The sequence below is a fragment of the Ruditapes philippinarum genome, unplaced genomic scaffold (genome assembly GCF_026571515.1).
Source record: "Ruditapes philippinarum isolate M1 unplaced genomic scaffold, ASM2657151v2 ctg917_1_1_1_1, whole genome shotgun sequence".
Classification (NCBI taxonomy): Eukaryota; Metazoa; Mollusca; class Bivalvia; order Venerida; family Veneridae; genus Ruditapes; species Ruditapes philippinarum.
The window spans coordinates 155605-297576 of NW_026853925.1; the positions used below are offsets into that span (position 1 = coordinate 155605).

The window sequence follows — 141972 nt, forward strand, 5'->3', positions numbered from 1 at the left end:
TTGAGAATTTATAATATCATCATATTTAATAGGCCTGTTTGATAAAAACAATAATACACTAGTGTAATAACTACATGTATCAGCAAATGAGCTACTGACCACTTACAAAGTTGTCAAAATGTTTCTTCTGTTACTAAGATGTATTTCAAAACATTTTGAAGTCTTATTAATGACCATGTATGGGAAATGACCATGATCGGTCAGATACTTCTCTATATAATTAACCCAGTTAGTTCGGTCATTGAGGATTTGTGTGAAGGTTGACCAACTGTTTGGGTCGATAGGTCAGGTTTATTATTACAGCACACAAGTTCAAATATTTTACAATGCAAACATACGGCTTTATTCAGAAGGGAATTTTGTCCTCTGAAATGAGATTAATATTGCATTGCCCTGCATTGAACTTTAAAATGTCTACTATTGGTTTAACAGATTTAGTGATAAGTACAAATGTACATTCTTATGTTCTTTGTTTGTTGAATGAATTTAGATATAAAAATATGGCCTGAACAGACTTAAGAAAATAATAAAACCTGGTATTTCCTCAGGGTGTTATCTGTCATAGATCATTAATTTTAATCCCCCCCCCCCCCCCCCCCCCCCCCCAAAAAAAAAAATTAATGGTATAGATAAAACATCGGCTGAGTTATGTTAAAAATAGGACAACTTAATTATGGATATAGATCACAAAATGTTTTTACATTCAGTTTATATATTCACAAGGTTATACCTAATTTGCATATATTAGTATGGTCATAGGTAACATGACATGTATAGTATATAGTTCAAGGTTATTGTTTATAGTTCAATGTAATATTGATAAAAAAAACAACACACACACAAAAAAAAACAACAAAAAGCAAACTGTCCACAATTTCCTTATTGTTTAAAAAGTAATCAACCACTTTTGTCATCTTATCACATTGCCTTCAAGTTTCAGTACATTTCTCTTTGGTAATTTACAAAGTATCTCAAAATAACAAATGTTTGGGTGAACTTTAAGCATTTATTTTAATATTAAATCTCTTAAGATTGCCACATGAGCTTTACATTGTTAATTTGACCCAACATATTCAAAAAAAAAAATTATATGTTACAAAGTCTTTATACACTTTGACAAAAAAATTTAAGCTACTTTTTTTTTATCATTTAACAAATGTTTGCAATTAACTGACATTTATTTACATAATCGTAACATTAAAATGAATTCCAGAAAGCTAAGTTGACAAACATGTTTACTCATGTATATATTGAGGGTTGATTGCAAAAATGTTGCGAGTCCTTTATTTCACATAAGTTACTGTAGTTTTGCTGTCAACCCTCGATATATTGACCTGCTCTACTGGCTCATTTTTCATTTACTTACATACACAAAGAGAACAGCTGTTGTGTATTTAAATGCCTGTATTCATCTTATATCAGAATATTTAGATCATTTGTTTACATGTGGAATCTCTTTATGTGATAATATGTAACATATATATTTATATATATAATTATATAACAGTATTTGATCATATCTGATATGATCGTATCTTTTTATATTTTAATTCTTGCTGAAAACAGAAAAATAGCCTATGTCATTACCATAGAGCCAAGCCAGTCTGTATATATATTTGCTAGTGTCAGGGCAGTCTACACATATGCGCTAGTTAGGTCAGACTACACATATGTGCTAGAGCCTGGCTAGGCCAGCCTACACATGTATGCTTGTGTCAGGCCAGTCTGTTCATATTTGCTAATGTCATGTTAGTGTACACATATGTGTTAGAGTTTGACTTTTTTCAAGTTTTCACTGTTAAACTTTTGCAGCAGCTTTTTGTTTTTTGCTCTCTAAGTTTTAAGACGAAATATTTTTGATACATGTATTTCACACTACTTTTTAAAAATAATCTCACAAAGGCATAAGAGAGATAACTGTGAAAATATTGCTTTTTTTTGTCTTACTATTCTACATGTACATACATATTGATTGAATGTAATTCTGAATACAATGAAAATGTTATGCTGTAATAACACGTAATTCGGGAATACAAAACAGAAATAATAAATTTGTTGGGGGAAAAATATTAATTAGATCAAAGATTTTATTTGATTATGTATATTATTAGGCAGAACTTTAAAAAAAAAAAAAGGGTTTTAGTAAGTAGCGCTAGCATTGTTTATTTCTTTCCACAGTGGATCTATTTTACACTATCATATTGAGTACCCTAGCTTACATAGAATCTTATTAATATGTTTATATACCGGTGAATTGTTATTTTTGAGTTTTTGTTATAGTGTTTGATCGTAGGTTTTCTAGATATCAACGATGATTATTTATCTATGCCACTAGTATATAGTGCCTAGCCAACCTGCTTGATCAGATCCCTATACTGATGAAAGCTCATTGTTTGTTATTTTGGTATTAATATCATGAAATCCTGTTAAGTGTTAATGGACTGTTGGAAATTTGATGATATTGACAAAAGCCTCTTTGGCAGAATAGATTCTTCAGTCTTACACTCCATAATGACCCGTAGGTCTGGGACTGTCCCGGAAATCAGGTGACTGTCATGGAGTGTCCCGGATATGATTTCTTAAGTTCACAGATTACTGTATTATAATTGTAAATGAGTCTCACATAATCATATTATTGTTTTGTACAAATGTATATACTGTTCTGTTTGTTTCTATTTGCATTGATATTGAATAAAATAAAATAAAAGAAAAACATGTATGTTTTGTTATGATATAATCATATTATTTTTATTTATTTTAGTAAAAAAAAAAAATATATTGTTTACATTCTGTTACATTGTTTTAAGGTTGATTACTATTAACAGGGGTTATCTATTGCCAAGTAGTTAAAGTCATTCACTTCAAACCACCCCGTTACTGCTGTGTGTTAATGTGAGGTATGGCAACTGAGGGAACGTCTTCTTCCAGAAAAGCCGTAATGTCACCATTTGACAGTTACAGAGTTTGTGTGAGAAAAACTAATAGAAAAGAAATAGACTGCAACTCAAAAATCATGCTGTTTATTATAAAAAGAACACATAATAGACTAATAGTGCACACTAGCAACCGGAGAACTGAAATAACACCCAAACCAACATTGTAGTGTGATTTTCACTGCTATACACTTATTCTGACAGCTGTAAGGGGAAAGAACTAGAACATTACAGTTTCTTAAGTCTATGTAGATTATTGGCCCCTGGGTAATATATTAATGCTAAAGATTATGATGTTTATTTCTGGGATGATTGATCGAAATAACACCATGTGACATCACATAAAAGTTAATGTGAGGTGTAATAAAAAAGGATGCACTCAAACTTCAATTGCCCTTGGATGAACTACTGAACCAGTGTACTTAAAGTTGCAAAGTCGGTAAGTGTGACACATGCATGAGACTATAAAATACATTTACTTTAATTTACAGTTCGCCAAAGTTTGTCTGCCTGAATGAATTCGCTCTATTAAAATTGTTTAAATTTTGCCGAAATATTTACCAAACAGTGCTTTAACTTAACTGTATGTATTAAATACATAATGAACTTGATTTGAACGGGCGGGGCTTACTGTATGTTGGTTATAGGTTATATTTCAGAGACAGAGTTTTAAGAAACTAATCTTTGCTTCACTTCTTTTGCTCGAAAATTTAAATTTCTTAAAACTCTGTATAAAACCTATAACCTATACTTAAAACTACCTCATGACAACAGTCTAGAGTTTTAATTACTTCTCCCATAAATTCATCATTAAATTTTTGCTTTTGTAAAACAAAAGTAAACTTGGTATAACTAGTGAACTTAAAGCAGCACACCTTCAGATTCATGCTAATTATTTTCACAAAAAATTTAAAATGAATTTTAAGGTAAAATATTGTAAAGTGAAGATAATAATTTACACATTAAATGTAAACAGTGAGCACTTAAAATCCACTTTAATTACCAAAAAGAGGTCAAAATATGCAAAAATACCCCTTACTCAGCATTCACAAGTAACAGTAAAAATATAATGAAAAAACATAACCCAACATGTAAATTATAACTTGAATCTTGAATCTTTTCAGTTTTCTTAAAACCTTGGTACATTACTGAAGATAGATTATCTTGAAATATTTTTGCTCATCTGGAGGCATGCCACTTTAATATATCTTGCACGGTTGTATACAGTCATGACTTTGGTATTCTGAGAGCATGACTTCAAGTCATGCTCAACTCACATGAAGTGTGTTATCTATTTAAAGGCACGTTATGCCTCAACAAAGTCCTTAAGAAAGGGAAAACATATAAATTTATGACTTTTAAATTATGGTTAAAAAGCATGTTAAATGCTTCTTGCCTGAACAAAGTAGTGTTAATTGTGAAATAAATTGTCATAAAGGTAGCAAAATCTAAAGAAAGTAGTACTAATAGTATTTTGTCTTCCATAGAAAATACTTAATCACTATTTAGTATTATTGTGCTATTATTGCTATAAAGCAAAAGAACAAAAAAATGGTTCTGATTATTTGTCAACATTTAGTCACTTTTTGTACCCTATAAAGGAACATCAAAAATTTAAAGCATTTGAGAAATAAAAATAAAAGTGTTTCTGATGCATACAGTAATGGGCCTTTATTCAATTTCTCCAAATATGGTATAATTCAAATTAGCTGTATAATTATCACATTTTGCTGTCTAGACATTGAGCACTGTCATTTTCTGCATGAGGTAGTTTCCTCACCTGACACTGTACTTTAAATATTACAGAAATAATATAGCTTTGTGATTAATCTGGCATGTTTAGAAACAACATGAGCAGTCAGGAGCAAGTTATTTGAAGTCAATTGCAGCCATTTTATAATGCATGCCAGGTGGTACTCACAAATGAAATCCTGTGTTAGAATGCGTGCAGCATTTTAAAATTATGTAAGTTAATAAATATTATATAAGGCCTGGTTATTAGCTCGACTTCTTTTTTTTTGAAAAAAAAAGTAGAGGTATTGTTATAGTCGGGACGGCGTTGCCGTTGCCGTCCGAAAACTTGTACCTGGATCATAACTTTTTTATTTCTTGATGTATTGTCTTCATACTTGGCCACAACAACCCTTGGGACAAGACCTTTCACTAGACCACACTAACCTTGACCTTCATCCATAAATGACCTTGACCTTCAAGGTTAAAAGTCCAATTTTTGCTTGTTCATGCTGTTATTGGCTGTAACTTGGTTATTTTTGAATGGATTGTCTTCAAACTTATACATAATAATCTTCAAGGATATCCCTTAAAAATAACCCGCCAGACCTTGACCTTCACTCATAAATGACCTTGACTTTGAAGGTCAAATTATTGAAATTTTCATTTTTTTGGCTATTATTGGCTGTAACTTTTATTTTTGAATGGATTGTCTTCAAACTTGAACATAATAATCTTCAAAGATAACTGTTAAAAATATACCGAAAGACCTTGACCGTCACTCATTAATGACATTGTCTTTGAAGGTCAAATTATTGAAATTTTCATTGTTTTGGCGGTAACTGACTGTAACTTTGCTATTATTGAAGGGATCAACTTCATATTATAACAGAACATTCTTAAGGACCAGACCTTGTTGTTTATCAAACCCAAATTTGCTTGGGCTCTTTAATGACCTTGACCTTGAAGGTTAAATTACTGAATTTTCTCAGATTTGTGCATTAAATGACCATAATTATATATTTATTGGTGTGTGTGTGTGTATATATATATATTTACAACAACAACAACAAGAATTGCGTAATGTTTCTATTTATAGAATTGCGTCATTGTTTCTATTTATAGAAATTGTTTCAATTTATAGAAATTGCGTCATTGTTTCTATTTATAGAAATTGTGTCATTGTTTCTATTTTTAGAAATTGCGTCATTGTTTCTATTTATAGAAATTGTGTCATTGTTTCTATTTTTAGAAATTGCGTCATTGTTTCTATTTATAGAAATTGCGTCATTGTTTCTATTTTTAGAAATTGCGTCATTGTTGCTATTTTTAGAAATTGCGTCATTGTTTCTATTTGTAGAAATTGCGTCAGTGTTGCTATTTATAGAAATTGCGTCATTGTTGCTATTTGTAGAAATTGCGTCATTGTTTCTATTTTTAGAAATTGCCTCATTTTTGCCATTTTTAGAAATTACGTCATTGTTTCTATTTTTAGAAATTGCGTCAATGTTTCTATTTTTAGAAATTGCATCATGTTGCTATTTTTAGAAATTGCGTAATGCTGCTATTTTTAGAAATTGCGTAATGTTTCTATTCATATATATATACAAAATATATAAACAAAACTAATGTGACAAGACAGACCAACTAAATTTATAAAAAGGAAACGTTAAGATATGTTCAAACCTTTCTATGTTTGCGTTTAGAAAAAGTAAAAAGTCGAGCGTTGCCCCCGCCCGGCGGTGGCTCTTGTTTTTATTAAAACATAGCACTATCAAGATTTCACAATTTTTAGTATGCACTTTGTGACTCAATACACAATAATAATGTTTTTAGTATGCACAGTACATGTAGATATGCTAAATACATGTAAATATGCACAATACATGATTATAGATATACACAATACAACATGTAAATATGCACAATACAACATGTAAATATGCACAATACATGTAGATATGCACAATGCATGTAAATATGCACAATTCATATAGATATGCACAATATGTGTAAATATGCACAATACATGTTAATATGCACAATACATGCACATAATGTACAATAATACATGTTAATATGCACAAAAATACATGTAATTTTTCACAATTCATGTAAATATGCACAATACATGTAGATATGTACAATACATGTAAATATGCACAATAATCCATATAAATTATGCACAATATTCATGTTAATATGCTTAATTCATGTAAATATGCACAATAATATAGGTAAATTATATGCACAATATATGTAGATATGAGTCAATTATAGGAAATCATTTGTATTATGAATCATGCAGTCCTCCCAGATGTAAAATAATCTTAAAATATTTTAACATGATGATGATGCCCGAGGAAACTTGGGGGGGCTTAGTATTATTCAAATCATGCAGATACACATTTCACAACTTCTGTATTTGGTTTTTGTGTTGGATTAAATTGTTTTTAACTACATGTACATTAATATAAAAAAGAAATCGATCAGCAGATGTTTTATTAGCCTAATTAATTCAGTGTGAATTATGGTTTTGCCCATTTTACAGATTTTTTCAATACTGTCAAACCGTTACATTATGACATCAGCCATACAAAATTATCTTGATTTCTCTAAATTGACAAGTCTCATAAGTTTGACTAATGTTTTATTACATCTACGGGATATTGAGGGAAAAAAGGATGTGTTCCTATTTAAAAGAACTAGATTGGCTTATTTAGAAATCAAAATAGCATTCAATTCTAAATATAAAAGTATAATTTGAATTTTTCTCTCATTTAGCTGTATTTAGTGGTATTCAACCTTATCTCTGTATATAGGACATATTGCCATTGAGAAAATAGCCTTGCACAGAAATTTTCTTTAGTTAAAAGGAATATTATTGTATAATTACTTCGTGAAGAAATTTTTAAATGGATAAGTAGTATGATATTTGGAATTAGTTCATCGTGATGCCAAGATTTTTAACTATTAAGCCAGTGCTTTCTGATAATTAGGTCATGTATTCACTCAAGTAAATGTGATTGTTTGTCGTGTAAGAAACGTATATCAGCACCGGTAAGATTTTCAGGGAAAGGACAAGATTTTTTTAAAAAAGAAATTCAATGTTCTGCTGATGGCAATTTGATGCCATCAAAGACTGATTTCACGGATCTGAAATTGCAGATGATTAACTACCAACATGACTTCTGTTTCAAGTGGTAATTTTAGCTAATAGCCCTTTAAACAGTGTTTAAAAGGAATCCGGGTCAGCTTGGCCCTAAAATATACTCGGCCCCCGAGTCAGCTCGGCCCTATACCAACTCGGCACGGGTCAACTCGGCCCCCACTTTTCAATTATTAATATTTAGGTTTGTGTTATCACTATTTATTGTAATTATTTATAAATATAATACACGGATTGACAGTAACAATTTTTTTTTATGATAATTTTAATTTTAAGTTTTTGACAATTACAAACAAATAAAATGAAATTGGTAAAACGCCCATTCTCAATAAAATAAAGCATTTGAGGTTGAAAAATATTGAAAATTTGATGTTGTCATTGTGTCATTTTTTATCGCTGAAGTAAAAGTTTAGGGTATTTTGCAAGTTTGCCAGAAATATTTTGAACAAGAAACTATGATATAACAGGATGGCATTATTTCGGTAATGACACTGTATTTCTTCGGTAACGTAGATTTCAGATCTAATAATGTAACATATTGGCTGCATATTAATAACAAATGTCTGTAAAATATATCAAAATCTGTAAATTCTCTTTCTAGAGGGCCTTTCTAACCCAGAAAAATTCAAGGAAGTTGGGTACCTTGCTAATTTTCAGTCAATTTCTTCAAAGTGAAATATTCGTAGAAAGCAAAAAATAGTCAATTTTGGAAATGATTATTTTATGTCTTCGTTCAAAGGACATATATCATAAATAATATATGAGAGGTCGAATGCATACACAAATGTTGTATTAGCAATTTTTTTTCAAAACATTCAACTTTCCACTTTCTTAATATTTGGAAAATTTATTGCTAAGCAGTTCTGTATTTATCCCCATATAGGATGTCACGTATGTTTCATTTTATTCAAATGCAAGTAAAAGGATGAGAAAACAATTTTATTTTTTGTAAAATAATTTATATTTATGGATATTATTTTAACATTATTATATATAGAATGAAATACGGCCAGTAAGCTCTTTGCAGAAACGAATTAGTTGTTGCTGAGAACATCAATATCTTGTAATATATTTTTAACATTTCTGCTGGTACATCAACATATTATAAAAAATATCTTTCCTTTGTAAAAACAATTTTGTATCTTCTTTCATCTAATACAAGGTAACCGTTACTAACAGGCATGTTAATCCCAACTTTATCTTTAATTTTAAAAAAAAATGTTGAATTGTAAGTTGGAGTAACGTATGTTTCACACTCGCTTATTTATGAACTTTATCACGGAATTCAAACTTACATGTAAAATCGACTTTTTTTATTTAGGAATCAAATGTACATCATTCTATTTCATAAAAATGCGAGTTTATGTTTTTATATATGCATGTGTAAACAATATAAAGTCTGTTTGATAAAAGTAACGTTTGTTTCACTGTGGTTACTTAAACAAGTTAAAACTCGACCAAAGTTAACAAAATTTACTTACTAACGTCAAATAGAAGTATTATGTTGCTGATATACGTGCTTTCTGACTTCAATTTCCCTTTTGATAAACTTACTTTAAAAAGTTGATAACGTATGTTTCTGTAACGTATGTTTCATTTTTACATTGAAAGTGGGTTAAAAAATGACACAAAACCGTTTAACCCGCCATAATTTGTGGTTAATATATCAGAGTTACACACATGTTAATTTTCTTTCTTGTTTGGATTCTTCTTTGAATGGATTGGCTCTTAAATAATGGTAACGTATGTTTCTTTTTAAAATGCTGTTGAAAAAAAATGAATAAAAAATGAAAATTTCCGAAAATATAATGATATTTGAGAGGCTGCAAGCTTATTTTTACTTATAATTATATATATGCCGTATTATTAAGCATGCATCGATTCAATTATGTAATTTCGGTTTCACTTCTTATTGTTTTAGGTTTGTCACTATTTATTTATATGCATTTGGCGACATTTGATCATCCATTATATCAATGAGATTTTAACAGTAAAATATAATTTTTACCAATAATCAAAGTTCATATACACACAGCAATGACTAATTGCACATGTTTCGTTTATTCTGGAACTTATTTTTCTGAAACACAATTTCAAAGTTGAAAATTCTAGGTGGCGACAGTAACGTATGTTACATTTTAGGGCATTAATGGTACTTGTAAAAGAAAAATAACAGATAGAAATGTAAAACTGAGAGTCCCTATTAGACAAAGTGGCAGCCACCTTTCTAACGACATTTTGACCTCAAGAAAAACCTTCGTATAAGAGCTACCCAGTGGAACATCAAATGCTGTGTTTTATTGAGAATGAGCGAAAAGACGTTAAAGGACTCCTATTGTCACGGGCTTTTATTATCAATCAATGTGTATATTAAGGAAACCGATTAATTAGGTGATAATTATGATTGATTCATTCATTCAAATTTGATTAGTGGCCACCTGCAATTAATTAGACGCTTATGATATTAAGTGAACACGTTTTTGTTTCATTTTTTTTTTAATATTACTTTACAAACAAAATGCTTCTAAGGAAACACATTTTTATTAGATCTATATTAATCTTATCGAATATTCAAGACAAATAAATAACATTTTCTAAATAATTACTTTATTTCGACAGAATTACAATGTATAATTATATAATAATAAGATAATGAAAATTATTTTTTTTATTATATTTCATTTACCTTAACAACATGCAAAGCAAAGTTAATACGTTATATATATTTTTGTAAAGTGGGCCGAGTTGACCTGTGCCGAGTTGACCCGTGCCGAGTTGGTATAGGGCCGAGTTGACTCTTTTCCGTTTAAAAGTCCCTCAATTTTTTTTAAATCTATGATGACTGCTTCTCATATTTTTAAGTTTTATAACATTGTAAGTTGGCACAGTTATTTATGATATATTTTGTACTAACTTACCCAGGTCAAGTAGCGATCAAATTTGTCTTGAAATTGAAATACATATTTTGCATCTGCCACAGTGAAAAAAATGCAGGCTGACATTATAAATAGTCAGTTGCTTCGTGATATTTTTTCTCACAGTTCATAGGTCCAGCCGACTGGGACTCTGAATATCATCATCACCAGGTTCTGCTGCTGGCTTGGCTATCTAGTTGCATTACACATTTTCTCTGTGAATATTGAGTCTGCAAAATTAGCAGTTGTCCTATTGCCTGAGACAACCATTTTTTGGCCCTGACAACTAATTTTTAAAAGTTTACTTGCCCGATGGACAAGTAAAAATTTGCAAAAAGTATTCATCAAAATGTCAATGAATAGTGATAAAATGCAAGATATCAAATACAATTATCGTAGTTTGCTTACATTTATTACTGAAAATAAGTTTGCAGATTTGATCAATAATTGCTTGGAGATGCTCTGCTGAAAATATTGGGACAACCAGTTTTTACTTCGGACAAACAGATTTTCTTGAATTGGTTGCCCGAATCATTGGAATGACAACAATTTTTAAACCCTAATTTCACAGACTGCCGCTCTATATTGAACTTTGTACCAAAATTTCTTAAATTTAAAATGACTCAGAGCTTTAGTCAATACAGTCACAGTCTCTTTTGTGCAAATTTCTCGGGACAAGAAAATTGTGCAGTCTGACCAGGACTGAAACCCAGGACCTTCTGAAAACCATTCTGCTACGAGGGAGTAGACCTATCTACAAAGCTATTTGGCTACTGACACATATTACATCTTCTGTATTTCAGATGTGTTTGAAGCAGTGACTAGTCAATTATTTGTGGAACTAAGACAAGTTTACAAGGATACTGGAAAAGGTTAGAGTTTACCTGAAGTAAAACAAATTGTAGTTATTTTAACATAATTATAATGCTTAGCCCTTAAACTATTGGAACCAAAAGTAACTGGCAGTTTCAATGATTATAGAGCCAGGCCAGCCTGTATATTCATGCAGTCATACTGTCAGTAGCTCTTTTTTTTTTAATTTGATATATATTTAAATCCCATGAACTTTCAATGGACTGTTCTCAAGCAAATCCATTACACAAATTCAGCAAGATACATGCACCAGTTTTAAAATATGAGAAGATAATCGAGATATTAAAGAATATTATTGAAATGTTATCAAATTCAATTAGCTTATAAGGAAAATTAGGAAAATGTTATATAAAACCTCATTCTAAGTCAAGTTTTTCATGCAAATAAAAAATTTACCATATCAGAGAATTACTTTTTACAATTTTCTGGAAAATTAGCAAAAAATGCTACTTTCTATGTGACAGTGTCTGGTAATAAGATTATGCTTGCATTGGTTGGTGTGATGAAAGAAACACACAATTAACCTCTTACCAACTAGATACATGTGTTAGCTATGGAAAATGGCATGCATGTAGTTGGTAAACGATTTTTAAGCTTTTGATATATAGAACTGTTCACTTGCTATAATGTACTGTTCTTAAATTTTTATGATAATTTTCTTTCATTTTCAGTTACAGATGAAATTTTGTCAGCGTAAGTTTGATTAAATCTATTCAGGAAGTGTTCCTTATGGTCAAATTAGTTCAAGATAAAGTTGGTACAGAAATGCAGCTTGAACTGCCTCATTAGCATAATTAGAATAAATATGTGTCCTAACTTAAATTACTCTTAGAATTTTAGTATTTTCTACAGTTTCCATTAAGTGACATACGAGTACATTTTATAATTATAACCTCAGGGAGACAAATATTTTGGTTGTTGAATAGTGGTGTTGCTCAACAGGGGTAAAAATAGTTGAAATATTTACTCTGAGAAGAAATAATATTGCTGTTGTGAAGAAGGAGAGCCACTATAGAGGCTATACTGTATACTCTATTTGAAAATAGATTTTGTCCCCTAAATGATCTCATGAACTTGCATAATGTTGCTACTATTGTTTTAATTTAATTTGTTTGGTTGGGTTTTACATAGCACCAACACAATATAGGTCATATGGCAAGTTTTCAGCTTTACTGGTGAAGGAAAAACTCTGTAGCATTATTTCAGCCACAAATGGGCACCATAGTACAAGTTGGTTTGAACCAAAAAACAAAAAGACATTATATGATATAATAGAAAATATTTCAGGTTGAGTAATGTATATCAAGCTCCGTTATTGCCGGCATTAGATCTGGTTGACAGTAGAAGTGTTTCTCGACTTGTTTGTCCTGCAGGTAGACAGTTGTATCAGGTAATTCATAATGGCTGTATTTAATACTGTTACCATAGTAACTTAATCAGTCTTATTTACATAAGGATATATACATCATAGCTGTATGCTATGTCCATGTTTTGATACAACATATGCCTCCTATTACAAATCAGATAACCATGTGTTTTGATGTTCTTTCTATATAAGTGAACTCTAGCATCTGTAACAACCAAGTTGGGCCTCCAGTATGAAATGAGGTCAGCCTTTACATCTATGCAATATGATCACATTCTATACTACAAATATTAGCAGCAGTTACAGCACATAAATATTGTAAGTTTGTAACCCCTTAAAATTACAATGGATACTATTAGTTCGATATTCAGAGCAAGTCATAATTATCCTTTATACAAATTTTCTTTAAAGTTTTGACAAAATACAATGCACATAGTTACAGGCTACCTGTTTTAGCCAGATACCTTAGAGTGCTAAACAAGCTTCATTATTGGCGAGGGATCATCACTCGTCCGACTATTTAACCTTTTGGGATGCGCTGGCTCCAAAATCATGTAATGATCCCCACTCATCAGTTGATTCAGCTCTTACTTTTGCTGATGTACAGACTAAGTTGATACTGCCCAGTCAGGAGCCACCTAGCTCCTCCTTTGAGTCTTCCTCCACTAAATTCAACATGAGGTGACTGCTGCCTTCATGTGTTCACTCTGAATTGCTCCTATAATTCCTATTGTTCTCCTAAGAGATTTTGTGACAAATCCCCTGCAGCCCACCTTGATGGGACACCCTCAAGTCTACATATAAATTGTTATACGCAAGAGGCTGGTACATGTACTTTAGAAGCAGTCGTAAAGAATAAAATGTGGTTGAGGTTGTTTGTTCCATTTATTTTCATATACCTTGTGTACTTATAGTGTTAAAACTGACATGAAATATTCTAATATTATGTGTAAGCAGGTTCTTTTTATTTGTTTCTAATATTTAATTTTGGCAATGAGTTTAGCCTTATGTAACCAGTTATTTATTTGTAGTATTACATGCACATGTATATAATTATATTTATGTATATTTTTAGGTGATTGGAAGTTCAGGTACACCATATACATGTTTCAAGGGAAATCACTACTGTTCTTGTCCTGCATATAGATTCTCTGTTTTGAATAAAGAGGAACTATCTATGGTAAGTATCTGTATAATATTAGGTACATCTTACATGTATATATTTAATATTTATAGCAACTCTTGTTGTATTGTTAATCAAGTTGAGTTTTGACAGTTGTGCACTTAACTCGAGCCTGTAATGTACTGGTAGTAAAACATCACTAATTTGAGGTAACCACAAGTGAAGTTAAAAAGTTAAATTTGTAGAAAGAATCATGAACTTTTCTTATTGTCATAAATGTTTATGATGCACATCTAATAAGATTTGATACAAGTCATCTAATTATATTAATATAATATTTTCAGTGTAAGCACGTACTTGCAGTGAAGCTGTCAGATGCTATGGAGGTAACTAAGAAACTTGAAGTGACAGATAAAGAATTGACTGACTTGTTGATCAACTTGGAATGAAAAACTGGACTAAAGCAGATATTCAGGATTTTTAAGAGGAGGTTGAATGCTGCTTAATTTTTATCGTTATAATTTAAGAGTATTTGATATGGAAGGAGTTTATAAACTGAACTGATCACTTTTACAAAAACTGTGAGTTCAGTCACAGGTTTATAATATGATTATGATAAAGAGTAAAAACATACAACATGATTTGAATAAACTTTCATAAAATCTGCAGGGGAGTTAACCTTCAGTATGTTTGGTTTGAAACATCTAAATTGAGCTATTGATGATGAGGGGCAATATTATTAGGTAACAGATTTCTAAGGGGGGGAATAAACTTGTTGTCTTGTAAGTAATTGATTTGCACTGTAGAGCACAGTAATTCTAACCGAACTAAAATTGAATAAGATGCTAAATGTAAAGAAATTTTAATTACATAACATTTTATTTCAAATGTATTACAATATGAACTATTCCTGTAATATAATGTAGTAATGACAGGCCTGTCCAACAGATAGGCCAATCAAGTGCATTGTTACACAGGCCTGTCCAAACAGAAAGGCCAATCAAGTGCTTTGTTACACCATATATGCACAGCATAAATAGGAATTCTTACACCTACCTTGTATGAAGTCAGATATATGCATTTCACACCTTTTAAGATAAATGCACTTTCAGTATTTGCACCATGTGATGTTCCAGTAGAAATCATATTGGATCCAATCTTATATCAATTTAGCCTTGTTTTCATTTCCAGAGTACGAAAATCAATATAAAATCTATATCGCACCCCATCTAGTCTCTTTTTCTTTCTTTTTAAGAGTCAAAAATCCATGTCTAATCATCTTTGTAATTGAAGTACCGGTAATAAAGTTCTGATGTCAAGAAATGGTGGTGTGAAATAAAGAGGTCATTTAACATTGTGGAGAACAATACTGATCCTATTGGACTTGTACACAGCTGCAATAACCATATCAGACTTGGCTAGCAGCTCGTTCCAATATAGTATTAACAGCTGTTTACACATCCAATAGTTCAGTATTGTACTCAACAATGTATAATAACCTCATGATATATCAATAAATCAAATGGTGCCAGGAATATTACTTCTATACTCGATGTAGTTCACTTAGCACATTATAAGTATTTAATCTGTCGAAGAATATAACTGAAATACATTGTATTGTTAAACTGGCTTGGAACGTAATAATAAAACAGGCAGATTACTTCTTTTTTTTATTAAAAGACATCATTTGGCTTGTGTATATAATTAAATTTTATACATTTAATTATATTACATTTAATTAATAATATCCATCAATATCATTCTTAAATTAAGATCCAGGTACAGGCTACTGATATTAACAATGAATAGAAATTGTGAAATAAAAAAATGGAAAAAAAAAATAATATTGTTAAGGTATCTCAATGAAGTATTAAGCTTCCCACCGTTACATTTTATTATTATTGTTTCATTTTGTTTGTATATGAAATATTTGTTATTTTGTCATATGAATTGAATAAAGCTGCTTTATTTCCAAATGTATTTCTTAATATAACAACCTGATTTTTAGTAATTAATTATGCCCCACTTAAATGAAGTGTGGGTATATTGCTAGCATTTGTCCCTCTGTTGGTCGGTCTGTCTATTGGTCCGTAGACCAAATGGTTTCCAATCAATAACTAAAGAAGGCTTATGGTTTTTGGGTCAGAAGTCAAGGTCACATTGACCTTGTAGGTAAAAACGGATTCCGATCAATAACTTGACAACCATTGGACTGCTGGCTCTCAAACTTCGTAGGTGCTTTAGTCTAGGCAAGGAGATGACCCCTATTGATTTTGGGGTCAAATGTCAAGGTTATATTGACCTTGTAGGTGAAAACGGTTTGCCAATCAATAACTTGACAACCCATGGGCCCTTGGCCGTCAAACGACATATGTACATTGGTCTTGACCAGTACATTAACCCAATTCATGACCCCTATTGAATTTAGGGTCAGGGGGTCAAAGGTTAAGATCACATTGATCTTGTATGTCAAAACAGTTTCCTATCAATAACTGGACAAGCAATGGGCACTTGACCTTTAAACTTCACAAATGCATTGCTTTTGGTCAGAAGATTATCTTAATGGATTTTTTGGGTCAAGGGGTAAAAGGTCAAGATGACAAGATCTTCTAGGCTTAAACGGTTTCTGATCAATGTTTCAACAACTCGTTTTTTTTTACTTAACTAAAAGTGCTTTTGGTATACACATTTCAAGGTCTATAAATGTTATATAAAAATTGGCTTTCATTAAGGAGGCCTACATGATTCATAAAATTTATGCATATATTATTAGGTAAGATTTGTGATAAATTTGTCATAAAATTGCTGCACACAACCTTTTTGGTCACAATGGCCTAGTGACTAGTCATGACTAGTAGATAAACCCTATTTATTTTTTGGTCACTAGGTCAACAGTCTGTCCCAATAACCTGGCCACATGACTAATTGGCTGCCAATAGGGGGCATACATGTTTTACAAACATACCTTGTTCATTTATATCCGGTAACTACAATGTATATAGATGGCTATAGTAACTCTGTTTACAGAGATAGTTTTTTGCTGATAAATCTTAATCATGCATTTCAGCATAAAGATTTGTTGATAAGTGTTTAGGGTGGTTTAATTACTTAATTGGATTCATGGAAGGACAACTTGCCTACAATTCCTTTTAAAAAAAAAGCTGAATAAAACGCAAGTCAGTTTTGACCAAGTTTTAGAAAAAAGATGTTTTGCGACTTTTCCAGACTTCTTAAAATAAACAATATTGGAATAGAAAAACACCTTACTTTATAAAGCTCATTCAAAACAGAAGTCAGTTGTGGATTCAATTAAGGATTACAGTACAGTTCTTGTGTGTTAAAGTGAACAAGCAAATTCCTTGAATTTATATCCCCCCACCGAGTACTGGTTATTACTAACACAACAACTGAAGACATAAGGCTTTATTTATATATATTTATCATGGCGTAAACAGTAATATTCTTTGTACATGATAAATATTCAGGGCAATAACAGAGCTGTAATGTAATGAAGGGTCTGGTCTGAACAAGGCAACAAATTGTGCACATCTCTTCTTGGTATTAATGATTCCTATAAAGTTTAATTGAATCCAGCCAGTAGTTGCAGAGAAGTAGTGTGGAAACAATTATTGCTCTATATGCATACTGCTTTACTATTCAAGGGCCATAATTCTGAGTTAAAGTGTCTGACAGGAACAAGGCGATGATATGGGCATCTCCTGTTGGTATTGAAGGTTCCCATAAAGTTTCGTTTGAACTCCAGCCAGTTGTTGCAGAGAAGAAGCGCGGAAAAGATTATTGCTCTATATGCATACTGCATAATTAAACAAGGCCCATAACTCTGAGATAAAGGGTCTGATCGGAACCAATTTACCATATGGGCATCTCCTCTTGATATTGATGATTCCCATCAAGTTTTGTAGAATTCCAGCCAGTAGTTGCAGAGAACTAGGGCGGAAACCAAATTCGGATGGACAGATAGACAGAAAGACTGACGGACAATGCCAAAACAATATCCCCCACCTGATTCCATCGGCGGGGGATAATAAAGGCCTATAACTATGCTGCCTGCAGTTTACAAACTTTTTGTTTGATTTTTAAGAGTATAAAAGAAATATATCTTTTGAGCAAATGTCACATGCACAAAATCTTTGCTAAACAAAAATTTTCAATTTTATAAAAATGTTTCATTTTATATAGCTATATACCACTTATAACACTGAATGTGTAATTATGTCTGGCTGGATCATTTCAAGTCTGTATTTCTTTCTCGAGTTTGTTTTAGTGGTTACCGATGAAGGTAATGTTTGATGTATTACCAAGGTGAGTTATTTTTGGCTCAACAAATACAGATGAAGTCTGAAGAATTTAGATGCCATTAGATGCCTTAATGTAAGGGCCAAATACAAAATTAACATGTTCCAGTATATAAAATGTTTCCAGACCTTGTCAAACCAATGATACTTTGGTCTACTGCCCTCAAATTGCAGTGGGATGGTTGGCCATGATCTGTATATATAACAACTATTGATTTTGAGGTCAAAGGTCACCTTGACCACAATAAGCTTGGTTGGTTACAACACTTGTGAAGAGTTGTGATGCAAATTTTACAAAAAATGATTGCCCTGCCTTGTATTGCTTTCTCTCAAATAGAGTGTTTAAAAATAACGAATAGTTTTTATATGTTAACATATCCAACTATTTTTTTTATTCCATGGGAATTTAAACATTTTTGTTTTGTTTTTAGCTAGAGTGACTTAAAATGTGGCCATTTCAATTATTTCCAGTAAATGTTGATAAAAGACTATGTCAAGGTGCGTCAGATCAAAAGCTGGTAATTGTCAACCTATTATATCATTTGATTAATGTAGGGTTTTATATTTTTAGTGCTGGTGCACAAAGTTTATTTTATTTTTGAAACTTGTAAAAGTACCTTTTTAAGGGTGATTTAGACCAAGTTTGGTAAACCATAATGGTTCATGAGCAGAGGATGTTTAAATCTAGCTTTGGTGACCATAAATGGGGCCAACTGATATTACAAATTGTTAAAGTTGCAGAAAAGTGTGACAGTTATAATTAATAAACACCAAACAAAGTATAGCTGAGAAAAAGGAGCAGATCTTTATTTGTAACTTTTGAGTACATAATAGATCACCCTGAACTTTAAACAAGAGCTGTCTAAGGAGCAGCACGCTCTACTTTTCTCAGTTCTTGATAGTATGATAAAAGCGGAGTAGAAAAGGGGGCATAATTATGATATGTTAAGCAGAATTTTTGCCTCGATTTACAACTAGTATTTCATGGTTTTTAGAAATTATGAAAATTTTTAGAGTTAACAAGTATTCCACGTTTAAATTGAAAATATCTTTGATAGTCTGAGAAATTATCCATAACAAAAAGGTAAATCGGGGCAAAAAAAATGAGGTCAAACAGGGGCATAACTTTGCGGAATATATATAAGGATAATTTGCCATTTTGATATAACATCACATGATGATAGTGAACAAGTAAACCAAGTTTAAATAAATAGCTTTAGAAGTTTCTAAGAAAATTGACCTTTACCTTCATCTATAAAGGTCAGTGATAACCTTTATCTAATAAAGGTCCGTGACCTTAACCTCCTGACCCCAAATCGGTGACAGGTAGAACTGAGATGTACTCCACATACGAAGTTTCAACGTTATGGCTTTATTATTGAAGTTAATGGCCATTAATAAAATCTTAACCAAAAAGATTTACCAATGCCAACAAGTGGGTCATGACAATACCACCAAAAGTGGAGCTAATAAAAACAGAGCTCACCCTGAACCTTCAGCTCTAGTGAGATATACAAAGAAAAACAAAACTCATCTCAATGAAAAAATGCTTTCATTTATTCATAAATTATTTTTATAATTACACATACAGCTACTCTGTTTCATTAAAAAATATCTAACTTAAAAAATAAATGATATAATTTCATTTTAAAATTTTTAAAACAATACAGTCAACTTTCAAACACTACTAAAATTGATGACATGTTTTAAAAGAATGTGAGCAATAAACTTAAATCTACTTAAAAACATAAAAATGACAATTTTATCCTCTTTAAAAAAATTGATGCACTAAGAAACATTGTTTTAAGTATCACATATTAATAAATAAATACTCAAAAGTTTTTTATAAAGTAAATGCCCATGAAGAATATAAATGGATTATTCGTATTAGAGTCTCATAATAAACAATCTCATATGGAGAAGTTTGTTACAGTTTGCTTATATAAAAATACCCCTTTAGTTTCTATTTTCAACTGTATGTTAACAATGGGAAAATTTCAATACTAAAAAGAAATTAAACGAGTTACACGCTAATTTAAGTACATTAAAAAGAAATCGGGACTTGGTGTGATTTCTGTATCATACTTATTGTGTTTCTGCTTTCACAACTATCTTATATCAATAAATGGAAAAAATGTTCATGTCATTAAACTGACGAAGCCTAATAGAGCGAAACATGTTTTGATAAATTGTGTTGGTTTTTGTAAGTTATTTATTTATGACTATAAAACAAACAATTCTGACACCATACATTGCAATGTAACTTTTATACACTTATTTGTTGTCAATGAACCTTTTTTTATTTCAAGGAAAGCTTTAAGTTGTTTCATTAAACATGCAGCACAGCAAATATTTCCCCAAGAACATTTATCAACACCTAAAGCACATTTTTGTTGGGTGGTGATTTTGTAGACACAGTCATACACATGAAACTAAAAACAATCTTACAAACATTGGATAACACCAATGTATCCCTGAGATCTTTATTGTTTTCATTCTCACTCTGCTCTTACATATAACATGCATACACTCTACCTGTAACATGCCACAACTGACTTGTTACATGTAACACCTTATGTGTAACATGCCACATCCTGCCTGTTACATGTAACATACTATGTGTAACATGCCACCCGTCTGTTACATGTAACATCCTATGTGTAACACGCCACATCCTGTCTGTTACATGTAACATCCTATGTGTAACATGCTACACCCTGTCTGTTACATGTAACATCCAACATGTAACACCTTATAGATAACATGCCACAGTTCGAATCAAACATCTTTCATACATAGAAGTTTTACACACCAAATCATTCCATTTTAATATCTCTGTTACAAAATAATGTGAAAAGGTGTTCTTTTTATACAAAAATACCAAAAGCTTTTCCTGTCACCCTATTTTAAAGATTGTCCTATTAATTATACAGAGAAAATTTGAAGCTTGTCTTATCATTAATACAGAAACACACACAATATCTTTTTAATTGAATGATGTTATGATGTAACAACAGAAGACTTTTGCTTAAAAAAGCGTTGCATCTTTACACTACACAACCTAATATTTCATTTAAAACACATTTACTTTTAACAGATTTTTATGACCACATTGTGCTTTTTCACAGTAGATTTTTATACAATTTAAATATACAATACTGCAGTAACAATGCAAGACTGAATTCTGAAAAAGTCTTACACATTATTGCTATATAACGGTAATATCAATAAAGGGGCATAATATCATAATGCCCCCAAGTAAATTTAATGTAATGGTGGGATATTCAATGTTTGTCACACAAAAATTATAAACACACACACACACACACATGCACATATGTCATATATAAATTCATACATGAAAGGAACACTATTGAGGTCTAAATGCATAAAAACATGAAATTTGAAATTCTTACATAGATGAACTGTTACGCTTTAAAAAGAAAAGAAAATGCAAAAGATATTAAGTGTAATTGAATGAAAAAAAGTATGTGATTTGATTTAAAAGCAGTACAACATTTCATTTTCCAGTCATTGTATGCAAGGAGTAAGCAAATAATCTGAAAATTTGCTCACTAGTTAATGGTCCAAACATACATCAAATGGTACATAAATCTTGATAAAATGTTTCTAGTCTTTTCTCATGTAAAAAAAGAAAAAAAAGAAGAAAAGTTATTCTCATGTAAAAAAGAGAGAAAAAAGGCAACAATCTCAATGGAGTCCCTTTAACAATATCACCAATCCCTGACCACACAAACATGACATTAACTGCATTCACACAACAGGATACACTCGGAGCATGATTCAGGTTCAGTGAGGAAGGTGACAGCATCAATTAAGACTACACTTTCATTCTTTCACTGTCATCTGTATGATTAAGCGCGGGTAGAAAAATCATACCTTTAAAATACATGTATAGCTCCTGTCCTTAATGTTGACATCTTTCTTTATACATTGTGTACAGCAGTTAAATACTCCATTCTTCACCTTAGTGCAGTAACAGGTTAACTCCTTCTAAATTTAACAGGAGTTAACCAGTTATTGCACTAAGGTGACGATTTGTACAATTATTCTGCATTCAAATATTCATGCAGTTTTCTAACCATGCAAAGTTTAAATTTTAAACAACTGGTTCAATATGAACATATCTATACTTTTTTTAAGTTTCCACCCCTATCCCCTTGTAAGTAGTCTTGGCAATGGATCTTTTCAATCTTTAATCATATAAATTATGAAAATTTTAGAGATGTAAATTTGTTCACATTTGACAGGTACTCTATCTATTCTATACCCAATGAATGACCTCTGCATCAGAGCAGAGCGTCTTATATACAGTTGAATTATTTACAGAAACTATAAATAAGCGTAACAATAAAAAAACAAACAAAAACATTCAACAATTAACAAATAAAAGTTGAAACAGCAGTATAATTTGCAGGAGAAATTGCTTTTTTTATTTCTTGCAATGAAAGAGGTCAGAAATAATGTCTGAACTTGTCTTTACAATCAATTAAAAAAAAAAATCTGGTATGTTTTCATAATAATACTAATTAATATCTTTTTCAATATATAAAAATTCAATTCAGTTTGTAAAATAACTAATTTACAATTTAATGTCGTGGTTAAAAGTGTACTCATATTTTATTTGTAAAAACAAAATTAATAAAGATCTACTTAAAATATCTAATATCACCATTTAAATACACTGGTATATTTGTTTTATGTAAAAAAACTCAAAATCTATTACACTGGTATATTTGTTTTATGTAATAAACTAAAAGTCATCATCATCTCAGCACATAAATTCAAAAATCTTTCTAAAACATAGAACTTTGTTAAAACTAACAACAGGGTTTTTCTTTTAAAAGTAAAAATTTGCATATATAAAAATTTCAGTTCATTTAAGATCACTTGTATTTTATATGGTTTTGTATATATATTTTTTTTTTTTTAAATTCTCCTCAATAAAAAATTGATGAAGTTAATTAGGAATGACGGATTTTCTTTGATGCTGGCGTACCACAGGATTGGTTCGGCTCCATTTTCCTCTTCATGCCAGGCTTTGCAATGAAGCGTTTGTTTTCACTTTGGTTCTTCAGTTTACCTTTCTGTGTCTTCTGTCGTAGCCTACGTAGCCTCATACTGATTCTAGTCGTCAGACTCTTGTTGCTGTGAGTCTTTTTCGTCACCCTCAATCCATCACTTGCTGCATTAGAATTGTTCAGATTTTTACCGAATTTTGATTTTTGAGAATTTTTCAGATTCAAGTTTCTCAGACCTAACTTCACGTCAGTTGAGTAGAAGTTCACTAGATCTTTAACTTTGAGGTCTGTATGCGGCACTTTACTCGTGGGGACGTTTTTCACATTTTCTGAGGTATTTTTGCAAGGCTGTAAACACTTCTGTTGAAGACTACTAGCTACTGTATTTGTACCATGTGCATGAGATCTAGTTTGATGCATATTTGTGTCATTATTAACACTATTAGTCAAAGCATTCACAGAATTTTTCACACTTTCCGGTGATTTCTGTGGAGAACTACGTGTCGCCATACCAGTTCTACACAAGTTTTCACTAGAACTAGTCTGTAGAGGTGATGCTTTGGGCTGGGGTGATCCCAGCGATTTTCCTTCATGTTTCTTATGACCGTTTGGCACAGGTGACACTAAGTGCGAATTTCTTATCTGTACACTTTCATCTAAACTGTCTGAGCCTCTATGCATAGGTGATGTTATCACTTTGTTACTATGGTTCTGTGATTTGGCATGAGATTCTTCTTTAGCTATCGCACATGTTTTATTATCTTTCGTATGTGCGTGTGTTTTGTTCTCTTTTTTCACACCATTTGACTTCTTATCCTCGTCATTTTCTAGTTTTGGCTTTAGTGCTGCTAGTGAAGGCACAGTATTTTTTGCATGGACCTTCTTTGGTGATTTTGTTAAACTCTCCTTTGCTGTCAACAAATCCATTACAGCATGGTTATCATGAGATTTCTGTAGGGCAATCTCTTTCATTCTTTCCTCACGTTTCTTTTTCAGAATTGAAAGTTTTCGTGGACCAAGTGGATCAATTAGGACAACTATTGCACTTGTATTGTCGGCTTTCATTAGCCTCATTCTCCATTTGTTCAGGGCAGCCTGTACTAGACGTTCAGCTGGATTGATCCAGTATGACAAGGGGACAGTCTGAAATTACCACAAAAGCATATGAATTTTTTTTTCCAGATGTAAAACATATTATTGCACAATTTGGCAAGTAGAAATCGCCAAAAGTAACGATTGAAAGGAGCAGATCAGCAATTTCCTCATTCAAAGTTAGAAATTCAACAATATAAATATATTTTCACATTTGCTTATACGACAGATTTTTTTTTAATATTATAAAAATAAATTGAGCAGAATAGCTAGATATACAACAGAAATTTGAAGAAACGTTTTTTTCACACTTGTGTTAACTTTCTATTCATAATGTCACTTAATTATGATAAGCAATGGTTATCAAAAACTTCATTTGCTACTAAGTATTATCATCTGCTTCATATACAGACAAAATCATCATAAACAGTATTCTGTAATATATGTTTGTCTGTTGGAGTGGAATTTCAACTACTTAATATTGAATCACCTTTGAATACTTAGGAATGCTTCAAGACAGTTCATAACCCTTTTAAACAAGTGTTGTCATTAATATTGGGTGCTTCATTTTTACATCCATAATAAAGTGTACCAAATTTTGTTGGAAAATGGGCACAACTTCAAAATTAATATCACTGTTGCCTAACCTGAAATTTTAATTAAAACGAAAATAACAGTTAGAGAAATGAACATGGGCCTTTCATGTACCTTAAATTGATTTTATTGTAACACATGCCTAAATAAGACATGACATAAGAAAATCAATATTTCAACATGAAATTCGAATGTAATCAGTGTTTTTTTTCACTTTTGGGGGAAGGGGGTCAGTGCCCATTGGAGGGGGAAAAATGCAACAGGAGGGGGATTTTTATACGGATCTAAAATATTGATGTGTCACATGATAAACTTGTTGGGATACCAGGAGTAGCTCCCCTTACCTATATGAAAAACCTTGCTTAACAGTAAGTCTTACAGGCATAAAATAAAGCATTTTTCGGCAGTTAGTTGCAAAAAAATGATATTCATTGCAGGCAGATTTGGGCTGCCATATTATAGGGGAAAATTTCAGCTTTCAGGGGGGGAAAAAACATACTATTTTGAGGGGGGAATAGGGAGAATTTCGCCGAATATTTTGGTGAAAAAAAACACTGGTAATCAAGAATAATATTGCTGACACAATGCCATTGCTTAACAATTCAATTTTCAGTTTAAATACCAGGAGATACAAAATAACAAGAGTGTCACAAATGATCAATAGTGAATACTCACATCTGATTTTTCTTATCTGACCTATGACCTCTGCAATTTATGATTTTGACCTTGGTCAAAGGCTCCTGAATTTTCATTCAACATGTTGAACATTTGTCCCAACTTATAAAACAATCCTTCTATGTAAGAAATTTCACCTTGGCCTTTGACCTTGATACTTGCATCATGTGTTCAACACTATGTCTCATGATGTAAAACATTTGTGTCCAGTTATACTAGGATCCCTTCATGCATATGCTACAGGTTACATATCTTGTGACCTTGACTCTATTGACCTTTGTTATCATGTTATGCTGACAAGACTCAGTGCCATGATAGTGATCATTTTTGATATAGTCCCTAAAGTTATGACCACCACATATTAATTGACCACACATAATTTCAAATTTTTCTGTGACATTTGGCCTCTTAGTGTGACCATGACCTGGGTTGCAGAAAGAATTTTATTTGAGACACACCGCATTATAACTAAAATCAACAACTTGTATCAAATACATGTACCTAAGATTGTAATAGAATGGATCGCACTGGGCATTTTGCACCTTGTACATTCTTGATCTAGCAAAATCAAATGGCGCCAAATTACTGACCGGTCCAGATACTAAATAGTTATGTTTCAAACTGAGCAATGTTCAATGTTTCTAAATAGACTGTTAAATGTGTCTTTTTTTGTAAGTAAAGAAACTCATCTGAACAATCCGAAAAAAATAAGAAGACAAATAAATACAATTGGTATGAACAATAAATATTATCTTAACTAACCGGATCATTGATAACTTTGTATTCAAACTGACATTCTAAATCAAACACTGAGCTGACTGACTCCTCTGCAGTCAACATGTTCCATAAACCATCAGAGCCAATGACAAGGCACTTATCAGTAGCAGGATCCAGTTTGTGAACAGATACATCAGGTTCAGGGGAGACAACAAACTCTTCCTTCAAATAGTTGTAACTCCAAAGATCACCTGTGAATAATTTAAAATATATTGTAAAAATCTGTGGCAACAAAAACATCAATCTAAGATACTAACAGGAAAGTCCACAAATACATGCAGTCTGAACAAACTTAAAAATGTTGCTTGCTTATTATATAATTGAAATCCCTCAACTGACGCTAGATGTTTTACATAAGAACCTGTAGCAAAAGAATGCATTTACTGGATGGTGTATCTATCTCATAAATACAAACTGACTTTTCTTGCATATCAGACAGGATTATCTCCCGTTAACACAGGTGCTAGAAAACCCTGTCTTACACCGCCCATGTAAGACAATTTGTGTGCTTTAAATGACGTCATTGCTGCACGCCTTTTATGAATGAATTGCGTTCAAAGGATGACGTCATTTTACTGTTATGAATGAAGTTTGTAAGTTCATACGCTACTATAAGAAAAAGGTGCGTTATGAAAATAATTGATATTTAATATGCAAGAAAAAGAATCATACACTGGCTGTCGGTGCAGACAGGAATATCTAGCTCTCGGGTAAATGTTCAGCGGAAACTCAGCAGAGCCTCGTTACCGCCGTAAACAGTTACCCTCAAGCTAGATATTCCGGTCTGTACCGGCAGCCAGTGTAAAATTCTTATATCTCCTTACCACTTTTTGGATAGACACCCAGTACATGTCAAATGATAGAGGATTTTAAATTAATGAAAATACAATACTAAATTTATTGAACGAGTTAAATAAAATCATATTATGCGAGCCTCTGGCAAGCGTAATATTCTTTAAGTCAACAAGTTCAATAAATTTAGGATTAAAATTCAAATCTCACAAATATAATATTTTGTTTATCATATATCCAAACTAAGAATGGTTTACAGTTGAAAAAAGAGAGTATTTTTTCATTGACAACAGTGTAATGCTAAAATTAGCCTGCTTTGAAGCTTGTTTGTATTAACACAAATTATGTCATGACTGTCAAATTGTTATTACACTAGTGTAATATTGTTTTTACTAAATTTCATTAAATGACTATTACACTCCTGTGCGGTGGTTCATGTGATAAAACTATTTCTAAATCTTATAACTGTTAACAATAGCACTCAGCTGTAAGCTCAAATTTCTGTTACATTATTAAAGTATTTACAACAATTTTAACATATGTACAAGTACACGGTATCATCTATCACATTATGTTTATTTTAATATATGTCATAAATCAACACTTCAGAGCCATCAACCATAAATTTTTGCCTTCAAAAACAAAAACAATTCTTTTTAAAATTTTACCTGCCTTTATCTGCTAAAAGCAAAAGACCCTTAACAATGTCCTTCGATTCGTTCGAAGTTTGCTTTTTGCAAAATATGTAAGTATGTGCAGCAAAATTGCCTAAATTTCCCCGACATGAGAAAATAGAATGAAAATCCAAAATCACACCTCCTACAGGTATTTCTCCCTGCAAACAGAGCCCTGTACTTTCATACATGAAAACTAGTTAGGCCTAACTGATTAATATTTTAGTAAGTGACTTGTACAGTTTATAAAAATAACAGATTTCTATGACAATCCACCTTTATAATTACATTACCTAGTGAACGGGCAACAGCCAGAAAGGGAATTCTGTCTATCTGTGTACTTCTTCTTATAGGTCCTCTGTGATCAGTTCTTGGACGATTCCAAACGACTCTCTGTACCCCAGATTTTGCTACAACTTGACCACCACTTAACTCGATACGTTTTAACTCATCAGGATCATCTGGTTTGTGCTCCTAAATCATAAATATAATGAGTTTTACAACAGTTGTTAAGTTTTGTAAGTGTCAAATTAGCTCAATTGGTAGAGTATTGGACAGTGAATTGGGCATACCAGTTTCAATTCCCAAATGGTGCAGGTCACTTTCTTTGTGATTCATCATACTTCTTTCTATGGTCATTTGTACTGTACCTCTTCTTTGGCATGTACAGTGAAGTTCAGTTCCTTGAGTAAGTGAAGGTAAATTAAATGTACTCTGGTAAATTCTAAGTGGATTACTGTCCTTATTCAAAGGATAAACTATCAACACCACAAACAGTAGCTAAATAGAATGCTCTATCGATACAATTATAGCACATTGCACTATTAACAAGTCTTATATTTCAGGGCTAAACTTTACAAATTCTGACGCGTTTCTTTTAGCCAGAATTTTTCGCAAGGAGTTACAAATAATTTGGTGATTAGAACTTTTTGTACTGTTTATGCTTTACCCTGGTGTAGTATCATCGTACATGATGAACTTGAGCTGACCTATGTATAATGCTTGTTTGCGCATGCTCCGTATTTTCTAGTAAAATATCTAAGATCACATGTTAAGGGTTTACAGAATAAATTTATATCTTGTGCTGAACACTCGTCGTGTTTTACTTTACTTCATTGTATCAACGCACTTGGTTTAATTTCTATTAATTATTGTTCATAATAAACGAACATTACAACATGGTGTCAGAGTAAAAACGTTTAATAAATAACCTGGACATACGATAAAAAAAAAAAAAAAATTGGAATATTTATCTAAACAAAATAAAGTTACACAATTAAATTAATTTTTGAAAACAAAATGGAATTATCTGGATTGTCAGTGCCCCAAATGGACTGGGAATCTTCGAATTTACCTGAAGCTTATAATAAATTCGAACGTCACGCAAAACTAATGTTTACAGGACCTTTGAAGAAAAAGTCTGAAGAAGAACAAGTTTCTTACTTTCTATTATGGATTGGTGATAAAGGGCGAGATATCCACTGCACGTGGAAAGATATTTCTGAAGACGATGCCAAAAAGATCGACACGTTCTACAGAAAATTCAGAACTTATGTGCAACCTAAGCTCAATCCAATATTTGCTAGGTATAAATTCTACAATCAAACGCAGGGAGAAGAAACCATCGATTCGTTCTTGACAAAATTACAAATCTGTGCACGAGACTGCAGTTTTGCAAACACAGACGAAATGATACGGGACCGTATTGTATTTGGCACAAATTCTTCTAAGGTTCGAGAAAAGCTAATCAACGAAGGTGCAGAATTGACCTTAGATAAAGCTGTACAAATCGCTCAAAATATGGAATATTCCAAACAGCAATTGAGTTCAATGGCATCTGCGGCGGACAAGGACGTTCACCACGTGGCGAGGCCTAGAAAACGTTTAGTCCAAAGGCGGGAAAAGCCACAAGACAGTGACGGGAAAGTGACCTGCTCCAGATGCGGGACAACACATCAAGAGGGCAAAACGTGTCCAGCGAAGGGGAAAACGTGCAGAAAATGTGGCAAACTGAATCATTTCCAGAAAATGTGTAAATCACGTAATACTGTGAACAATATAAATTGTGAGTCGGACTTATCGAGTGACGATCAGGATTTCTATGTATGCACGGTAAATGATTTCAATACTTCTCGACCTGATTGCGCAATGGTTAAACTCAAAATTGGCCGAAAGTCCGCCCCTGTAAATTTCAAAATAGATACAGGTTCTCAATGTAACTTGATACCTCAGGAAATGCTCAAGAAACTAGATTTCAAAGGCCCCTTGCTACCCTCTGATGATAGGTTATCTTCCTACACTAAAGACCCTATCCCAGTTTATGGAAAGGTCAATTTACCCTGTAAGTTCAAGGATAAGGAAATCGTTGCATGTTTTCACGTAGTAGGCAGTAAATCTCCAGCATTATTAAGCTTACAGACTTCAATAGATCTGAGATTGATAAAACTGACCTATGCTATAGAAAAACAACCAGTCACGTTAGATAAACAAAAAATCTTGACTGATTACAATGACGTATTTCAAGGCATTGGTTTATTCCCAGGTACATGCAGTTTACATTTAAAACCAAAAGCTATACCTGTAATTTGTCCACCCAGGCGTGTACCTGTAGCTTTACAGGACCGTTTAAAAAATGAGTTGAAGTCTATGGAGGATAAAGGAATTATCCAAAAGGTTACTAGACCGACTGACTGGGTCAATTCATTAGTCTGTGTGGAAAAACCCAGCACTGGAAAGCTGAGGGTGTGCTTAGATCCTAAAGCACTAAATGACAATATCATGAGACCGCACTACCCTATGAGGACTATAGAAGACGTGACAAACCAATTGACAGGTGCTAAGTACTTCAGTGTATTAGACGCAACGAAAGGTTATTGGTCGATAAAATTGACGGACGAATCCTCATATTTGACGACATTTAATAGTCCCTTCGGTAGATACCGATATTTGCGGCTTCCTATGGGTATCAAAAGTTCCCAAGACATATTTTGTCAAAAAATCGACGAATTCTTCGAGGACGTGACGGGCGTGACGTCAATAGTAGACGATCTTCTTGTGTACGGACGGACTATCGAAGAGCACGATGCAAACCTGACACGTGTTTTGGACCGAGCACGTGAAAAGGGTATTAGGTTTAACCCAGACAAATGTGTTATCGGCTCTCAGGAAGTTAAATACTTTGGTCACGTACTGACAGCTGACGGTCTTAAGCCCGATCCCGAAAAAATCAGGGCAATTGTAGAAATGAAAGCCCCAGAAAATAAGTCAGAGTTGGAAACTATTCTTGGCATGATCACGTATCTGTCAAAATTTGATTCAAAATTGGCAGAAATGGTAAGCCCTATGCGTGACTTGTTGAAAAAAGACATTGAGTTTATATGGGACAGTGCGCAAATTGACGCCTTTGAAAAGGTTAAAGTCGCAATGACTAAGGCACCAGTCTTGGCATACTATGACCCGAAAAAGCCTGTCACATTGCAAGTCGACTCGAGTGCACGTGGTTTAGGTTGCACGTGCTTACAGGACGGCAAGCCCATTGCATTTGCATCAAAGACATTGACCCCTACAGAGAGAGGTTATAATAGAAAAAGAGACATTAGCTATACTTCATGGTCTTCGACGTTTCAAGCAATACTGTTACGCAAGACATACTAAAGTTGAATCTGATTGCAAACCTGTAGTTTCAGTTATGAAAAAAGAAATATGTCGGGCGACCCCCAGACTACAACGTCTCTTATTACAGATTCAACAGTTCGACATAGAGGTCGTACATGTTAGCGGGAAAAGCATTCCCGTAGCGGATACATTATCCCGTCATTTTGTCAAGGACACGTATCCAGAATTGTCTGACGGACTTGACGTGCACGTGCACACGGTTATTAATAGTTTACCGGTTAGCGACGGAAAATTACAAGACCTCAGACTTTCCACACAGCACGACAGTCAGTTTCAGACACTGAAACAAACAATTATTGACGGCTGGCCTGAATCTAGGCATGAGTGCCCGAATTCCATATTAGAATTTTGGAATCATCGGGATGAACTCTCGACTGTAAATGATATAATTTTCCGTGGTCAAACATTGGTCATTCCAAGTTCATTGCGAACTGAAATGATTAACGCTGTTCATGTAGGTCATATGGGAGTGACTAAAACGCTGAACAGGGCAAAGGATATTATGTTCTGGCCAGGCATGGTCAAACAGGTCACAGACCACGTGTTAGCATGCCCTTTATGCCTAACACACAGAGCATCAAATGTGAAGGAACCATTAAATCCCCACATTGTGCCCCAAAGACCCTGGCAACATATTGCCGCTGACTTATTTACGCTTGACGGACGTGATTACCTTATAACTGCGGACGTCTACAGTAATTACTTTGAAGTCGATGCATTGCCAGAAACAAAAAGTAAAACTGTTATTAGAAAATTAACAATGCATATGGCTCGCTATGGTCAAGTAGAATCATTGAAAAGCGATAACGGGCCACAGTTTAGCTCAGAAGAATTTCAAAAATTTGCTTCTGACTGGAATTTTAAACATGTAACATCTTCACCTGGATATAGCCAATCCAATGGTTTCATAGAAAAAATGGTCTCAATAGCCAAAAAAATCAAAGAAAAAATGCCACGAGACCAAAACAGACTCATATTTAGCATTTCTGGAATATCGTAACACGCCTTTAAACTGCGGATATTCTCCCGCACAACTATTAATGGGCAGACGGTTAAAATCCATTTTGTCTACAACTAATGAGCAATTGAAACCATCTTTCATTAACCACAAATCTGTAAGAAAATCTCTGCAAGAAAACAAGGTTACGCAAAAGAACTATTATGATAAAAGTTCGAGGTCACTTCCCCCGCTAAACAAAGATGACTCTTGCAGGGTGCAATTTGGGAAAACTTGGAAACCAGCCATAGTTCTAAAAAAGAAGGGGAGAGATCATACAAAGTGCAAACTGAAGATGGCGCTATTTACCGCCGTAATCGCCGCTTCATAAACAAAACGCGGGAAAAGAGTCCTTCCCTAATATCCTCCACCAAGGTCAAGATCCTCATGATATAATCTCAAACAAAGCACCTTTAAATGATACAGGTATTTCCCAGAATATTCAAAATCCTATTAGCCATGAAACAAGGTCAGGCACAGGTTATCAGACGCGCAGTGGTCGAGTAGTAAAACCTAATAAACGTTATAATACCGATGAATGGAGCACTGTTAATTAATCATCCGGAATTGATTGACATTATGATCTAAAGAAAAAGAGAGAGAGAGAGAACAGAAATAAAATAATAGTAAAAAAAAAAATTGTGACTTTATAAGACTATTTAAATTGTTCTCTTCAGTATGTATATGCATTTTTAATCATCATAATTGTTTATTATCATATACAATTTTATTAACATGTGTTGCTTATTTTTTCTTTTAAAAACAGGGAGATGTAGTATCATCGTACATGATGAACTTGAGCTGACCTATGTATAATGCTTGTTTGCGCATGCTCCGTACTTCTAGTAAATCTAAGATCACATGTTAAGGGTTGACAGAATAAATTTATATCTTGTGCAGAACACTTGTCGTGTTTTACTTTACTTCATTGTATCAACGCACTTGGTTTAATTTCTATTAATTATTGTTCATAATAAACGAACATTACAACACCTGGGGTTTAAAAAAATCATGAGGGCAAAGTCCCTGTTATTATGTGGTTACAACTGACTAGTGCGTAACTTGCAAAGACCTCAAATATAATGATTTGTAAATATACCTTTGTCAATAATTTTGCCTTTGGTCTAACTATCTTCTCCGACTTACTCTCATTGCAACCTAAGACAATTGCCGAATCACCAACATGACCAATATATAATTTAGAGTTCTTAATTATACATATACTGGCTGTTGTTCCTGCTGTACTTGGCAATCCACTAGCTGTTCTTGGCCACTTATCTGAAAATCAAGACATTCTATTTTTAGATATCACATGATGTTGATTTTTTTTATCTCTTACATAATCCATTAATTATTGTGTCGTACCCAAAAATTCACAATTACATTATTATCTGTTAAGATAACTGCATTGTAACTATTGATTTTATAATAAACTACGCTTTTATAGATCTTATGAAATATAACAAATTAGGTCAAGCCTCATTTTCGAATTGGAATGAAATCACCAGACGGTTACCAAACGCGCGGGATCATCGCTGTATTTGAAAAGTTAAGGCTTCAAAGCAAAATTTCTGACAAATTTTAAATGTATATTAATTGTATTAAGTGTACTGATGACCAATGGTTTGAGAGTCACTTCAAATTTAGTAGAGAACTTGAGTAAATTTTACACTATCGACATTTTCAGCCAGTTTCAAAAACGTAAAAGTAGGACGAAGTGTCCCGTTCAAGAAGCGTGCTTTGAGACGTACCAACTTCTTTCCACATTCCCAAATGAGTGTCCATGAATGCAGACTTGATGGCGTATAATATATCATCATCATTGTCACTCCAAAAGCAATCATACTTTGTAATTTCATCTAATAAATAGTCACGAGCGTACTTTGAAGCTTCCCCACCACCATGGCCGTCAAATATGCCGAAGTAAGCAAATTCAAACCCTCCTTCATCGTTTTTCACAAATCTAATAGCATGTCTATCTTCCATATAACGGCGTCCACCTTGGTTACTATCCTCTGTAACCCTCAAATTCATGCCAATCCGATAACTCGACATTTTTCTCTCAAGTTATCATCCGCCGCTTTTTACGTTTGGGGAAATTCGCACGAAATACATACAATTTGATTGGTTAATTGAATTTGACCTCGGGTTAAATTTATTTTTAGAATGAGATTCCATATTACAGAGTAAAGATTATTTTAAACGAATTTTTTTAACTTACGTTTCAGGGATGCGTGGCATTTAAAACTTTTCGTTTTGTGTATTTATTGTACTGATTGTATATGAGTCTGTGGGTAAGGGTACAGAAAATATGCCATTTTCAAATAAGATTTATAGTGCTCTTACCGTTCGTATCCATGGATATTACCATCGTATTCATATTTTAAATGTCCGTGCATTACCTAATTCAGGCCCGCATTAGGCCTAAATATTTATAAATTTATTTTCTGGTCTTATTTTCGTAAAAAATCAAATCAAATCAAAATTTATTTATTGTCGGTATACTTATATAACATTTTACAAAACATAAGCTATGTATAGCTTTTGACCGACATACATGCATATAAACATAAAACTCATAAAAGAAGCACATTATGATAAACTTTGAAAGACAAATGGTAAAAGACAAGTTAAATTACTATAATGTGGGATGTAGACACTAAATGTAATAGTTTAAAGTAAAATAATAATAATTAATAAATAGTAATGATATGCTAAGGATAACATTTAATTACTGTATTATAAGTGAATAAAATAATATATATCTAGATAAAAATGCGGAACATATTAGCGCATACATGTACATAAAATAAGATTAAAAGAATGAGTTTTTATATAAACAAGATCATGTAAGTATGTTGGTCCTTGTTTATGAATAATTTTATGAATTTCGAGGGCTATATTGTTCTGATTCGTCTTAATTTTAAATTTGTATAGTTCTTATTTTCGTACAGATCTTATTCATTTATTCTCATGACGTTTCATTTATATTCTTAATTAATGTTTATATATAGATCTCATATGTATATTAATAGGTCTTATTTTCGTATAGATATTTTTTTCATATATAGATATCTTATTTTCGTGTAGATCCTATTATTTTCGTACAGTTTTTATTTTTGTACAGATCTTATTCTTAAAAGGTCTTATTTTCATAATTATCTATTTTATTCTTATACAGATTTTATTTTTGTATGTAGGTTTTATTGTCATATATACATGTAGATTTTTCCCGTATCTGTCTTATTTTCGTACAGTTCTTAAATTATTATGATATAGATCTTAATTATATTGTCACAAAATATAGGTCTTATTTTCATCTTCATGTTCGTCGATCTTATTGTCATTTAGATTTTATTTTCGTATAGCTCTTATTTTCGTAAAGATTTTACTTTTGTATAGATCTTATTTTCGTAAATATCTTATTTTCATAAAGGTTTTGTTTCGTACAGATCTTGATTTCATATAAAATCTTATGCTCATATATAGATCTTATTTTCTGACAGATAATATTTTAAATTAATACCATTTTAATTAATATAAGCCATGGAACATATATGTAAATCTTATTTTCGCAGTCGTCATCTAAAGTTATTTTCCTATGATTCTTTTATATACTATAAATTTGATATATTTACCGCACATGTGTTGTTATCATGTCATTATAGATCATATCATTCTTTCTTATTTTAGTCATACAAATAGTTTAATAACAACATAAATACGTTTTAATACGCTAAATTTAAAACAAATCATATTTTCATAGCCTCGATCTTATATCTTTTCGCGAAAATAGCTTATTTTCAATATCCATACATATGTAATATCTGAATCTGAACATTAAATGGCCATAAGCATTGGCCATTACAAAACCATTTTCAAGATTTCATTACAAAAATCAGTCTTTTGGAGGAACACCACTCTCAAACCCACCCCTTCACAGGTAAGAGGTACAGTTTTCAAAAAGCTATTTTCATTGGTTTTTATATACATGAGCCATCTATTGCTGTCTTTAACGTTTGTCAATATATACTTAATATCGTGATTTCGTAATTTGTATGGAAGTACGCTTTTTTAAGATATGCTAAGACAGGGTCTTTCAAATTGAAAGGAAAATAAAGTATCATTATTTCAACTTGTAAAACACATGCGTGACATTTCTGCAGAATTCATTTCGGAGGCTTAATGTGCCTATATACTCGGGGATGAATTTTATAATGTATACATTAAGTTTATATACATCATGGCCTAGTTAAATTTAAAATTTATAGAGATAAAAGAGTGCAAGAAACTTTGTGAACGCCTATTTATTGTTATTTTTTTATAGAATGTAAGCAAACAGCGTTTTACAAAAATACATTATAATTTAAAAACAAAAAACAAAAAAAAACATAGCAACAAAAAGACACCAAATAAATTGACAATTATATAAGCTTACAAATCGTTTGCGTAAAACATACCTTGTGAGACTTGGGAGAAGCTGTCACCATCCTGTTCTTGAATATTCGTGGAACAGAAGACATATGCTGGGACTAGTATGGCCTTGGGGTAAAATTCCAATGCCTTACGAGTTCTTGGAAAGCAGGAGTTAAGACGATGTATTGAGGATAAACGCGTTCAGAATTTAGTCAGGATTAACATGTACAAGATTGTTCTGTATTTTATAAAGGTATAATTATGTGAGATGGGATTGGAGCCGACGTTTGTTGTTGTTGTTGTTTTCTAAATAGCGAGGACCGCCTAACCATGATTATCTAACATTTGTGTCACACTACTTTGGAAGTCAAAGCTATTACCAATATATCCAGCAGTTTAGTCCGCATTCCACTCCGGAGGTTACGTGTGTTTCTGTCAAGAATGTCATATTATAATTTTTTCATTGTATCTATATATAGTGTCTTAATGAATAACGAGCGTAAACTTTTCGTAGAAATGCTTGCAAACATAAGAAAAGTATTCAGAATAATCCGCTGTTCTAACGTTAACCATAATCTAACTGCAGCGACTCATTGTTAATTTTGGTATACAGTTTTCTTTCATAGATATGTTACTTCTGTACAAGTAAAGAAAAAGAAAATATTTCAATGAATTATTTCATTTTAGATGTGTCATCACAAAATAAACACATTTATCTTCTTATGTTTCATAATGTTCCAGTAGTAGCTACTAGTATTTATTAAAATGGATCAAGTCTTGAAACAACAATCCCACCCCACCCCGTCCAAAAAAAAAGAAAGAAGACGAGAATATTTTGCACTGAATAAGTAGTTGACTTCTACTGATTTATAATATACTCTATAAATCAATTTACTCGAAGTCTTGTAAATTCTTTTTTTCCAAACGGCAATACAGGTACATTTTGTTCATAGGGAATTACGTACGTACATTGTATATAAAACTACAGTTATACTTAATAATCTAAACCTACGAAAAATGCATGTCATCACTGTTCTACATTGAGCCACTAGGGATTCATGCCGTTAAAGGGACTCGACTGAGGTTTTTTTGACATGACCAGACTACAATTTATTCTTTCGAAATGAATGCTCCATTTGATGAAGGTCTAGACCAGTAACTAATTCAGGTTATTCTCTCACTCCGTTTTACCTTATTATTCTTATTGTGAAAAAATGTCCCAAAATTGCAACACTTTTTCACTTAAATCTGACTAAGAATAACACATACACACAATTTCCAATCTATTTCTAAGTATAGTTTTTATTCATTTTTGTATATCTTTTTGTTTTAACTGTCCAAGTTGATATATGCAAGAAATTTAAATTTTATGTTTTAGGCATTTGGATCTCAGTGGAGTTCCTTTAATGTATAGATCACGAAATGCTTGACTTTTTTCTATTTCAATGTAAATATGACCAAGCAGTTTTCGTCTGTGATAAGACATGATATGCATGATTTTTTAAAGATCTTTTAATGTTTTTATTAGTACTGAACGACCTTATTTGCATGTGTTAGTGATATACACTGACGATATACATCTAAAGGTACATACGTTTGTAGCAGAGATGTCCCTTTCATAATGAATAAATATGAGTATAAAAATGTTGTAGTTTCCAAATTTGGAACTGTCACACTCCCACTCTTTTGCCACAATTATGACACCTGAATAATAATCATCATTATACATGAAGTTGTCTTAATTGCTTTGAATTTCGCTATTCAGTCTCAAAATTTACAAGGCCTGGTCAATCAAAGTTCACAATTAACATCTGTGGATCTCTCAACATTCTAAATTATTCAGGTATGCTTAAGACGGTACTGTGAGGGGGCGGGCATGATGGTTGCCTACCCATACCACTGCCGTCAAGAAACAGACACAATCCGAGTCTGCAACAATTTTAATTTTGCCAGGTTGGACTACCAATTTTTTCTCATACCTAGTCAGTCATATTTTTCTTTGTTATTTTACTCTCATTAATAATTCAAAGTTTAAAACAATATTATCCAACAAGCATTTTTCTATGATTCAATCTTCAGGTGTAAATAAACTGCATTTTTTCTTGGGGAAAAAGGCATAACCTGACCATTTCTATCATTTCACTTGTAAACAACTGTAGAATATCAATATCTTGCAGAGAATGACAGGTAATAATCACGAATTTGAAATAAAATGAGATGTTTTGAGTTACCTGGTAATGAAAATGGCCTACAACGGACAGACTCTTTCAGGAGCAGATAACTGAAGGTAGAACCATGAACACCATTTTTGTTCTTCTACAAATTGTTTCATTTTATTTCTTTAATTGCACAAAGTTTAAGAAAATTCTGTTCACTAGTTTAAATTTGCCTTCTTTTCTTATGTAAACTATGAAGAAACTATTATACATGTATATAGCAAACATCATTCAAATGAACTAAAAAAGTGATTGTTACAACTAAGTGACCATAAATATCTAACTCTATAAATACAATTATCATGAGGAAGTCATTCATATGATTAACCACTGTCCTACACATTTTGTTTCTGATTGAATCCGAACCAGTCAATATTTCAAAACTGATTAGATAAAAGCTCCTTTTTAAAGATATTTCATCGTATTAAAGTGGATTGGTAAAAAAATGGGCGCATTAAAAATATTGCCAAACACAATAAAAATGTCTTAAAAATAGTTCTTGAAAAAAGTTATATAGTATGAACATTTATATTAATAATACCAATAATTTGTTTTAGAACAATTTATTCATTTGCTATATATATATAGAGAGAGATAAGAAACATGGGATCATGTATCTCACACTTCTCAACAACATCCATTTATAATTATTTCGTGGTTTGTTGACACGTATGATCAACACATTTTTTCCCTTGTATAAAGGAAGGTCTGTAACCTTCCTTTATGAATCAAGGCACTGTCAAAACGCAAACAAAATCATTTAGATAAGAAAATCTTCTCTACCATTCTGTCTTTGCCTTGTTCATTTTTTCAACCATTCCGTCAATACCTCACTGAAGTATATAAATCGGCCTGTAACTGCTTGTAAAATAATTTCACACATTTCACTATCTGAATACGGATTTTAAAAACATACAATAACTATGATATCACATGCATTTTTTATTATTTATTATCAGTTGAAAGAAATGCAAACACATAAAAGACACAAAAAAAAACACATAAAAAAAAAGACAAACTGATTATGCATAAGATTAGGAAGAGATAGACGTTCATTAAACAGATTTAGAGTATATTGCACTAAAACATATAATACATTACATAAACCAGCTTATAAGCTTGCAAAACAAACTTTTTAAAGGAATTCCAATAATTAGCTGTAATAACAACAACAAAGCACGCCTAGTTACTTTTATGAAAATAATGAGATTGTTAAATCACTGTTCTTTTTTTCAGATGTGCTTACATATTATACTGACTTTTAATCTAAAACTCAGAAAAACTAGTAATAAGGAAAAGATGCTTCTCGTTATGACTTGCTTACTGGAAAAAAAATCCCTTCCCTATCCAAAACAAATAAAAAATCTCTGGTGAATTTGAAGTACAAATATATAATATTTGTTTCCATATATAGAGGATATTGAATGAGTGTAAGTTCAATACTGAATTTATTGCACAAGTTTAATAAAATTATATTATGCGACCCTCTGGCGAGCATAATATTATTTTATTCAACGAGTGCAATAAATTCAGTAATGAACTTACACGAATTTAATATTCTATTTATCACATACCCAAAATAAAGACCGTTTAAAGTGAAATAAGAGTCATTTTTCATTGACGCGCCTTTAGTATGACGCTAATATTTAGCGCGTCTTGACACTATGTTTGTATAACGCTATTGACGTCACGTCAAAATATATGCACGGCCGTGCAATACCATATTTACAGAGTCGCAAAATCGGCACGGGTGTGTGATAAATTCAGTTTCTTCATGACCTTGTATAACACTCCTGATATGATTAAATTTGACTCTCTGTTGTAACTGTAGTTTGTAGATATAAACACTTAACATCTCCCCTGAAACTGCAAGAAATTATCCTTAGCCACCAGTATAGAACCAGGCACTTTTGTGACACTGACCAGGCAAGTGTGCACGTTTGTGCAGTCTGACCACACTCTAAACTTCTAGCTGTTTTAAGGGACTGCCCAGCCAGCATGGACATTTGTGCAGTCTGACCAGGTTCCATACTGTTGACAGCTCGGGTTTTTATATTTTGATAATGAAATCACCTAAAGATTGAATGGACTGGTCCAAATTCAAAGCAGAGCAAATCCATTATACAAATTCAGCAGATTAAGGGTTAAGAAAGGAAATCTTAACAAAACCCTCTCTTATATATAATAATTATACATGAATTTATCATGAAACATTCAGTTTCGATGGACAGCTATGTACGTAATGGTTAATGAACCAACATTTTGGAAGTTAAGTTATAATGTCAATAAGGTATAAACTATAACATTTGATGCTTACAAGCTAGTCAACAAACATTTTGAAAAAGACCTTTTTTTAACAACTATAACATAAATGATATTGATGAAAATATTTATCTATATGTAGTAATGAAATGAAAATTAAATACATATACATATATATTCAGTGTGGACAAACACATGGCATTTGCTGTCTTTTTTTTAAACTATCAACTTATAGTTTTTGCCACAGTTTACATGAGAAAAATGTTAGATATTATTTATTTACTTCGTCAATTTTAATTGAGCATAGTGTATACTACAAAAGCCTCTGTAATCTAATAAAATATCCTTAAGGTTTTTTTGTCCTATTATATAAAAATTAAAATTATTTCCCGTCATTCAAGAAAACTGTGATTTGTTTTGTAATACCTAGTGATATGTCCACACTGAATACTGATAAACAAAAATTATGCCATTTCACTAATACTGATTATTATTTAACAAATTATAAAAGGACAAGTAGACCAAATGATTACAAAGTCACTGTTATAAATATTATAAGTCTAAAAATTTGTAGGTATCCAGAGTTTTTCCCCCTTTTTTGTTTTAAAAAGTCAGAAACATAGTTTTGTAGTCAGAATAATGGACAAACATGTATTTGCAGTAATACTTTGCTAACATGCATAAATATTGAATTTTTGTATCGCATTATTTATATTTCATCTTATTGTTCAATATATTATGAAATTACTAGACAGAGGGAAATGAAAAAAAAAGCAAATAAAATAATAAAAATCTCAAAATAATTTGTCTATATTTAACAGTAAGCAATATGTAATATAATTATAACCCTGATTTCAGTAGACTAGTTTTTTCGTAATTCTAATAACTGTTATCGTAATTTTAATAACTGTTATTGTAGTTTTTATTACTGTTATTGTAATTCTAATAACTGTTATTGTAATTTAATAATGATTACTGTAATTCTAACAACTGTTCTTGTAATTCTAATAACTGTTATTTTTGTAATTTTAGTAATAGTTATTGCAACACTAACTGTTCATGTAATTCTAATAATGATTATTGCAATAATAATACCTGTAATTGTAATTCTAACAATTGTTATTGTAATTCCAATAACTTACTGGTGGGGGAAGACCTCAGATGCTTCTCTGTGCATTATTTCAGGCACATATGGGCACCTGAGTAGACTCACCCACCTTCTGTTAGCTTACTGGATAACTTCTTCACATGAAAGTATATCCAAAGTCTCTGACAGGATTTGAACCACAGCCGTTAGAGGTGTGAAGTCAGTTTTTGACCACCTAGGCACATTAATTTACCTCAAATTACATGCTTTAAATTGACTTATATCATCAAAAAAATAATCCGAAATGACTGAAATATGTAAAAACATATTATTATTTATGGTACTTTTACTGAAATCATAAATGTGTATGTTATTTTAAGTATTGAAATGTCAGAATATGGTCAAAGAATCTAACAATACCAAAAATACTTGTTAATTGAAGTATGTTAGTTAAGTTCATACAGTTATTAAATCATAATTATTTTCTTATTTTCACAATATATAATGCATTTAAAAAAGCTAACATTGAGCTTAAACAAACTATATTTTAATCAAGCATAAAAATGTACACACATGAACTGCAATGTAGTTTTGTATTTGGAAGGTATAAATCTATTGTAGAATAGGATATAAAATTTGTGTTTTTTTTCTTCTAATGCTCTCTTTTAACAAGTGTTAACTTGATATATTAGAAAACATAGGGCTATCAAATGAATTTCAATGTATGTAAAATAATGACTAAAGATTACAGAATACACTTAATGAAAAAAAAAATCTCAATATAAAATTTGCTGGATTTCACCGTATTTACTCAACATCATATAGTAATTTGAACATAATCTTTCAAATACAATGCACACAAAGCTTTCATAAAATCAGCTGCCATAAAAATAATGATTTTTAAAACTACATGTACTATGCTTCTTATAAACTTAAAAGTGGAAGCCAAGCAGCCAACTGTTATTACAAACAAAAATTAAAATGTTCGATACTGTATATACTTAAAGGCCCATTATGCCCCAACAATGCATTTGTTTCACTTCTCTTGGCGAACCATCTTTTGCTTCTGTTGCCTTTTTGGCAATTAGTACAGTTATATTGTTTTAGTATTTTGCATGGAAGTCAAAATACTGCTATGTTTACATTTCGCTTCATTCTATGAAAATAATTTCAGATTCAGCGCTACTTTCTACAGGTGAAAAGCATGGAAAGTGCTCTTAAACCATTATTTAAATGTTACATATTTTCATATCTTCCCTATCTAAAGAATGTAATATTTTTTCATATCTGAGGCATAATGTGCCTTTAAATGTACCGGAAGATTGATAAGTGATTTAATATTTTCAATCACAGTCTACACAACAACTGTTAACTATATTTAAGAAATAACACAGTTGTATAGTGATTGTGCAAAATCAGATTTTGGTCCATTTTTAATGTGCACAAAGTAATTCACAGGAACGGTTGGTGTTTTAATTAAATGTAATATTTTTGTATCTCTGTAAGTGAAGAATGACACATTCACTATTCCCCTCCGTTACACAGCACCTTTGTTATCAACCTCGAAATGTTTGTATATAGATGTGACGTACGTGAACACAGCTTGCCAGTCCGGTCTCTCCATCGCCACCATATCATTGATATTCTGAAATCGGTGGACAAAAATATGTTACACTGTACATCAAAGTAAATCACATACAAATAAAAATATGTCTTTTTTTTTTTAATAGTCTATAACTAGTTAAAAAATATTTTTCTGGTTGCTTAATGATGGAGAAGCCCCTGACAAATCTGAAAATCAATTATCTTTTAGAGTGGCGGCGTGACTGAGTGGTTAATGCGTCGGACTAGTAATCTAAGGATTGCTGACCGCGCGAGTTCAAACACTGTCAGGGGCAGCCCGTTGTTTCCTTGAGCAAGAAACTTTACATTCATTGCTTAGTACTGGTTGGTTCTAGGAACCGATTCGAGTGTTTCAATAAGTTTACAGCTTCCAACAAAATCGAACTAAAATAAATTTGTATAAACTAATTATCTTTAATTAATTAATTGCTAGGTAGGCTAGTAAAGATCACTGAAAGTGATTAGCCTTTTGCCACCAGTATAGAGCCAGGCTAACCTGTGGCCCTGCACATCCATGCAGTCTGACCAGACTTTATTCTGTTTATAACTCAGATTTTGTATTTTGTTACATATGGTCTCGGGGCAAACCCTTACATAAAATCCATCAGTATATGTGGTAATATATAGTTTAAACATTTGGGATTCCATGACTGTAAAACGGATATTTCCACAGGTACATGGATAATCTTACCAAGTTTGAATGGATTCCTACAGATTCTGCTGCATTAAATGCCAGTGTAAAATTTCTTCTCTGAAAGTAAAATATTAATTAAATCTCAATAAAAAATTATCATAATGCAGCTCTGTAAAATTTGTAGCATTCATTTACTAAAAGTTAATGATGAATTCTGCACCAAAATGTAATGCATATATTTGAAGCAAAGCAAATATTTGAAGCACATGCACATGTTACATTATATATTGAATTAAAGTTTCTGAATCTTCAAAATCAAATTAAATCTAGCAAAATAAAAAAGAAAAGAAGTCTTGTGTGCCATGTTATGTAACATTTTGACTTGACACCATTAATTGTTTATAGACAGATGCCTGTCAGTTTCAAGTCACAGCCATACTGTTACAGTCATACAGCAACTTTTCAGCTTTACTGGTAGAGGATGACCTAGGTACTTCATGAATTATTTCAGGCAAAATGGGGACATAAGGAGAATCACTGACTTTCCTGGATAGCTTCCTCACATGAAAGAATACAGAGTTGTTGACAGGAAGTTGAGATAGTAAGAGTGTAACAAACCTTGTCCTCAGAGGTGAGTTCACCATATGGTATTTTATCTGGAAGATAACTGTGTATCAAGGCACAGAATGCTAGTCCATCATTCCAACTGCTACTAAAGTTTGTCACATCTACATTCTGTATAGACAGGATATTCAATAAATTTAGTATTGAATCTAAACAAATATAATATTCTATTTATAACCATACCCAAACTAAGGACTGTTTACTTGAAAAAGAATCACTTTTTCATTGACAAGCATATTCATGTAGTGTAGTTAACATTTAGCACGTCTTTTCGCTATGTTTATATAATTCAAATGAAGCCACATCAAAATACATGTATATCACATATATATATATAATGTTTTCTTCCATTTTATTTATTTTGTAGGTGTTTGAGTTATTAAGGCCATATAGCAACTTTCCAGCTTTACTGGTGATGGAAGATCTCAAATTCACATCTAAGCATTATTTCTGACAAAAAAGAGCACCACAGTAAAGTAATATTGACCTCACATTAAAAATGAATCTAAGACATGGGTGGAACTCGAAAATTTCTAGTTTGAAGTTATATTTGGTCACATAAAATTGTTCCATTTTTCAAATTCTTCAGTAGATCTAATCTATTTAATCAGTATGAATATTTCACTTAATAGTATCCAATAAAATTCAGCGTACCATCAGTGTACTAACTGTGTAAAGATTCAAAAACATGATTTTAACCAACGAAATAGGTTAGTGTTTGATAAGTCAGCATTAATTCCATTAAATCTGTCGAGCAGCTTTGCTGGGCCACACAGATTTAATTTAAAATACTAGTATGCTGAATTACAAACACTAACCTATTATGTAGAAGTTAAAGAAATCATACAAAATGACAAAACTTTCTCATCTCCTGAATAAGTACTATAAACTATATACTCACACTATATGTGATAGTCTTCTGCTGGCACCATTTGAGCAATGCATTACGTTTTGATCCTTTGAAAGACTTGGCGAGGCCCGCTAGAGGGTCCTTACTACTGTTCTCCTTCCGGTCACTTGATCCTGGATCTAGACTACTTAAAGAATATATATAAATGTATTAAACATACATGTACATAAATTTAGCAAAAAGGCATGGAATATTAAATTACTGTATGTATGTAATGCAAAATATTAAAACTCTTACATAATTCACAATACATGTATATCAACATAAACATCATTTTACAATACAATATTGCTGTAAAAACACTGCTGTTTCTATTGATAAAGTTATTTATAAATGGTTGGCAAAAAGTCAAGACATCAAATCATTTTTCAGATGTCATCATGATTCCTATAGAAATTTGATACATGTCTATGATAACATGTTGTAATAATAAAAGAACTAGTAATAACATGCTTTCCTACATGTATATATTTTTTTCATCAGAAATTAAATATCATGGACTAGTTGTTCAGATGGGAAAATACAAGGACACATGTTAGTGCAACATGTTATAAATTGTGTACGTTTCTCTTCTTGTCCAACCTCATCCTAAATTTTAGCAACTGATAATATTTATTATTTCTTTAATGGAATAACTGTGACTTTTAGTTCTTGTTGGCTTTGTTGGTTTTTTTACACCGACTAACAAATTTGTGAACTGCCTGCCTGGATAACTAACCAATGTCCAAGATCAACTTTTAAAGAATTAACAATTTTGAATTACACAATATAATAGTTCTCACTTTATTTCCACACAAAAGGATAGAGATATGCAGATATTCTTTTCAATTACTCGAGAAGTGAGTATCATGTTTCAAACTAATATTTGTTCAATAATCACGTGTCAAGAAAATTTACTTATATCACATGATTTGAAATGTAAAACTTGTCTTCTATTATCAAGGTCAAATGTTATTACAAGGCTAAATGATATTACAAATGTTTAAATCAATAAAACGCTACCAAATTATTTCAGAATTATCTATATAGGTGAAAGATTACAAAATTTGACACCTAAAATAAAGAAGCTATAATGTGAAAATTATTTCATTAAAAGCCTGATACTAAATATGCAGATAAAGTCAGCTTGAGTATTATATAATATGACATTTTTTCTTACTTTACTCCACTGCTACGTCTTGAAGGCGTTCTACTTGACAGAATAGATGTCAGCGAAGGTGGAGTGTCATTTCTAGAGATAGGAGGTGCCGACTTTGGCGACTCGTTAGGGGAACTTGAACCATCGAAAGGTAAGCCGCCAAGCGAGTGCCGATTAAGTGGTGAGGGACGTTCAGATGTTCGTCTCAGGACTGACCGTAATGGAGTTGTGCCATTTTCTGGAGACAATAAGCCTTGATCGCCAACAGGCGATGAAGGGGATTTCATTATTTCTTGAAAGTCTCTTATACCAACTAATGAAGACTCAGAATCAGAATTCCTTCTTGAGCTGCATGAACTGGAATGTATTGATGAGCAACCACTTTTCACTTGCTCCTCAATAGAGCGAATCAAGTTTTTCACAGATAGTGTCTGTTGTGTTTTTTCACCCATCCTTCGACCTTCACGTAAATACGACAGTTCTTTGTCCATTGTACTGATCACTTTACCTTTAAGCTCTGCAGAGGACAAAATGGAGGATTTCTGGGCACCAAGAGTTCCGGATTTTTCTTGAATCTTATAAGCGTCTATTTCACTTTTTAACTTTGCAATCTCTGCTTCTAGGGACTGACATTTTTCTTTATAAGTGGCATTATCAGACTGTAGTTTTTCCATATCACCTTGTGTTTCTGATCTAAAATCATTTGCAATCACTACAGCAACCTGCAAATCTTTCTGAAATTGTTTCCAATCTTCTAATTCAGCTTCATGTTTCAGTTTATTCTCCTGCAATTCAGCCTCAGCCACTTCCTTTAACTGTCTCATTACACTTACCTCCCCTTGAAGTTCTTGTATCTTAGCTGTATAATTTTTTCTCTCCTCAAAGTACTTATCACTGTCTTGTTCCAGTTGGTCTATGTGTTCACGCAAATGTTCTAACTCCTGCTGAAAGTCATATCTATCTTTCTTGACTAGTTCAAGTTTGTACTCCATATCAATAACCTGGGACTTAGCATTGTTTCTATGAACCTTAACCTCTTCTTCTTTCACTATGATTTGATCTTTCAAGTTTGTGACCTCATTCTGACTATGAGCTAATGCATCTTGTACATCTGCCAGTCTCTCCTCAAGTTTATCTTTCTCTTGTCTAGTATTATGCAGTAACTGTTCTAAATCACTTTGATCATTTGCTTTACAGTAAGATTCCAGCTCCTGTACCTTTGTTTTCTCATTGTCTAAAAGAGTTTTAAAATGAGCAACTTCAATTTGTTCATTTGCAAGAGATTCTTTCATTTCCATTAATTGTTTATCTAAGTTTTCCTTCTCGGACTTCAGTGCACTAACCTTGTCCTCAAGGAGTTGAGATTTTTCCCTCACTGTTTCTGTATGGCTCTGATAAACCCTAGCATCACTTTCAGCTGCATGTAGTTTTCTCAGAAACTCTTCTCTCTCATCTTGGGCTCCTTTAAGGAGTTCCAACAAATGCTGATCCCTATCAGACTTGTTTGGAAGCTCCCCACTTATTAATAAACACTTGAGTTGTTCTATTTGTGTACGACAATGCTCAAGTTTTTCAGTTTGTGTACACAGAGATTCTAATAATACTGATCGTTCATCGGCAAGCCTCTCATTTTCTTCGGTCAGTTCATTAACAGCATCTTGTAGATCACCTAGTTCTTGTAGAGTGGCTTGCAACTCTTCATTTGTACTATAGTGAGTTTCTTCCATTTGAAGAATCCTCTCCGTTAGATTGGCCACTGATATATCACTAAGAGCATCGCTACTTTTACTACGCGTGTCCCACTTTCCATGTAAGTCAAGAGAGTGGTCAGGGTTACTACGGCAATAGTCTCCAAAAGACATTCCTGGCTCTGACATTGTAATGGATGGCGAACGTTTCATACCTGAAATTAGCAATGCAGGTTTATATACATTAAATAAAATTTAAAGAATAAACAAAAATAGTAGACATTAAAATTCTAAAACTCTTTTTTCATTTCATTTTGTACTAAACAGTGTAATTTAACCCTTAACCTGCTGGAACCAAGTGATCAGCCTTTGCCACCAGTATAGAACCAGGCCAGCCTGCATATCTGTGCAGTCTGACCAGGCTCTATACTGTTGGTAGCTCATTTTTTGTATTTTGATATTGAAATCCCTTGAACTTTGAATGGACTGTTCCAAATTCAAAGCTGGACAGATTCATTACAGAAATATAGCAGGTCAAGGGTTATATTAAGTCTGCTTCTTATAACAACTGCATTTATAATGTACTTTTGTTAACTGTTGAACAATCATTGTAATCCAGGTTAATCTATAATTGTAATGACTATAAATAAAGTGATTATATTGAATATAGAGGATAAGTCTGCATATCCATACAGCAACTATTCATACAAAGATAGGGTGTATACTTTTTTTTTAATATAGGCAGTCTTATTCAATGATTTCTTTCATTATATATGACATTTCTTATATAACTATATTTGACTTTTCATTACTTGATTAATGCAATATATGTAGAGATTTCTGAAGGATTCAAGGAGTGAAAACATTTTTGTTATAAAATTTTTAGATTTGGTTGGGATTTTAATCAAACCAACACTTTAATGTTTAGGCAATACATCGAACAATTCAGGTGCCACTTCTAGCACTGATTAATGCACAAGTGGGTACTTATAGAAGAATCATCGACTTTCCTTAACCAATGAAGACAGCTGCCTCATGTGAAAGAATCCAAAGTTGCCATCAAGATTTAGACCCACAGCAGAAAGGGTTAAGTTATTCAAAGTCTACAACATTAACCACCCAGTCACAGAGGTCCCTTCTAGTGTAACATTAACATTATTTAGGCAGGGCTGCAGATAACTGTGTACTTCTATATAGATGTTGTTTAAAGTAAAGTTTACGGATGGCGGGACACCGGAGAGCGATCACAAAAGCTCACCATGTCACTTTGTGACAGGTGAGCTAAAAACCCAATAGATCACAAAAAACAATGGGTTATTACTCAATATACACAAAATGTTATCTGTAGCCCTGTTTAGGTCAACTGCCAACATTCACCCTTACCCTGCTGTATTTATACAACTGACTTAACTGACAAAGCACCTCATATAGTTCATCATAATCTTAAGAGGTTTTAATATCAAAAAGATTAGATCAAAATAAAACTGAATTTACAACAGTGAGAAATTACTTTTTAATATTTATAATTTTTTTCAGGGTTTTCATTATTGCTTGTTTGTCTGGGTTTTACGTCACACTGACACATTAAAGGTCATTTGGCGACGTTCCAGCTTTACTGGTGGAGGAAGACCTCAGGTGCCCTTCCGTGTATTATTTCAGGCACGAACGGGCACCTGAGTAGAACCACCGACGTTCCGTAAGGTTTTCATTACTAACAGATTGATGATCCATTTTATTGTTAATGGTAAAATGCTTTTAAAATCAGTCGTATTTTCTGTCTGTAGATTAAAATATGCCCCTTGGCCAAATGGAATGTTTTAATTGGCACATCTGTTGCCTTAAGATGAAAATGAAAACCTTGTTGATTTTTTCTAAAACATACCATCCCTGTATTTTAATATACGCGAACAAACATCCATATTAATGACACCATTCAGCTAAGAAAAATTGCTTATTAAATGTTTCACTCACCAGCTCCTATCACCATGGGCATCATAGAGATAGGATGGCCATCAGTTGACAAACTATCACAACTCACACTTGTCGGTATCATGTACTCAGCCTCTTTCTGATTCTTTTTCAAACTCAGTTTCTCAGCATCTGTTATTTGAGACTCTATCGGAACTCCGAGTTTAATCAACTGTTCTTTAAATACTGCATTTTGTGTCCTTAGAATTTCCACTTCCTCTTCTAACTCTTGACTAGGTGTTTGTTCTTTTAATTTTTTAATCTCATATTTGTATTTTTCAATGTCCATTTTTCTACTTTCCGCTACCTGAATCAGTTCTGATATTTTTGCCTCCTGATTTTTCTTATCCTTTTCAAAGTTTGCTAAGAGTTCAGCATTATATGCCATCACATCCGGAGTTGCGGACGTTCGTTTTTTCACGGCTTTTTCTTTACTGACATTCTGTGTGCTATGAGCACGTTTCATATTGTTTGTTTTGCTAGAGTTACCTCCCTGATTTTTAGATGTATGGCCCGTCCCCATTTTATCAATCTGTTGCTGACTAGAAGCTTTCCTCATTGGAGTACTTGTCATACTTGGCTTTAACGGCTTGGGTTTTAAAAATCCATCCTTATCTTTAACTTGTACATTTTCTTTATTACTGGCACTTTTCTTTTTTGTTTCTGGTAATCCCAAACTTGACTTTGGTCTCGTCTGTAATGCGGCTAGTTTTTGTTTTTGATGTGAAGTTAAGTTTTCATGACTTTTGCTCAGGTAGTTTTTATTTAAAGGTGAGGCAGAGCCTGGTTTTCCACATGGAGAGTTCAATGGTTTTCCTGCTAGAGCTTGTTTCTTAGTAGGCGTGGTAAAAACAGAGTTGTCTGACTTGGATTCCTTCATGTTGCCAGGTGACGCTGCTACTTTGCTGCCAGAGGGAGGCTTAGTACGTGCTGGGGTACCATCTTTCTTGGAGGAAGAACTCATGCTGTCGGCATCTGACCGTAACCGTAGAAACTGAAAATAGATGATAAAGAAATACTATTAACATAATTATAATAATTATCAAATTTCAAAGTTATCAAGTTATTAATTCTACAATACTATGTGTAGTTAAAATAAAAACAAGTAGCTATAACTTTAGTTCTAGCAAGAAACCAAATGTCTCCTGGGTGTGAGGTTACAAAGAAATTGTCTCAGCTTTTATTTAGATCACACATAGTTGATTGGTCAGAGACATGCACAGAACATGCACTGCTCTCTGAAAAATCTGATGATTTGTCACAGAGCTCAGAAAAAAGTTTTATAACTTTGAGACCAGGTGCTAAATATCAGTAATTTTTCTTACAAACAAAATAATAACAAAAACACAATTTTGTAATCCATATCATTACACTGAATAAGAATTATTTTGCTGCCAAAATTTTCAGTCAAATATCCTGACCACCATTGTTGATTCCTTCAAACCAAACCCATATCAGGTCATAAATATGTCACAATGATATGCTAAACTTAAACTTTTAAAACAATCTCCTTCAAAACACTTATAATAAAATTATATCCATTGCACAAAACTATGCTATTTTTTTTAAAAGAAAAATGTACAATATTTGTGAATGAAACAGGAATTTAGAATTTAAACTGATGTAACAATGTCAAACAGAAATACAAAAGATGTTTAACGTTAACATTACTATTCTTTTGAACATATCTTATTTTCATTATACAATACACTGCAACTCTTATCAATTTTCAAATCATGTAAATGACATACTTGTTTGTTGAAACATTGAAAGAAAAGATTTTATCATTGATTATATACAAAATGGTGAAATATGGAAAACTGCCATGATAAGTTTTAGCGCGTTTTAATCTATCTATAGTCTGATTTTATTGACCTGTCAATTATGCATACATTACAGGACTCATTTAAATATTCGATCCCACTTCGGTTTGGTCCGTGTTATTTACGAGAATTAATGTGGAGTATATTTGTCATGGATTGAAAGTCACGCCAGCTTAATGTGAAGGTTTTCGTTAATTCACAATAGTACAGTCGGTTAAGAGAATGCCTGATAATTCAGAGGTCTGTGGTTCGATCCTTGCTGTTGCCATTGTTTTAGTACTTTTTCTTTATTTTTGCCGTATATTTTAATGGAACAGTTTGTAGTGTGTTTTACAGTATTGAAAAGACATTTATTGATTTAAATCCGTTTTAATTTTAAACATGAATTCTTAAAACATGTTATTTAAAAAGAATATAGATATAACAAAATTAAGTAAAACATAATAAAACAAAACGAACAACATAAAATAATCATATATAGCTCCAATATTGTTGAAAGTATTAATAAGAAAATAAAAACATAGACCTACGCGGTCTCGAACTTAAAACACGTGTGGCACTTAGAGTATAAACTCGTGCTTTACCCTATTGCGCTAATAACGCTGAGTACACTTTGTCGAGAGATACAAATTAAATTAAATTCCATCGTACAGCGTACATCTCACGGAACTTACCGAAAATCTACCGAAGATTAATATACTGTGTGCATCGACCGTGTAATCAGTATGTAATTGACAGGTTAATAAAACCAAACAATAACACTTCATTATATAATCATGTCATTCCCTTTACCAGGTGTGATAAATAACATGATTTTAAACAGTTTATATCACATTGAATTTTACTTTTAACCTTTCACCTGCTGGAATTACTTGAATAGACTTGTCAAACATTCATTTTGAAACAGCACATTAACAATTTAAAGGTTGAGGTGGCCTAGTATGCTTGCCCATAATGATATTTGTTTTAGTGGTCAAGGTAAACAAACCTGAATGCACATACACACACTCGCACAGACACAGGTGGGTCAATGTATAAGAAGTCTCCCCATCAATCCAGGGACAGTGGGCTCAAACCCTAATAGAGTCAAAACCATTTTTCCTCATTTAACACCAAAAGACACCAGTACAGGGCTTACTCTAAAAACAGTGTTCATCAGGGCTTACTCTAAAAACAGTGTTCAAAAAGGCTAAATTTAGCTATTTTCACAATCACAAATTTAAATAATGTTGAAACTTATTTCCTAGATATCACCAAAAATATTTTTTAGTCAGACAGTAAATAGACCCTTGTTTAAAAGTGGATATTAAAAGGGTTAATCAAAGTCACTAACAAATTCAAAATGAGGAGTGCACATTGTTATTATAGACAAATTTAGCAATCTGGATACAGGTGTTTGTTTTTTACTAACCATTCCTTATAGACTTATCTTTGAGAAGGAAATCTCCATTTCTGACCTAGTACAATTCAAATCTCTGTAAGGTTCATCAACCATATTTTTTATTATAAGATAAAAATAATGTAGCTTAAAGGAGCAAACCGCAAATTTCATGCTTATGCGTAAAATTATAGCACACAAAAAATAGATCTATACAAAAATCACCTATAAACTGTTAGTTACAAAATTATGCAAATAAATGGTCATACAAATATTTACACATATCTTACACTCTCCACTGTATATGCTATTATTCTTTCCTTACATTTGATTTTTTTTAAAAATAAATTTTGTGAACTGATGAGGAAGTCCCTGTACCTTCAAACTATTTTCATTAAGTTTTTTGGCAGATATTTATTTCAAAATTCACTATATAAAATATCAATATTATTGATATTGAATATTCTTTAAATCAACTGTGTATTTTTAGTATGAAACCACAAAGTCACAGGTCAAACATCTTGCAGACCTCACTTACAGTAATAGGGCTCATATTTCTTTACAAGGCCTTGATCGTTTACACAAGTATGTTTTTCAATTGCTCTATATCTGTAGTTTTTTTAATTCCCAGGCTATCAAATAAAACTAAATGAATTGAGAAGAATAACCACTGCAGGGTTTATCTATTGATTTAATCATTGATCGAAAAGTCTTGATCACCCTAATATATATAGGTATAAATTACCTAATACGAGTCCCCAGGTGTCTTTATAAAATAATTAATCACTGCCCACCTCTTGTAAGAGTACTACCTGTCAGGATTCTTTACTATATTACATCTAGATCGGCTTAATGTTTTACTAATCAATAAACAAAATCAACCAAAGGGGGCCTTAAGGGTGAAAAAGGTCTAGACATGTACTTGAAGTACACTTTGGTCAGAACCTTTAGGTTAGATTATGAACCTTTGGTTTATTTTGAAATCCTTTGGTTCAAATATTGTGAACATTTGGTTTAGTTTGTGAGAAGATTGATATCTCATTCATTTTGTCATAATTCAGTAATAAGAAGGTCTTGGTTGAGCAAAAAACAAACAAACAAAAACTGAAAACCATTAATTAAACTTCAATACTGTACCTTTATCAAAGTTCACAAATTTAGTCAACAATAAGATAATAAAATTCACATATTATGGATTTTTTAGGTAACAGTTAAATGTCAATATTAGGATGTTATGTAATATTCAAGTGGATAATATGGTTCTTATTTTATCTATAAGTGATTTCATGTTTAAAATTTATTCAAATTGTTTGAAAATTACTATTTCTGACATTTACTGGCATTATCAAACATATTAAGGAGATGCTATTATCTAAAGTCATAATAAAATTTTTAGGGAACAAAAACCTTCTTTACTATCATATATGGAATGAATTTTTCTTCTTCTAAAGTTGTAGTTTTTAATAATTTGTTAACCCTCATCTTGTTGAATTTGTGTATCATGCTTTGATTTCAGACCTGTCCATTTGAAGTGCATGGTACTTTAATATTAAAGGGTATAGAACTTTAAATTTTGTTTGTTTGTTGTTTCATTTCACGCCTTTTCCCAGCAGTATTTCAGTCATATAGGCGGGTAGTTTCCTATCCATCGTTCCTGGAGAGTTACACCAGTACTAGACTACCTTCCTCTGCAGAACTTTAAATAATATCTTATGAAATATTTCTTTATAAAATTTAAAAACGGTAAAATTATTTTCTTTCCATAATCTTATGGTACTGTATATTCTGGAAAGAGTTTTTCAAAAGAATGTCTCTGTTATTAAGCACATATGAATATTGTACATAATATAAACAGAATTAAATGTTCCAGCTAGAACAATAATTATCCTGATATTAATTCTATGTAGGATTTATACCACTTAGCATGCAATGACTTTGTGAATGTTCCATTGGCTCTTATTGAAAACTTATTTCTTTCATGCTGGTGTACTTTGGAAACAACAAAATTTTGTAAACAATAGACAGCAAATATATAGCTTCATACACTTAAAGATATAAAAATTTAGCTTCCACAATTATAGAACAAGGGCTTTACTGGTGGGCAAAGGCTAAACACTTAAGTTATAGCATGAGTTGTTAAGATTTTTTTTGTCAACCACAGACATAAGTGTTGGAATGCACACAACATCATCCCTTCTGGTTATACATGTAGTAAGAACAGCTTCAAAATGTTAACCTCTAATATGAATCAAAATTAATTTGAACAAAAGAAGAAAAAGGCATGCTTTTTATTAATGCGTAGCACATAAATGCACCCATTTCTGTAACCAAACCAACCCTTAATGTAGACACTTAACTGTTAATTATATTTCACAGCTTTATGTAAACATATTTTATATGATACACAAATTTATAGGAATTTTAAGTAATATTTTTTAATTGGTAGATTGTTAAAGGCTTTCTTGTATCACAATGAAATGTTTTTTGTTGTTGTTTTTTTTCAATAAATATTGGTGCAATATTTTACAATGCAGTGTCGGCTCATACGCAGCATGATTTACATTTATTTCTTCAATATCTGATCAAAATATAGGATCATGTCCCCATCGTATCAAGCACTGCAACCTATTTTTTATATTTCCAGACACATTTATTTTCTATAGTGTGTATCACAATATATATCACAATACAGATTAAACTTTATCGTTGCGCCCCTTGTGGTAAATCAAACAACTTATTTAGTTAAATAAAACTTTCTTAAATTCAATTGCTATGTATATGCTGAAATATTTACTTTATCAGACTTTAACTCACAAAGTAGGTTAACTTAATTGAAGATATTTATTCTAAATTGAATACTGCATGTTGTAAAAACCTATCATAAAAAATATTATCTGAAAAATCAATCCCCTTCAAAGATAAAAATAAATATTTATAACCAAGTTCCTACCTGTCAAAATAAATTCCATTATGTACTGTAAACATATATAAAATATATAAACTGTCCACTATCCTTTGAAAAAAATAAAAAAATGTCAATGTAACAAATTATGTTTAATTTCTCTTCTTTCTGATAAACTTGGCCTGTTTTTATTTCTGGAGGATATTTGGTGTCCAGTCACCTGTCAATGTTTTTAAACACACTATAAAATCACAAAATTTAAGGACGCTTCTATATATGGTCACTTAAAGCAAATCGCCCCTCATTAAACTGCCACTCTCCCCTTACACTAACAGTTTACAACGATTCATCCATAAATTTGATAAAATCATTGATCACATATTCCGACACTAATGATCTCCGTTTATTTTAATGTGGTCACTCAACGTCCATCCTTTAACAGACCGCCTGTTGGGCACACAGTATCTCACTCTCAATTAAACTCTTGATAAAATATTTTTTCCTCAATACAAAATACAGTCTGGGACATATACCTGTCCTTTAAAAATCTCGTTAAGAACACCTATAAAGTAATATTATATACTTATTATTCTTTAATGCATAACCATTGTGTGTTTAAGGTAAACTTACAAATCGGTAAACTAACATAAAATGTTCTAATTACTATATTTTAGATAATCGCATTCAAGTATACTATTCAGACCGTGAAGTCAAGCCACTGATTATTGCCCCTTATATATTATAATATTGAATTTTGTGACAGCCACAACAATAGATCCTTATCATATTTTAACAGTTGGGACTTGAGGTCTTGCCTTATTTGCTCAGGGGAATAATTTATTCTTTTTAAGTTGTTGAATAGTAAAAAGATTCATCACTTTACAAGGTATAAAATAGTCTGTTTTATTGATATCATTTTTCTCAACTATGTATATATTGTGATACTTCAAAAGAATTTTCAATGGGATTTCTTACTGTTTATATTGTTATTAAAGCAGCTGCCCTTCAGATATCGGTACAGGCTAATTTCTATGAATCTGGAGGTATGCAGCTTTAACTAATTTTAAATTCAAGGGTGACATTGTCACAATATACGTCCATCACAAAAGCTTTAGGTGGAGATTTGGGTGTAAAGATGTGTGACAAGCAAGTTGGTCCCTAAACAGATTTTTGTATTTTTATCTGAAAGTTTACCTTGACCTTGGTTACAATAACCTGAATTTTATGCCCCACACTTGGCCTCACAATGATGAAAATTTGTGACGAGCTATATTAAAATCCCTCAATGTATGTTGCTCTGAACAAGCATTTTTCAAAGAGTTGTAAGTGTGATCTAGACCTTTGACCTAGCACCTGGTTCATGGACAGGGCACTTCCTTTCATGGAGGTGAACAATGCTATAATGTACATTCAAATTCCTCCATGCATGTAGGAGACATGCTCTGGACAACATCTGGATGGCCTTGACCTTGCAAATATTAACTCTAATATACTAAATTACATGTGTCACTCCTTAGGTAATGATAGTCAATCTATCAATAAATGATGACTAAATGGTCCCCATACACTTCATATTTTTATCTGAACTTTGACCTCTATGTGTGACCTTGACCTTGGCTGCAGGGACCTGAAGTATGCAACACTCAGCCTAACAATCATGAATGTAGACTAGGACAAGCATTCTTTAATGAGCCCTACATGTGACCTTTGACCTAGAGACCTTTAAAGTTCATGTGCGCAACACGGTTTCTCATACTGGGGAACATTTCTATGAAGTTTCATTAAAATCCCACCATGTGTGTAGGAGATATTCTTCTTACAAAATTAATAATTGAACACTGCCTGTCCACCAGGGGTGTTCCCATAATGTCCTGTTTATATTAAACGGGTGTATAAAAAGTTAATCATCAGTAAAATTACAATAACCATCATTAGTATTTAAAGGAAGGTAAAGTAATCACAGTTTTAACAAAAAAAATCTCTTTATATAATACGTTAACCTTAATATGAATTCATCCTATAGATGAGAAAACTTCTAATCCCTTTCTACATATACATCTCAGACTCTGTTTTCAAACTGTGACACCAGGCCTGAATAACATGAAATGTTTTCTCGACCCTCTCTCTACCTTACAACTTATATAAATTATAACTCCCACTTGTAACATGTGTTTATGGTACTCATCCTTGACAAGTAGTAATCTTTAAATAACATGCTACAAAAACAGCAGTAGTTCTTGAAAACAAGATTATCCACTCCTGATTGTTTTACCAGTTTCATTGGTAGTTGAATGCTTCACATTTTTTACAATTTCATTATCATATACTTTCATTATTACATACATATAATTATTGTTTTTATCTTGTCTTTATCATTCTCTTTTTAATATATAAGCACATGTTGAGCTGAACATAAATACAGGACAATTCCACTATGACAAGCTGGGGGAAGGATCCAAAATTTGTCTTAAAATGTTGGGCATGAACTAAATACACATTTTCAGAAAGACACCTGCAGCATTAGATTTTATGCTGTGTTTAGTGGAGTTTATTTTTGTGTGCCAGCTAAATTGCAGATAAAAATCTTAAGAGGAATGAGCTAAACTTACTGATTATAAATTATGGGTATAAGATAAAACTGAGCCGCGTCATGACAAAACCAACATAATGGGTTTGCGACCAGCATGGATCCAGACCATCCTGCGCAGCCTGCTGTTTGCTTACAAACCCTATTACAAGTAGAGAAACTGATAGCGAACAGCATGGAACCTGATCAGACTGCGCGGATGCGCAGGCTTGTCTGGATCCATGCTGGTCACAAATGCACTATGTTGGTTTTGTCATGACGCGGCTCATAACTAATAGTGACATGCTAGGTGTATGAGATAAAATGCTGCATAACATGCTGTGCTACCAGTGTTACACACTTATCACATGCTGCACGTATGAGCAAAGTTCAACAGCTATGTTCTGGCATGTGACATGACAAAAATCACCTTTGGCATAACACATTTTGACACCTCGTCTTATAAACCGATAAAATAAATCAGTTTTAATACATCATTTATGAAGGACATATCATTATATATATCTAGCCAGAGTGACTGATTGTAAAATTTTAATATTCGTGAAAATGCAACCGTAAGCAAAAATTACATATTTTCTCAAGCCTTGAATTATATTTTCGAAACTATATTTTAAACCATGCAGGCAGTTCATCTTTAATGTGAGTATATGTCCTTGTACATTATACATATATTGAAATAACAGGTTTTCTCACATAACACATTATAATAACTTACCTTTCTAAGTTTGAATGGCATCTTGCACAATTTTTATCAAATTTCAATTATATCCGAAAGAAAACACAAAAATGTAAAAACGAAAATTGAACCAATCCTTGTAGCATCACTGATGAGCTATAGTGTCGTATAGAAAACATCAATATTATTGCCTGTATATCAGACATTGTTGCATGTCTGTTGAATTACTTTTGATTCTCATCCAAATCAACAAAAGTACACAAACAAATAATTAAATATGTCTGTATATATTGTGTTTATAGCAGAATAGATATTGATAACAACAATCTAAATGTCATAAACTGCGATTTAGCAGCCAGATATTATGTTCAAATCTTACTTATTCCATATGGTTTCTTTTCTAATGCCAGTATTTTTTCTATGTACTAAGTTTATTTCTTGAAAATAACACACGTATTAAAGTATCCATGTTGAAGTTTCACAATTTCTATTGCTTAATTCACAACGTGTTAATATCGTTATTTTAATCAATTGATACAATCAACATTTTTCACTTCACAAAAGAAAAAAAAACACCCTCAAATACACACATACACAAAAAGTTTCAAATCTCTATCCTTATTCTTAAATAATATTTTGACATAAACTTAAGCCACGTACCTTAAAGTTCAAACAAAACTACGAAACTATTCTGGTTTATGTAATCAATCTCAAATCAAAATATTTTTATAATGGTTAAAAAAAACAACACTGTTACATCGTTATGTGTCAAACTATTCTATACAATCACAGTCCGGACAGCTCGTGTCTATACTTCACTGAAAACATATTAATCACAGTAAGATTTTTGTCAAATCTTGTACATTTTTTACCATTTGTTATCTACAACCCAACATAAATCACTTTTAACAAACACAACTGTGACTTTTCTTCTCTCTCTTATTTCCCACATATTTTTATTCATCAATCTTACTCAATAGATTTATTCATACATTTATTTAACTTGCTAAACACCTTAAACGAGTTTTCAAGGATAGAGACTAAAACATTGCCTCGAGAATTTATCATTTTACAATGGCTCTTCAGAATGATAAAGATTATTATGTTGTCAAATATATTTGAACAATCCTTTTTTTGTCAAATTTGATGTCTTTATCATTATGTAAATTAAAGCATATTTCTCATCAAATTGTCCAGTACATCTACATCTTTAACATGTCAAAATTAGAGCAATTTTCACTCACATGTTTTTTGGTTTTTTTTTTTTGAAAGGACTAATATAAGTTATATAATGTTTAAATAATGTTTTTAGAGCATGTTAGATGCTTGTTTACTGGGAAAAAGTAGAGCTTAATATAAAATTATTTGTCACTAAAGAAGCAAAATATAAACAAAATACTATTTTGACTTCCATACAAAATACTAAATCCCCATACCTATCCCAACTGCCAAAAAAGGTAATTGACCAACTTTTAAAAAAAATAATAAAAGCACACCATTTGTGACCAAAATTAAAGGATACAGGCATTTTAGATGCATAATGGGCCTTTAAAAATTAAGCAATATTCAATCCAAGCAATTAAAATTAATTATAGTTAAAACTGTGAAGTTTAGGACTGAAATAAATAATTTCTAGTTAATCTTTTCTATATTGCACCTTTGATAAAGAAGCTTTAAGAGAAAAATAAACAAGACAAAATAATGCTCAGCTGATCGCACCAATTGACATTTAACTGAATATCTTCAAACTTAAAATGCTACAAGGAAATTGCTGTTGTTTTGCAAATGAAATTACTGGTGTTTTGTGAATATTCTGAAAGGCTGGACAAAAATAAATGTTAACTTTTGAAAAAAAAACTGTCAAAATTTACAATAGTCTAAATGACAGTATATTTGTATCAATCGTGAGTATTAAATGATTATTTTGATGATATAATAATTAGCCCTTTCTTTTAAAAGTTTTCTCCCATCTATGTTTTCATGAAGTGCAAATACTTAGCAAAAGTTAAAGGAGAAGTAAAGTTTCCATAATGTATGGACTGAGAAATAAAGCAAGCTCTTAAAAACTTTTATTACAATCATTCTTTATGGCCTCAGTTTACAGAATCTACTACACAATTCCCCTCATTACACTATTAGTAAAACTTCTACATAACTACAATTCCTCAGCAGACTTCCTATACAACTCTTTTATACAAAAGTCTTAAATCAAACACCTTGACTAACCTTATAAAACCCTCCTTTTCACACATTAGTACAAGGATTTCATAAGACACTCCTAAACAAGGCTCTTTAATAACCCTCCTTTACATGTACAAGCAGCTACAGCTTCATGCACAAGCCTCCTATACAACCCTCTTATACAACCTTCATTTATATCCCTCTTATACCACCTTCCTAGTATATAAGACTTTTTAACAAGCCTCTTATAAAACCCTTCTTTACAAGCCTCCTATATAACCTTCATTTGTATCCCTCTTATACAACCCTCCTTGTATATAAGGTTCTTAAACAAGCCTCTTATACAAACATTCTGTACAAGCCTCTCATAGAACTCTTCTATACCAGGGAATTCCCCAGGAATTTTTTTAAGAGCTACATTTTTTTAATAAGACGGGGGTGGGTGCGGGAGGGGGTCTTGACCCCCATACCGCGTGTCGAAAATTTTTGCCATTTAAGGTGTCAAGATACTGCTGTGGGCTGTTTTAAAACAAATAATGAAAGCTTTTCACTTGATAAACATTTTCTTAATTTTTATTATTTACTTTTTCCATTTCCAACAATTCAAATAAATTAACAGTTATATATAAACACAAGTTCACAACATGTGATCAACATTGATATGTATGTGTGTGTCCCATTTAAATGAGTATATTTCAGTTGTTTTTTCTTCATTAACATCATTAAAAGTGGGCCTGTCTTCTAGGTTTGTTGTCATTCCATGCCTTGACTGCCTTCTCAAAGTTGAAAGATTCTAATGGGGGTCCTTAAAGGGAGACGGCAAGAAGATAGTTTAGAACTTTAAGAGAGACAATTCCTGTTTTCAGTCTTAACTCTCTTCAGGCAGCTGAATCTCGCTCAAAATCTGAAATTAATACATAAAAGTAATCATTTATGTTAACCTCATGTCTTTGTTTGATTTGAAAATTTAAAACTTCCAGCCTGTTTAAACTTAACTAAGAAAAAAAATTATATTTGAAATGTTGAAAAACTTCTAGCAAAGTGTTACACATCTGCAACTGTCATTGGAATTTCATTAATGTTCAAGAATGAATGAATTTAATAATGCTTACCTGCAGTAGAGGTTGGGAGGAGGATACCTACAGCAGCAATTCTGTAAAGAGCTGGATGACTGGTAGAAAGGTTGCCAGTAATCCAGGTCATGGTCTGGTCGGCTGACTGATCAGTCCCCTCTAGACTGGCGCGTACCTGGTGCCAGTGGCTGCGGCACTGCTCCATATCTACACCAAAGTGCCTGGCCAGCTCCTGTATGTCCTGACAAACCAATGCTAAGGGGTAGGACAGTAGATTGCACTTCACAAAGCTGTCCATGAACAGGCTCGATTAAAGAGGGCCTGCAAAGTTAATATTTTTTTCATTTTGGGGATTCACTGAACAGAAACAGATTACAAGACATTTTTAATTAAAAAAGAAAATGACCAATTGGCTGTCACTAAGTGGGATTGTTGATGTAAAGTTTTTGTTGTTGTTTTCACTCATTTGCAAGTTGATAATGAACAGTCGTAAATGTTTTCAATGTTAAGGTAGCCATCAACCAAATTTATTTCTGAATATCTATGCAGTTTAATCAAAGATTAAAAAAAGAAAAAAAAAGCGAAATGATCCTGAGACAGTTTCAACGACATTGCTCACAAAAAAAAACTCTTAAAATTGATAGTGAACTTGGCTTCCCTTATTCATGTTAGACATATTATTTTTTGAAATCTTAATACTATTACTACAGTACTGCTTAGACATAACGATCATAGGAAAGTGATAGATGAAATTGAACATTACACTTACATCAAGACAATTAACCCATTCATCCCAAAATATCAAACTGTTATATCGCATGTCAATTAATGCCAATTATATTATCAAAGCAATAAAAGTTATTACACCTACCTGAAACATGTAAATATCACACATGCCGCGGTTAAATTGCACCCATCTCAATACACGGTAATTGACAACACCTGAAAGTGCACCAACAGTCGTCTGCAGACATCGATGACAGGTGTCTGTGACGTCACACAGTCTAAAGGCAATCAGTGTATCGGGTTGTGTATACGCCTCGGGTAATTATCTACACAGGACATGTATATTGGCTTGTTTATTTGGCTAATTGGGGTTAACTTATAGACACAACAAAAAGGGATATCGGTCATTTTTTAAAGCGCTATGATAATTTTAAGCGCATCGGGATTTCTTGTTCTGAAATTTTAGCGCATCGGTGCCGATGCGCTAAAAGCGCCTGGGGAATTCCCTGTATACAAGCATCTTATACAAGCCTTCTATACATGTACAAACCTCTTATACAACCCTTCTGTACAAGCCTCTTGTAAAACCCTCATGTACAAGCCCATTGTAGAACCCACATGTACCAGCCTCTTATAGAACCCTCCTGTACAACCCCACTAATTGGACTGCAATGCTAGCTTGTGTCACATCACACATCAGTACCCCTTTAACTACTTCAACATGATATTTTAAGTAGAAATTTCCTATCAAATATCACAACACGACAATAGCTGGTTTACTTCTCACTATCATCATAATAGTACTTAACAATATTTCTATAACTTCTCAACCCTGAAACAGGAGCACTTCAATGTATACTTCAATTTCGAGGACACAAACCTAAGTTTACGTTCAACTGGGAATAAATTTATTGTGGTCAAATCGGTTAAGTGTTCATGACCTTTTCCTTTATATCAAAAATAGTTCATATTAATTCAACCACAGCCTGTCTATTTATTAACTGTCCTTTATTATTTACACACAAATATAGAATGGGAAGAAAACCTATGCTTTACAACAGAATTAAGTCGAAGCATCAAGATTAGTCTCCCCTGAGTTTAAACATTTACAGTGAAGGAAGTGTGAAATCTCATTTTCACTCTTTGGACTTTACAGCAATACTGTTGTCATACAAGGAAACATGACTGTGATTGCAGTGGGCTTGAGACCACGCTCCCTAGGTTAAACAATAAGCAAACCGCAACTATTATGTGACTTCTCACCTAGTCTCCCTTTCAAACAATTAGTTAAATATTTATCTTTTTCCTAACATTTTTAAATATCATTCTTAATTAACCAGTTTTCATAACTGAGAAAGCAAAGCATATTTGTTACAATTTTTATTGTACTGTCCACTGGATTAGAGTATTTAGATCATGCGCATGTCACTCAAAGTACTGAATTATTTTGCCGCTTTAAAAGAAAATATGAACAGCTGACTCACAAGTATGATGTTACAAATGGTACAATTTTCTAGACATATTCAAATTACCCGTGTCCAAACTAACTTACCGGTAGATAATAAAGAAATTATCTGAGCTCAAACTCAGGACACATGTTTTTGATTGGATAGAAACTGGCACAAAATGTGCACCAACCAATGAAAAACCTTAAAACTAAGACCAATCTTAGAAAAAAAAAATTATAACCTCACAACAAGTTTCTTCACTCAGTGAATATTTAATGATACTAGAATAACTAAACTTCCCTTACCTTATTATAGGATATATTCTATGTTGGTTTCATACTGTATTTAACAGATATCTCCGTCACAATGTTCACACTCACATCTTGAAAATCTAGCTGAAATGAAAGACAAAACACTATATAAAATGTCAACTTATAAATAATATATATAAATTAAATGAAGATTTTCAATAACAAGAGTCCAAAGTATATTAATTTACCTTCTTCCTTAACAGTGACAGTCATTTATTTATTTTAATATATAAAAGATGACTGTTTGTTTGTCTGGTTTTTAAGCCGATTCAAACATTTCTAAATGAGCAGTGAGAGACAATTGACCATTAGTCAATTGTTACCATTAAAACAACAAAACTTTCAAACACAAAAAAACCTGAAACAAATAAACAAGTAAATGTAACATTATTTGTCTCTGCACTTAAAAACTTCAAACATAACACATGTGTAAACCTGCAAAAACAAAAAAAACAGCACTTTAACTGGAACATACTCTCTTCAAAATTCCAGAACAGAGAATGGAGAACATCTACAGAAAATGACTAATATTCCATTTACAATGTACCAAAAACATTTGTTACTATAGACATATAATATACTATATAAATTATTGATTGGTTATTCATGGTATGGTATTGTATTGGTTACTGGAACCAATTATTTTATCAGTTATTGTCATGTGATAATTAAATCTATTTGTCTTCCCTTTTTATCATAATTTCATGACAATATTTGCTCGTGATAAATCAATATAAAAATTATTACTTTCTTTCCCCCAGGAGAAACTGTTAGTTAAATCATGGTAAGTTCAAGGCTGAATATTTAATTAATTGCTTCAAATGGTTATTTTTACTCCTTTTTCCCTACAATACTTTACAGAATACAGTATTCTTACTTCTCAGGCATAACTGCATCATGTATGTATGATTTACCACTTACAAAACATACATGTAACTTGAGAATTTATGCTAAATCAAAGTGCTGAAGGCACTAAATGCTCTTTACACCTTTGCTGATTTTTACCAGATTTCCAAATACTTAAGTTAACCCTTTCCCCCATGAGCATATTGTGAAAAATGGCCATTTTCACTGAAAAGCCTCCTGTTACAAGTTCAAACAGCTATGAAACTATGAAAAATGCTTCAACACTAATCAAACTTGGTACAAATGTTGACTGGACCATTGCCTTTGTAACGACATGCTCAGTCTTAAATTTCCTGTTACCATGGCAACGAGGGGACATCTCAAAATTGCCAAAAATCACTTTTTTGCCTCGATTTTTTCCATCAAAATTTATTTCAAAGTGATGCAACTTCTCAAGGGATTGAGATAGAGTCAAAGGCTTTTCAGCGTTGGTTACACGTTACCTTATGATCGACCTGGGGTCATTTTAAGCCTCTCATAAGTCCAAAATTATCTTGGCGATGAGGGGGACTCCGCCCCCCTTAAAACCCCCCAAACAGAAGGGGGCACATCCCCCTTCTGGCAACCCCGATGTAATATTTGGATGGGGGACAGCGCCGAAAAAATGGTCACTTTTTTTAACAACATTTCTCAAACAAAAGACAGTGTTTGGGGCCTAAATAGGGCATTTTTTCACTGTTTGAGGCCTCAAAAAAGGGGGGGGGGGCAAAAAGCCGTCGAAACACGCTTATATAAGGGAAAAGGTTAACAAAAAATGATGAAAAACCTTGGAATCACCCAAAATCTAGTTTTTCCATGTTAACATGTGGTCTTTTACCTAATTTTGGTGAAAAATTGTTGTTTTGTAACATTTATAATTTTTTTAGTTAACCCTTTCCCCCATGAGCATATTGTGAAAAATGGCCATTTTCACTGAAAAGCCTCCTGTTACAAGTTCAAACTGCTATGAAACTATGAAAAATGCTTCAATACTAATCAAACTTGGCACAAATGTTGACTGGACCATTGCCTTTGTAACGACATGCTCAGTCTTAAATTTCCTGTTACCATGGCAACGAGGGGACATCTCAAAATTGCCAAAATCACTTTTTTGCCTCGATTTTTTCCATCAAAATTTATTTCAAAGTGCTGCAACTTCTCAAGGGATTGAGATAGAGTCAAAGGCTTTTCAGCGTTGGTTACACGTTACCTTATGATCGACCTGGGGTCATTTTAAGCCTCTCACAAGTCCAAAATTTTCTTGGCGATCAGGGGGACTCCGCCCCCCTTCAAACCCCCCAAACAGAAGGGGGCACAAAAAGCCGTCGAAACACGCTTATATAAGGGAAAAGGTTAAAACAATTATTTCTGAAATTTTCAATTATCAAGGTAAGACTGTGTCAGGTTTTCTAATACATGTTTAATAATCCTTATTTAATATACTGTATAAGTGAATATTTTTATGTCACAAAAGAGTTTGCAAATATCCAAAAACTGACCTTTCGAGTGTGGTAATATTTGCAAAAGTATCAGTAATCAATATTTATGAGGAACTATGAGAAAACTGCATGAAAAAAGCAGAAAATTCAGGTCACTGATGAAAATAGTTCTTTTAAATGCCAATTCAAACTTTTTTGTATAAGGCTTCAATATCAAATCCATGTCACAAGTATATAGTATTTCAGTATATTTCCTTGGCATATTTCTATTTCTGACCAATCATGTTTCAGTTGTTGTCTTTCTTCACTTGGTATCCTTAGGTTAGTGGAAAAAAATTAAGATACTTGCATTATCACTAAAACAATCATATAGTTAAACCATTGATGTATTTTATTGTTAAAGTTAAGCTTAAACATGGATTTTTTAACATATTCTGACAAATCACAGTATATTTATCCAAATCAGGACCCACTGAAACATTACACTTTACGCACATACATAGGTCATTGTCTGCTGAGAGGAAATTAACTATGGTCAGAAATCATGTTTTAGTTTATGAAAGAATGTGCCACAGAATAGAATATTTTAATTTAGCTATGCATATTTAAGAGTCTAAATTTACATTTCTGCAAAAAAAAAAGAAAGGGAGAACAGTTATACGATGTGCATGTACAGCTTTGGCCATTTTGTGCTGTGATATGCACAACTAGGGATGGTACTGACCTCCTCTGAATTTTGGTGGCAATCTCGCCAGCAGTTTGACCTGTGATAGCCAGACAGATTTTTCTATGTTTTAGCTCTGGCAGCCATTTTGTGCAGCAAAGCAGAACATGGAAGCTATATGCACAACTAGGGAAAGTAATTATCACTCATGTGAAGTTTTATTGAAATCCTACCAGAAGCTTGACCTCTGAAAGCTGGACACAATTTTGCAATTGAAAGCCATGGCGAGCATTTTGTGCAGTGAAGGGGAACGTACTGGCCAACTACAGATAGTACTGATCACTCCTGTAAAGTTTGGTTGAAATCCCACAAGTAGTTTAACCTTTGAAAGCCGGACAAGATTTTTCGATTTTTAGCTGTCGGCCATTTTAGGTAGCGAAGCAGAAAGTGCCAGTGACGCACACAACAACATATGATATTGATCACTCCTGTGAAGTTTGGTTGAAATCCCACCAGTAGTTTGACCTGCGAAGGCTGGACAAGATTTTTCTATTTTTAGCTCTGGTGGCCATTTTGTGCAGCGAAGTGGAACGTGCACAACTAGGGATGGTACTGATCAGTGATTACTTCTGTAAAGTTTGTTTGAAATCCCACCAGTAGTTTGACCTGTGAAGAGCAGAAAATATTTTCTATTTTTGGCTCTGGCAGCCATTTTGTGCATTGAAGCTGAACATGCTGGTGACATGCACAACTAAGGATGGTAGTTTTCTTTTTTTATGTTTGGCAATAAGACATCTTTGTATAGTAGTGATTTTTATTGGTAGGTACTATAGTGCGAGAGATAATAATCAATTCTCTCAGGGTGTTCGTTTGACCCTTGAAATGATTCTTTGACCCTTCAAATTTCCAAAAAGCCTGATTTGACCCTCAGGATTTTAACTGGAGGGTCAAATTTTGTTAAAATCATTGGGATTTGGCCTTGAAGTCAGTAAAACTTAGTCAAAATGACCCTCAGGATTTCATGGCTAGTGAAGACCCTGTCTCTATTGTTTCATGTGAGTCTTGTTTCATCAAACAGATAAGCTAACAAGCATTCAAGAGTGATGGACATTCTAAACCTTAATTATTTAAGATTAAGATTTTTACTTTAAGTTACTTGTGAAGAGTAAGTTACCAATGAGTAACTTGAGTGTAAACAAAGATTGTCACCACAATACTGACAGAAGTAATACTCTTAGGTGCATGAATGATATCTTTCTTTAATTTTTGTATCCATCTGCTACATTCAGGACAGTGTCATAGTACATTGTAGCTGAACTCCCAAATCATTGTGGTAGTAGTTTGACATATTACAGACTAACAGTGCACGCCTGTTACATGTATCTCCTATAATTAATGCCTTTTCCAATTATGTTGCTCTAAATAAAATATCAATGGACATTTACGTTATCAGACACCAGAATATCACTACTGTATAGGAAGAATACTTTGAATTGTATTTAATATAAATAATAGTTATTATCAGATTCATTCATTTTCAAATTCAGAAATAATGAAAGTAAATTTTGTAATGGAAAAGAAATCACTGATATTGATAATTACATTTTTGTTCATTTTGCCTGGTATCGCCCAAATTTATCTCCTTCACATTATTGTCTATAATTGAAGGTCAACTGCGTTTGATCAAGTTTAATTGTTCATTTTCTTAACATCACAATGATTAATAAAAATGACACCCTGCTGCCAGACACATCATTTGCATAAATAAAGTATCTCTATGTTATTGAAAGTAGGTAGATATTCAAATTAAAATAAATTATATATTTTTCTGGACTTCAAATAAATAAAAGAACAGCGAGCTTGAAGTTGAAGAGCAGGTCCAAAGCAAGCATTAGGCTAAGCGAGTTTCTTCGAAAGTGATGGTTTTGAAAACATTTGCAGGAGTACAACAAAAGTAAACGCGGAAAGTCCGAGCGGGGCCAAAGGCCCCGCAAGGGCTGTAGCGCTCTTAGATAACATGTATGACGCGTATCAGTTCAAATGAAATCAAATTCAAACTAAATGAAAATTTCAAAAAAATATATATCCTATACCTAATGAGCTGTGAAAAAATCCTTCGTTAACTGGGCGCCGCCATTTTGAAATCCTTTTGAGCTAAATATAGATATCAGAGCGATTTTAATGAGCGTCTACATAATTCAGACTATTGTTAGAAGACGCATGCTAAGTCACTTTTACGGTGAAAGAATGACGTACAAAATCAGAAAATAAACCTGCATTTCATTGACAAGAATTATAGTCACGATTATAAATATAAAACGTTACTTTAACATATCCTTTTTGATAAATTAGCACATTAAAAATAACGTTAAAACAACAACTGTGATTAGAGATTAACAAAAATGGCTGATGGGATTTAAACGCTGACACACGCGCAGAGGTCCCCCCTGTATGTTCGGAGATTTTCGAAATATTCTGAGCGCTCCGATGATAGGTTGAACACCACCAATTTATTTGTTTATGGTACAAAATACCTTCAAGAAAGATCTGGTTTACATGTACACTAAATATGGTATCATGCTAAAATCATAATTCATAAGAGCTTTCCACCCCATAGGTAGCACCTAATTTCATAGGTAATAAGTTTGCCTGCTCATAATAGGAGGTTAGTTGGGTTTCCTGTCCTATTATTTATGGAGAACGACGGGAATCAGTACCAGCAGGTAATGTGCACTATTATTTACCGAAGAATGCCAGGGATCAGTTTTTCTAGTTTCCTGTCTTATTATGGTTCCCATTTCAAATTGACATAATGTGTAGAAAAAAATGTGCAACCTCCTATACTGGTTATAGGAATAATACGGGGAAGTCAAAGTCCGGGCCCGCTTCGCGGGCCCGGGCTTTGGCTTGCCCGGCTATAGACTAAATATAAATAGAATAAAAAATAAATAGAATTCTAAACCTATCAATGAAATTTTCAGTGTCAGTTCTAGTTAGGCGCCGCCATTTTCAATGTAACTCATTGATAAAAGGCGGTGTATTCCGATTACGGAACAAATCTCAACTTTTCGGATTAATAATAATCGTCAAGTGTTCCGAGTGAAAACGGAAGTGGGTACATATAATACCAAATGACACCTTTAAAACGGAAAAATGAAAGGATTTTTTACCGACTTCCCCGTTCATAGGCTTTGCCTAATTTCATATTAATTAGCTTATTTATAATTTCTGTCAGAGTTCAGTTCACTTTTACGCTTTTCCTTATTTATATTATTAATTATGGAATCAGAAATAATGATGTAATTTGTGGCTGCATTTTATTTTATTCAATTATTACAATTCATCTTTTAAAGAATGATATCCCTATCTTTCTTGCTATGACAAGTTGATGTCCGATTACTGTTCTGTCCGAATTGCCTACTAATAAGCGGGTCTATTCAGGATTTATTTTCAGTATTTTAAAAACAATTTTACAACAGAAAAGTAACACACTACAACAGAAATAAAGAAATCAATGGAAATGGTTTCATATGCGTCCAAACAAACGAGGATACCTTTACCTTTTTCTTTTTCAAATGTATTATGTTCGGGCAGTCTGAGCGCATGCGCAATAACCAGTCAACAAAAAATCAGAATCGATTTTGAACGGAATTAATTTCTAACGTAAAAATATTTTTATTAGAATAAATAAATTGAACAAAAAACATGACAATTTAAATTTCAAATAGCATTAATTGATTCACAACAGCCTGCTTGCGGCAACCAATTTACCCATACAATCTGTACAAATTAGCACCTGGATTCGTGCCGTCTGCTCTGTTCTAACACAGGAGGAGCTTGAAACAATACAAATCCATACAGTACCTATACAGTATTTTTTTAAAAAAAAACCCATCTATTTCTCTATTTATTTATCTACCTATCTTCCATTAATGTCAAACCCCTCGCGGGGACGTATACTTGACTCTAGACTAGTCACTTGAGAGAAAAGACTTTAATTTAGAGCGATTATTGATAGAGTTTCAAGCTCCTGCACGTGGTTCTTAATTAAGATGGACGAGTGTCAAATAGAATGAAAGTTGCCAAATTCTTGTAGATTGTCAATAGTTTTGAATGTTTTTAGTTTTGGTACAATTATTACAGAATTTCATCGTATTAATACATCAGTCTCTTCGACACCATATCAAAAGTTCGTAAAATGAACAAAAATCTGCACTCTGGATCAGTGGAGACTTCAACATACCAGATATAAACTGGACCACTATATAACACCATATACAAGGTTATAAATACAAAAAGTCAATCAATGGGTCATTTCTGCATATGGAACCGGACCTTGGCTTAACCCAGCTGATATATAGATTTCCACATCAGGGGCAACAACATCCTTGACGTGTTCTTCTCTGACGTGTATAGGCGTGCACATAACCACCATGTTGTCTCAATGCTGAGACACCGAAGTCTTCTGGCAGTACATTCAATCCAGAAAGAAAGAAAAATTTGGAGTAGCACGTTCTTTGAAAAAAAAAGATGGGACAACGTTCAGTGGAAGTAAACAGAAAGCTGACAAACTTATAATGACCAGTTCACTTCTGTCTTCACTAAAGAAGATGGCTCAAACCCGCCACAACTACCAAAACGCCATATTCCAGATATGATAGAGTAGAGAAAATTAGAATCCCTAAAGAAAGCCCAACAATAGAAAGAACTAAATTACCACAAACACAACAATAATATCGTGCTGAACTATCTATAAGGATCGGAAATATAACATATCTGATTGAATGTACGGGGCGACTTTTTACAGCCTCCACGCGACACAAACAACGCTGATGTGGCGATATAATAGAGAAAATAAGAATCCCTAAAGAAAGCCCAACACGGCAAAATTGAAAATGTTGCAGGCTCGGTTTGATTGAGCCTGTTCATGGACGGTACTGTCAAGTGCAAACTACCGCCCACGCCCCTAGCACCGCTTTAAAAGCAGAATTCAACATTTAACATGAACTGGTACAATTTTGAATTTTGAAACATCCGCAGATGTGTTCATATGGCGGTTATCATGGAACCTTCAATGTGACACGTACAGGCATGCAATTGAGACCGGGTTTAAACTGTTCCTAACAATTAGTAGATGGCAACGACATTTAATTGATATGCATATTGTAAGTGCCATTCCATGAAAAGCGTCATATAGTCCCCAAGTAAAGAAATGCGTGTGCCCTAAACGAGAAAACAATGAGCGGAACTAAATAAAATGAAATTTTGAAAGGGGATCAGAGGTTATGAAGCCTGCATATCACAGATAAGACGTCAAAAGACAAATTTAAAGAGCAGGCCACATATCCTAAGGGTGATTCAACAGTATTCAAGTGAGGAATACTGGAACCACCCATAATAATGAGCCTCATTACTGTGACAGAGAAGGGTGGCCTCAAGCTTAAATCTTCTTGGACTTTTGGTGCCTTCTGGGTGTCCTACTTGGGTGTGTCCGGGGGCAGCGTCCTGTGAACGTTGCCTTTGTCTTGTTGATCTTTATTCTTGTTATTTTAAGGCAAACAAAACTGCAGCCCCCGATGGCATGTTTGCTGATGATTATCTTGTCGATAGGAAGATAAAGAGCTATAGGATGATGCCCGTGCCCTACAAGATGACATTTGAAAACCTCCAATTTTGGGAGCAGGAATGGCAAATGAAGTTCAATGCTGTCAAATGTGTACATCCGGATAACCACAAAGAGGAACGCCATCATCTGTTCATATAAAAAATACACCAGACAACCCTCAACGCAACCAACCAGGCCAAGTATCTTGGAGTTAACATCACACCAGACCTATCTTGGAAATGCCATATTGACAATATAACCAAAAAAGTCAACTCAGCCCTAGCATTCCTGCGTCAAAACATCCGGTAAAGCCCACCAGAGCCCAAAGCCTACAACCCCTACGCACGTCCAAGTGTCGAGTATGCCTCCTCAGTTTGGTCACCTGCTGCTGACAGCCACATCAACCAACTAGAGATGGTCCAAAGAAGAGCAGCACGGTCCGTAAAGAACGACTACTCACGCCAGAGCAGCGTCGCAGAGATGGTAAGCTGACTTCACTGGACCACTCTACAGAAGAGATGGGACATGGCAAGAGTCACCATGCTCTACAAGACCAAGCTTGACCTTGTAGATGTCACACCAGATCCCTCACTACGTAGTGCAAGAACATCAAGAGGCAACCCACAACAACTTAGCCAGTTCATATGCAGGAAATCAATGCATCAGAACAGCTTCTTCCCGGCCACAATCATCCTCTGGAATCGCTTACCCATACAAGTTGTTGAGTAACCAACCTTGGAGGGATTCAAGTCAGCGCTGATGTAACACACTACCACTAACTAGAGACATTGCCAGCTTTAACCAGTTTTTAAGATGTAAATATCCTACTTTTAATTATAAAGAGGAACCCAAATGCGGTTTTCAGGCACGAGTGTGCACGTGGGCGTTTAACAAACTAGCTGGAAAGCCTTCTTACACAAACTGTAAAGGGACAAAGGATCCTGAATGTAATTCATTTGTTAAAATAAGGAAGACAACACATACAAGCTTATGTTTACTGTTGTGATATTATTATTTAATCTACAATCGCATCTTCTCAACCCATCTTCTCAGTCAAACTTCGGGTAACTTATGATGAATAATAGCTGATGAGTTCCGATTGACGCAATCTATACTGAAATATATGAATGTAAATGTCTGGCAAGATGCTACTTTAGTTTAAATAAGACTTTTTGTTATTTTAAAAAAAAGAAATATGAGGAGAGATACCTCAAAAACAATGAAAATGAAATTTCAAAGATTGATGCATTGGGTCTGTTCAGACAAATATAAGATATTGCATAATGCGATATGTCTTAAGTCTTGTTGCTTTTCAATCTGATAAAGTTCAGATCTACTTATGTTATTTATTGAATTTAAATCTGATTTATGTTCCACTTTCGTTGTGTTTCGGATTTCCCTATAAATTTTTTTGCCATGCAATCAAACCGTCCTTTACAGATAGGCATTATACAAAGTATCAAAATATTGCTATCGGTGGAAGTAAAACAAATTGTTGATTTTTGTTAGAAAAAATTTTTGAAGTACAATGTAATATGAAACAACTGAACTGGAAATAATAGACACAATGTTCAATGGGCAAGATTGTTTTGCCAGTTTACCTGCCGGGTTTCCAGCGTCGCATTGCTTTCAAAATTGTGAATGCTCGCCGATGATTGGCTGTCTAAAAGGTCACAAGAAGGTGACCTCCTATTGGTGACCGTCTGATACTAATGCGTAGCGTACGTTAATTTGGAGCTGGTTTTATTTAGATTGGTACGTTGCTTTTCAAAAGCAGTTTATAACAATGAAAAAAAAAATGGAATAAATTGTCTTGAAAATCTAGAAAAACATAACAACAGTCATGTTGACCGGTACTACACTAATGTTACTTTCATCTTTTGTCTGTTGGATGTATATATTCTTTTAAAATTACTTCAAACATTGTAAAGTATTTCATGTAATAAAATTGGAAATAAGAATAGGAAATTGCTAGAGTATATAGCAACTTAGTATTTTGTAAGAAAGTCAAAATACCAATTCAGTGTTGGTCCTTCGGGATCATTGATGCCAGCACTATTTAATGTTGAGAATTGAGTACCGCTCAAGCCGGTGCAAGGGGGCGTCAGGGATGTTGCACGTATTCATTATCCCTCATGTACAGACTCAATCAAACCGAGTCTGCAATTCTCTTGTAATTTTGTTGTGATTAATGCTTCCGAGGGATCACTTTGTTTCGAATTTTTTGTTTAAATAATGCTACATGTACAGCACATTAATTAACCCACGTTCAGCGTTACTTTCAGTGATTATTAAACATGTTACATACTCTAAATCCATTAAAAAATGTAAATTAAATAGAGAAAAACAGAATCCCTAAAGAAAGCCCGACACGGCAAAATTGTAAAATGTTGCAGGCTCGGTTTGATTGAGCCTGTTCATGGACGGTACTGGAAAGTGCAAGCTACCGTCCACACCCCTAGCACCGGCTTAAGCAGAATTCAACATTTAAACACGAAAATGGTCATATTTTGAATTTAGAAACATCCGCAGATGTGTTCATACGGCGGTTATCATGGAACCTTCGATGTAACACATAAGTGTCATTCCATGAAAAGCGGCGTATGGTCCCCAAGTAAAAGAATGCGTGTGCCCTAAACGAGAAAACAATTGGCGAAACTAAATAAAATGGAATTTTGACAGGGGATCTGAGGTTATGAAGCCTGCATATCACAGACAAGACGTCAAAAGACAAATTAAAAAGCAGACAACATATCCTAAGGGTGATTATACAGTATTCAGGTAGGAATACTGGAACCACCCAAGTTGAAAAAAAGGCCAAATAGAAGAAACTAAAATTACCATATAAAATGTTTACACAACAATAAAGTCGTGCTGAACGATCTTCAAGGATCGAAAATATAACATCATTGATTAAATGTACATGCTAGACATTTCTATGAATTGAAATAATATGTATTTCTGAGGCATAATGTGCTTTTAAGATTTTTTTTGTTCTTTGGTAACTGTTGTTAATGGCGTCTTCTTTAAGACTGTTTTTGTTTTTTGCAATCTGTGGTAAATGGCGTCTTTAAGGCAGTTTTTTTTTACAATCTTTTGTACATGACGCCTTTTAAGACTGTTTTGTTCTTTTGCCATCTATTGTAAATGGGGCCGTTTTAGACTGTTTTTGTCTTTTGCAATCTGTTGTTAATGGCGCCTTTTAAGATTGCTTTTGTTCTTTTGCAATCTGTAGTTAATGACGTCTTTTAAAACTATTTTTGTTCTTTTGCAATCTGTTGTTAATGACGTCTTTTAAAACTGTTTTTGTTCTTTTGCAATCTGTTGTTAATGGCGTCTTTTAAGACCGTTTTTGTTCTTTTGCAATATGTTGTTAATGACGTCTTTTAAAACTGTTTTTGTTCTTTTGCAATCTGTTGTAAATGGCGTCTTTTAAGACTGTTTTTGTTCTTTTGCAATCTGTTGTTAATGACGTCTTTTAAGACTGTTTTTGTTCTTTTGCAATCTGTTGTAAACGGCGTCTTTTAAGACTGTTTTTGTTCTTTTGCAATCTGTTGTTAATGGCGTCTTTTAAGACCGTTTTTGTTCTTTTGCAATCTGTTGTTAATGACGTCTTTTAAGACTGTTTTTGTTCTTTTGCAATCTGTAGTTAATGGCGCCTTTTAAGATTGCTTTTGTTCTTTTGCAATCTATTGTAAATGACGTCTTTTTAGACTGTTTTTGTCTTTTGCAATCTGTTGTTAATGGCGCCTTTTAAGATTGCTTTTGTTCTTTTGCAATCTGTTGTTAATGACGTCTTTTAAACTTTTTGTTCTTTTGCAATCTGTTGTAAATGGCGTCTTTTAAGACTGTTTTTGTTCTTTTGCAATCTGTTGTTAATGACTTTTTTTTGTTACTTAAATTTGTTTGTTAAAGAAAACATATTGTAATAAATAAATGAAAATCCAATGCTACTCATTGTTTATTTATTATTTATTTATTTTTTTGCATAAATATAACAACATATTCCTAAATTATTACAAGTGACTGAATATATCATCTACGTCTGAATATGGGGGAGTTTCTCTTTAGATTCTTTATTATATTCACGAACTAGGAACGGAGTTCAAAGTTCTATGGTTAGGTTCATAATTTCCCCATACATCCTAGTCCTTTTTTCTCTCATCTTTTTTAAACGCATGGTTCCTAGCAACAGAAATAAAATGCATATTTAGACATCGGAAACAAAAAATCATAATTATATAATTACAAAGCTAAAAAACTTTCCACAATACAAAGCACTTGCCCCATCACCGATGTAGGTTCAATTCCCAACAGGGACTTTGGATTCTTTCATGTGAAGAAGATATCCAACTAGGCTACGGAACGTCGGTGGTTCTACTCAGGTGCCCGTTCGTGCCTGAAATACTTCAAAAAGGGCACTCGAGGTTTTTCTCCACCAGTAAAGCTGGAACGTCGCCATATGACATATGACGTAAAACCCAATCAAACAAACAATAAAAAGGTTACTTTGCCAGAGACTATATATGAGGTTATGATACATTGTTGAGTAGAAGACTGTTCTTTAGGAAGATTATACAGCTAAAAAACCTATATTGGACGATGCTATAGTGGATTCTGGAACTCTGTATTAGTACAATAGAATCAGTATCCTTCTCTCTATTTTACACCAGCACTTTTTTCAACTTTGGGATATAACTTTATTACGATTCCAGTAAGTAATTGTTAAAGATCTTCATAGAGAAAGAGGCAAGATGGCGCACAGTATGAATTTAAAATGGATTTTTAGACTCGGAACATGTAAACGAGGCTAAATTGATCAAATTGCATACAATGACGATTTATATTGGAATATCACACTGTGCAACCTGTTACATTGTGTAAGGTGTGAAATAAAAACAATTACATGTACTTCACCCTAGACTTATATTCTACATGTATAACCATGGCGTGTTAGGCCCTCAGCGAAAGCTACTTTAGTCTATACAAACTGAGAGTTATAATATAAATTTAACATCAAAAGTGGAAACTATATACTCTTAATATACAAACAAGAACAACAATTTTATAATTTCCTCCTAAAAATATTAATATCAGGCGAAAAATACTCGTATATATCTAAAATTGATAGGGAATTATATGTAAGAAAACGCTGGAAAAAAGTGAGGAATGAGTTAAAATGTCTAGACACAACACATATTGCATCGAAAATATAAGCATATTTGACAAATTATAACTAAAACCAATGCGAGATCCTCGATTCAATTTTCAATTTTACCATTTGGAACATGATGACGATGACATATATCTATTAAGTACCGTGGCTCAACACGTTCTTCATGCACATTTTATTATATGTATCAAAACCAGGTATCTTTAAGTAAAAATATTATTACAGTTGAAAAAGTGAGACACCGACACCTACCATTACTTCGTTGACACTCCGCCATCATGCAAGTGTCCGTACAGCTTGCAACACAGTGATAAGGTGACACAACGCGCACGCTGTGTCTGGGATGTAACTATTACTGTATTCCATGCTGAGATAATTTCTCTTTTTCATTAAATCAATCTATTTTGTATCGTATTTCACATTAATGGCATTTAACAATGCTTTCTTAAATCTGACTGAGTGGTTTCTAAAATGTAGTTAGTTCTATCCCAATCCCAGTGGGCAAAATTATTTCTGTAAGTTTTATGTTTTATTCGATCTTGTTTGTAATGGGAATGCTTTGAACATTCATAACAGTGTTTTATTGAAAAGCTTTAATATCCTGTTATAGCATTGATTTCAATATCAAAATAAAATGCGTGTTCGTATGAAAATTAAATCACTTTTGTGACTGTTAATACATTCTAACGTTGTTTTTTAATATTACTAAATTGAATTGGCTTTTGGGTAGATGTGTTTTTGTTGGTGCGTGCGCGCGCGTGTGTGTTTGTGGTTCGCAGTCTATATTAAGTTCACATTGTTTTTCTCGTGTACGACACATTGTTTTACTTGTCAATGAGAAAAAAGATCACCACTTTCCATGGAATGGCACGAAAACCACACGTCCGCGAATTTTTATGACAGTTTAAATACATTTTCATTTTTTTTTATCTCCGCGTGGCAGTGTTGATACATACATGCAAACAAAAACAAAAACAGAACCTGATACTATTGTCAAATAGATCTTTTTTTTTTTTTTAGAAATTTCATTAAAGGCCCAATTACCAATATTGCTTTAATTTTTATTTCACAAAAGCCTTTGTTTTTGGTGTCCTGTTATAATCAGTTATGCACTGACCTAATACCTGAATCATCTTTTGAATCTGTTGCAATTTGGCAATTAGAACAGTTATAGTGATTTAGTATTTTGTATGGATGTTAAAATACTACTTTATTGTACATTTTGCTACTTTTATGACAAAGTTCACATTTAGCACTACTTTTTTTCAGATATCAAGCATGTAACATGCTCTTGAACCATTATTCAAACATTATAAAATCCGGGTTTGCTCTTTTTAAAGAAGGAAAATAATATATGTTTCTGAGGCATAATGTGCCTTTCAAATAAAAAATAAAAAAAGATACAAGTATGATTAAAAAGTATAAACTGTAAATCTTTTCGTACAAGAAAAAAGCGTTCGGACAGCTAATGCTCGTAAAAATTTAAGTTTAATATAGAAAAAATGTGTCATTGTGTTTTCATCACCAAGTTACATTTTACTTTGTGGTCTGATTTCCGTCTTGTTTGACTTTATGTTCGTCCAGTTTATCAAACGTGATCTCTGCTAATTGTTTTTTTATTTTGTGGACAAAAAATAAACGTTATTGGGGACATTGCTTTAATGATTGCTGGCGCACAATAAAGCATTAAATTAATGATTTATACGGTTATGGGAATCATTGTTTACTATCACTTAAGTCTTAACAGCTTGTGTCGTTCTTTGTGTGTCAATTATCCTGTACATTTTGTCTGGAAGCTTCACCTGTAAAGATAACAGTAGGGCTATAGTAATGGAATAATAATGTTATGTTTCTCTTTAACTGAAACTTCATGTTACTGGCGTAACTTGCGTCTAATCTAATGTGTTAACGAGATCGTTTCAGACAACAAAATACTTTTATGTTTCACTGCACGAAGCTTATCGTGACTATTTAGGCCACGTTAGACATGGAAAGTGGATATAAAACAAAACAAAACAAAAACTATGGAGATAGCTTGTTTATTTCCAAGCTCCATGAAACTGTAAGGGCTTTATACTGTTACAGAGTGATACGTTTGTGTTGAGGTTGTTTCACACATGCCCTTAACGTTAACGTTATCATAGTATTATATTCTTTGAACGGCAAAATATTTGACATAAATATGAAATTTACGAAAGCAAAAGGTGCCACCCTAGCGATAATGTTTTATTTTGTTATATGACCGTTGGAAGGGTTTAAAAGTATTTGGTATATATCATAGATATTTAATGAAATCAGCGGATGTTGAATGTCTAGTGGACGTGTATAGACTTGCTCTGTGTTTCTTATACAATGAACTTTTACTCTTTGGGATAATTGAGTTTTTTTTTCTGAATTCCAAGATGAAAGACTGGGTTTAGGAATGGTCAATTATTATTACATTCATCAATTAAAACTATATGGGGCGATATTGTCTAGTGGTTGTATCTTGTGCGTGTCCTACCAGGGACTTCTTTAAATTATTGTCATGTTTTCACATATGCTACCAATATTGGTGAGCTCTTAGTAACAAACTCTATAGTGGTTGAAATATGCTCCACGCTTTTTTTCTAAACAATCTTGGACATGAATGTTCAAATTTAAATCTAAGTACAGTCTGCAATTTTCGCTCACACCGCTGCCTTGTTTTTCATCGTTCCAAATACAATTTATCTTACCTTTTATAAAGATGAATTCAAGTTAAATATTCAATTCGACATTCTGTACAACTGTAATGTTATACAGGTACTTCATACTGTCATCTAAATAATTAATCAATCCATTTCACTACGAAATAACACATTAAATAAATCAACCAACATCAAGATGTACAAGTCCAGGACTGTAAGTATAAGATCTTATTCAATTCTCGTTATTTAGATTGCTAAAAATACAATTTGTTTTGTATTAGATTTTAACGACATCTTGTTTCAAATATTGACACGGCTTCTCAGAACATTTAACATGTGTCTTAAAAAGATAACTGAGCCGTGTCATGACAAAACCAACTTAATGGGTTTGCGACCAGCATGGATCCAGACCAGCCTGCGCATCCACGCAGTCTGATCAGGATCCATGTTGTTCGCTATCAGTTTCTTTACTTGTTTATAGGGTTGGTAAGCGAACAGCATGGATCCTGATCAGACTGCGCGGATGCGCAGGCTGGTCTGGATCCATGCTGGTCGCAAACCCATTATGTTGGTTTTGTTGTGACGCGGCACAACTATGAAAGTTCATACACTCCAAAAGGCATTTCATCTAGAAAATGAATAGAAATACCCTCTTTACGCCAAAACATGGAAAATTGTAATAATACATGTAAATATTTATTAGCAATGAATTAGCGTTACACAACTAGATCTGCTATTTCATTTGTTTGTTTTTTAATTGGCACATTGAATTTTTATAAGGTGGGCATCAATAGTTTGGTGCATTTATATGGTCTTGCTTTAACATAAGCATGCTACATATAACAATTTAGCAATAATACATCTTTGCAAGTTGGTTGATATATTATTTGTCAATACATGTATTATATATTTTACATTTATGACCCAATCTTATACCAATCTTGTCAAAACAAACAAACCTTACACGGAAAACTTAGTCAAAATGGGAACCAGCTTTGAATTGGTATATATACACGGTATGTTGAAGTTTGTAGTACACTTCTTCAAATCTATAGTCTCCAAGTACATGAAAACTAGTTTTTTTATTTTATTTTTATTTTTCGAAATAAAGGTCAATATTTTCACATTTATAGACGGCAAGGTGTTTTTTCCTGGTGAGATAACTAAATGCATACATATAACGCTTAAATAACAGACGTTCCCAAAATTGAAATTGCCTGTACCGAGACTATTCAAACATTCTATTCAATTTCAGGTTTTTCTTGTATTCGTATATAGCAATAATTAAATGAAATAATGTAATAATTTTCAACAACAAAAAAAATCAATTTAATGAGCTTTAATATGAAATATAAAACACGGAAGCGGAATATTACAAACACACAGAAAAATCATTAGATTTCCAATAAATCGTTTTTCTTTTATCACAATGACATTTCAAAGAAAGCAACAGAAAACTAATTATGCCACTCTTTCATGATAAAGTACACGCAGGAATAACAACTTTCATAATGATTTACCCAAATGACTGTTTTCGTTATTTTCTTTTTATATTTATTATAGTGTATAACTATACTACAATACACCATGATTTATTCTGATAAGGTATGACTATACTACAATACACTATGATTTATTCTTATAAGGTATAACTATACTACAATACACTATGATTTATTCTTATAAGGTATAACTATACTACAATACACTATGATTTATTCTTATAAGGTATAACTATACTACAATACACTATGATTTATTCTTATAAGGTATAACTATACTACAATACACTATGATTTATTCTTATAAGGTATAACTATACTACAATACACTATGATTTATTCTTATAAGGTATAACTATATACAAAAATACACTATGATTTATTCTTATAAGGTAAAACTATATACTACACTACACTATGATTTATTCTGATAAGGTATAACTATACTACAATACGCTATGATTTATTCTGGTAAAGTATAACTATACAACAATACACTATGATTTATTCTGGTAAAGTATAACTATACTACACTATGATTTATTCTTATAATGTATGACTATACTACAATACACTATGATTTATTCTGGTAAAGTATAACTATACTACACTATGATTTATTCTGGTAAGGTATGACTTTACTACAATACACTATGATTTATTCTTATAAGGTATGACTACACAACGATACACTATGATTTATTCTTATAAGGTATGACTACACTACAATACACTATGACTTATTCTTATAAGGTATGACTACACTACAGTACACTATGATTTATTCTGGTAAGGTATAACTATACTACACTATGATTTATTCTTATAAGGTATAACTATACTACAATACACTATGATTTATTCTTATAAGGTATGACTATACTACAATACACTATGATTTATTCTTATAAGGTATGACTTTACTACAATACACTAAGATTTATTCTTATAAGGTATGACTATACTACACTATGATTTATTATCATAAGGTATGACTATACTACAATACACTAAGATTTATTCTGGTAAGGTATGGCTACACTACAATACACTATGATTTATTCTAATAAGGTATAACTATACTACACTATGATTTATTATTATAAGGTATAACTATACTACCATACACCATGATTTATTCTTATAAGGTATGGCTATACAATAATACACTATGATTTTTTCTTATAACAAAAAATTGATAGAAATAATTGCCATGCAAACTTTTATTTATGTGATAAGTCGGAAACCATTTAACTTTCATTCTTGTAGACAACAAAGTAAAATGATTTGTGAAGTTTTTCATGTATTGATGATGCCACATTAACACATTGATTAGACAATAACAGATTCAGGAAATTTTACTGCATGCAAAGTCACTTAAACTGATAGCAATACATGTACTTTAAATTTGATTATTTTTAGGTCATGTAGCTTTGATTAAGTAATTCTTGGTTTGGTGTAAATAGTCCAAAGTTTGACGTCATTTATTGCTTCCAACGGAATAAGTAATAGAAAGAGCATCGAACCACTACGAGGGGCGTAGTCCTCAAGTTTAAATCAGATTGGCGGGTGTTTTGATTTTCTTTTTTCTTTTGTATCATAGGTAAAAATAAAATAAAAACGTTCCCTGTCGTCCCAATATTAAACACCAGAAAAATTAACCAATATAGAGCATCAGAATATGGCGTTTATATTGTTATCTCTTTCCCAGTAACTTCTCGGGAAAAATGAGCCAATCAACGAGCATGCTCTAGATAGACAGTGAGTGCGAGTAACTAATACCTGCGCTATTCATGTATTAGTCTATCGTTATTGGGCTTTTGCCCAACGCAGAATGCGCATGTGCGAAATGCAACATCGGTTGCTATGGAAAAATCGTACTGTAAAAAGGTCTATACGATTCAACTCTGACACGTTTTCAACAGTAAAGTTTGCAAACTTTGATACAGCAACTTGAAAGATTCGTTCTAATCATGTAGTGAATTACAGCGAATGGTAATATCAGAGGGGTTACGTATAGTCACATTTGGGATTAATTCCAATGCTTATACTAATGTTATCACTTTCATCTTGTCTTCAAGCAGAATATATAATGGAACTCACACTTCAATAAGTCAGTTTATCTGTATATCTAACAGAAACGTGTGACGATACAATAACACCGGGCCAACAATAGACGAATTAAAAATCAATTTGTAATATTGTTATTCTCATTTGTAAGGTCATTTGTAATTTTGGTACATCTATAATATGCTTATTTATCGTAATAATCACAAGATATTGCGTAAACTATCTCTTTTTACCTCAAGAACCCTGAACGTAAGAAACACTCATATTAATGTCAGAGTTTAATAATATTAAATGTTGTCTTGTGTGTAATATGTATTTTCCCATTTCATTTGATGTTTACTGATCATGTTTTTCCTTCTATGCAACTTACAACGCATTTTGCCAATTTTCATTTCCATGCGATTGAATGTATTATTTTCTGTTCAGTTCTGCTCTACAATCAACAATGTTTGCTATGCACATCATTTACTGTAATCGTGTCGCAAACAATTAAACAGAAGCCGTAGTATCTAAAATTCTTAATCATGTTATCAAGATGATTAAATTAACCTTTTTAAAAAATATTTAATTTTCCTTTTTTTTATTCCGAGTGAATACATCAAGGATTAAGCACTACCATTTGCCAATTATGAACATGTACATTATCACCATCAAATAACAGTCTCATGAAATTGAAGAAATTCAAGCATAAAGGGTCGGAAAATATTCATTACTGTATTTATTTTATTCAATAAGTATTATTATTTAAATTAAAGTTTGCCAGATGCTGTCTAATCCCGTTTATGCTACCTTAGCATATGTAGATCTATACAGGTGACAAATCGCAACTTTTCGGCCTTTTCCGTCAATCTTCGGCAAATCGTCGAGGTGTTCCGATTGGTAAATTACAGTTTCGTTTTTCTCAATCCTACGTTTTCTGGCTCTTAGATATTTTAATTGTGTAAAGTATTTCTTTTCTCTCTTTTTTCACATTTATTATAGACTTTGGATACATTCAAATATTGCGAACGTTATTTGAGATAGATTAGATTGCGAAACATATATTCTGTTGATTGGGCATCATTTCTGCTATAATGTAAAAAAGAAAGAAAAAAGTTTATTATTTCAAATGTCTGGAAATTAATTAATTTGAAATTGGATAGGATGAAATTCTTGGAATTGTAATCTATAATAAACCAGGAGACATGGTGTACATCTAAATGAGCTGAAATCGATATGCAAAGGTACATAAATTTTGTTAAAAATATCAGCTTTGCGATGCAAATATTTAACATGACCAAGGATTTTATTTAGAAGTTCTTTTATGACCAAAATATGAGAGTAAAGATCATCAAGGGAAAGAAACGTTCACTATAGACGCATCCTCCACAATATCCAGGGTCTTATCAAATTTCTATTTAAAAGACCCTGATAATATCCAACCACACGACCTAGGTCCACTGATAATGTACTAGTCTGTATCATCCGGACGTTTGAATCTTGTCACCAACAAACGCTCAAACGTCTTGATGATACATATTATATATGTACCCAATTGGGCCATAGCAAACAAGACAAAAATCTAGTGTTCTGACAATTCAATGTTTGGCCACACTTGATTACGGCTCTGAGATAATCATTTATCGATAAAAACCAAAAATATTTTTCGTTTATTTTATTTCTATTTTCAATCGAACTGATTGTAAAAGCGCACAACTATAACATTTGCTCCACAATAAACGAAACGAAACGAACCATTCTTAATGCCACAAGTAACGCTCCTCGACAAGCTGCCCTCCAGATCAAAGCACCGTTTCTCTTTACCCATTGACCATTATTGATGACAAAAAAATCACATTAACAAGAATAAAAAATCAAAATAAAAGATAACATTCAATGTTTTTCGTAAAATTATTTATAAGCATTTTTTCCTTCTCTTTATAATTCCACATAATTTAAGATCGTAAAGTACAAAAAATGTAAATACACTGTACTTGTCGAAGTCTAAAGTTGCTTGACATTACTTGCAACGTTAATCAACACAAAAAGCTCTGTTTTCTTTTCAAGAATCCAATCACATCTTTTTTCATCACATTTCAATACAAAGAAGGTGTTTCGCCATTGGTGCTCCTAATTTTGCAATCATGTTGTCTTTCCCAAAAATATATTTGTATGTTCTCCATTTTCCTCAGTATAATTTGAGAAAGAAGATATTTGGGAAGTGGCACAATCACGCCTTATACATGCACTATGAGATTCTTGTAATCCAAATCAATAAAACGAAATGATTTGGTTACCGAATCGTAGTCTTAAATAATTAAAGAGAGTGCCACTCTTGTGTTACTAGAAATAAACAAAAGCAAAAACTACAGTTTGTCTAGTAAACTATTGGCAAGGAGTTTAGCATATTGCTTAAAAATGTAAAAAATAAATTTAAAACAAAACAAAATCTGGAAACAATTGAGCAGTGGTGTAAAAAATAAAATAAATGATTTTTTGTGACTAAATGACGGAAGGTGTACCATATACAATTATTGCACAGCTTAGGAAATGACTAATTCCATCTTAGTACAAAAAACATAAAAGCTTTTACAGTAAACTCTTATGGTTGAGTAATTTCGTTCTTTAGTATTGACCATTTTTAAAGAACCTATATTGTATAATGTGATATGTTTAAAAACAGCACATGTGCATTCTGAAAGCGAACAGAACAACAATAAAAGGCTAAGTGACACTCTCTGACGGTTGTTCTTCATTTTCTTTTTTCACTTCTGTTCTAGAATCATTTTCTTTGAGATTAGTTGAAGGTTTCGAGCCAGCGTCTGCCTGACTGCCTAACTTTAATGCAGGATTAATACCGGCTTCCATCTGAACACCTAGCAAATTAGCCATGTCCGACTGCAAAGAAAAAAACAACAAGCGGTAATTAAGGTTCCTTATTTATGCTTATTTATAGACCTCATTTTAAGATTAGATTTGAGCGTATTTTAAATGTAAATAGTCATATTTTTAATCATTAAAATTATAACCAATATTTAAAAGTGATTCACTGAATTCAAATGTCAGTCACATAGGTGCGATGATGACAAAAATGACCTTTACATAAAAAAAATGAAATAATACATTGATGACATTGCCAAATAAACTTGGAAACTGGAAATTTAGAACTACAATAGAATCGCCAATGTAATTGGAAATATAGAAAAAATAACCTTGAAATGTAGAACTATAATGAAATCGCCAATAAACTTGGAAATTAAGAACAATTAACTTGGAAATTAAGAAAAATTATCCTGGAAATTAAGAACTATTGATATCGTCATTTAACCTGGAAATTAACAATCATACAGATATTGCAGATGTACCTGGAAATTTAGAACTATAAATAAATCGTCAATTAACATACAAATTTTTATAACTATAGATCGCCAATTAACATACAAATTTTTATAACTATAGATCGCCAATTAACATTTAGAACTCATTGTTACCTGCCACTGATCTAGAAGTTGGGAGACTTTATTTTTCTGATGAATGGCTTCCATTAGCTGATGGTTTAATACAATGATCTCATACTTGGACTGCTGGAGGTCCTTCTCCATCGAATATCGTCTGGAAAAAACAACAACAACAAAATTGTGATATATAATGTCACATCAATTAACATTAACATTAACTATAATATCCACATACAAGAGATAATTTCTCGACTAGTGTATGGTTGTGTTCAACATAAATATACAAATATAGCCGTGTTTTATTTCTGTATTCTATTTATAGTAACACACACGACGTCAAGCCTGTCACATGGATGACAATGCCTGTTCATAAACTTTACAGATAAATATCAATTGTCTTTCAGATTTAATTCTAGTATTTTGCTATGCACGTATAACTCTCAAAATATACTAACATCTTTTATCGTGAATTTAATAAAAGATTTCATTACATAATTATGCGTTTCTTTGTCTTTAAATCTTATTTACATGCACATGTAGCTTCCGCGAACTTACTTTTCTATTGCCGCATCCCGTTCTCTCCGCGCATGCCTAAGAAGTGCCATAGCGCTATACATTTGTGGTTTGGTAGTGTCGGGTGCCAACATATCCTGTAGTTTGTCACGCTGATTCGAAAGAATTTTAATATCTTCATGTTGTGATCCAACCTGTAGTTTTAAAAAGGTACAAAATGTAAATGTGTATGAAACAGCTGTTACTTTATCTTCTCTTAATGAACACAAACTGTTTAGATCTTTTTAGCAAATGCAAAATTTCAGAATTGCAAAAATCAGCAGATATAGATTTCTTCAAATATTCTATACGGATAAATTCGTAATCTAATGATAAATCCGTGAAATACTGAATTATGTAATGGAATTGTCCTGCTTTGAATTTAGATTAGTCCATTTGAGGTGAAAGGGATGTTAACATCAAAGCTACCAGCAAATGTCGAGCCTATTTAGTCTGAGCGGATTTGCAATCTGGCCTGGCTTTATACTGGTTGCAAAAGCTCATCCCTTAATTTCCGTTTCAGCAGATTTATTATTATGGAATGACATACTTGTCTGGACAATTCGGTGATCTTGTAAGACTTCTGTTGAAGATGAACATCACGAATGTGTAATTGTTCTTCAAGTTTCTGGAGGTTTGTTTGACATTCTGTAAGATCCCTCTCAAGCTCGCCAACTCGCTGTTGTAATGAATGGATTTCTTCTAGATGTGTTGTTTGAGTCTGAAAAATAAATGCAAGGAGGATTTTTATAAAGCATTTATTTTGTAAAACTAGACAAATTTAGCTTTCCTAGGCATCTCTTTGTACCACGTGATTACATTATCGATTTTGAAGTTATTCATAACATTCATCCGCTTATTTGCAATGACTGTTATGCCAGTAGGAAGGTAAACAATTGGCGCATTAACCGTGAAATGGCCATATTGCAAGATATGCAAAACCGATTCACGTACCGTTATTGTCTACAAAAATAAAATCGGAAAACCAACATGAGTTTCTATCTTACCTGGTTAGCTTGCTGTATTGCACCGTGTATAGTGTCCCGTAGTTCTACCACCACGTCGTTCAAACTTCCGGAATCGTCAGAAATACTCGATGCACCAGCATCCTCGTCTACTTTGTCAGAAACTTTGTCACCTAATTGTGCTTTGATCTCCCGACATATCTGACGCAAATGCTTGTAGGCGTGTACAATTTCATTTTCCATCTGTGTAAAAATACAATTAAATATTATTTTCTATAGTAAAAATCTTTTTAGAGAATACCTATTTGATAAAAGATATGATAAAGATACTATGGCGGTATGATAGAAATATAATAGAGATAAGAAGGAGTTGTAATGGAGGTATTATAGAGATATGACATACGTAACAGAGATAAGAAATAAATATGATATAGATATGATGGAGATATAATAGACGTATTATAGAGATATGCTACAGGTCTGATAGGGCAATTATAGAGATTTTATAGAAATAAGATAGAGATATCACAGAGATATGATAGAAATGTGATAGAGATGTGATAGATACATTATATAGAGATGTGATAGATACATTATATAGATGTAATAGATATGATACAGATGTAAAAGAGATATGATAGAGATGTGATAGAAATATTATAGAGATGTCATAGAGATATGATCGAGATGTGATAGAGATGTGATGGAGATATAATAGAGATGTGATAGAGATGAGATAGATATGTGATAAAGATGTGATAGATATATGATAGAGATATCACAGAGATATGATAGAGATGTTATAGAGATATGATAGAGATATGATAGAGATGTTATAGAGATATGATAGAGATATGATCGAGATGTGATAGAGATGTGATAGAGATATGATAGAGATGTGATAGAGATATGATAGAGATGTGATAGAGATATGATAGTGATGTGATAGAGATATGATAGTGATGTGATATAGATATATGATAGAGAAGTAATAGAGATATGACAGAGTGTGAAAGGCATATGATAGATTTCTTTAAGAAACTCACTACTTTATTTTAATATTAACTCACATTTCAAAATAAAAAAAACAAAACAAATTAACTTTAAACGTCAGATAACGAGGGGTATGATCTTTGTTTATACGGTTTGCTACAAGTCAAATTGATATTTGCCTGTGTCACATATTTTATTTTGGTGGGTAAGCGGGTCATAGCGGACATAGACAATTTATGATAACGTTGGTTAAACTGAAAAGATGATTTTGTATTGGGGGTAGAATTGCATAATTTAAAAAATAATTTAGCACATACTTCAGTCTCTTGCGTATGATATTGTTGTCCACACTGTTCCGCGGTCGTATCTTCAAATCTCAGGGGAGACGATGACGACATAAGGTAGTCGTCATCGTCACATTCAATCTCATCGTCACCAAACATACTAGGCGGATACTGAAAGATACAATTAAACACAGTCATTGATTGATTCAACAGGCCAAATTCGAAATGAAATGTTTCCGTTCAAATATAGTGAAAAATTGGGAGTGAGGTATGCCATAAGAATAAAAATAACAAATGATTTAAGGAAATTGCTGCTATAGAATGAAATTAATAAACATTTTTTTAATTGGTCAGATGGGTCATTAAAATGTATGAGAGTATGTTATCGCAGATTGTGACCCCTTTGGTATGATATGGGCGTATTATGCAATAATCTAAAAGCAAAGAAAACTTACATATCTAAATTTATATTCTAAAGCTATCGGTATCAATATGTATTATGTAATATAGACTGCAGCCAATAAATGTAAGTATTTTGTTCATTTAAACAACATAATGGGTTTTTTTTATAATCCTGACTATGATTCTACAGATATACCCTAGAAAGAACTAATCCAAAGATTCTGATGGCAACGGTAATTTGTAATTATATCATCAACTGTGTTGTAAGTTCTCTTTATTTATTGTCATATAAGGTTTAACTCTAACATAAAGTGTTCTTCATGTCAATTAAGCTGTCAATTATGTCTGCTAATTCACCTGTAGAAGTGTCAGGTAGTCTGATTATACCGCGAATAAATACCGTCAAGTGTCTAGATCGATCACGTGATTGTCTTATAATTATTAACCTGTTTCCAATCAAATAACTTGAGAGATAGTTCCAGATAGACGCTATTTTATGGTGTAACTCACGAATAAAAAGTTTTATGGCATATGGTTTTATGGAAAAGTATATTAGGATCTTACCTAAAAATAATAATTATAATAATAACAATGACAATAATAATAATAATCGCACGCAGTTATAAAATTGATAGAGAAATATACTACATTACAACTACGTTTTAAATATGAAAATCAATGATAAAACTGGAATTTCGTGTAAATTATAAAAAATAATCAGGTAAACAAAGTTTCAATAAACATACTGGGTTTATTGGAGAGCCCGTTGCCATGGACATGTCTTGGTTGCCAGGTAACTGAGATAGCTCATTAAACAGAGTTATAGAGTGGCCACTGCTGTTAGACGCTTTCTCTGTTAGATGATCAATCTGGATATTGAGATGTGAATTCCTTTCATGAAGGTCACGGATTTCTTCATCCTTGCGACACAGCTGAAAACAAACATAGTCTAATTAGAGAAATCAAGAAACGTAATAAAAACAAGAAGTATCTTTAGAAAGAGATTCTCGGCCGAAGGAAAACTAGTTAACTTGCATATGTTAGTTTTAGTTTTCCATGCAAACTAGAACTAATAATGTAACGGGACGGGTATCTTTCTGTCCCAGATGCGAAGTTGTATAGAAATGTTAGCAATGACATAATAATATCTTTGTTCTTGTAGGGTTATTTATCTTGCAAAAATGGAACACTTTAAGATGTATGTGATTCTAATCAAACCTGTCGTCTTTCAATACGTTAGCTCAATTTATATCACCAACAGTAAGGCAATTATTTTTATAAATACTTGATTAATATGCAAATTATATAAAAATATAAACATTATATCAATTGAAGACATCAAATATCATGTAATATATTAGACACTTATTGAACATCATAAACTAAGGGTACCTGATAAGTTCTGATATTATTCTCGTTTTAAAACCCAGATGTGTGAAATAATCTCAGTAAGTTCTTACGTAAAATAAAATATACTGTTCACTAATGGCAAGAACTATCCTTTATATTTTTGTTCAGAACTATCTGAGAATGACAAGAACTATACTTTACATTTCATTTTAGAATGGCGAATGAGATTCCCAGATATCATTTTGCAATTTTAAAATGACCAATGAAAACTCTTCTTATATTCAGTTCTTCCCTGTAAATTTTACAGGAAGTCAAACTGAAAAGAGCCCGGACTTTGGCCGGAAAAATATATGTATAATAAGACTCTGAAACTACCACGGACGCATATAGCGGGGGACAGAATGGGGCAAATTTATAATCGCCCTGGCCCCTGAGTACTGGGGCATTAAAAACAATAACAACAACAAAAACAAAGAAAAAGTACCTCGTTAAAATTTGCATAATTTTATGATATATTTTTTCCGCTTTTAATGAATAAAAAAAATAGAGAGTAAATGTATAACTGTTATATAGCTACTGAAGATAAAATGTACGATTACAAATATTTCTACTTTTACTTTTACTATTTACTTTTACTTTTTAATGTGGTTTTCATTGTGTCACAACATGTCTAAATTATTTCATTTTATATGTACAATTAAGTTTAAGTAAACAAAATAGTTTAAAATTAATGCTAAATCTAAATGACTTAATTAATACCAGGTGAGGAGTGTAATCTGCAATCATTTTATAAATGTCTGAATTCATACAACTTTTGTTTGTTTCTTAACCACTTTCATCTTATCTTTGTTCAATACGTTTAATGTTTTATTTAAATAATTTGTCACCAGCACTAGTAATCATAAACTGTAAATCTTAATAATCATCTGGAAGAATGAGTAAAGGATTCTTCAGCAGACTCTTTGATTAAACGATGAAACGCTCGCGTGACGCCAGCCTCGTTCTAGAGATCAAGGAACGATAAATCTTAAAATCAATAACTTACATTATCATTGTTACATTTTGAAGGTAAACATATATGAATTATTCATATTCTCCAGATTACAAGCAATGATGGAGATTTAATTAGTGATTAGTTTTATGGTCAGTTAACAATACACCACCGTCATAAATTTCCCATTAAACATCAATATGTATATAATATGAATATACCTGTAGATAGCATAACCAGCAGTAAGGTCATGTAAATTCTGTTCTTTTTGTTGTTTTTTTTTACATTTGCTTTATATATTTGGACACTAGATAATATGTCTTCTACTAGATCTATCATTATTATTATTATCATCATTATTATTATCGTTTTATTATTATCATTATCATCATCATCATCATCATCATCATCATCATCATCATCATCATCATCATCATCATCATCATCATCATCATCATCATCATCATCATTATTATTATTATTATTATTACATCAGCAAAGGAAACATTATCTTAAAAAATGCTTTAAAACTTATCATGAATTTCTGAATACAAAAGCCATTTTTCAAATAACATATATTCAGAATGGTTAGATGTCTATTTTTGTAACCTAATTTAAACATCACATTTACAAAAGGATGACAACAAAGTCCATAAACTTTTAGTATCATAAATGCAATCTGCGGATGTTTCAAAATTCCAAATTTTACTATTTCCTGTTAAATGATGAATACTGCTTAAGCCGGTGCTAGGGGGCGTGGACGATAACTTGCACTTTCCATTACCGTCTATGAACAGACTCAATCAAACTGAGCCTGCAACATTTTCAATATTGTCGTTTTGTGCTTTACGGATTCTTTACTTCTCACAATTATGAAATCAGCTTATAAAGGTTAAAAATTGTTTTAGACTTTTCGACTTGATCTAAAACTTATTTTACACGATCTTATAATACTTATTTGATTTTATTTTATCTCACCTGATCTTCTTGATCTGCCTTTTGACGTTCCAGTACTTTAATCCTATCTTGCGTCTCTTCAATAACACCAAGTAAAGATTCTCTCTCGTCTGAAACTTTCTCATAACTTCTCTCCAAGTCACTCTTCTGTCCTGACAACGATGATATCTAAAACAAATAGCATATAAAAAATAACATATTTAACTTTAATGACAAGGAAGTTTAAACGTGTACAAAACGAACGTATCCACTCCTTTAGGTAAAACATCGAAGAAATCTAAAACGAATATGATAAAATTTATAAAAAAGGCGTTAAGATTGACAGAAATATTGTAATAAAATGATGCCAGGAGATGTGTATATATGTTATGTGAAAAAGGTAATCTTATTACAACAGATATAGCTGTTCTACAGTTTAGACGAATAATTCTAAAATATCTCAAATTTATGTGTTTCATTGTCTGGATTGTAGCAATGTTTTTGTTTTAATTACCGTAAAAGAGTAAAAATCAAACTCGTAAGCATGAATTCATTAGAATAGTTGACTAAAACAGAGCAAAACATCAAGGCTATCTAATATGCTCTAGTGTGAACAAAAACATACATATAATTGCAGTATAAAATAAGTAAAAACTGCATGTAGCCTTGACAGTAATCTGTACAGAAATACGACCAAAGTGACAATGTTATTTACATTCGAATGCGGCAATGATCGCGTTATGGACATAATACAATTGTTTTTATTTATATATAAACATGTACATGTATATGGGAGCGTAAATTTTTTTATGGCAGATATGGCAGTTGTATCGAAAATTCGTTATGCCATATATGAGTGTGTGCGAATCTTTTTTCCTATTCTTAAAATCTTAGTACATTTGTCTCAAGTTTGATTTTCTTGAACACTTTTTTTGCTTATCTGATGGCATGCAGCTTTAAGAGTCCAATTATAGTAAAGTAATTAATGATGCAATATGACGTCATTAGTTGACCGACATTGTACAACAACAAAGTGAAAAGGCGACATATATAATTTTGTTTAAACATGTACAACAAAATCACCGTGCATATCTAAAAAAAGGATGAATATTTCAGACTAAGTAAATACATTTGTAAATCAATTTATTGTCTATTCTACGACTCTACGTGCATGGCATTACTTGAAGAACATCAAATTACAAGTGTTTCCTGGAAAGACATTTTGTTAAAAGCACCACGTGATGCAGACAAAGCTGTATATACTTTAATTAAGCTGCTGATAATTTCGAAATTCCCATTTACATTATATAATCAAATGTCAGTATAAAATATCGTATTCCAGACTTAATGGAAATCACTTGTAAGCCTTTGGTTTTGCTAGGACAAATAATTTACCAGCATGTTTGTTATGTCATTTTTCAACATTTTATATTTTTGTCTAGGGTATAATTTATTTTGACTACATCAATTTTCATTATAACAATTCGAAAACATGCTGTATATTGACTAAAAAAAACACGAGTATTTAAACATGTATGATAATGAATTTTAATAAATAAGCTTATTACTGATATATTCCATATACATGTACATCGTCAAAGATGAAAAAAACGCGACGAATATATATTCAGTTGAATTTTGTCTTCTTTCTAACTTAATACTACTTTTCCATTGCATGACAAGACTAACATTAGATCATACAATTCAGTGCAAACGAGTCTGTGAGATAGCATAAAAATAAAGTGCATTGAGACCTAGAAACAAGAATTATCCCGAGTTATAACCGTCTCTACAGCTGTAAACCTTCAATCGATTGTTGCAGTATAACAGACAAGACGGTCTATCGCTGTCCATCATGTGCCATCGCGAGACAACAAGCAATAAATGCAGTACCAGACAGAAATGCAAACATATTTAATGTATTAATATAACAATTGATTATAAAATACAGTCGGTGTTGCCATAATATCTCCGTGTAAGGCACGAGGATGGGGACGCCTACACCACAGTTTTTATCGGTGTTGTCATAATATCTCCATGTAAGGCACGAGGAAGGATGAGAACGTCCACACCTCATTCGTTTTGATCGTTTTTATGCTTTTTTGTTTTGTATTTTTGGCATGCCCTGCTTTGAATAAAAATTTAGAACTATCTATACGCGAGTTTAAGTGATTCCCAAAATTAATGTTATCAAAGTGGGTTGCTTATTGTCTGGATCTATAAACGGGTGACACAAGCATGTTTACATGGTTACTATAATGAAACAAGTATCATCTGCTTATCCATACCCTACAGGAAACTTAAATTGTTTAAGCTTTGTCAACAGTATAGAGGCTGGCCAGTTGGCACATCCGTACAGTCTGACCAGTAACTAACCAGGCTCGGTGGTGGTGGTGGTTGTAGTTTACAGCAGTAAAAACAAGCTGGACAAAGTGTGATCCCTCAGCAGCATTAATCAAAACAAAATTACATGAAAATTGCAGACTCAATTTGATTGAGCCTGTACCTGAATTAAAGCCACCTCGAATTCACCAGAGCACAGTTCTGCCACCGCATCGGTCCTAGGCAATCTGTCAAACAGCTTACCAGTACTAGTTGCCTTCACCTTCGCCATACGTAAGGAACTGATAAAATCAGTACATGCCAGAGCAAAGGAATAGTGTGAATAGCTGTAGAAAGGATTTCATGATAAATCACAACGAAAGTGACCTGCACCGTCTGGGAATCTAACCCTGGTCGCTCGATTCACAGTGCAACCCATTGAGCTAACAGGACGGTTATTGATCAGATTCTATACGGTTGGCTGTTCAACTTCAAGTTTTCATCTTGATATCCCCAAATTGATAATAGGCAGTTCCAAAAAAAAATGTAAGCGGACAAGTCCATTTCAGAAAGTCAGTGGCAGGTTATGCAGACCAAGGATGAATGTTTTGCTTGCCTGTGAAGTATAGTTCAAACATATTGACCTTGAACATTTCGAAATGTTCCCCAATCTGTCTAGTTGCAAAATCACCAGCAGGACAAAAAAAGAGAAAAGTAATTGTAACTCACGGAAAGTGCACTTAACTTTGTGCCTGATCCAAAAGTAATATCCCGGAATAAATCATACCTATTCCCAGGACGTGAGGATTGTTGAAACCAGATGACAGCAACGTTTTGAATAATTAATATATTCTAATTAAAGTATTCCTAATGAGTTTTCCCAGATGGAGTGTACCAAAGTAAGTCTATAAATATATCTACTATAAACTTAGTGAATCACACAGTAAAAGTCACTTTGATGCGGATTAGGTAGACAATGTGACTCCTAGGAAGAAGAACAGAAATTTATACATTCGGAACACCTCGGGCGACGTCGATCTCCGAACTTGACGGAGATTGCCGAGTTGTTACGATTGAAAATTATAAATAGCCCTCGGTCCAGAATACGTTTCATCCGTTTCAACCGATAGAAAGATTATGCACCTATTACTTAATTATTTTATTCTTTTAAAAATGAAAACAAAGTGAGACAACCATTTTACACTGTGTGTACGCAGACAGGCACTTGCCTGAATGGTAATATAAATAGATATTTTAGTACATAATAAATGCATCAGTCACTAACAGCCCTTTTAAGGTCTCACCTCCTTTCATTATTGTCTCAGGTTACTGTACATTTAGGTTCTCATTGACCACCATACAGTGACTATTTTTGGTTCAAAATTCATATCTTTGGCTAATACAGTTGCTCTGTGGCCGAAATTGCATGGAGGTAAATTATCACCACTTTGTGCTTCAAAATTAACTCTTTAAGGGCGTGACTGGTGACATCGGGGTTAGGGAGTCCGTACTTGACAGCGACAGCTGCTTTTTGTGCCTTAACAGGCGGATAGATCCTCATTAAACATAGAACACATACATAGAATAAATGCATCAGAAACCGCCATTCAATATCGTATTCAAAGAAAGAATAACATTTAACGCTCTTGCATAGTTAAAATCTATACCATTCTGGGGAAATGTGAATTCTAAATTTAAATTGTGTACGGGAAAATGCACCAGAAATCTCCATTTAATAATATGTATATTTTTAAAAGATCAACTAGAAGTTACACTATAGCAGTATTACTCTCAAGTCTGAAATTATGCGGGGAATTGTATATACACTTGTGTTTTAAATTGTGCTCCTATAATGTACTAAAGTCCACGCAGATTTCATTTTTTCTAGGGTTGTGGTGGGGTAGAGGTAGACCCTCTGGTAAAGAGGAGGAGGGAATATTGGTTATTTCAATTTTAAGCAATTACCATAGCCGATCCGTGCCTGAAAGCAACAATTACCACCTGTCTTATTATCCACAATTCATCTTTTGCCGATGTTTCGATGCGTACTTCTTAAAATGAGCAGGAATTTCTAATTGTTTACAAACAGGGTTATTTCAATTATCACATTATTTTCTTTCAAAGAAATTCCCTTTAAGTACTTAAGCAGAAATAATGAATTTAATGCACAAGCGACTAGAAAATTAGACTACATATGTTCTATTCTATACACTTTTATAACAATTACGCTATATATGCTGCTATATACAGATAAACATAATTAAATCAATAATATAAAAGGCCCTTTTATAACTTCACAAAGAGCAATGGGCAGATTACATCATTTCACAATAAAAACGCAATAATCAGATGCTAATTACAATATATGTATAAATTACTTCCTTTTACTGCAAGTTTGAATTTTAAATTATACGGAAGAACCTATATGTACAAAACTAAACGCTACTTTAGAATGTACATTTTACATTTGAGATTTTAGATGGACTCGCTTTAGAAGCACATTGTGTGATAAAATATGGAGAAAAAACAATACCGTACTATTGCTTGAAGTGTAGATAGATATAACATTTTTTTAGTCTATTTTGTTTCATTCCTTTATTTTATAGCATAAACACAAAGGAATAATTTCAGTAAATTAAAAATGAAATATTTAAACCATATTTATATCATGTAACAAGGGTATATTTTATTCAATATAATTGTGATTTTTTCCCCTGTGAAAGGGAAATTTATAAAAACTGATCTTTTATTTTCAATTTTAAATTAAAAAAGAACCGACCATAAGTTTAAACACTTTTAACAATTCAATTTTTTTTTATTTTTTCGGCGCATTTTTTTTTTAATTTAGGCGTCTTGTGAGTTATTATATCAACCGAAACTTCTCGGTCATTTCCGTCAAACTTCGGATATTTGGTCATGCTTACCTGTTCTTGAAGATGCTCTATCTGATAAGCTTGTTTGGCGGAAATATTTGCCAGACCACTGTTCTTAATCGTCTGCAGCTCCGACTCATACTCATGCTCAAGTCTTTTTGCATTCTGTAGTTCGTCGAGTAGCCTCTCGTTCTGAAAGAAAAATGTTTTATGTTTCGTATTTTTGCATGATTTAAAGCTTATGTCTATTTCAAATGTTTTCAACCCAGAAATCTAAAAGAAATCAAAAAGAGAAGCATTTCGTGGTAAAATTTCTGGCAAGATGTAAGGCATTGCCGAACAAAAATTGCGTTTAACAGAAACATAGTAAGTGCATGTATGGGTGAGATGATTAAAGAACCAATCCATATTTGCTTCTATGCCAAACTTTGTATAAAACCAGAACGAGATAAAAATAATATGCCTAAATAAAACACATATTTCGTGATTTTTTTCTTTTGAAAAAAATAATAAATAAAACAACAACAAAAGCAATTAACCATTAATCTGCTGGATTTCTTAAACAAACACTTTTCAAGCTTCCATTTTTGGAATTGTCTGTTATCAATGGATGGCAATATGAAGATGGTCAGCCAAAATCAAAATTTAGATAACGTCTAACAGTATATAGTCTGGTCAGACTTTAAACGTATATTCAAACAACTGTGGTAAAATCTTATTTGCATTCTGTTCCAGATACGTAATGGTTAAAATCTTTCATGACTTTAAGTTTCATCAGGTTACTTACAGGTGAGGGAGATAATAAGGAATATAATTTAGATTAATTAGCCAGAATGAAAGAGAAAGTAACCACCCCCTCCCCCAAACAAAAAAGGGAAGAAAAAAAACAACAACAAAAAAACAACAAAAAAAAGCAAAAAAAAACAACACCCAAAACAAACCAAACCAAAAAAAACCCAACAACAAATCAAAAGCAAACAAAACAACAAGTACATTGTGGCCCTGGACTTACAAATGCATGTATATCATATCATATATATATACATTGATTTATATTATATCATACATGTATAATGACCAGCACTTCACACGGAGACTGTAACTGTCATTGTTAAAGCATCACCTTCAAGGTGAACACTCAGTCAAACTCTCGCCTGTCAACATACCGACCTTACACACTTAAATAAAACCTATATAAAAACTGCCCATGGTTATTTTCAAATCTTTAGAGGTCATTTGGTACATTCAGATTTGACAATCTGTTACACAACATTTTTTATGACACATAATTATTTATCTATGACACGTAACTTCAATAATTCAAAAGCCAAATATGTCAGCAAAATGTCATGAAATTGTGTGCAACAAAATACAAGTTTATATACCAATTTTATATTTAATTAAATATTTACACCAGTTGATATTGCTATTTCGGTACATACGATTTGTTTTGATAATTGCTAACGTCTTAAAAGACCGTTTAAGGACAAACATAATTCCGTATGTATTAACAAAGGTCATTGAATGTTGAAATAAAATAGCAAATATCTGTGACTTATAGAGCCACTGGGTCGGGTGTTTTCATTATGTTATAATTTTATGTTATTGTTATTACATGTAAACTTGTCACTATAATAAAATATTTACTTAAATATCTTGTATGTTATAATTTAGGATGTAACCATGTGTGTGTATTTGAGTTTATTTATACTCGCCACCGGTTGCCCATATGGGCGAGTCCCCCAGAAGAGTATTAGTCATTTTAGATGTTAGGAGGATAGTGCAATTACAGAAAGATGCCCCAATTCCAGAAGCTTCTCCTGGTTCTTTAGCGTGCCAAGTGTTTTAAGCACCCATACACGGGACTCGATTTAAAGTCTCATCGAAAGACTGATTAGTAATTTTAGTTGGCCAGCCCGGAATCGAACCCACAATGTCGAGATTACAAGTCTCGCGCTCTAACTGATTGAGCTATGCGGGCTGGCTAAGGTTTGTATACCACACTTAAGTGAAATCCTATATATGTATATAATTATGCTTCTAAAACGATTTTCAAACATCCAAGGATATGTAAAATATGTACTGCAAATGTTTATAGGCATTATATGTAATCATTAAAATAAATGCATTCATTTCTTATTGAAATAAATGGCTTAGACTTTATAGAAAATAAATTTCTAATTACCTCCCTTTATTTACAAATAATGCTTTTTGGAACTTACAATATTGATAAATCTTCATTTGAGCATCATATATATGATATAAAACCAAAAATAAAATTGAGATCTTTAAATATATTTATTAGGCGCAATCCCAATGTCGAACAAAATATACCTTTATATTCATATATTCATTATATTCGTGTCATATAATAATAATAATAATAATAATAATAATAATAATAATAATAATAATAATAATAATAATGATAAAGATAATTATATTCATTTGATTTAAAAATAGTTAAATAGTTGAAACTGAATTTTGTACATAAATGTAAAAATATGGTTCTATTTTCTTCCTCTCGAAATCTTTTTTTGTTGTTCTTTTTTTTTTCTTAATAAAAACCAACACAGAAAAGAGACAAGAATAAAGAAAAAAAGAGGGAGCAAACAGAACAGAAAAGGAAAAAAAGAAAAAAAAAAAAAAGACACCAGCAGACGACTTTAGAAGTAAGATTATAATAAATGGAAAAAGTCTTTTACTTGGATGAGTAACAATTAATTCCGAATAAAGAAAAGTTCCCGGCAGGGAAAGTATGGAAAGTCCGTGTTTTTTCCCGTCTAGACTTACATTATCTAGCATTATTATAAGTGAAGTTTATTGATTGAATGTAGTTCTGATATATTTGAATTTTCTCTGACCATTGCAAGTTTGGCACTGTTTAAGCAAAAGAAATTGCAAAAAGAAATTTTAGCTAATTAGCTGTTTATATTGTAGAGAGGTGTTCCTTTAAAAAAAAACAAAACAAACAAATTAGGTTGAACATCATGGTATATCACTTATATCTGAACACTGTGTGTGCATTATGCGATATTTGTATCATAGTTTGGAGACCTTTCTGTTGAAAATGTGTCAGGGTTAAATCGTATACATATACATGCACAGTGCGTTAACTGGAGTGCGGGTATTAGTTACCCGCACTCCAGAACATGCCCATTGATTGGCTCATTTTTGCTGGGGTTTACATATTGTGACGGCAGAGAAAGGGAAAGCGACAGAAATGTCATATTCAGATGTTCGTTCATTGGTTCATTTTGCCGGGGTTTCATATTGTTACAACAGCGAACGTGCTTTTATGTTTGACTAATGACCAAAACACTCGGCAATCCGATTAATACGCCCCCTCGTACAAATCAGATAGCCTCGTGTTTCGGTGCTCTTTCTATTACATACTAGTTTCACATATAAAACACATATCTAAGAAAAAAAAATCAAAACACCATTTAATGTTAATTTACCTGTTGTGATAGTTCTTGTATTCTGTTAAGTTTGTTTTTATCGCCAGTGTAAGAATCATGTTTATTTCTATCAAGCTCCTCTCGTAACTGTGAAATATCATACTGCAGTTCTTTCACCGTGTTCTCGTATTCGCCCTCCAAGTTCTCTAGTTTTAGATGTAAGCCGTGCCTTTCTTGTTCCAGTGCCTGTCAATTAACATATTTAAAGTAGTGTCTTCAATTAGCATATTTAAAGACATGTCTCAATAATGTATTTTTGTTGGATTTTTAGTCACATCAACATTGTATATGTCATATGGCGACTTTCCACATTTACTTGTGGAGGAAGGAGACCTCAGGTCCCCCTTCATGCAATATTTCAGGCATGTGAACGGTGACCTGAATAGAACCACCGGCGTTCCGTAAGCTAGCTGGATAGCTTCCTCACATAAAAGAATCAAAAGTCCCAGGGAGGATTCGAAGCGGTAAGGGGCAAGTGATTTGAAGTCACGAACCTTTACCACTCGGCCACGGAAGCTCCATTTAATATTGTATACAAATTAATTGATTCTGAATACAGATAAGAATGAAGAAATCTTTCTTGACATGTATGATATTTAAATACTGCTTAAAACGACTGCTATATAACCTTTATTAGGATATTGAACAGCAGGCTCCAAACAAAACATGCATTAATTAAAAAAAATGCTTCCTTCTGTACGTATCGACAATTTACAGAGATCAAACAAAAAAAATCTGACTCATTCAAATGATCACCATAAACTGATAAAAAATAATCTCGTTCGATAAATGTTTAATATTGTTTTGATATTTGAAGTCAGGAGACAAGCTTCAAGGTAAATATACAGAGTGATTGTACTGAATGAATAAAAATGTTTATTTACATTAAAATAAGGAAATTTATAAAACCTTTGATAGCAGGTTCATTATCATCTAAAAAGGCAATTAAATAAATTTTCAAATCCATTTTTACTAAATTAGGGTAAGAAGGTACTATAGTCTGTCTCATTTAAAATGAAAATAAACTTTTGTCTGGTATGAATTAACAAAACGAGGTTGAATCTCAGATTAACATAAAGACTCTATATATATGTATTTATGTAGAGGTTCATTTTATGTCATGGAGTTATCAAGTTATCATTTGAGAAACGTTTTGATTACAGGTAACCTAATCATGCCTGGACTTGAGCATCTCTCCCAAAGAAACCAGGACATTTGACAATCCACACCCCTGCCCCTGATAAAAGGTAAATAGTAGATTGACAGAATAGTTAAACTAAAAGAAACCATACACGCTAATGACTGTACCTCAATATGTTGGTTATATTCCTCAACAGTTTGTTCCAATTTCTTCTCAAGATCTGAATTTTTTTCCAACAATGCTTTGCCAAGTTCTGCCGCGAGCATCAAATCCCTGTCCTTTTGTTCCAGCATAGCTCGCACGCTATCTTCGTCCCCAAAGTTATTTCTTAACCCAGCTTCATCGCCCCCGTTGTCGAAAAGTTCACGCTCGGTATCCATTTACCTTTTTCTGACGGCAGTGAAACGAACTTTAAGAAATAAATCTCCGTCTAGTCTAATGTTTTCTTAAGGATAATCTGCGATAGTATCTTAATAGCTTAATTCACATGTAACCGCTTAAGGTAAGCGTAAAAAATCGAAAGTTTTGTCATACAACGCCAGGTCTTATTTCATAAAATGTGATTAGCTCTTCAAACACATGTTACTATGAGTCAATATTTACACACAGTTAACGTCTTCTGTTATCAACTCAATATTATGCAAATCTTTCAAGTTCACGACATTTAATTAATACGGAACAAAAAAAATCACCCCTTTACCCTAAAATAATCAAGAGTGAAAAGTACACGTGGGTTATATAGCCAGTAAAAAGTATAATTACAATGTAGGAGAAAAACAGTGTTGAAATTATACCATAACGCTACATTATCTTACAATTATTTACAGTCCTATAAAAACTTTTGCGTAAAAACTACATTTTAATCGCTGAAATTATTATGTCACTTGTAACTACCGCTACAATATAACTTCAACGAAGATATTAAACATAAATCCATATCATAGTTCCGATATTGATCACTATAAACACAAACAATATGATTTAACATTTTAATCCACAATACAATCCATTCAACATTTCATTTACATGTTGATGTCCATTAAAAATACACAAAGCTGTCATTAAAATGTGTTAGAACATTTTAATTAGCCTAAGGCTACACCGTTACGTGCATTAAACAGTTTACAATCATGTTCAATAACGAAATGTTAATGTTTAATAATAACTTTTGCGTCATACACACTCGCGTTCAATTCGTATGGAAACTCATTAATATTCTCTCATAATTCCAACTATTGATTTAAAGTGTTGCCGGAAACATGATGTATACAGTCCAGACAAAAACATATGTAGCTTTCACGCTATCAAAACTGTCATTAAATAAATTGATTGCACAAAACTAAAACAAAACACTGCCCAATAATCCTGTGAATCACCTTCTCTACACTGGCACTCGCTCGACGTCTGCTAATAATATGTTTTTACGTTTCTGCTGTGGCCTTTCCCTTATTGATCGGCGGTGTTTCATCACGGAGTCCTTTTACCTGTATTTATATATCGACAAATCCATTTGGTTTGTTGCTCTGTATACCATTTGGGGAAAACGACTCTGTATTGATTTACCTTAACCGTGAAGCGTCGGTATTAGCAAGGGGAAATAATGATTAGCGTCTTGCGTGTTAAATTATTACAAGTGTATGGTATGGTCTCAAAATGTTGATTAAAGGATAGTCATTGTGTATTAAAATTATATTTTAGAAAATCATGTCACAATAAATATATGATTCGCAAAATTAAAGATGAAATAATTCGAAAAACTTACTTGATGAATACAAAATTAGGAAAACATTGAAATGTGAACATTGCAGATTCGGTTTAATTGAGAGGTAATGAAATGTACGTCCTAGCGTCTGAGTAGCCACTGGGGTAAAAAGTCTTAAAAAATAAGATAAATAAATAAGATTTGAAATTCTTTCATTTAGCCATAAATAATTAAAAAGGAAAAATCTGCAAATGATTTAAAGATACATACAAAGATACTCAAATTTAAATTGAATATCGATTTTTGTGTGTGTGAATGTTGATATCTTTTTGCACAATGAAATGATTTTTCTGGCAAAAGGGGGGGGGGGTACATCAAATGGCACAATATTTTCCATTCTCGTCATCTCTAACACCCAAAGTACCAAAGTAGAGTCCCTTTAAGCTTCCAAATTCCAAATTAAAGCTTCCAATTATTGGAATCAATGATCCCGGGCAATCAGAAAAAAGAAACAACAAGACTTAGTGATGAAGTATTGGGAAAATCATTTTAAACATATCCTGTGAGTATAAAACATGGACGTGCACGTGTTGAGATCCATCTAGTTTGTTTATCGCACCAACACGGTCATATGGCGCCGAAACAGGAAATATGAGTTTGGCTAACATCGGATGTAACAAACTCCAAAGCAACACCAAGGGTCAAAACCACCTCAAATGCTGGAGCTATAAGAGATGCATATATAGACTCCAGTTGTTCGAACCCATTTAGTCGCCTTTTACGATCACGCAGGCATAAGCAGTGGCTGCATTGCTTATGCCTCCGCCATTACTGGCAACCCCCTAAGCCACAAGTGATAGATAAATAAATAAATAAATAAGAGGTGAAAAATGCAGATTCGGCTTTCGATTTAGTTTGATGGTAAAATTTTTTTGTCTGATTTTAACGCCAACTTAAACACCTGTTGGTAATATCTCGGCGGTTTGTTTCCTGGACAACTAATCAGTCATTGTAAATGTCTCTGCAAGTGACCGACTTTTAACCCCACATGATTTCTGAATAAGTGGCGAGAGACAAATGACCATTACACTCAATGTTGGAGAACATTTGTCACGGAGAAAATTCTCTTCGCCCAAGAATCGAACCATGCTGTCCACTTTGAGCTAAACAGTTAATGTACGGATAGTATCAGGAATACATGATGTCCCCCAGTACATTTTAGAAGTACATGTAACTAGAAAATTGCTGGATTGTCCCAAAGTTTACATAATACTTTTAGGAAAATGTCTTACGTTTCAAAGCTTTACGTAGTATGCTAATTCAATATATTCCGACTTAACATGCAAAATCTTAAATATTTATATTGATAACGGCTTTTAAAATAACAGACATTTGAAATTACGCATCTGTGTAGTAGGTCGAATATCTTCATTTTTGTATTTTCTGATCGTAAGATCAGTAAATACATAGCTAACATCCACGGTCTAACACACAATTTCCTAACAGTCCTAACAACGCAAAGTAGTTCTCACTCAAAACTGCTTAAAACCAGCAATTTAAAAGAAAGAATAATTTTTAATGTAGGCATTTAACGAATTACAGTGCATTAAAAGTTTAGATTAGTCAATATAAATATGAGGTTACAATCACAAATTTCGCGGATGAATATCTTTTTTACCCAATGAAAAATGTTCGGCTATTTCCGTAAAGCTTCGCTTCGGATTATCATGAATATCATTTTAATCGATGAAAATGCTATTTTTAGCTATGTCGATTACCGAATACTCCAGAGCGTAGTACACAAATAAATCTGACTGTCGAGTAGTGGAATATATACATGTCGGACTGTTTTGGCGAGAAGATTTTCGCTAAATTATTTTCATCAGTGTTAAACAACAGGTTTATCGTGAACAAAATACTTCGAAATTGATAAGGATTGCAAACACGAAATGGAAATTCTCAATTTAGAATTACATAATGTATTCGTTTTTATTCAAGGTACATATGTATAACTTCGCCGTGGTGCAGAGGTAAGCGGTCTCGTTGAGGATGTGAGAGGCCTATGGTTCAAATCCTAGTCGAGGCAATTCTATTTTTTTCATGCAAAATTCCATATGTATCAACCTCAAACTGTTATAGAAGAAAATCAAAACGCTGTCGCTGCGTAAGATGAATTATAGTATATAAAATAAACTTCTACAGGAAAGTACATACAGATAGTCAGTATGATTTAGATTGCAAAGATCAGAAAATACCATAGAGCTGCAGCCCTTTGATTTTTAAAAAAGGTTGACGTCCCCTACCTCTCATTCAGGAAACGTCTTACACCAACTATAGATATACCCTTCATGAATATAATTATTGTATGGCGGCAAAATCTCCATCTCGATATATCTAGCCATTCTTCCATGTCTTCGTTCAACGACGAAACGTAAGGGTTAAGTCAGAACCTCTGGGTAGATCTGTCCGGAAAAAAAATAGGCAATGCATCCGAAGACTGACACATTCCCCCGACTAAATAAAAAACGATTAATTAGAATCTGACAAAGACCTGCGTTGGAGAGCCTCCAGGCTTTATGTCATTTAAAAACGTGTGCACCAGTGAGTCAGTCAATTAATCATAACCTCTTGCCATTCATATGATTGTGCGGATAAAGTTACTGTTATGAAATATTGAGCTACACGTGCACGTCCATTCCAGCTTCAACAAAGTTGAACAAACTGCTACAGGTTATAATTCTCTCCGAGGAAGTTTTCCCGTGGAATAGTCTACCTCTTGATTTTGTGAACCCAACACCACTTAACCAATCCAATAAGGCTAAGCATTGCTCATATTAAGTTTATAACATATTTCACCATAATTAACTTCAAATTGTTCCTACTTTTGACAGAATTTTTTTTTGAGTAAATGCATGTAATTTTTCTATAAAAACCTTCTAAAATTAACCTTTTTCATTCTCATTTAGAAGTGTCTAGGGCCGCATTCTGTCTAAATGTTGACATGTACGCCATCGTAATGGACTGGGCTCCTTGCCTTGAGGTCCTGTGGAAAAGTGAGACTAAAAAAGTATTCTAGTCATGGTTAAAATGTTAATAGTAGATACATGATAAAAAAGTAAAAATAATTGGGAACATGATTAGTACTGCAATACTACTACTGCCCGTTTGAACTGACTTAAAATAGAGAAAACAGAATCCCTAAAGAAAGCCCAATACGGCAAATTGACAATGTTGCAGGCTCGGTTCGATTGAGCCTGTTCAATGTGCAAGTTACCGTCCACGCCCGTTAGCACCGGCTTAAGCAGAATTCAACATTTAAACACGAAAAATGGTGAAATTTTGAATTTGGAAACATCCGCAGATGTTAAGTTGGTCAGGGTGGCAATGAAGCTTGGGAGTTTATTCCATAGTATAATGCTATGAGGGAAGAAAGAGTACTTATGATAATCGGAAGAAGCATGTATTTGGCGTAGGGATAAGAGGTGCATGCATATATGTCTGTTTATTAATGTATTTGGGGCTTGGATATAATACGCCCCTGTAAACACTCTATCAAAAATATCTTAATATTTAAATACGATATACATAATTATGACAACATACCGACACAATTCCTTAAAAGACTATGCTAAAGACATTACTCTGCTTTCACCCTCTTGTTCAACGCCTCTCTGCAACAAGAAGCCGTACCTTCAGCCTGGAAGAAGGCAAATGCATCACCTATCTTCAAGAAAATGTGACCGCAGCAACCCCGCCAACTACAGGCCCATCTCCCTCACATAAGTATGCAGCAAATCCCAGGACACATCCTACATGTACATAGCCAAATAATGAAACACATTGACCATGACAATATCCTATCAAATCAACAACATGGATTTAGAAAACAACGCTCAATAACTGAAAGTCAGCTTCTTCTCACTCTTCAAGACCTGTCATCAGCCTTGGACCAAGGGGAACAAGTAGACGCTATATACTACTAGACTTCAGTGAGGCGTTCAACGTTGTGCCTCACCAATGACTCCCCTCCGAGGTGGACTACTACGGCATCAGAGGGACAGCCCGAAGCTAGGTCCAGAGCTTCCTGTCTGACCGCAGCCAACAGGTCGTCGTTGAAGGCCACGCGTCAGCATCCTCCCCGGTTACATCCGGGGTACCCCAGGGCACAGTGTTAGGTCCATTGCTATTCCTCCTTAAATTTACATCAATTAACGACCTATCAAGGTGCGTGACTTCCATAAGCTGCATGACAGTCTGATTTACAGAAGAATCAAATCAGAAGCTGACGCACTAGCTCTCCAAGAAGACCTTGATCGACTCCAGGAATGGGAACGCAAGTGGCTGATGTCCTTCAATCCCAGCGAATGTGAAGTAATACAATTATTTTGACGTTGTGCGACAGTACTATAAAACCTGTTCGCTGAAGTCTCTTTAGCTAGGACATCTGTTACAACAATAAAACAGGTTTTAAAACAATTTTTACATAACTAAAAAAAATGCATTCTACCATCACGTTTCAATAAAGTATATTGAGACTTGATGGTAAAAGGTATAGCCAGGGGTCTGACTTCTAAATAGAGGTGTTAATTCTATAGAAGACGAATAAATTTAGTAGTACACAACCTAAAGATCTGTGCAAGGTGATTTCTATTATTATCTTTCGTTTATTTTTTCTGTAAAGATTTTTGATAGCTGAATTTGCTTTCAAAACTTAAATATTAGCTATTGCATGATTTATATGTAAAATCATAGAAGCTATTGTTCGATACTATCTACAGACTACGATATTCAATAAGTTTAGCAGTATTTCGTCTGAAACATTTTCGGATAAAAAAGTTGGCCCATTTACCAATTGTTGTCGCTAGCGCATAAGATTTATTATTAAATGACATTCATGCATTTAATATACGTATATTAGTAAATTAATAGAACTGTGCTAAATATGTTTAAAGTGGTTGTTAACATTTGTTTAACATGGTAAATATTAAAATGTGCAGAAAAAAATCCCTATCTTTCTCTACCTTCATCTTCTGTACAATTTACAAACGATTTTGTAGAGAATTATATCATATATCAAAATTATTTCTGTATTTCTGATCATTAATTATATATTTATCTCTGTGATTTAGGTTTGCTGGTACAAACTTAGCAAGGATGTTTTTTCGAGCCCTGTTGAAAAGGCATCAGCTAATCCAGTGCTGTGCGAGATGTTTAGAAAGTAGGAAGATGTCATCAAATAGGTAAAATCTTGTTCATGTACATTTTGTTACATCATCATTAGTGGTAAAAAGTTCTACTTCCTGATAAGAAATGTTGCAGGGTGAAAAAAATGTGCAGCATCACAGAGACCCTTGGAATACCATTTCGCAGCTGTACTGACTGAACTGTCTGGACACTTAAGCATTATCTCCCCTAAATAGTGAACAAGTCTGAATTTTGACATACTCTCCTGCTATAATGAAATTCATCCTCGAATTTCTCAGGGTTACAGAGGAATGTGGTCGTCAATTAAACCCTGCAGTTACCATTTAACCATTTAGGCTCCAAATTAGTAAAAATATATAATATTGACGTGCCAAAGCTAGATTCTGAGATATTTTCGTTCTGGATCAGACACAAAATAGCATAATATGTTGTAGCGCAGTACAATTAGTTGGACTAGGCTCCAAATGTCACAGGGATAGGAAAAGTGGAGCCTCACTAGGACTCTTGAAATACTGTTCTGTGGCTCAACCAACTTAACTACATGCCACTGACAGAAATACAAAAGAACAGCTGCTGATATTAATTCTTTTAGTTAGGAACTATATGATTTCTATGTACACATAATTTCTGTATATTTTGATTTTTTTTATATATTTAAGCAATGCTGTCAACCTATCATATTATTCGTACGAAAAGAAGGTAGATGGAGCTCTAGAACTACAACCAATCATTATATTACATGGAATGATGGGCTCAAAACAGAACTGGCAGAGTCTTGCTAAAGTGTTTGGTAAATCAGGCAGAAAGGTAATTTAAAGATTAAGGTTCTTGACTTGTCCAGCTTGGAATTTTCTAATTATATATAAATGTTGAAAGTGATTTCAATAACAAAATGTTGAAATTTAGCAACCATTAGTATAGTGACTTGTCAGGCTAAATTTGACTAAATTGACCTTAAGTTGTTTATGTTTTATTGTACACATAAGCTGTTGATATCACTAAATATAATAATCAGGAATTAAGTTGAAAGTGTACATGTTCTACAATAGGCATTAATTAGCTGTTGATGAAAGTGATCATATTAAATTACACGTTTAGCTTTTGATGAAAGTGTTCATATTCTATTACAGGTATTAGCTATGGGAAAAAAGTGTTCATATTATATTACAGGTATTAGCTGTAGATACAAGTGTTCATATTCTATTACAGGTATAAGCTGTAGATGAAAGTGTTCATATTCTATTACAGGTATAAGCTGTTGATGAAAGTGTTCATATTCTATATCAGGTATTAGCTGTACATGAAAGTGTTCATATTCTATTACAGGTATTAGCTGTGGATGAAAGTGTTCATATTCTATTACAGGTATAAGCTGTTGATGCAAGTGTTCATATTTTTTTACAGGTATAAGCTGTACATGAAAGTGTTCATATTCTTTTACAGGTATAAGCTGTAGATGAAAGTGTTCATATTTTATTACAGGTATTAGCTGTAGATACAAGTGTTCATATTCTATTAAACATTTTAGCTGTTGATGCAAGTGTTCATATTCTATTACAGGTATTAGTTGTAGGTGAAAGTGTTCATATTCTATTACACGTTTAAGCTGTAGATGAAAGTGTTCATATTCTATTACAGGTATGAGCTGTAGATGAAAGTGTTCATATTCTATTACAGGTATTAGCTGTAGATGAAAGTGTTCATATTCTATTACAGGTATTAGCTGTAGATGCAAGTGTTCATATTCTATTACAGGTATTAGCAGTAGATGAAAGTGTTCATATTCTGTTTCACGTTTTAGCTGTAGATGAAAGTGTTCATATTCTATTACAGGTTTTAGCTGTTAATGAATGTGTTCATATTCTTTTACAGGTATAAGCTGTAGATGAAAGTGTTCATATTCTATTACCGGTATTAGCTGTAGATACAAGTGTTTATATTCTATTAAACGTTTTAGCTGCTGATGCAAGTGTTCATATTCTATTACAGGTATTAGTTGTAGGTGAAAGTGTTCATATTCTATTACACGTTTAAGCTGTTGATGCAAGTGTTCATATTCTATTACAGGTATTAGTTGTAGGTGAAAGTGTTCATATTCTATTACACGTTTAAGCTGTAGATGAAAGTGTTCATATTCTATTACACGTTTTAGCTGTTGATGCAAGTGTTCATATTCTATTACAGGTATTTGTTGTAGGTGAAAGTGTTCATATTCTATTACACGTTTTAGCTATATATGAAAGTGTTCATATTCTATTACTGTACATGTTTTATCCGTAGATGAAAGTGTTCATATTCTATTACAGGTATTAGCTGTAGATGCCAGGAATCATGGTGAAAGTACACATACAGAGGAGATGAACTACTTCCTATTTAGAGATGATGTGCTCAGATTAATGGATCAACAGGAACTTGAACAAGTTGTTTTGATTGGTCATAGTATGGGTGGCAAAACAGCAATGACAACTGCTTTAACAAATGTGAGAAAATATGTTAAATCATATTTATGATTACTTTTGACTTAAAAGGACATGATAAAATGTTTTTTTCTAGCTGCAGTTTTCAAAGAAAAGAGTTATTGTCATGAATTTCTTGTCAGTGTTGGAGTTTGTTTACGTTTTTGTTAAGGTCCATTTTTCTAAAAGCTAAAAAGCTATTCACATCAAACTTGACATTCAAGTTTATATTGTCATAAAAGTACATGTACACCATTTCTTAATGGCAGTTAATGCTAAAATGATTTTATGCAAAGTTATGCCCCCTCTTAACTTTTAAATCTTAATTTTTTTAGCACTGGTTATCTTTTTTGCTTAGGTCTATTTTCTGAGTAACTAATATGAAAAAGGCAAAGCCTCAAAGCGAGCACGATGTACTTTTAACGTGAAATAGTATGAAATAATCGCTCATTTTTATTTCAAATGCAATGACGAGTGCGTGTGACGTCACACGTACTGTGTTAAATATGGCTCCGCCAGTGTTATTAAATGAATAACGAATTTTGAAAACGTTGATAAAACTTTGTTTGTTTATTTTATTTCACTCTATATTTTTTCAAGCGAAATAAAGATTATTAAAAGTGAAATAAATGTAAAACTTTAAACGTTTGCGACATTAAAATAGCGTACTTGATTTGATTGTTTTGCACGTGCTGTTTGGCGCTACATTGTGACGTCACGTAAACAATACTTTAAACGTCTGTATAGCGTTAACGACTGAATAAAAGATATTGGTGTTCGGTTTCATTTTCTTAGTTAGACCATTTTCTTTTATTCTAGATAGTTTTTACAACAAAATTCGACAAAAAATTTGTTTTTATTTATCAGATTTTTCAAACAAAATGGCGCCTTCAATTTTCATTTTACATTTTCCGTTTTAAAACTGTCATTCGATATTTTATACACAGCTTCCGTTATTCTGGTTCCCTGTCCAATTATGGTTCCCATAGACATGCGCGGGTGACCAGTCTACACATCCGTTTTCAGTCAGAATTTCTCAGTTTTTATCGTTATCTTTAAATTCGAAAAGTTGCGATGTGTCCAATTCGCTACTTCGGACGAAAGTTTTCAAAACCATCACTTAGCAGGTACTCGCGTTACCGTAAAGCTCGCTTTGCGAGCAGGCCCTTCGGGCCAGCTCGTCGAGCTCGCTATTAAAGCTTTTCACTTCAAACTTATTATAAATGTTCACTATCAAATTATGACAATATTTCAGAAAGGCAGATAATCCTAAAATTATTTTTTTCTACTTTCTGTTTTTTTCTTCTTCTAAGGTCAATTGCTCTAAACCTGTTAATCACTTCAAACTTGGAAAACTTTCATTCAAATTGGAATGCATTTTTACATATTTGCCTTTTTCTCAAAAAAAGTATTTACTTCAAACTAACTATCAAGGGCAAGTAAATTTTCTAAGCACATTTGCAGAATTATGTCCCCTTTTTCTATGTAGATTTTATTGAACCATCCAGCACTGAGAAAAGTGGTGGACTGGTTGTGCTGTCCACAGACAGGTCTTGTTTATTTTTATGTTATTATCATCTGATATGAGATTCAAGTAAACACATATATAGAATATATGGTGGTGGTGTTGGTAGTTAACACTCTGGATCACAGCAGTAAGCCACATTGCAGTTACCAAAGCACAGCTCAGACAACCCATTGCTTCTAGGCAGACTGTCAAGCAGTTTACCAGTACTTGTTGCCTTCACTTTTGCAAGGAATTGATATTAAACTTCTATACATGCCAGAGCAGATGTACAGTGCAAGAAGTTCATGATAAATCACAACGAAAGTGACGCACTGTCCTTGAATCGAACCAGGGTCGCCTGATTCACAGTCTAAGGCTGTACATATTGAGCTAACAAGAAGATCATGTAGCATATACATGTAGTGACAAATATGTAGTCCATTTGTGAAGTGGGGAAATGAATTAGATGTGTACAGGGAAGTAATAAATCAGATTTGTGAAGGGAGATAAAAGTCAAGTGTGTACTTTTATGTTGGTGAATTAATCAAGTCAAGCAGATAAATTTTAGGTTGTATCTTAAATGGACTTGTCCATCTTTAAATCTGGACAAAACCATCTGATTATGCTCTTCACTGCTTGCAGGAGTTGATTCAGCTGCTGCAAGCAGGATGAGGGTGAGAAAATAAATACAAAAACACTTGAACTGCTTTTGTTTATTGATATTCATAGACATTTTATTACACTGTGAACAGTATAGGATGTCTTGTTATTGCATATTTCTTAAATAAGTTGTCATGGTAACTATTTCAGCCAGAGAGAGTATCTGGTCTGGTTGTTGTGGACGTCTCGCCAGCAATGAGTCCAAACGTGAATAAAACACCAGCATACCTGGAGGCTATGTTGAGGATTTCGTTGTCTTTCATTGATGCAAACACTGAAGACTCGAACCCTGCCATGTCACAAGTTAGACGTCAGGTGCTAGACGACCTAGCTGTAGCTGTACAAGTAAGTCTGTATGAGTAACATATGTCAATGTTGAAAATTTTATTTAAGTTTTGTATTACATTGTTTTTAAACATTATTTATTTAAGAAATATTTGAAAAAAAAAATCAGGCTCATGGCACTGACCTTGTCATATATATGCTATCTAATTTTTCAAAAAGTGTCAAAGTTGAACTGTTTATTCTGGAAGCCTAAATTTGGCAAAGTAAACATTTTTTGAATACTGTCCTAGGATAATCATGACGTTTATATTATCTACATACATGCTGCATATGTATAGCTTTTTCAATGAAAACAGTTGTGCATGTTTATTAATTTTAATGATTTTTTCCTGACCACTTTTGTCATCACTGATTTGAAATATGTTCATTTATATAAGGACAGCATAGTTTTAGACATGGAGACCTGCTTTTGTATATGTTTAAGGAGAATTTTTCATGATGCCTAGATATTTAATTATTTAGCAAAAATGTTTGGAATTTTTCAAACATGTACCAGTAATTGTTCGAGAGAAAAATATAGAGGATACATCAATATCATTTATATCAGCTCTTACTACCCACAATCTTACAACTGTTTAACAGTGAGTCATCATGCCATGCTTGTAATGTATACGGGCTGGAGACCAAAATCAAATAAATATATTGTCATTGAGTCAGATATTTTTATAACAAATAATATACATGTATTTTACTATCAGGACGAGGCAATGAGACATTTTCTGGCATCAAATCTTACTATACGTGATAACAAACTTACCTGGAAATGTAACCTAGATGCTATAATTAACAACCACAAAGAACTGGCATCATTTCCAGAGTTTGAGGATGAACAATACTATGGCAGGTGCTTGTTTGTAGGAGGTTCAGAGTCAGATTATATCAGGTGAGGTGAATTAAAATAAAATGGTTATGGATTGATTAGTTCACCCGGCTTAATGTATTTTAACTTTTTTGGGTATTGATAGGGGGGCTGGCTGCTTGTACATATATTGTGTTTATTATGTTATGTTCCAGTAAAATACATGTAGTGTTTCAGTGATAAACTGGCAAGCTTTATTTCTGAATTTTGTAAATAACCTTACAGTACTAATCTGAATAACTTTCTTGAATAATACAAAAAGCAATGGGAAGATGAAATCCCCCAGCATAAGTCTTGTGGTCAAGCATTCACCAAATAAGCTCCAGGTTAGGGGTTTGGTGATGATCTTTGGCAAAGTCATTCAAATAATAGAATAAGAGGAAAAGAATGAAAATGGTACTGTTACAAAATTGTAGAAGTTTTATCAGGTAATTGTTTACCGGAATATGTATTTCACTTATAAAATTGTTATAAAATTATGATAAACCTTACTAAATGAATAACTGTGACCAGTAAGTGAGTGATAGTGTGACTGTATAATTCAACTAAAAGAAGAAAGAAATATTTTGTTATTTTGTTGGGTTCCACGTCACACTAAGACAGTATAGGTCATATGGTGATTTCCAACTTTACTAGTGGAGGACAACCTTAAGTGCCCTTTTGTTGTGCCCTTTCGTTCATTATTTCAGGCATGAACAGGAACCTTAGTACAGCCACCGACATTCCGTAAGCTAGCTGGATAGCTTCCTCACATGAAAGTTTCAAAAGTCCTGCCAGGAATCGAACTTACAGCTTTGAAGGTCAAGTGGTTTAAAGTCAACAACCTTAACCACTGGGCACCCCTTGAAAAAATATAAACTTTAACATTAAGTTTATTTTTGTTAAAAGTATGTCTCATAAGATTTTCAGTTTTACAATTTTAGTGTTTCACGTATGTTGTATTTGTTTCAGAGAGAAGCATTATCCAGTGATTAAATCTTTATTTCCATTAGCAGAGATACAGCATATACCAGGGGCAGGTCACTGGGTACACTCTGAAAAACCTCGACAATTTATACATGTTGTAAACAAATTTCTAAGCGACTCTGGTTTATGATAGGAACAGGAACTATTAACATATACAATCTTATTGGTTTAGTATTTCAGAATGTTCAAAAAGGTTATTTTAATTCATTTAGTTTTATTGAGTCTGGAAAATACCACAATGAAATTTTAAAAATATTATATATATTTTTAAGAGCGTGAAAAGTGGGTGAAAATATGTTACAAAATTCATTTCATAGTGAAATCAATAACATTTTCAATCAATATGAGTAAAATTCTAGTATGTTGTATTTGAACTAGTCAGGCCTTACTAAAAAAATAACCAAACTGATGATTAATATTTTGATGTGAGGTTATATATTATGTGTTTTATTTCGCTAGGCATTTTCTTTTGATATAAGGAATGGGAACCATAATTCTAAATTTTCAATCAGTTTCAAACTGTGTGATATCAGTAATATCCCATTGTTATATTTAAGTATAAAAAGCACAAGATAAAATTAGAGCTGCCATTAATAATACAGTTATTTTAAACAAATATTTTATTGTTGAATTGTTGTCTACTTTTTAACAAATGTTTCTTTTTGAAATGTTTTCAATAAAAGATAGTAGTAAATATTGTTATATTTTTATTCAAAAAGCTTGCTGTATTTTGTTTTGTTTCCTGTATTTCTGTCATATTTCCTGTATTTTGTTTGTTTCCAGTATTTCTATGATGATATGTATTTTGTTTGTTTCCTGTATTTCTGTCATATTTCCTGTATTTTGTTTGTTTCCTGTATTTCTGTCATATTTCCTGTATTTTGTTTGTTTCCTGTATTTCTGTCATATTTCATGTATTTTGTTTGTTTCCTGTATTTCTGTCCTGTATATTTTGTTTGTTTTCAGTATTTCTGTCATATTTCATGTATTTTGTTTGTTTTATGTATTTCTGTCAAATGCATTTTGTTTGTTTCCTTCATTTCTGTCATATTTCATGTATTTTGTTTGTTTCCTTTATTTCTGTCAAATGTATTTTGTTTGTTTTCTTCATTTCTGTCATATGTATTTTGTGTGTATCCTGTACTTCTGTCATACTTCATGTGTTTTGTTTGTTTCCAGTATTTCTGTCATATTTTCTGTATTTGTTTGTTTCCAGTATTTCTGTCATATGTATTTTGTTTGTTTCCAGTATTTCTGCCATATTTCATGTATTTTGTTTGTTTCCTTTATTTCTGTCAAATGTATTTTGTTTGTTTCCTGTATTTCTGTCATATGTATTTTGTTTGTATCCTGTATTTCTGTCATATTTTCTGTATTTGTTTGTTTCCACTATTTTTGTCATATGTATTTTGTTTGTTTCCTGTATTTCTGTCATATTTTCTGTATTTGTTTTTTTTCCACTATTTCTGTCATATGTATTTTGTTTGTTTCATGTATTTCTGTCATTTTTTCTGTATTTGTTTCCACTATTTTTGTCAAATGTATTTTGTTTGTTTCCTGTATTTCTGTCATATGTATTTTGTTTGTATCCTGTATTTCTGTCATATTTTCTGTATTTGTTTGTTTCCACTATTTCTGTCATATGTATTTTGTTTGTTTCATGTATTTCTGTCATATTTTCTGTATTTGTTTGTTTCCACTATTTCTGTCATATGTATTTTGTTTGTTTCCTGTATTTCTGTTATATTTCATGTATTTTGTTTGTTTGCTTTATTTTTGTCATATGTATTTTGTTTGTTTCCTGTACTTCTGTCACACTTCATGTGTTTTGTTTGTTTCCTGTTTTTTTGGTCATATTTCATATATTTTGATGGTTTCCTGTTTTCTGTCTAATGTTTTATGTTTGTTTCTTGTTTTTATGTCTTAGTTTATGTGTTTCATTTGTTTCCTGTGTTTCTATCATGTTTCAATCATAGAAAGGCTAGTCTGGTAATTTCTACCGGAATATTATCTGGGCAGGTTTCAATCGGAATATTATCTGGGCAGGTGATTATATTTTACAGGTAGATTTTCCAGTAATAAACGATTGGGTAATGTTGAATAGAACACATTCTCTTTCTCTTTGTTTGTACTAGTACATGTCAATGACTTAAATATCCTATTATATTTGCCAAGTATCCTAAAACGTTTTGAGAGATATCGTTACACAATGCGTATCCAAACAACTGGATTGTTTACGTGCTCTGGATTTCACAAATATTTTTTTATTTGTTTACTGAAATAAAAGCAGTCCTACCACAACAGACTATCCGGTAACTTAATATAAAATGCTACCAACCCTTTAATCACGATGGGACACAGTGACAAGTATACCTTTAAATACATTGATATGCATTGTAGCATAGCATGTTTTGTGTATTATTGTCATCTGTTTATGTATATAAACGGTCCTGTCATTATCAACCGAAAATATAATATCTAACTTCCTCCAGTTACCGAAACAAGAGATGAATGTAACAAGAGACGAATCGTGCCTTTTAGGGGCACGGAAAGTCTCGGTTGTCGCCAATTATATTGTAACGTGAGACGATTACAAATTGTTAAAGTACTTATACACATATCGTACTAAGGGTTTTCCTTCTTCGTGTCTTGTTTTAAGATAAAGTGGTTACTTGTATTCTTAACTTTTTTTTAAATTTTTAACTCTCATCTAAGTTGAATCAGTGTGAGCTGTTAGGATAGACAAATGTCCGTCGTCTGGTCGCATTTTGCCTTGTCGTCTGGTCGCATTTTTCCTTTTCACGAAACTTGGAAGTTTATCCCAGTTTTAACTCGGTTGAGTTAGATTATGGGTCATATCGGATGAAAAACTAGGTAACATGACCCTAAACTAGAAAGATCACCTGGGTCAAAAACAAGTCACAGGGCCCAAGTATGGAAAAATATCGTTAACACTTAAGAGGTAACATTGTCTGCCTGAAGTTAATGGGAATTTGTCAGAAAGAGTGAGATATTTTCTAGCTAAAGTTAAAAAGAGTCATCTGGGGTAAAAAAATTAGGTCACAAAGCCCAAATATTAAAAAAAGCAAAAACAACAAAACAATGTTAACATTCAAGAGGTAATATTATTAGCCCAAATATTTTGGAAGCATGAAAGACTGATGCGATGATTTGGCCACAAAGCCCAAATATAGAAGAAAAAAACAACATTATTCACATGCCCACTTTTTTCCGATGCAGATATGAGCGTTGTGATTAAGACCTTTATCTCCTTTTATTAATAGTTAACACTATTAGTTGTCATTAAGCGCCATAGTAATTGGGTGATATATGAGCGCCACCATGACCCTCCTGTTTAGAAAATTTTTTGATTTAATGGTTATATTTGATGGTTTCATTTGTTCTGTTTTGTAAAATCATAAATTGAATACCATATACATATATGTTTTTCCGAAAATTGGAGAATTTACGAATTCCCGCGGTACCGAAAAACAGCAATGCTTTCAGCGCTTTGATTTTATCATCATAAAAAAGTGTATATAATGATTTCCTGTTAGATTTTATTTTATTTTTTTAAAAGTTAAAATATAGTATGAGTAAAAATACAAATATAAAAAAGTATATAAGATATATCGTATAAAAGAGCCTAGGTGGTTAAAAAATCTACAAAAGCATAATCATGAACATGTATATATATTACTATGAAATAAATGAATGAAAACATTTTAAAGCATCTAACTTGATAACAGACATCTACTTTTAATATAGATGAGTATTTAATATTAACATGCGTCTAATCATATATTTGTTTGTTTTAAAATAATCAATTAAAGAATGTATATTAAGTAAAGTGATCATAGGTGTATTTATCTGTCCGCCATATGTTGATCAGATTACCCTAACTTATTAATATGAGTTAGCTCTCATAATGTTTCCAAATCATTGAAATAAAAGATATATGTAAAACATAGAATTCTATATAGGTATATTGAATGGCACATATTTAAACAAATACTTATATAAATTTACTTACATACCACCTCGACATAAACTCGATTTATTTGATAAATTAGTTATGCCAATTTTAAATTATAGTAGTGAAATATTAGGTTTTACTAATGATATATCAATAGAAAGAGTTAATTTGCAATTCTGTAAAAGTATTCTTGGTGTGAAAAAAACAACCCAAAATGATTTCGTTTATGGAGAACTGGGTAGAACCTCTTTACAAGTTATTCATCATATGAACATTGTTAAATACTGGGTAAAGATATTAAGAACACGCGAAAATAAGTATATTTATTTGATCTATAACATGTTAAAATTAGATTTTGAACGAGATGAGCGTAAGGTAAACTGGTGTTCAATGGTTAAAAATTTATTATGTTCTCTTGGTTTTTATGATGCTTGGTTAGAGCAAAATGTTGGTGATGTTGAATTATTTTTATCTTCAGTTAAACAAAGATTAACAGATCAATTTATTCAAAACTGGCATAGTAGACTAAATGTTTCAAGCAGAGCATTATTTTACAGAAACATAGCATCTTTCCAAAGTCAGCCATATCTTGAATGTTTTTCAATGAATAAATTTTGCCAAGCATTATCTAGATTGCGTGTTCATCACACAGGTTACAAATTGAGTCAGGTAGATGGGCACGTCCAGTAAGAATTGAAATAAATGAAAGGAAATGTAACTTATGTGGTTTATTGGAGGATGAATTTCATTTTGTAATTGAATGCTATCTTTACAATGATTTAAGGAAAAAGTATATACCAAGATACTATTGGAATAGACCAAATATGTTTAAGTTTTTAGAATTGATTAAATCTGATAACAAAACTGTAATTAGAAATTTAGGAATATATGTATACAACGCTTTTGCTATTAGAAATAACGTTATGTACGGGCAATGATACATGTAAAATAATGTATATATCTCAGCATTTTTCTTCTCTCTTCTTTTGGTTGCCACAGCACAGTGGAAATATTACTCCTTTCAAGATATAAAATTCAATACTAAAAGTTTCAAAGAGAAAAGAATAAAAAAATTAATGATATTTGAATCAATCTACAGTTATTTTGATGATGATGTTTCACGAATAGCCAATGAGTTGACCTTTTCTCTTTTGTTTTCGATTTCGATAAAGGTTGACTAAAAATTGGAGTACTATTCCCATGATTGCATATATATTATAATGTATTGTATTGAATAATTGTTTCTCCTCTATTGCAGAAGTTATTTTAAGGTTGAGTTTCAACCTTCTCCTATATTTCAAATATTTGAAAAAGAGATGTATTATTATCATTATCATGCATTACTCTGTCATGTCATATATATTATGTTTGTAATATGTTGTCCTCATGGGCTTATAAGCCTATTGGAAATGAAATAAATAAATCTAAAATTTCTATAACACGGGGGTAATACAAGGGGTAATACAAGATGTTGCTTATAGCGATAACTGTCTTGGCTGGTATCTACACTCCATCAGCTACCCCATCTCTAATTGGATCACTGAACGAAACAATTTTGGTCTTTTTCCCAGCAAGTATATTCTGTATGTTGTTTTCTTGTTTGTCCATAGTGAGAATTGCCTGTACAGAAGACCCAAGTCTCTCTCTAATATCAAACTTATGTCCACGAGCCTTAAGACCGTCAAAAATCACCTGGCATAAATTAAATAAAATACTATATATTGTTCATTAATTGAAATTCAAAATGTTATGAAAATAATTAAGAAATTTCAATACATTTATAATGTTTTAAATACAGCCATGTCATTGAGGGAGTACATGTAGTGGTATTTTCGTACGAAAGGGCAACAATTGACAATTTGCCTCGTCAGGACGACAAAACGTACATGTTTTGTTATAAAGCAGATCGATTGTCACGTGACATTTTAAATAGTGAAAATTTGCATTTCAGCCATTCCGGAAAATAACTGAGAATCTCGTTGTCTTGGCAGAAGTTGTTTATAATAACATTCAAATACATAATCTATAATTCTTCACTGCAGCAAGCTTGTTCTACGTTCATATTGCTCTCTGAACATGTCAATTTAATATACCTCAAAATACCAACATCATACATATATTCAAGATACTTTTTCATGTTCTTATACTGGTATAGTAAACAGTGAGATATTTGTACATGTATATCTATTTTCTAATTAATCTAATTAAAAAAACAACAAAAACATTCCTTACTTGAGGCATGGCTTGTTCAATACGTAGATCCGGCGGAAGTAGTTGATGGTGTATCCTGGGAAACTCCGTGGACTCTTTGAGACCAAACTTCAACATTAGTGTTTGTATAATACTCTGTGTAATAAAGAAAGGAGTTGTCATTTATCCTCTCACTAGATTGCATGTTAGATTCATGTCTATCTGTGTTAAAGACCACCTCTTATTAGGATCGCCATGTATATAAAAACTACTCTGAGACCACCCTTCATTGATTAATGTGCCGTTCGGTTAGCATCATAGGTTGAGCATCAAACTGTGAATCGGGCGACCCGGGTTCGATTCTCGCACGGTGCAGGTCTCGTTCATTGTAACAGATCGTGAAATCCTTTCTAGGGTCATTAGAACTGTACCTCTACTCAGACATGTACATAAGTTATCAGTTCCTTACGGAAGTGAAGGCTACTGTTAAATTGCTTGACAGCCTGTCTGGCTAAACTTTGCTCTGGTAAATTCAATGTGGCTTACTGCCGTGATTCAGAGTGAAAACTACCAACACCACAACCTCCCTTCATTGATTATAAAGAACAAAATAACCCCCAAATACAGACCACTTGTCTGTAAAGTACATTTTATGGTCTTTGTTAACAGTTTGGCTGTACACGATCTTATGCAGAACGTCAATTTTTCAATTTGACTTTTTTTTAAAAAGAACTTCAAAATAACGCTTTCTGGCAAGGATTTCTGATGCTAGATCCATAACGATCTTGTGTTACATTGAAGGACTTTTTTGAACAAACTTAAAAAGTTGGTATCAAACATTTATAAACGTACAAAAATAGATATACCCATCTATACCGGTATCAAGTTAAATGTAACAACTTACTAAAGCCGTAGAAGTGATGATTCTTGTACCACCGGTTGCTCCCGTCACTAGTTTGACGTCACCGTCTTTATCCAATACTATTGTAGGAGACATTGACGATAGAGGGCGCTTATAAGGTTTAATGAAATTGGCGGGAGACGCTGGCACTCCAAAATAGTTAGTGGTATTTGGAGTAGAAAAGTCGTCCATTTCGTCGTTAAATACAATTCCAGTGCGCGACCCAACAATTTTGGATCCAAAACTTAAAGTAAAATAAATATTAAGTTTCATAAAGACTTGCTGACTTTGTGTTAAGTTAAAAAAAAGGTGCAGACCTATTCACATTTCAAAGACTCAGCATGGGCAAACTGTGTTCCCTAATATTGAATTCCCAATTCTTTAGAAATAAACATGATAATTATAGCAACAACCACTAACCAAATAAAACCTCTCCATAGATCTACATGTTTCACTTACTAGATGTTAATTGTACTAGTTATTGACACTGCGTCACCTTCTGGTCCGATCACAGATATATGTGATGTTCCGGCATTTGGTATGTTAAAACTGTATGTTGGCTCGTAATAGGCTGTATCATGGGTATTTGTCGTTATCTTTGCTCTTTTCGTCGCACCCCATGTCAGTGACGTCATATTTTGCAAAAGCTATTTATAGAAAATATTTGCATATACATGTATGATAAATTAAACACTATAAAGCTTTTAAGAAACAATCAAATTTAATGTATTTAGAGCTAAAAAGATCTAATCTGAAAAATATAGGCATATTACTACACGTGTAAAAACTATAGTTTATGTATAATATAACGATTTTTATATATTATATGCGCATTTTTTTCTACTTTTAGCGGCTATGCTACATATCATCATATTAATATACATGTTAACATATAGACTTGCACACCTCGAGTATAGTGTCTTTATCCTCTTGGTTTTCTTGGTCCATGTCACCTAAGTTAGTCCTCACAGAAAACCCGTGCTTAAATGCTTCGGTAATTCTATGGTAAGTTTCCACGGCCTTCTCTCCTGTAGACACACTGTCCGCATTCATATTGAAACCTAGACATAAGAAAGAATACTTTCTTACCCAGAATTTATCTTGAAAAAAGCACAAGAATAAAAACACACATACACAAAAAAAACAACACAACATAAACATCATCATCATCATCATCATCATCATCATCATCATCATCAACAAGAACAACAACAACAACACATTGCTGACGGAATGTTTGTCCATAAGAAGATAGCCAGTTGGTGGTTTATACACATTTATTTTAGTTCGACTGTGTTGAAAGCTATAAGCTTATTGAAACATTCTCGAATTCGTTCCTGGATCCAACCAGTACAAAGCAATTAATTTAAAGATTCTTGCTCAAGGAAACAACGGCTTCCCCCTGACATGGTTTGAACCTACGCGGTCAGCAATTCTTAGAGTACTAGTATAGTTAGTCCGACGCGTTAACCACGTGTGTGTATTTGCGTTTATTTATACTCGCCACCGGTTGCCCATATGGGCGAGTCCTCCAGAAGAGTATTAGTAATTTTATTTTTTTGGAGGATAGTGCAATTACAGATACAGAAAGATGCCCCAATTCCAGAAGCTTCTCCTGGTTCTTTAGCGTGCCAAGTGTTTAAGCACCAATACACGGGACCTCGATTTAAAGTCTCATCCGAAAGACTGATTAGTAATTTTAGTTGGCCAGCCCGGGAATCGAACCCACAATGTCGAGATTACAAGTCTCGCGCTCTAACCGATTGAGCTATGCGGGCTGGCTAACCACTCGGCCTCGCCACCACTTAAATAGCCAGTTAAAGTGAATTGGTATATAATGGGGTCATTGTTCACCATAGTACATGTATTTCAATTATTTATATATAAAAAATAATATATAAAATTTAGAAGAATTTTTTACTCAAACTTAATGTCTTTGACTTTTGTTGATAATTTTTTCTGAGCAATAATCTATTCGAAATATTTGTTGCACTGCACACATCTTGAAAAATGATGGTTTTTTGAGATAAAAAATACTCCTAGTACTGTGCTCAAAAACGTTGATCTGATATTTTGGTTACCTTGCGAAACACTTCAGACTTAAATATTCGCGAAATTTTAGCCTCGCGTAAATATCTGATTTTGCAGTATGAAGTGTGTGATAACGATTATTAATGGACTATCACTATATAAAAAAGTTAAACGGTGAGGCTTGACTAAGACTTTAGCTCTAGGTCACAGGCCTGTTAAATAGTGTTATGTGACCAGGACCCGACCCCAAGTCTATGGATGAGCCCTCTAAAGCTCTTTAACTATCAATACAAATATACCATGACATAGATTATAATGTACATTACCATCTAAAATGTTGAGAATAAGCAGTATAACAGCTCCACTTGAGGGTGGTGGTGGGGACAGTACTCTGTAATCTCCACCAGACAGGTCTACAGACAATGCATCCTTCACAGCTGCCGTGTATTTCTCAAGGTCATCTTTAGTGATAATACCAGCTACAAGGAGAGCGTTTCACTTATTTCAACATTTTTTTATATAAACATGAGCTAAACTTATACTGCCCTCACACATACCTCGCGACCTTACTGCGTCCTTACTGCGACCTTGCTACGACCCAGGACGCAGCACAGTCGCCATGGACGCAGCAGGGACGCAGCGAGGTCGTAGCGAGGAACCCAAGGACGCACAAGGTCGCAGACCGTCGGCGACTATTTTGAACATGCACAAAACAGTCGCAGAAACTCTGCGTTCTTGCTGAGTCCTGGTTAGGTCGCCGTGGGATCGCAGTGGAGTCGCCATAGTCGCAGCAGCATCGTAGTAAGGACGCAATAAGAACGCAATAGACGTAGTACACTCGTACTAAGGACACCGTAGAGTCACCGATGAAATTACAAGAAATTACTCGGAAACCTTTGGCGACGCTATTTCTACACACTGTGAACCACTACCAAACTGCATATCTGAAGCGGCGACTGGGTCAACTTGTAGCACTTTAGAGACCCTCGCTCTTTTGCCTCGTCCGCCTCTCATCTTTGGAATAATATGGATGATTTAACTTAATACTAATTAAATATACGTCTTCACTCGTTGAAGGTCAGACTCAGAATGAAATTTTCTGGTAAAAAGTATTGTTTTTATAGACGTAGCAAGAACGTAGTAGGGTCGTCGAACAGTCGCTGGACAGTCGCCGGACAAACGCAATAGTCGTCGTAGAGTCGCCGTTAGGACGCAGAGAACATAGCACAGTCGCAGCTGGGTCGCCGATGATCGCCGTGGGGTCACCTTGGGGACGCAATACAGTCGCAGTGGAAACGCCATGGACGTAGAAGGGTCGTATTGAGGACATAGAGAAAACGTACTGAACTCAAGACTGCAGAGCCCCGGACCGTCTGCGAGAGAAATTTGAAAGAAAACCAACGATTTTCGAAAGAAAAATGCTATTTTACTAGTTTTCAGGTCGCAGTAAGGTCGTGGTTTATGTGTGAGGGCACCTTTAACAGCAGCGTTTTAGGTCTTTAAACATATTAGTTATTGTAAAACGAACCTGGGATAAGCTGATTAGGAAGCTGTAAAATCATGATGCCACAAATAATCCGTGTATAACAGTGACATGAATTTATAATACTAAAATAAGAGAAGCTGATACCTTTGAAAATCATTCAAAATCACTACTTACATTTATTAAAAAACGTGCAACAACTTTAATTAATTTAAGGTAATCCCGGATAAGTACAGACTTTTCGTGCTATTTATTAGTACGAAAACAACAGCAACAACAAAAATAACACTAAAAGTTCTAATAAAGGTTTCGGGAGGAGTTCTATTTTTTTTAATTTACATACCGCCATCAGCAATATCCTTTGCAATATCGTCTGCTAGAGACCCATTATAATATGCGTACGGGTCGGCTGCTATTTTTTCAAATGTTGCTCCAAGTTTTGGTAGTTTCAAAGTTTCCCCTTCCTTCACTATTTTCCCAGTTTCTGTATTCGTCAACATAGCCCTTGCAAAGTCAATTATTTAAATATGTTATTACTATTTTAACACAACAGAACATGACACGTTCATTGTACATTATCAACAATATAAGAACATATTTCCACAATGAACATGAAAATGGGAACGAATTAAATAAGGTTATAAATGAAAGCAATGCACTTGCAGATCATGCATTTTCAAATCTAACAGAATAATTGACGTCATAATTCACAATTGTTAGATATAAAATGTACAAATAATTGACAATATATGCCAAATAAAGTCATAGACAAACCATGTCCTTTGCCTAACTGTTTTATTAATTTTTTACTCAGTTATTCTTATTATGAATTCAACTTATTCTTTATGGAAACCATCTATATATAAAACCATCGTCGGGACCCACTACTACATTTGATACTGGTATATGGTAGATATAGCTTGGATTGCCGAGGATGATATAAAAACAAATGTTGCTTGAATCTTACTTCAATTCCCCATAACGATTTATATGTTCAATATTAATTTTAATGTCGGTGTCGAGGAGTTTACCAACAGGAAAACCTTGTTTACACATCTGAATAACAGGTGCGAATAATTTAGACCAGGGAAGTTTGCCACCAAGTTTCCAAGCTTCGTGTAGTCCCTTGATCTCTCCGGGTATACCGATAGACATTCCGCCTATAATGAAAAGATACGCCCACGTGACTTTCATGGTAGAAAACATGAACAATGCAAAGAATTTTTTTTTTTCAAAAAACTGACATTCGGGATGTAGTCGGTAACAACAAGGTAAAAAACACAAACACAAAAAACTGCCTCTTGTTTATAAAAAAAGACACTGTAAATAATGTTCAGCTTTTTATATTTACCAATTAAATAAGTAGGGAGAATTGACCAAACTAAAGAGGGATATTTATTTGAGCAACATTCGAAACATTATATACAACCATACTATGTAGTTTTAGGTACATGTATATATATTTGTGTCCCGAATTGAAATACTTTACACATGTTTTACATCTAAACAAAAGAGAAGCTTAATGCGGACATTGTTTACGCCCCTTGTCTGTTTCAGATTATATTGTACATAAATACATACTTATATAGCAGATTACCTTCACGTGAAGAAACGTTTTCATCCACATACATGTCTGCTGTCGCCGCACCAGGGGCCATCTCTCGCGCCATTATTGCATAGCCTTTACTCTCAGATCTTTAATTGAAACGTTTGGCAAAGGTCAACAGTAGACTGCGTGAATCATAGCCAATTTGTAACATTATGTGTATATGTAGTTAAAATTGTATTTTAATTTATAAGCAACATTCTGTAAAGTACATAAAGATCATCATTATATTTTATAAAAATAATTTCGTTTACTACTAGTATTTCTATGTACTGCACTGTAACACCTCTAGTAAATGTAATATGTAAGTAGTTCACGTGTATGTTTGATAAGGATCCATTAGGTTTTCAAAAAAGAAAAAGAAAAACAACAACAATACAAAACAGAGAGCGGGTTTATAACTAGGGATGCCTCATTAAATATCTAAATACCAAATGATATAATATTATAAGGTTCAAAGTGCTTTTCAGAAAACTTTTATAATGTTCGAAGGCAAAGCTGGAATGCAACATACCGATCTACATGTATATGTATAGTGTACTTTGAATGAAAGCCATAAAGAAAATAGCATATACCTTTTATAGTATGTCATAAAAAATCCACCCCCTATTCCACAACTCTGTGGGTTGTATACACCGTTACATAGGATAGCAACTATAGCGGCGTCCACTGCCGAACCCCCATGTCGCACCATTGTCTCACTGCAATATATACTAGTATCAGCATTGTCACAAATCTTAATACAGTATCACTTAAACCAACAATAAAGTCAATTATTAACACATATTTGAAGCCTAATATATTAATTCAATTAATGATGAATTTGAATTCATAATGCATGGTCAAAATTAGGCTAAATTTACAGAGACCCACTTCCCAATGGTCCGCTACAGTCTTTTATAAATCTATTGGTTGAAACACATGCACCTAAGCAAATACATTTCAATTCAATTTAACGTTTTCTTAGCGAACACTATCCCCTCTAAAACTTCATTTGAAACAATACTCTAATACTATTATAGATTTAAACGCCAAACCGAAACATTATGATCTGTCATATTTTACCTATTTACTTTTTCATTGGGCTAAGTGAAATGTTTTAAGATGTTATCAATTGAGACCAACTTTCAAATTAAACTTAAGATCAATATTTACTTTCATGCAATCGTTTTAAAATTACATTTACCTTGAAAAGGGACGATGAATTGTGTATGCAAAGCATGTCCTTCTCTAAGCTATCGTCGTATTCTACACTTACATAATTAATTGTATAGATTAAACGATACATTAAACTGGCAAGATTTTTTTGAAAGTACCATCGACGACAATCGTGTAGAAAAAAAGAACACCTTTAAATTTTAATATCAATCACGGATTTAATAATGTAAATTACGGGTTGACTCACGTTCCATAATACGAACATATTTTAGCATCTGTAGATACGCTGGCATATCGATAAAATCCCTCGTTCATCTTCGTTGGTACTACATATATCGGCGAATCTTTGGTCAGTCTTGATGACGATTGTGGCCCTGCAGGTGCCGGACAGTCCATTTTAGATTGATTATCATCGTCATCTTTCTGAAGTCCAAGGCCAAGTCCAATAGCAACAGCTACAATACATGCCACTACAACTATGACAGCTATTGCCCAGGCTCTAGACTTCGACATACTGAAACAAATCATACAACAATGACAGTTATTGCCCAGGCTTTAGACTTCAACATACTGAAACAAAATATACAACAATGACAGCTATTGCCCAGGCTCTAGACTTTGATATACTGAAACAAAATATACAACAATGAAAGTCTTGCCCAGGCTCTAGACTTCGACATACTGAAACAAATCATACAACAATGACAGCTATTGCCCAGGTTCTAGACTTCGACATACTGAAACAAATCATACAACAATGACAGTCATTGCCCAGGCTCTAGACATTGATACACTGAAACAAAATATACAACAATGACAGTTATTGTCCAGGCTGTAGACTTTGATATACTGAAACAAAATATACAACAATGACAGTTATTGCCCAGGCTCTAGACTTTGATGTACTGAAACAAAATATACAACACTTTTTGCCCAGATTCTATGCTTTTATATACATTTGTACTGAATCAAAATACACATTAATGACATATAATGTCCTGTTTCTAGACTTTGATATACTGAAACAAAATATACAACAATGTAAGTTATTGCCAATGCTCTTAAATTTGATATACCGAACCAAAATATACAATAACGACAGCTAATGTCCTGATTCTAGCCTTTGATACACTGAAACAAAATGTACAACAATGACAGTTATAACCCAAGCTCTACACTTTAATACTGAAGCAAAGCAGTTATTGCTAAGGCTCTAAACTTAAATATAGTGACAATTATACTGGTAATTATAGTTGTTTTAGAGCTAAATGAACTGACAGTAGGTCATAGAGGCCCATATATTAATATTTACAACTGAATGTTCAACCAGTTAACTTCATTTAAATATATGTATATTTGATTTCGAATCGCCTTTGTTATGTGACCAAGGACTTTGGAAAAAATCCAGTATAGCCATAAAAAAGAATATTATTTTAAGTACAAATCAAGGACAATACTGTAGTAACTGGTACATCGCGACTCCAAGTGTGACATAAAATCTTATTGTAAATGACAATAAAATGCTTTACATGTAAGATCAAATTTCAAGAAGTCATCGAGTAAAATGCGAGATTCCTACTTCTTTCATATGATAAACTAAATTATTTAAAAAAGCTAGGACAGTAAGGTGAAGTTTACAAAATATAATGCAAACCGAGAGCTGGTTTATCACGTGACTGTATTATATTACATGTAAATGTATCAATTTTGTAAATATGTAACGATGATGTACTAATGGTACAAATCTAATAAAATAAATGTTCTGATCTGTTCTTAAATTTTATAACGTATTCGAGAAATTTAATAACGATTCGTTATTTTGACTGCAAAACTTATTTCAGATCATAGTTGTTGTTGTTCAAATAAGTTTTAAACATTAAACAGTCTAGATTTGTATTCATATGATTTTTTTTTAACTGTGTAAGCTTTTTGTTAAAGTTAAGTAATATCAAATGTAAGATGTTTTAATTAACGTTTGTACGATAGGCGGTATAGACCTTTAACCTTTGTCGAAATAAATCTCATTTACAAAAAAAATAAATAAAAAAAAAAATAAAAATAAATAAATAAATAAAAAATAATAATAAAAAAATGAAGATATGAAGATCTAATTGTTAAACTCGTAAGCTGCTTATAAATGTACATAAAGTAAAAACAAAAGAACCAAATTTATGATCACCGTTTATTATAGTGCCAATGACATAGAAATATGATGACATCTATTCAGAGTATAACTTGTCTACCAGTTGTACGAATGTTATTATCGTATTGATACAATGGCAGTACTCTGAACATTGTCCATAAACATTATTACCATTGGTTAGCCAATTGTAAGTAAACTTACCAATAGTTACTAATGGATTTACTCTAAAATCTACCAAGATAATTGTGACCCTTTAAAGTGTTTTATTCGGACCACTTTGTGACTGTCGAAACAGAACTTTACCCGATACAAAATGACATTATTTAAAATGAACTTTGTGGTGCATTCATGTTACATGCACCGTAAAATAGAATATAGGACAGAATGACATTTCAAAAGTTTAGGTATCACATTTCATTACCTATTAAAATTCAACTTCTTTCATATCGTTATTTGCATTGTATTTACTTAATAAAAATCTAAATCTAAGATCGTGGTGCATTTTCTCTCTCATTGTTATGTGAGACTTGCACCATGATAAAAAACAATTTAGTATTTGAAGCACAAACGGTTTTAAAGTACAGTCATTGTTAAGACTGTATTTAGGCAAAGAACTATTCCACAAATAACTTGTTAGATAAGTTTTAGCAAATTTGTGAGTTAAATTAAATTTTCAACTTAATGCTAATTTTCATAAAATCTTTGAAAATGTTATTGACACATTACAATCGGCATTTAAAATCCACAGAAATTACTAAAAATAGGTCAAAATATGCAAAAACGGCACCTACTGCATTTGTCACGCACTAGAAATTTTGTAATAGATTTTTCTAAATCAGTCTTAATCACACATAACATGTAAAATATTACTTGAATATAAGATCTTAGTACATGTACATTTTTCTCAAGTTCGATTAAGAAAAATAATTTTTGGCTCATCTTGTGGCATGCAGCTTTAAATTAATCACTAGCGAACCAAATACTCTTGTTGTTTTATAGACTTTCAACATTCTTCACCATACTCGTATTTATTTAGAATCTGAACCGTATTAGTATAATTCTTTTTTACTAAAGTGCAAATGTCGCAAAACATTACTTGTAAAGTTGTAGCATATGCAGAACTTTTTCTTGTCTGGATCTCGTTTTTTCTGCTTAGAAATCTGGTAAAATTATTTACAATAATTATGCTAGAAATACCTGGGAAGACAGCCACATCTTCCATTACAATACTAACAATAATAATGACAATAATAATGATAAAATAATATTATACATGTATATACATTTTTGAAAGTATATATTGACGTTATTCCATCTTAAATATTGGAAGCAGCAGCAGAGTCTACTGCTATTGTTTCAGAATTAGTATTAATAGCAGCTGAAGCAGAAATAACAGCAGCAGTTTGAATAGCAGCAGTAGTATAATTAGTTGCAGAATATAAATATCTAGGGACATATTTTTTGCAAGAATATGAATAAGTGTAACCCCTCTGCAATTTTTAGCGTATTAACATCTCCTTTTTTAAAGACAGGCATTATGATACCCTCTTCCTAAACTTTAGGATATTCACAACTATTGTAGAGTTTTTATAACAATGAGGATATTATATTGCAAGCTGCTTTAAAAATTAACATATTAATTTATCATTTCCTTGAGATTTATTGTTGTTCTGAGAAAATATAGCTTTACTTAACTCACACTAAACAAGTCAATTTTCGTTAAAAAAAGAAGTTTTAATATTTATTTGAGCTTGCATCACCAAATAATGCTTTAAAATGGTCGTAAAGTTGTTAACCATTTAACTTATCAGTCTTTTCATTTTTACTTCTTTTTATAAATGTTTTGCAAAAAAATCCGGGGTTAAGATTTAGCTAATTTATTTATTCTTAAACCTCCTTTTATTTTGAACTTAGAACAATACCAGGATGCTATTTAAAAATGACTAAAACAATGAGTTTGGTTGTTGTGTCCGCGGCATTAATCATAGTAAATATAGTATATCATATAATTATTATGTATATAAAGAACCACGAAACTGTGAACAAGTACATTGGAGAAAATATTTGATTTTTTTACTACCAAATTAAATACTCTTCATTCATGTATTTTAGAATGAATATCAATTAATGTAAAACGTTATATTTGTTTAACGTCACATTAAACATTCCTTACTTCAACTTTCATCTTGTTTAATAACATTAGCTTGAAATATTGTTAAAAATATGATTTTCCTGTATAACAACAATAGCTTTAAATCTTGTTAAAAATATAATTTGCTTGTTTATCAACATTAGCTTTAAATGTTGATGTCGTGTTTATGAAACATATACACCCGCCGACAACTTACATGTACATGTTATTAACGACTAAACGACTAAATAAGAAGTTATTCATAACCGTGGACATGTTAGTTTTTGTCAATTAAATGTTTAACCCAGGCATGAAAAAATGAAAAAAAGGCTGTAATTGTTTATGTCAAGTAACGCTGTCATGTAAAATGATTAAGAAGTTTCATATACAAAACAAAATTAAAACAAACCTGCCACTCATTTTGCTCTACATAAATCCTGCTGTAGAATGGACATGAACCGATGCGTATAAAGTACATAAAGTTTGAAGAGCTTCGATGCGCAGATATAATAAGAATGCATATTTACTTAAAACCCTTTCACCACTAAATGCGTATATTGGATTCGCTCTGCTTTAAAGGTATGAACTTTCCATTATCACGATGAGGGGTTTCGTTTTCAAAAATAAACAAGAAATATCTTTAAAAAGATACTCGGACGAGGTAAAACTTCTTTTACTTGCACGATGTCTTTTGGTATGCAAATGTTTTTTCCCCCGGGATCATGGACGTTACAGGTAGTCTCGTCATTTTAGAATGGCATTTATAACTTGGTAAATTCTTTTATTGAATAAAATATTCACAAGAGTATTAATATTATTTTTAAAAGCAATGGGAAGAAGTTCACAGATTTCAAATATCCTAGAAATTTAACTGGAAAGTTTGTTTCCGATACTCCTTTAGATTTTTTTATAATTTGGACGTGTATACGTTTCAGAAAGATCCTTTAAATTATTATACTCATTTTAGAATGGCCAATAAGATTCCTGAATTTCAGTTTGAAATTTTAAAACGACCAATGACCAATGACCCTCTAGTATTCAGTTCTTTCCTGTAAATTTTACAGGAAGTCAAACCGATCTCACACTGACTTTGTCCAAAAAAAGAGCTCATAACAGGTGGTGGTATTGGTAGTTTACCCTCCGGATAGCGACAACAGTAAGCCACTTTGAATTTTCAAGAGCCCAGTTAAGCCACGGCATCGTTCCTGTGCATGCTGTCAAACTGTGTATAGTTAGGCCAGAATACGAAATATATTTGTACGACTAGATTTCCCTGAAATCGAACTTAAGTTTTTTTTGCTTCCTTAAACGATTACTATTTATATATGATGTAAGTTTTGCTATTTCTATTCGTCGTGTATTAAACTGTTTTAAATAGATTATCCACACATATAGCAACAGCTTAGAATATTTCTGTGTATATTCATGCATTTTTGTAGATCATGTATGGTGCACAAACGTTGTCTTTTTTAAGCGGTTACCATCATGTTCCGTACACAATTTAGTTATTTGAAATTTATTTTGCACAAAAAAACTCAAACTTTTTCAGGAATTATGTGACAATTACGTTTCTTCTGTTGGTTTTTAATATCACTTATTACACGCCGTTTTTAAAGTATATAATGTTTTTGCCTATTTAGCGTCTCATTCGGAGCACCTCACTGATTTAAGTTTTAAAGAAGTGATCGATTTTAACGTGTTTATGCAAAACCTTTTTTCTGAAAAGTATTCATTTTCAGTGGGGATACAGAGTTTGCAAGGGGATGTGCGTTCAAGCTCTACTGAGAGCCAACCTTTATTCTATTCTTATTTTTTTTTCAGTTGGCTTATTACTTAGTGCACTCCTTTTCTGAAAGTATAAAATGACACATCCGCTTTCAAATGGTCTAAAATGTTTTTTGCCTTCTTCATCTGAAGATTTTTTATTTTCATTAAGAATACAGAGTTTGCATCGGGTGTGTATTTAAGCCCTACTGAAAGCCAACCTTACTTTTTAATTTGTGACGTTTTATTTATATTTCTGTGTGTGTCTGGTCAGGTTATGATTTTACAAATAGGATAGTTTTATTTATCTATGCAAGTTAATGTTTCCGAATCTGGATGATAATTTAAAAATCTGGATAAAATGTGATCCCTCGGTAGCATTATTCACAACAATTAAAATTACATGAACATTGAAGACTCGGTTTGATTGAGTCTGTACATCAGGAATAATGAAAAAGTGCAACATCCCACACGCTCCCTTGCACCGGCTTGAGCGGTAATTGTTTTTCTTTAAAAAAAAGAGTTGGAACCAATTTAATGATCTCGAAGGACCAGAAAAAATATTAACAACACTGAAGTGAAGTGCGGGGTAACTTTTACAGCTACCATACAGCACTTAACACCTGTTGTTGTGAAGTATAAAAATCTGGATAAATGTGATCTCTCGGAAGCATTAATCACAACAAAATTACACTAAAATTGCATCGCTTTATTGAGTCTGTACATGTGGGATAATGAAAAAGTGCAACATCCCTCACGCCCCCTCGCACCGGCTTGAGAGGTAACTTACAAAATTAATGTTTAAAATTGTATCTCGGTATGAAGATTTTGGGATACCCAACTGAAAGATAAAATATGAACGGGTTTCTGAACCCACCCTCAGCCAAATTTTATCAATCTCATCGATATACCGGTTCAAATTAACTTATTTTTTGTCAGATATGATTTTCTTTGGTTTGGTTTCTTTTCATTTCAAACCTATGGTTGATTCTGACCATCTTAAAAGTAAGATGAGAAATAAAAAAAGTAAAACTGCTCTTTAACTGATGAATACATATGTGTTATTGTTGTTCTATATAAATGATATAAAAGTTTAAATGAAATCGTCAATACGTTTTGTATTTGTGTCAAGGACATGATAAAGTTTGATAACGACATGACTTTTGAAACATTGTCAATTATATATCTAATACCTTTAAATATTTTTATAGTGAAATCTAGTCTTTACACATTTTTTTTATATTTTGCTTTCGCATATGTAATGACAATGATTTTAAATATTTTGAAGATAAATGTGCGAAGATATTTAGCGGTGCGCAACCTATATGGGCGTGACTTCAAAGCGAAACTAGAGAAAAGAAATTAAGCAATGAAGAGAATAGTAAGTTCCTTTTTTAAAATATGATTATATATCTTTTAGCATGTAGGCATTTTTGTAAACATTAAGGCAGTTTATAACTTTAAAGAAAGTTAGATCATACTAAACTAAGTTAACGTTAAGAAAGGGAGATTACTTTTTTAATTTTAAAACCTATGACCTTCATGACTGCGAAAACGAAACTAGAGTACAAGTGAAGGGAACAGTAAGCTCCTTTTTTGAAGTATTATATTATATTACTATAGTACTTTCGTACGTATACATGTACATTATTGTAAAGATAAATAGAGATTTTCATGGAACCAGGTCTTAGTAGAAGTTGGTTGTCCCTTCGTACTAAGTTATGTGCTGCCTCTTTAATTTTTACAAAATTTGTTCCATTGATGTGATGTGCCAAGTCAAGTGCAAAATGTTTTTCATCCCATTTATATATATTTATCACTTAAACTTAAGCACACATACCTTTGAATAAAATACAGTAAAATGCTGAATATAAGATATTTCTTTACAATTTTTTCTACTTTCTTTTTAAATATACCGAAATTATGAGATAGATTTAAGCCATTTGTTAGCTTACATAACATACTTTATATGAATCAGAATATGTCTGCCCCTGCCCGTTTTGTTACCCCTTTTTATACCTTAGCATTTGATTTAATATTGTGGGGGTTGTGAACGTTATTGTCTCTTGTTCTCATATTTCATATTATTTTTACTTCCTTTGATATACAGAAATCAGAACGAACATGAAAAAAAATGGCTGAGGGAGGTGATTTGGCTTCAATAAAAGATGGCTCGGATGTTGACTTTGAGTACACTTGCACTCCATGTGGGTATGATGATATCCGAGAAGAGGCTGTAAAGTATTGTCCCGTATGTGACGAATATCTGTGTACATCATGTACACGACAACATGGTCGGCTTAAACTTTTACGGTCACATACGTTACAAGATTATGATGCTTCAACAAAAGGGTCAACGGTAACCATGGTTACCAAGTGTCGTTATCATCCAGATCGTGACATTGAAATGTACTGTGGAGAACATGATATGGTGTATTGCACGAAATGTATTGCAACAAATCACAGGTTTGTTTATATTAAGTATTTAGCGTATTTATACTTTCTCTCCCTTGTTTGTTTTAGAGAAAACGTAGTTTTAGTTTTGAAGAATGGTATGCTGGCTTAAGTGGTCATATGTTCATTTGTCCTAACTGTGACTCTGATTACAGTGTGTTCTCTTGTTGCAGTTATACGTGTTTTCAAATGTATATTATACACTTTGTCATTTATGTTGAGTGTAGTCAAATTGAATACTTAGTAATGAATTGTTATGTTAGCGTAACATAATACCCCGTGTCATATTAAAAAAATAAAATAAAA

At 32.7% G+C, this 141972-nt stretch overlaps 6 protein-coding genes across 11 annotated transcripts; 2 read left to right on the top strand and 4 right to left on the bottom strand.

Annotated features, from left to right (window-relative positions):
- Positions 1–7718: 7718 nt before the first annotated feature.
- On the top strand, positions 7719–16080 carry LOC132738390 (zinc finger SWIM domain-containing protein 7-like). The gene is made up of 6 exons (XM_060725883.1): positions 7719–7867; positions 11552–11620; positions 12293–12314; positions 12909–13011; positions 14063–14167; positions 14455–16080. Exons 1-6 carry the CDS (start codon positions 7849–7851, stop codon positions 14557–14559), a joined length of 423 nt encoding a protein of 140 aa, XP_060581866.1. The 5' UTR covers positions 7719–7848; the 3' UTR covers positions 14560–16080.
- A 3881-nt stretch (positions 16081–19961) lies between these two features.
- On the bottom strand, positions 19962–34863 carry LOC132738392 (uncharacterized). Its single transcript, XM_060725884.1, has 5 exons — positions 34496–34863; positions 33844–34022; positions 28366–28546; positions 26592–26797; positions 19962–24611 (listed from the first exon to the last, which is right to left on the bottom strand). Exons 1-5 carry the CDS (start codon positions 34797–34799, stop codon positions 23412–23414), a joined length of 2070 nt encoding a protein of 689 aa, XP_060581867.1. The 5' UTR covers positions 34800–34863; the 3' UTR covers positions 19962–23411.
- A 5442-nt stretch (positions 34864–40305) lies between these two features.
- LOC132738393 (cytospin-A-like) lies at positions 40306–73058 on the bottom strand. 6 transcript variants are annotated; one of them, XM_060725887.1, is made up of 8 exons: positions 72964–73058; positions 66410–66499; positions 51314–52304; positions 47676–49557; positions 46508–46643; positions 45601–45717; positions 45040–45099; positions 40306–44370 (listed from the first exon to the last, which is right to left on the bottom strand). In XM_060725887.1, exons 3-8 carry the CDS (start codon positions 52272–52274, stop codon positions 44263–44265), a joined length of 3264 nt encoding a protein of 1087 aa, XP_060581870.1. In that variant the 5' UTR covers positions 52275–52304; positions 66410–66499; positions 72964–73058; the 3' UTR covers positions 40306–44262. The 6 variants fall into 6 exon arrangements, with proteins under 6 accessions (XP_060581870.1, XP_060581872.1, XP_060581869.1 ...); XM_060725889.1 differs by having other exon boundaries at positions 66410–66495; positions 72964–73020; XM_060725886.1 differs by lacking the exons at positions 66410–66499; positions 72964–73058 and adding an exon at positions 60716–61718 and having other exon boundaries at positions 46508–46640.
- A 15003-nt stretch (positions 73059–88061) lies between these two features.
- Positions 88062–107676, bottom strand: LOC132738394 (BICD family-like cargo adapter 1). The gene is made up of 11 exons (XM_060725892.1): positions 106297–107676; positions 104989–105174; positions 101579–101719; positions 96375–96521; positions 93802–93987; positions 92687–92824; positions 91419–91619; positions 90962–91132; positions 90415–90566; positions 89893–90013; positions 88062–89299 (listed from the first exon to the last, which is right to left on the bottom strand). Exons 1-11 carry the CDS (start codon positions 106507–106509, stop codon positions 89126–89128), a joined length of 1830 nt encoding a protein of 609 aa, XP_060581875.1. The 5' UTR covers positions 106510–107676; the 3' UTR covers positions 88062–89125.
- A 4717-nt stretch (positions 107677–112393) lies between these two features.
- LOC132738395 (protein ABHD11-like) lies at positions 112394–120523 on the top strand. The gene is made up of 7 exons (XM_060725893.1): positions 112394–112471; positions 112961–113071; positions 113696–113843; positions 115343–115516; positions 117810–118004; positions 118703–118887; positions 119815–120523. The coding sequence occupies exons 2-7, from the start codon at positions 112986–112988 to the stop codon at positions 119957–119959; spliced, it is 933 nt and encodes a 310-aa protein (XP_060581876.1). The 5' UTR covers positions 112394–112471; positions 112961–112985; the 3' UTR covers positions 119960–120523.
- A 2411-nt stretch (positions 120524–122934) lies between these two features.
- LOC132738396 (glutathione hydrolase 1 proenzyme-like) lies at positions 122935–137999 on the bottom strand. The gene is made up of 13 exons (XM_060725894.1): positions 137858–137999; positions 133422–133688; positions 132592–132717; positions 132008–132105; positions 131378–131570; positions 130754–130914; positions 129254–129406; positions 127803–127957; positions 127356–127543; positions 126900–127140; positions 126038–126151; positions 125240–125497; positions 122935–123829 (listed from the first exon to the last, which is right to left on the bottom strand). The coding sequence occupies exons 1-12, from the start codon at positions 137866–137868 to the stop codon at positions 125309–125311; spliced, it is 1896 nt and encodes a 631-aa protein (XP_060581877.1). The 5' UTR covers positions 137869–137999; the 3' UTR covers positions 122935–123829; positions 125240–125308.
- Positions 138000–141972: the final 3973 nt, after the last annotated feature.

Excerpts from the sequence above, each read along its gene's own strand:
- LOC132738396 (XM_060725894.1), bottom strand. Across the intron at positions 132,718-133,421 it reads ATATGTTCGTATTATGGAAC|TGAGACAATGGTGCGACATG; the intron begins GTGAGTCAACCC and ends TATATATTGCAG. Across the intron at positions 127,141-127,355 it reads ACTAGTACAATTAACATCTA|TTTTGGATCCAAAATTGTTG; the intron begins GTAAGTGAAACA and ends TTTTACTTTAAG.
- LOC132738394 (XM_060725892.1), bottom strand. The coding sequence starts at position 106,509 with ATGGATACCGAGCGTGAACTTTTCGACAACGGGGGCGATGAAGCTGGG. Across the intron at positions 93,988-96,374 it reads AGGCAGATCAAGAAGATCAG|CTGTGTCGCAAGGATGAAGA; the intron begins GTGAGATAAAAT and ends GTTTGTTTTCAG. Across the intron at positions 92,825-93,801 it reads CGGGCTCTCCAATAAACCCA|TATCCGCCTAGTATGTTTGG; the intron begins GTATGTTTATTG and ends TGTATCTTTCAG.
- LOC132738392 (XM_060725884.1), bottom strand. The coding sequence starts at position 34,799 with ATGTCGAGTTATCGGATTGGCATGAATTTGAGGGTTACAGAGGATAGT. Across the intron at positions 34,023-34,495 it reads GGGAATGTGGAAAGAAGTTG|ATAAGTGGCCAAGAACAGCT; the intron begins GTACGTCTCAAA and ends CTTGATTTTCAG. Across the intron at positions 26,798-28,365 it reads GGCTGTTGCCCGTTCACTAG|GTGATCTTTGGAGTTACAAC; the intron begins GTAATGTAATTA and ends AATTATTCACAG.
- LOC132738390 (XM_060725883.1), top strand. Across the intron at positions 11,621-12,292 it reads TTACAAGGATACTGGAAAAG|TTACAGATGAAATTTTGTCA; the intron begins GTTAGAGTTTAC and ends TTTCATTTTCAG. Across the intron at positions 12,315-12,908 it reads ACAGATGAAATTTTGTCAGC|GTTGAGTAATGTATATCAAG; the intron begins GTAAGTTTGATT and ends AAAATATTTCAG.
- LOC132738393 (XM_060725885.1), bottom strand. The coding sequence starts at position 60,736 with ATGCCATTCAAACTTAGAAAG. Across the intron at positions 46,644-47,675 it reads AGACGTAGCAGTGGAGTAAA|TAGTCTAGATCCAGGATCAA; the intron begins GTAAGAAAAAAT and ends ATATTCTTTAAG. Across the intron at positions 44,371-45,039 it reads TAGGAATCCATTCAAACTTG|AATATCAATGATATGGTGGC; the intron begins GTAAGATTATCC and ends CACCGATTTCAG.
- LOC132738395 (XM_060725893.1), top strand. The coding sequence starts at position 112,986 with ATGTTTTTTCGAGCCCTGTTGAAAAGGCATCAGCTAATCCAGTGCTGT. Across the intron at positions 118,005-118,702 it reads ACCTAGCTGTAGCTGTACAA|GACGAGGCAATGAGACATTT; the intron begins GTAAGTCTGTAT and ends TTTTACTATCAG. Across the intron at positions 118,888-119,814 it reads TCAGAGTCAGATTATATCAG|AGAGAAGCATTATCCAGTGA; the intron begins GTGAGGTGAATT and ends TATTTGTTTCAG.